Genomic DNA, 144,179 nt, shown 5'->3' on the forward strand with positions numbered 1-144,179 from the left:
AAGTCTCCAAAGGAATTTTCACATGTGAAAGTAGACTTACAGGATCCTGGGGGGATTGGGATCATGTTAAGTCAAGACTGCTTTTGCCCTCAGCAAAGTATCAACATTGAGGTAGCTGGGCTACCACAGCAAGGTCACTTTAGCTCTTTCAAGAACTTTTCAATGGGCTGTAAGTAGTAAGGAAATGTAATTTTTTTCTTTTGCCTTTGTTTCCTACATCAATCAAGTCTATGACAGCTGAAAGGCATTTGCTGCAACTCAATGCCTACTAATAAAATAGGAATCAAACAATTCTTCCTTAACATGATAAAAAATATTTAACATGATAAAATGTACTTAACTCAGCCCCAAAACCAGCCTGGTGCTGAACGGGGATCGTCTGGCAGCATTCCAACCAACCTAAGTGGAGGAAAGGCTACTCATTCACTGAGGGCAGATTACACTCACGGTGCCTTCCAGCAACATTTAATTTGTCTCTGTCTTATTGAATTTAATTCTGTTCTTTATCATTTCTTTTCTTGTACTTCATTTGGATTAATTTGCCCCCCCCCTTTTTTCTAACTTCTTGTAATGGATTCTTAGGTGATTGTTTTTCAAACTTCCTTCTGTTTAAGTATATGCATTTAAAGGTAGGTGTTTCCTTCTGAGCAATGTCCTAGCTGTGGCTCACAACCAAGTCATATTTTCATTACCATCAAGCTCAAGATGATTTTTTATTTCAATATGTTATAAAGTTAAATAAAATGCCCAAGATTTATTTCTACAAGTTTGGATTTCTTGTTTTAAGTGAACAGCTTAAGTGAGGAAGGGAATAAGAACAACTTTTTTTTTTTTTTTAAGATTTTCTTTCTTTCTTTATTTGTCAGAGAGAGAGAGCACGCACAAGCAGGCAGAGGCGGAGAGAGAAGGAGGTTCCCTGCCTAGCAAGGAGCCCGAGGCGGAACTCGATCCCACGACTCTGGGATCATGACCTGAGCTGAAAACAGCAGACTAACCCACTGAGCCACCCAGGCGTCCCAACTTGAGCACCTTTCTGTCAGTAACTGATAGACTAAACAAAGCACTAACTAGGGCCGCCTGTAAAGTGTTATTGGAACACTGCCCCACTGTTTGTTTACCTATTGTTACTTTTGGGTTATAATGGCTGGGAGGAGTAGTTGTGACAGAAGCCATGTGGCCTGCAAAGTCTAAAATATTTGCTATCTGGCCCTTTATTAAAACAGTTCATTGTCTCCTGCTATAGATCTTGAACTACTTAGGGCAAAGATAGGGTCTCCTGGAGCTCAGCCCCCAGCCTAATGAGCAGTCGTCGGTGAGTGCCGGGGGAAGAATAACTGAGTGGGTAAATAAAGGAATGCAAGGCAAGGTCATTTGGTAGAAGGTGGGCCCACACGGTGGGAAAACCAGGAAGTCACTGACTTTCCTACAACAGTGCAGGCTACAGCTCAAGTTCAAATTCAGCTGAGCTCCCTTCCCCTCCTACACCTGACCTCATTTCTGCCAAACTATATTTTAATTAAGATGTAACCTTTAGGGGCTCCTGGGTGGCTCAGTAGATTAAGCATCTGCCTTCAGCTCAGGTCATAGTCTCAGGATCTGGGGATCCAGTCCCATGTTGGGGTCCCTGCTCAACGGGGAGCTTGCTTCTCCCTCTCCCTCTGCCTGCCTCTCCCCCTGCCTGTGTGTGCATTCTCTTTCTAATAAATAAATAAAATCTTAAAAAAAAAAAGATGCAACATTTTCTTGTGTGGCTGAGATGATTAAAAATGAATTATCTAAGTACTGCTATCCTCTGGGAATCCCAAATGGCACTGAAATAAAGAGAAAAGAAAGAAACACCTGGCTTAATAATGATTTTCAGAAAGTGGAAACATTTGCTCCATAATGAAAAATTCCAACGCTGTAGACACATTTGGGACATGTCCTGCTGGCTTCAGTTACAATCTTGTGATGAAGAACTCATTACCGGACCTTCCTAGACCTATAACCTGACCTATAAAAGGTTACAGCCCTGTGAAGCACAGTAGTAGCAGCTAAGAGGAGTTGAGCACTTGCTGTATTCTTGGTCTTGGCTAGTGGCTGGTATGCACTGGAAAACTGTGAGGGAGTTCCTGTTCATTCCCATTTTACAGCGTGGAAAACTGAGGCTAAGAGGGAAGTGACTTGATCGAGTTCGCAATGCTGCCATGTGGGAGAGCAGGATTTGACAAGCTCTATTAGCTTGCAAACAAAGTTCTTTCTGTTCAATCAGGAGATTGATAGTGGTAATGATAATAGAATTGGCTTGTTTGTTGGTAGCTAGATTTCATAGATCAGGTTCCTTTGGAATGAACAAAGAGAATAAGGAAGTTTCCCTAAACTAGGAAATGAGATTGCCTGGTTTTAATGCGGTTAAATGGAAATGGATTGGCTTCTAGGGTAGAACCCAGGCACAAGAAGCACTCTGGGAGCACTGATCTTCCCGCCCTGTGTCCAGTTCACACATCACTGCTCTCTGGCTCACCTCTCTCTGTGTTCCGTCCCCTTACCCAGCAAGGCTTGATCATTATCCCTTCTCTCCCAGACTCCCTCCTGAATTACCTTTCCACTCTCTCCATTTCTTCTATTCTCAGTGCTACTGCCCGAGCTCAGGGAAGTAACCCTGGTGTTTCCATGCCCACCACCTCAAGCACTTTGGAAGTTCTGTCCCATAGAAAGCCATCAACTCTGCCCTCAGTCCTATCATCACAGTAACCACCCCTCTTCTGATGACAGCACCTGATGTCCTTTCGGAGAGATGCACTTCTCCCACTCTTTCCCATGGTGTTCAGGGGGGCTCAGACACTGCCCCAAACTCTAGGAGTGAGTCATGGCCCAGGCCTGGCTGGCCACCACCCTGCCCCCACTACAGTGATTGGTTCAGAGATGGGCTCATGGCCCAAGACATACCAATGGGGCTCAGTTCTGAGACTTCTGTTGCCGCTGTTGGAACACTTTTGTTGTTGTTGTTGTTCAATGAAGTTTCTAGAAGCATCCAGATGTAAAATCTGAATCTGCATAAAGCCAACCTGGAGGAAAACAGAGCTGAGAAGTACGAAAAGCCCCCAGATCCAGCTACTCCCAATGCTACTATTCTCCCTGGACTTCCAAATACCAGCCGCAATAAATTCCCCAGATTCTGTCTGAATGGGGTTTCTCTCCATTTAGAAGTTGTGACTAGTAATTCAATCAAAAGAAATAATTTTCCGTCTCTCTGTTTCACCTTGTTCACCAAGAACAAAAAGTTATGATTCTTGGTCCACTGACTTGAGATGCTAAAACTTTAACGTTAAAACCAAAACAATTTTGCAAAAATTACTCGATCAAAATTCATGTTGTATATACTGTATAGATGCATATAATGCCTATCCTTCTCTACATTGACCCAGGCACATCCATATTTCTATAAGCACATAGTTCTATATTTATGTATATGGTCAAGTATTTACATGTTAATGTAGTCAATTTCCTTCCTCTTTTGCTCTGGTGGGCACCAGCTCCGTGCCCAGTGCTGTGTTAGGCTTAGCCAGATGAGTGAGCATGATTCTGTGCACAAGGAGCCTTCTCTGGTGTGGGAATACAGATCAGAAATCAGCAATTCCTGCAGGGCGGGCTGGAGACTGATGGAGCAGGGCGGAGGGCAGGTGTCTGAACCCCGCTGGGGTGATGGTGGAGGAAGGGAAGTCCAGGCTGTTTAGAGGAGAAGCTATTTTTTTTTTAAGGTTAAGGAAGTCAAATCCAGTTAGTGGGAACAGCTTGTGCTAAGGCAAGGCAGGACTGGAACAAAAGCAAATCACTCAAGGCAGCGGAAGCCAGCGCCTGGGTTCTACCACGTGACCCCCCTGCCCAATTCCTGAGCCACAAAGAGACCGTGGATTTGCTTTAACAGCTCACTGTTACCTACATGGTGCTCCACTTGCAACATCAGATTCTGACAGTGTCCCCCCACAAAGGCATAAATTCACCGCAATGTAGCCTCAGAATCTCTGCCCGACATACAGAGGCTTCACAGGTATTTGTTAATGATGAAGATTCTATGTTCGGAAAATTGTTCTAAAATTAAACTTCATTAAAATTCCTACCTTGGAGTTCATAACTCCTTTATAGTCATCCTGCCTTTCTTTGTTACTGGAAATGTACACATCTGTGAGATTGTAAAGGGGTCACGGAGAGTTATTCAGGTCTTAAACTCCTCTGCTGAATATCTCATACTTAGGACAGAGGAACAATGTTAGATAAAATAAAAAGGAAAAGGAAGAATCTTATATAGACTTATCATTAGTGTGTGCCAATCTAGGGATGTTATTATTATTATTATTTTTTAAGATTTTACTTTTTTTCCCCAAAGACTTTATTCATTTATTTGATGGACAGAGATCACAAGTAGGCAGAGAGAGAGGAGGAAGCAGGCTCCCTGCCGAGAAGAGAGCCAGATGCCGTGCTCGATCCCAGGACCCTGGGATCATGACCTGAGCCGAAGGCAAAGGTTTTAACCCACTGAGCCACCCAGGCACTCCAAGATTTCACTTTTTGAGAAGTAATCTCTATACCCAGTGAGGGGCTGGAACTCAGCCCTGGGATGGGGAGGCATGCGCTCCACTGACTGAGCAAGCCAGGCACCCCTAGGTATGTTATTACATTAATAAATTAAATCCAAGAATACACTAAAAATTAATTAAATCATGATTTCCTGGAAATGGAGAGAGGCTCTCCTGGATTTGCCTACAGGGAAACACATGGAGCTCAGGGACTCGGCTGAGAAGGGTCAGGGCTCGCGTTTAAACTCTGATCTTCCTCCAGAACTCCTTTCTTTGAACCTTGGGAAGTAAAGTTTCACTCAAATCCTCCAAACAGGCACTTCCAATAGGCTGAGCGTTTGGCTCTGATCACCTTTATTCACTGTTCTGTATTTATTCACTCCCCAAAGCAGACATGTACCCTGGGGTACAGACTTCAGCTTTTCCAGATGCCCTCTACTATTTCTTTCTTTCAGTCTTGGTTGACATGACCCCTGTGGGGCATCACCTCTTCTCTTGTGAATTTGGTTGTGACATCGTGTCACAGGGTGTAGTAACAAGGGACCTGGCTTTCTGAGCCGCCAAAGAGCCAGATGATACATTAGGAAGCACGTGGGGAAGGCTTCTAGGGACAGCATCAATTTTAAGAAGTGTGTAAGGTTTTCCTTAAGTTGTATATATGATTTGCCCTGTCGGGCGGGTGTGATCCCTGCAGACTGTGGGAGGTATGCCCCAAGTGGGAAACACATTCTCCAAGTTTCTGTGGCACTGTGAGGGCATCAGCCTTGTGGCAGGAGAAAGCTTTACGTCACCCAGAAAACATACACACACTAACAGGAACATATTGACAGTCCATACTGATGGGGTTTGGGAATATGGGCGAGGTTCAGTGGAGTGAGGTCCAGAGCCGACGGCCAAGAAAGAATTCTTGAGACGTCCGTCTGTGGTACAAAAAGGCAGTTTATTAAAGCATGGGGATAAGACCCGTGGGCAGAAAGAGCTGTTGCCCCGGAGTTATGAGGGTGGCTGATTATATACTTGGGAGTTGGGGGAGGTAAGGAAGAGAAAGCTTTCAAAAGGATTTTCATTATGTTGAAGACTCCAAGGGTACAGGAATCCAGGCCAATGTCAAGTTAAGGTTGTTTTTCTTCCTAGCAAGGCATTAACATGAAGATAGTTGGGAGCTTCCTGGAGGAACATTACACTCTGTCCACTTCAAGTATCTGTCAATGGACTGCAGGTTATGATTTTATGTAGGTATGTATGTATGTATCTGTCTATTTAGATATCTATCTATTTGACAGAGAGAGAGAGAGAGAGAGTGAGCACAAGCAGGGGGAGTGGCAGGCAGAAGGTGAAGGACAAGCAGGCTCTCCTCGGAGAAAGGAGCCCTATGCGGGGCTCCATACAGGGCTCGATCCCAGGACCCTGGGATGATGACCTGAGCCAAAGGTTGGTGCTTAACCCACTAAGCTACCCAGGCATCCCTGGGCTGCAGGTTATACATTTAATTGTATCTACTTTTCCTTCTGGAAGCTAGGTGATGGATAGAAATGCTTTGTTCTTGTAGATTGCTAAGACATTTGTAAACTGAGGGAGACTCAGGTCTTGCAGGACTGTGTGATCTCTATCAGTTAATGATTTGTTTTTCCTTTCCTTAGGGCAGCCAGGAGTGCCTGAGGAATCTCACATATATCCCATGGCAGGGGTTGGGGTGGGGGTGTAGGGGGGGTCAGCTTCTGCTTTGTCCTCAAATTGCCTTCTGCTCGCTGATCTCCTACTAGGCAGCAATGGAATGAAGTGTAGCTACGGGTGTTCAAAGGTCCAGAGGGAGGTCCAGAGGCCTCTGGAGACGAAACTAGTTTTTCCAGAATTATGGACCTGACAGGTCAGACATTGCTGATAGACTGTTTTCGCAATTTTATAGCTCGCTCCCTACCGATGACTATTCATAATTCGAGTCCTCTGAAATGCATTATGGTTGGTGCAGGACTGAAAAATAAGGTTTGTTGGGGAACCTGGAGGAACCAAGCAGCCATCTTGGGATTCCCATCGCCCCAACTGTTTGTTTCATTTATAAGCATTGTTTACCCTGCTTAATTTCTCAGATTCAAGAGTGGGCTCTTTTCATGTTAGGACATGCCTGGAGAGTGGGATGGCAAAAGTCTGGCAATGAGGGGACATTTTTTGCAAAGGCAGAAAGGACTTCATCTGCAAGTACCATAATCTTTATGGATTTTGTTGTTGCTGCCTTTGTATAAAAATCAGCTGCGACATTTTCTGGATTCTTATGTTCAGTTCATTTAGTATGAGCCTCAATTTTGATGACAGCAACTTCAGAAGGTAAGCGAGGAGGAATTGCAAGTGATGACTCTGTACGGGGACATAACAGATTTCTAGGAATTTCACATCATTTCTGGAACACTTCTACACCTATACAATTACAATGGAAAGAAAACACCGAACCTTTGTTTTCTAGGCACATCCCTTAAAACATACAGAAACTTTCACCATCTGTTATCAGAAGTAGACCAAAAGTCCAAACGAGAAAATAAATAACTTTGGCCTTTTAACAGAGAGAAAACCAAATTCTAATTTTGAGCTGACTTTTGATAGTAAAATGTATTTATTCCAATCTTAGTCTGAGCACGCATAAAATTCTTTTTCAAATATTTTTGAAAAATATTTTCAAACATTCATTTTTTCAGAAACTTTCTACAACTTTCTTTTTCCTCAAAAAAAAAAAAAAATCGCATCCCCGTTCCTCCTACCTACCTTCTTTTACTGGAAGCACGCATCCTACCTCTCTTGCATAAGAACACATTTCCTTCATTACTTTTAGTTGCTTTAAGCACATACATTAATTACAGTTCTTAACCCTCAGATACTTTGATTTCTAGTGAAAACCAAGTAGTAAACAATTGTGACCTATTATGCTGACGTTCTCTAGGTTGGCAAGTGTATGAACACGTTTCATAATTTCTAGAAACAGGCTTTTTAATAGCCTGGTCTTTCAGGAAAGCACCCGCATGCATGAAATGTTTATCACCAGATCCCAATTTGTCTTTAGTCTGTCCGTAATAAGGAGGCCAAAATTAGATATCCGTATGTTCATCATTAATGCTTCATTATTTTATCTTATTTGGAAATGATCTAGATTATGAATGTAACAACACTTCACTTAATCTAACTCAGCAAAACTTTAAGGTTTTAGGTTATCAGAAAGATTTGAGAAACTATTTTAAAAGTCTACCTAAAACTTTTTTTTTTTTTTAAATTTTATTTATTTATTTGACAGACAGAGATCACAAGTAGGCAGAGAGGCAGGCAGAGGGTGAGAGGGAAAGCAGGCTCCCTGCTGAGCAGAGAGCCCAATGTGGGGCTCGATCCCAGGACCCTGGGATCATGACCTGAGATGAAGGCAGAGGCTTTAACCCACTGAGCCACCCAGGCGCCCCAAACTTTTTTTTTTTTTAAATCTTATTTGTATCTCTTCAATTTACTTGTTCTTAACAATCAGGCTGAGATTACCCATAGAAACTAAATGAGACATCAGACTAAGCTAGTCATTCTGCCAAGCTATTTTTATTTTTTAAAAAGATTTTATTTATGAGAGAGAGAGAGAGATCACGAGCAGGGGGTAGGGGCAGAGAGAGAAGCAGACTCCTCGTGGCTGAGCAGGGAGCCTTGCGGGTGGAGGAAGAAGGACAATTCGAGGACCCTAAGATCGTTGGGTGGAAGTCAGCTGCTTAGTCAATTAGGCCTGCCAGTCAGCCCCTGTATTTACATTGCAAAACCACGATAAGATTCATCTCTTCAAGAGACAGAGAAAGATATACCTCCTCCTAGAAGGACTTTGGTTTTCTAAAACCATTAATGTGCAAGCCTTTTGAGATAAACAAGAATCGTGTGGGGGATTGGTAAGGAAAATGGTGAACTTTGAATTGTCCCTGGAGGGCCTTTTGTTTCTGGTTGTAAAGGCAATGCAGACCAAGGACAACACTTAGATGAGTGTTCCAGGAAAGAAGGCAGTAAGAATTGCACAGAGTCCTACCTAGCCTTTTATATGAGGTATCTCTTGTTTCTTTCTTTTTTTTTTCTTTTTTAAGATTTTATTTATTTATTTGACGGACAGAGATTACAAGGAGGCAGAGAGGAAGGCAGAGAGAGAGAGGGGGAAGCAGGCTCCCCGCCGAGCAGAGAGCCTGATGAGGGTCTCGATCCCAGGACTCTGGGATCACGACCCGAGCCGAAGGCAGAGGCCCTAACCCACTGAGCCACGCAGGCGCCCCTCATTTCTTTTAAAACCGATCATCAGATTTTTGGAATGAAGCTTCCAATGAAGTTCTAGCTGGAATTTTGAAGTCTTTGCTTTGAAGTGCACTTCTTAAAGGATCCGATCGAATCGATTCAGTCCTCCTGATGGCCCTTGCAATCCTAGATGGTGATGTCCCTGAGGCGGGCAGCCGTTGGTCAGGACCCCAGCCACAGCCGGAATTTAACTCACATTCATGTCCTGCCACATCTAGTCATGAACAGAATGCAGCTCTTGCATTTCTGTCTGGCCTTATTTTGGGGTGCTCACCTTGATGGTTACCAAGTCAGGTTCTTATGGTCACGAAACAAGCTTCTAGCTTTTCATGGCTTCTGGGACTGTAGTTCTGAGATATAAAATGAGCAGGTGTGCTGGAAGGTGGAAGGCTTACCTCTCAGATTTTAAAGATCCCAGTCCCTCCCTTATTATTTATGTATTCATTTATTGTTTTTCTCTCAGCTAAGCCTTTTCCTCATGTGCACGTGGACAGAAACCAAGGGTAGCGAGGAAGTGCACGTGTGGATACCAGCAGCGAGGGGAGCCCTGGGGGCTGGGGCGGGCTGAAGCAGCAGGCCTCAGAGAATGGGGACCAGGGGCTTACTCTGAGCAAGCAGAGATCAGAGACAGGCAGAAGCCCCCGGGCTTTCCCAACATGGAGTCTGAGGACCCAGCCCAGGGCTGGGATTCGGCATCTACTGTAGGCTGGTCAATAGAAGGCCTTGCTTGCCGCTGCACTACTCAGCATGGGCTAAACCAGTGGACTCCATTAAGGGAGACTGGGGACTAGAAATGGGGAGAGGACTAAACCAGCAAACCCCAGTATATGGGGACTTCGACTGGAACTGGGGAGGGGACTCGGGTGTGGAACTGTGGCCTGAACCAAGGAAGGGCTAAGGTCACTAATGACTGGCACTCTGTCAGAGCCTCCTGTCGGCCTGCCAGACCTGTTCCCACTGGCCTGGAAAACCGATTAAATCCAGAGCTTGAAAGCAGTGCAAGTGGAACTCCAGCCAAGAGGAATTCCCCGGCAGCTCTCCAACACTCTAAGACCGTGAACTTGGAATGATTTGGAGGGCGCCATGCCTGTGTTTCTCATTGTCCCCAGGTGCCATCAGAACTTTGCTTTGGGTCCCGATGCCATCACTGATCTGTGAAAAAACAAAATCCAACCATGTAAATTTGAAGATCTAACAGCTGGCCCTTTCTCTGTGGCTCCTTCGTGTACTTTTCAGATGTTCCTGTGGGCCACTCTCCCCTGTAGGTCCTCTGGCCCTTCTTTATTTTGAGTGATGACTTGCAAGTCCTCCCCTCCCCTCTAGTTGTTCAGTCCAGCCGCCTGAGTGCCTTGGTCCCTCCATGCTGCCTTATTTGACAGGAAGGAAGACAAATCAGCGGCTCCGTCTCCACTCTGTGACCTCACATAGTTACGAGGAAGCACCGAGTCCTCCATGACCCTGGCCGCCCCACAGTACAGGAATCAGACCCCAGATCCACGGGGCTCCCCGGCGCTTCAGTCACATCTGAATAGCTCTGTGGAAGGCACTCTCTTCCCAGGTGGGAGAGGAAATGCGACTTTCCAGTACAGTTCTCTCCAAAACGAGCCGGCTCAGAAAATTCTCCATCCTCTGTTTTTGACTCTTCCATATCATCGGAGTGAGTGAGGGGTCCAGGAAATGGTTCTCGAGAATTGCCTTGGACATCTGCAGTTTTTCCTCACTTGGAAATGGCAGGTCTTACGGTATCTTGGTGCCTGGTGAAAAGCCAATTGCAGTACATTGTCACACGTATAAATAAAATTGTGCTAGAGAGCAGTATTAGGCTGATTGACTCTTGTCTCTGTCACTTACCGTCAGGGGTTGAATTGCTACAAATTCCGGGCTTTGACTTGCTTCTCTGAACACTGGGGGCGATATTATCGACCTCACAGTATTGTAAGGACCAGAGATGATAAGGTCCAGCATGGGTACTTAAGAATTTGAGCTCAGTTATCCATCCCATGCCAGTAGACAGTTAAGAAGTGAGCCACTGGAGGACCCGTGCCCCATGACACAGATAGACAGTGACAAGAGGAAGGACCAATTTGAATCTGGTTTCTTTTTCCTACTTAAAAAAAAAAAAAAAACCCACACACAAACAAGACAAAAGAAAACAAACAAGAAAACCCCACACACATAAAAATGAGCTTTCCTCTTTTGAAAAGAATACAATCTCATGAATAAAAATTTTTAAATGTAAGAAAAAAAGAACAAAAACCTTAATCCCAATGTCAGTAACGTTATTATTTTAAGTACCTCTACAGATACTTTTACGTAGTTGTAATCATACTGCATATAAAATTTTATACCATATCCTTTTTCACAAATATGGTATTATAGATATCTTTATTTTACTATATAACATAATACCAATAATTTTTTTTAGGTTTTTATTTATGTACTTGTCAGAGAGACAGGGAGAGAGACAGAGAATGGGAAAGGTAATATTGATAATTACTTTAAGATTTTATTTATTTAAGAGATCACAAGTAGGCAGAGAAGCAGGCAGAGAGAGAGGAGGAAGCAGGCTCCCTGCTGAGCAGAGAGCCTGATGCGGGGCTCGACCCCAGGATCCTGGGCTCATGACCTGAAACGAAGGCAGAGGCTTTAACCCACTGAGCCACCCAGGTGCCCCATCGATAATTTTTTAACAACTGTGTAGTATTTCTTTGAGTGGATAAACTTTGCTTTACAGTGCTATTTTCTAATTTTTTCACATTTAGATGGTTTTTGTGGTTTTCTACCTTTATCAGTCAAGTTAGTTTGGTTTCTTCCTCAGCAAGTAACAGAAACTAACCCTGGCACGCTTAGACAGGAAAGGGATTTACTGAAGGGATGGAGGTGAGCTTGTGGAATTCTCAACGGGCTTGAAGAACTAGGTGCATAAACAATGTAGGAGTTGAGGAAGTTCCAGGGTTCTGGGTGACAGGAGCTGCTTGACTGTCTGGTTACAGGTCTGCTGTCAGAGTGGTGACATGTCCCTTGTGGTTTCCCTGTGTTATTCTGCTACAGAGAAAGAATGTGATGGACAGACCTGGGTCATGTGCCCAGACCTCGGAGAGCCAGAGGCTGAATGCCCAGACGCACAGCGAGACCAACACTGTACGCAGTGGGGGTGGGCTCGGAGCCCCTCAAAGAAAGTAAGGTCACAGATACTAGGTGACCGATAAGCCAAGTTGCTACTCCATCAATACTCCGTCTTTGCACATAGAGCTTTTTCTAGATTTTTAGTCTTCTTATTTCTTATTTTGGGGTGAAATTTTGCAAAGTGGAATGACTGCACGAGAGGGTAGAAATTTTGAGGCCCTCCTTCACGTACATCGTCAGATACATATAGGGGAGCACAGGAGGGAACTTTAGAAATAAGCGCAGTGGTAGTTAATTGAAATGGGGATTCTGGGATTAAGCCAGCACATCTAAAGCATTTTTATCTGACCTTTGTCTGAGTCTAACTCTATTACACTGCTAACCTTTTGATGCAAGACCTTTGTGTGTGTCCTTGGATTGGACTTGTGTGCTATCTTTCCTGCGTGAGCATCACCCACAATGCATGGCCTGAAAGTTCTGGTTTAGGACTCTGTAGAAAGGAGCAAGAACTTAGAGATCTTTGTGAAACAATCGGAACGCAGCCTCCTTTTGGATTTTTCAAGATTCCTTCCCCCTCCAATTCTTTTACTCTTGGCTCGCCCACACCTAGATCGACAGCCATAATTTTGTATGTGTGATTTGCTTTTTTTTTTTTTTGAGCATTTCCAAAGCCTTCAGTTTAGTTTTCATTGAAACAGCCGCTCTCTTCTGTATCCCACTCATATTTAATTGGCTTTTATTATGTTTATTTTAATTAAGTCATTAGAAAAACAGTTGAAGTGGTCCCAATGGGCTTGAGAACAAATACAACTTATTCCTGGTAAACAGACAGCTCAACTGGTGGGAGCATTAGCACACAGGGTGTTGGAGAGGAGCCTGCGGTGGTGAGCGATGACTGCCCAGTGAGCATCAGTCCGCATGCTTTATGGAGGGGGGGGTGCTGCCTTGGCTAAGTAGAGTGTTTAGGACAAATTCTACCATGCCAGTTTCAATGCACCCTCTCCACATCTTACATAATAACACAATATCAACTCCATGAATTTGACAGTGGTACAATGCCTGTGTTTCGTTCTATGTCATTTGCGGATTTGTGTGACTGTGTAGACCCAGAGCCAGTCCAGCCAAACCCACAGGTGTCTCCCTAGTGCTTCCCTTTCACAGTCATGCCCACCTCCTGCCCCTCCACTCTCCCTCCATGTCAGCTGCCCCGTCCCTTCTAGAGCTCTACAATTTTCTCAGCTGGGGAACATAATTTAAGTGCAATCATACAGTATTTGCCCTTTTGAGATGGACTTTTGAGATGGACTTTTCCCACTCAGCATAATGCCCTTGGGAGCCATCCAAGCTGCTGTCCTTGTCAATAATTTGCTTGTCTTTATTACTGAGTAGCATCCCCTGGTATGGATGCACTAGTTTGTTTAACGATTCATCCCTCCGAGGACATTTTCATTGCTTGCAGTTTTGCGCAATTACAAATAAAGCTGTTATAGACAACTGTGTGTAGGTTTTTATATGGGCACATAGCTCTCTTTTTCTGGGATAAGTGTCCAAGATACACTGCAATTCCTTGGGGTGGTTGTAAGTGTTTGCCAAACTACTTTCCTGGGTGGCTGTACATGTCGTATTCTAGTTTCTCCACATTCTAGCCAGCACTTGATATTGTCAATATCTTTAATTTTAGCTTTTCTAATAGGTATATAGTGATATCTCATTATGGTCTTAATGTGCATTTCCCTAATGGCTAGTGATATAGAACATCTTTCTGTGTGTTGCTCTGTGTCAGGGGTTTGAGGGATCTGGGGTAGATCAAGGAAAAAGATATGACCATGAGGGGTAGTAATGCACAACAGATTTCATTGGGTGGTGGGTGCTTGGACTGGGTGGTGAGAGCAGTCCCTCACAGTGGGAGTCTGTCCTGAGGCTGTGGTTGGAGGGTTTGCTACTCAGAAGCGGAGGAGGGCAAGAAAGAGGAGGATCAGAGAAGAGGCTTCTGTGTCCAAGTGATGTCCTTCAGCAGCCTGGTTGTTGGTTTGGAATCACAGACCTCCTAAGGGCCAGACTAGCCTGGGGGCTTACCACCCCAGGCTCTAGCGGTAGTCAACATGTATGGGGGTGAGGTTTTTCCAGGAATGCAAAGCAAGCAGGCTCTACCTGGCTAAAAATCTGCTTGTTTGGGCTATGTTGAAAGCAAATGGATAGATAAAAATTTGAGTTTGGCGCCAGCAGGCTTTTAAGTTGATGAGTCTTGGTCTGCAAGGAAAAAATAAGCAACCCAGGGGCCAATACGTAGAGGCCGTGTTGGGCTTATTTATGTGACAATTTGCCATCTGTTTCTTCTCTTCCGTGGAATAGTGCTTCATGTCTTTGCCCATTTTTAAACTATATTGATTTTTTTTTTAAATCTTGAGTTTTGGAAGTTCTATATATGTTCTAGATAATGAGTTCACTGTCACATAAATGGTTTGCAAAAAATTTATTCCAATTTGTAATTTACAGTCTCCTTGTCTTATGGGTTTTTTCACAAAACGAAAGCTTTTCATTCTGATGATGCTTAATTTCTCTATTTTATTATTTTGAAGTAATGTCCACACCCAGCATGGAGCTCGAACTCACAACCCCAAGATCAAGAGTTGCATGCTCCACTGACTGAGCCAGCCAGGTGCCCCATACTGACTGATTTTTTTTCTTTTATGGATATAGAGTATTGGAGTTTTGAGGCACCTGGGTGGCTCAGTCAGTTGAGCATCTGACTTTTGATTTAGGCTCAGGTCATGATCCCAGTGTCCTGGGATAGAGCCCCACGTCAGGCTCTGTGCTCAGTGGGGAGTCTGCTTGAGAGTATCTCTCTCTCTCTCTTCCCCTGCCCTCCCTCTACACCCATCCCCTACTCATACTCTCTCTCTCTTTAAAACAAATGAATAAATAAAATATTTTTTAAAAAGTGTTAAAAGTTTTATGTTCAGGGGCACCTGGGTGGCTCAGCGGGTTAAAGCCTCTGCCTTCAGCTCAGGTCATGATCCCGGGGTGCTGGGATCGAGCCCCGCATCGGGCTCTCTGCTTAGCTGGGAGCCTGCTTCCTCCTCTCTCTCTGCCTGCCTCTCTGCCTACTTGTAATCTCTATCTGTCAAATAAATAAATCTTAAAAAAAAAATGTTTTATGTTCAACATTTCAATCTACTGCTAATTTTGTATCGATTTTTGTGTAAGGAGTGAGACTTAGATTGAGGTTGATTTATTTTTGTCACAGATATCCAGCTGACCTGGTACCATTTTTGGGGAAAACACTATGCTTTTTCCATTCAACTGCTTCTTGAGAACCTTTGTCAAAATCAGTTGTCTCTACATGTGTGGGGCTATATGGGGCTCTGTATTCTGTTCCATTGATGTTTGCTTTCACTTTATTCTGTTACATATCTTTTTTTAAGATTTTATTTATTTATTTGAGAGAGAGAGAGAAAATGAGTTGGGGGATGAGGGAGAGGGCGAGGTAGACTCCCCACTGAGCAAGGACCCCTACACAGGGCTTGATCCCAGGACCCTGGGATCATAACCTGAGCCAAAGGCAGGCACTTAGTCAACGGAGCCACACAGGCATCCCTGTTAAATATTTTCTCACTTCACTCGCTATTTCTTCTCTGATCCATGGATTATTCACATGTGTGTTGTTTAATTCCTAAATATTTAGGGTTTTCTCAGATATCTTTCTGTTATTGATTTATCCTTTAATTCCATTGCGGTCAGAGACCATATCCATGCAATCCTTTTAAATACATTTATGACCTTTTATATTATATGTATAATATGATATAATATAATATAATATAAATTAGATAAAATCTTTTTGTATGTATTAAGACTCATTCTGACCCAGCATTTCACCTAACAGTGTTTTCCACGTACAATTGGAATGTATGTTCTGTAGTTGTTGGGATTGTTGGGTTCTCCACTGAATGCCCTTGGTATTTAGTGACTTCTCTCCACTCTGGTTGATAGGAACCCAGGTGTCTCACAGCTATGTGTGAGCAGCGGGAATTGCTCAGCTGTTAGCTGTTAGCAGGTATTCTTTGGACGGCCTTGCAGAATCTTACCCCATGCACACATACGTTAGTATTCACCCAATGACAGGAAAGCGTACTCTGTCCAGATTTTTGGAGGCTGTTTCTCTACTTAGTTCCCTCTCCTCTGGTCTTCTTCCTTACACATTCCAGTCATCTCTATCTTCTAGTGTTCAACAAGATTGTCATCTCTACTTGGGCTTCTCCGTATTCTAAGTTCCAGAAACTAACCCCAGACAGAAAGCCAGTGCATCTATGAAGCTTGTCTGATTTGCTACCTTACTCTTAGTAATTTTTCCACCAGAATCATGGTACTTTGCTGCTTCTTGTCCAGTGTCTGAAAAGAGTTTCGTATGTTTTGTCCAGGTTTTTAGGTGTTTATGGTACAGATATTGAACACTTTTTACAAGTGAACTTTGGACAAAGATTATTATTATTATTATTATTATTAATTATTACTATCAAGTAGGCTCCACACCCAACATGGGGCTTGAACTCATGACCCTGTGATTAAGAGCCCTGTATTCTACCAACTGAGCCAGCTGGGCGCTCTTGGACAAACATTTTGATGAAATGAGCAAGCAAGCCATGTAGATAAGGTATAGGAAAGAGCATACTAGGCAGAAGGAAGAGTCGGTCAAAGTCTCTGAGGTGGAACCGTGTGTGACTTGGGGACCATTATCCCCAGTTCATAGTGAAGAGACTGAGGACCATAGAGGTTAGCCATTTACCTCAGACCTTACAGGATAAGGGCAGATTCAACCCACATTTGAAAACAGCATCTGAACTCCTTCTCCTGGGTCTCACCACCTGCTTTGAAGGCTGCTGCTCTAGTGAAGAGGAGACTTATGGATTAAAATAAATTAAAATAACAAGTGGAACTTGTTATCTCAGGAGGTGTTACTAGCTTTAAATACAAATTGCGCAAACACGTGTTTAGACAAATGCAAGGTTGGAAGATTCGTAATGGCTTATGGGCACCAAGGGGATTTCTAGTGAATGTTTGTTAGTTCAGGTAATGGCGTTCAGGAGGACATTTTCCTTCGCAGTGCTTCTAGTATGTTCTCCTTGGTCAGGGAAGCATGCTGTCTTGTCTGACACAGCCAAGTCACCTCTCTGACTCAGTACAGATGATGAAGGAGGCACCGGTGGTAACAATAGTTGCCATGGCTTGATGTCCTAGTATACTTGTTGTGCTTTACATATATTGTCTTGAGCCCACAGAACACTATGAGATGGGTATTATTACACTGTTTTATCAAGGCGAAAAAGGAGAGTTCTCTGTTTGCAAGTGGTGGAGCTATGGTTTTATTTTTGTCTACCCTTTGCTTTTGCTATGCTTTGCTCTAGTGTTGGCTAAACTTTGGGGGAAAAGAACCTAGTGTGGTTATTTTTTTGTTCACTTCATTAGATATAAGACTTTTTCTTTTCTTCTTTTTTCTTATTTTTTTGTGGTTTCTATGAGTATGTTAAAGAATAGAAAAATAGATGGCAAAGTCAAGGAAAGACTGGCCAAAGCAGACCAAATTCTATCAGGGATAACAAAAAGGGAAAAGGGAAGTAAGCCCTAGTGTTACCTTCAGGGACCAAGCTGGGCCTCTGCCCAAGACCCAGCTTGATACCTGTGGAGTCAACATGTTTCTGCACCTTAAACCTGGAAGCCAAGACAGTGTGGATTTCCCCTTCTTCATTTCTAAGACCCAAGGAAGGACCACATCTCTATCCCTTACCATTTCTATGGGTGTCAAGCACCCTTTGTTCAGGAACTCAAGGATAATCCAGCTTTTTTGCTTTGACTTGTGTGGGTTGAGTCTGAAGGTGGAACTTATCTCATAATACATTTCTGTCCCTGACTCTCTTTGTTCTAAGAATTTCCTAGACAAATGGAATAATTTTAACAAAAAACATGTTCAGTTAGTTTCTGATCATTTAGCATGACTGGGTAGGCAGCTTCACATCCTTGACTCCTACTCAGACAAGTGCCTCATACACTTGGCCCCAAAGTTGTCCCACGGATTTATCATATCATGGCAGCTCTGGTCAAGACTTCTGTTTCTCTCACTTTGATCACTAGAAGAATTCAATCTTATACATTGCTGAGGATTTAAAATAATTTCTTGGGTTTCTGGATCATAAGGTCTACATTTGATTCTTCTCTCTTTGCAGAAGGGCCTCACATGGTGCTTGGTTGCTATCAATGCTCAGCAGAATTGGCCATTTCTAATGCCATAAAATTTCTGTTACAGTAAGGGCTCAACCAAGTTCATGCACATTGTTAGCTCAGCTGTTCAATGTAGCTTGTCCAAATCAGACCTCCTGACTGTCGCTGTCAATGGGTTCCTCTCCAAATCTTCCCTATCCCCATTCATCTGAGGGCTCAAGCTCAACCCTAAAAGTCACCCTTGACCTTGACTTTGCTCTTTCCCTTTCCTCCACATCTGGTCCAACAGCAAATCCTGCTGGCTGCACTTCCAATATAGATCCTAAATTTTACCACTTTTCTTCCTAACACCATCCTTTCTCAGGTAGACCATGGCAAAAGTCTCTGAACTGTTGTGTTAGCTGCTTATGCTACCATCACAAAGGACCACAGACTGGGTGGCTGAAACTACAGAAATTTATGTTCTCTTAATTCTGGAGACAAGACATCCAAAATCAAGGTGTTGGCAGGGTTTCCTGAGATCTCTCTCCTTGGTACGTAGATGGCCATTTTCACATGGTCTTCCCTCTATGTACATGTGTGTCTTAATTGCCTCTTCTTTTAAGTACATCAGCCTGTTGGATTAGAGCCCACCATAATGATTTCATTTTACCTTAATTACTTCTGTAAAGACCCTATATCCCAATGCATTCTGAGGTACTGTGGGTTAGGGTTTCAATATACAAGATCTGTAAGGACTCAATTCAGCCCATTGTACTGGACTTCCTGCTTTCATTCTTACCGCATAAAGTCCGGTTTCCATATTTAATCAGAGTAATCTTTAAATACAGTGAATCAGATCTTGCTATACCTTGCTTCTTAAAACTTTCTGAAGGTTTCTTACTGCACTTACATTTACACTCGAGATTTCTACTTTGGCCTATGAGACCACCTGTACCTCTCCAACCTCATCTGTGAGGATACCTGTTTGCTCAGCCTCATCAGCCTTCTCTTTACTCCCCAGTGCCAAAGTCATTCCCACCTCAGTGCCTTTCCACCTGCTGTTCCTTTTTTTTTTTTTTTAATTTTTTTAAAATTTATTTTTATTTGTTTATTTACAGTATAACAGTGTTCATTGTTTTGGCATCACACCCAGTGCTCCATGCAGTACGTGCCCTCCCTATTACCCACCACCTGGTTCCTCAACCTCCACCCCCCCCCCCCCCGCCACCCCTTCATAACCCTCTGGTTGTTTTTCAGAGTCCATAGTCTCTCATGGTTCATCTCCCCTTCCAGTTTCCCTCAACTCCCTCTCCTCTCCATCTGCTGTTCCTTTTGAATGAAACACGACTTCCAGCTCTTCCCCAAGGCTGATTCCTCCTCATAATCAGGTTCTTCACCCCCCAGAGTTATTTTTACTTTCCTCGGTGTTCCCTTTTCCTTCCTACCCAGTCAATGTCACTTCCAGCAGCCAGGCCCTCCCTAGACCCTCCATCCTGTTCGATTTCTTTCATAGTATAATCACTATCTGAATTTTGCCAATTTTTAGACTTGCTATTTGGACCGTTTAACTCCCCCACAATAGTGTAAACTCTAATATAAATTCAGAGCCCAGAAAATAGTATTCGTTTCATTGCTGAAGGAAAACACTTCCTTGACATGTGAACGTAGCACACTTCAACACAGCTTTTTATTTGCCACTAAACTGACATCTTTGTACCTGCACTGTTCACAACTGACATCGCTCATTCATTCATTCAATAAATATTGATCAGAGGCAGGCTAGTAGAATAGGGAGACCATGAATTCTGCAGTAAGCAGACGGGAAATTACATCCTGTCTCTACCACTTACTTGCCGTGTGGTCTTTTGCAAAATGTTTAAGCTCTCTGCAACTTTGTGAATCTGTAAAATAGGAATTGAAAATATACTTGTTCTTCCTTTAAAATGCATCTAAAAAGAAGGTGGATTGATAGATGTACAGAGGGATGGACAGATGGAGAGATATGAGATAATGCAAGTATCATATGAGTTAATTGTAGAATTGAAATTGTAGTGGGCAAATGAGTGTTTGCTATAAAATTCTTTCAATTTTTCTGCATGCTTAACATTTTTAACAATAAAACATTGGGGTTGGGGAACGGAAAAAACCCTTGCAGGTTTTGTTCTCAGAAAAATAATGTGTTATTTGCAACATACAGAGCAAAGGTGTTTGGTCGCTTCAAGGGTTCAGTGAGTGCAAACTGCTGTGGTCTTTAAAACGTAAAAATATGCTAAGTATTGTAGGAGGATCCAAGAGGACTAAGACCCCACTTCCCCTCCTAGTGCGGGAAGCAGGTGCAGACACCCCTAACACAAAAAGGAATTGCTCTGGTAAAGCCCCTGCCTGAGCAAGACGGGCAGGATCAGAGAGGACAGATAGGCCTCCTGGTGCACTTATGAGAGACAAGTTGCACTTGAGGGATTGGGGTGGGAGGGTCTTGTCAAAGTGGGTGGAAAGAGCCATTGGGCTTTGTTTAGTGGTCATATTAAATAATATCCCTTTCCAGCCTGCAATGAATATTGCTGTCTTTTCTGATGTGGGAAACCAAGGCAGAAGAGAAATTATTAAATTTCCTTACTACCTAAAGCCCATTGACAAGTCCTTGAAACAGGCAGAGTGACATTCATCTAGGGACTCAACTGCCTTGATGTGAACACTGCTTAAGGCAAAAGGCAATCCTAGCCCGTATCCCTCCCAGCCCCAACCTGTAAGCTTACTTTATTTTATTTATGTATTTATTTTTTTAAAAAGATTTTATGTATTTATTTGACAGACAGAGATCACAAGTAGGCAGAGAGGCAGGCAGAGAGAGAGGAGGAAGCAGGCTTCCTGCTGAGCAGAGAGCCCGATGCCAGGCTCCATCCCTGGACTCTGGGATCATGACCTGAGCTGAAGGCAGAGGCCTTAACCCACTGAGCCACCCAGGAGCCCCTGTAAGCTTACTTTAACATATAAAAATAACTTTTTAGAAATTTCCTTTATCTCTAAACCCCTCAAGATACATGTTGGCAATCATCTCCCAAGCATATGACTCACTGATATACATCTGAAGGGTCTCATGATTAAGGTTTTATTAGATGGTAATAAATATAGCTTGGCCCCTAAAAATAGCTTGCCCTAAAAAAATAGCTTGCCCCCTCAAGGTCCTGGAAAATTTGCTCCCAAAATTCCTTAAAGACTTTTGCTATCCCTAACCCCTTCCCAACCTGAATGCATATAACGGGCCACTCCTCGTGATCCCAGTGCAGCTCTTTCTGCCCATGGGTCCTGGCCCTATGCTTTAATAAGGCCACTTTTTGCACCAAAGACATCTCAAGAATTCTTTCCTTGGCTATTGGTTTCGAACCCTAACATCTTTCCTACATCACTTTCCACAAACTTGTCCTTTTAGCTACATCTTCCCAACTTAGATGTCACATATACCATTTCATTTCCTCTTGTAGCTGAACTTGGAGCCCTATCTGAAGATGGAACGAACTTCTTTAAGATTTTATTTATTTTATTTATTCATTTGACAGACACAGATCACAAGTAGGCAGAGAAGCAGGCGGAGAGAAAGGGAAGTGAGCCCGATGCAGGGCTTGATCCCAGGACCCTGGGATCATGACCCGAGCTGAAGGCAGAGGCTTTATTTAACCCACTGAGCCACCCAGGTGCCCCAAACGAACTTCTTTAATCTTGCACTCGGCATGGAAACTCAAGTACTAGAGAATTTATCTTCATTCCTAAATTTCATCTTGGAACAAAACTTGTTTTTTGTTGGGATTACATGGTGCCTTAGCTATAGTCTTGTAGGAAGGTATGATGGATCAGACTTTCCAGAACCAGAACCAGAATCAGTGGGGTAGATTTTCTATGCCCTTTGTCCTCTGAATAGGAAGATATGATCTGATTGAACCAACAGAATTTTCTGTTTATTGTGGATGAGTGTTTTTCTCACTTGGGACTTGCAAATAAATTAAATATATTCATTTCTTGCAACTGATGTTATTTCTTCCCAGAAAACCCAGGCAAAAGAAACATCTAAATGCAGCTTAAAAACTCAAGGCAGCCAAATTATCGGTCTATAACACAGAGACGACGTGAATCGAAATCTTTCCAAATCATGTAGTTGTAGCCATGTTCCAGCTGTTCCCTCCCTCCCTCAACAAACTCGCACAAGCTTCTGTTTTGTGCCAGGACTTGTGCCTGAAATTGGGGATGTAAAGATGATTTAGACACACTTCTGTCCCCCCAGAAGCTCCCCAGCTCTTGGGAGGCACTGAAATTCACTCCTGTGATCAGGGCCAACAGAGATGGAGGAACAGGGGTCTGGGAGCCCGGAAGAAGGAGGGACAGAATGAAACTGTCTTGCACATCAGAAAAGCTATAAGCTCCCTTAATATGAGTCAAAACCAGAATGCCTTTGCTTCCTTCTTTTCCTTAGAAAATTGTAAGCAGGGAAGGCTTTGTGCTTGCTTTTAAGCAAATAATGTCAAAATGCCAAACACAACTATAAATATTAAGGAACTTTAAAAGAGATTTCACTGAGGCTATGTGATAAAAGATGGGAAGGGAGAACCAAAGGCTTTGGAGCAATTATCTCAGACCAACACTTACAGGAAGCATTTCATTTAATCTTCAAGCAGCTCTGAGGCACATCACTGGGGAGGAAAATGAAGCTCCGGAAGCTGGCGTGCTTTTCTCAAGCCACAGGGAACAGAGCTGGGATGTGAGCCCTAATCTTACAGCCCTCAAAAGCCAGGCTCCTTCCGAAGACTCTTGCCTCCCATTTCAAACAATATCTATTTCACTTGGGGAGAGATGCTAGGGACTTCTGCGAAGAAGGGCACGATCATCTTTCCGGGGGCAAATCACTGTCTTATATGGCTGCTTGATTGGTCAGGACTAAGACTTTTGACCTTGACCATAAGCTGTGGTAGTCTCTGAAGCCCAAGGGGAGGAGGTGAAGGGACAGCCAAATGGCTATGTCTTTGGGTAGATGTGTCTCTGAGCTGCTCTGGGATTTTGAGCTCCAGCTCACCTGTTGGTTTCTCTTTGGTATTTCTCTGCGGAGTTTCAGGTAAGTAGACAGTTAAGGAACCACTGGTTCAGTTGGAAATGTAATCTTAGTCACCTTTTGGGGTGAGTAGACATGAAGGTAGGGGAATGTTGGTATTGTGAACAAGGATCTAAGAGCTCAGTCTCCTTCCCCTGAGAGGATAGCTAAGTACCTTGTGCTTTTGTCCCTAGTACAAGAGCAGAATGGGAATTAAAGGACCACGGTGTTGATATCTGGGCAAATATCTTAGTAGCTTTCTGATTTTATCAAACCAACTCCCTTCCTCAAACGGGAATGAGGGACCATAATGCCCTTATGGGACCGCAGAGAAAGAGGAAGATACCCAAGCCCTAGAGAAGTTCTGCTTCTCCACCTAATCCCACTGAAAAGAAGAAGGAGGAGGCTGGCTGACTTGCGCTGAAGAACTAGCCACGTCAGGAGACATGAGAGAGTGAAGAGAAAACCGTCAAGGTACAGTAACCCAGACCTCATCTCACACTCTGGTGGACAGTTGGCTGATTTTCCTATCTGTGAGGAGGAGATGGCAAGGACTCCTCGGCAGGGTAAGAGTGATAAAAATTAACCTTCCACTGCACAGGTATCTTTTCTGGGCAATGTACCCCAATCCATAAGGACATGAAGGTGACCCCTGGAAATTACGTTGGTTCCCATGGGCCCATCTTTCTGGTCATGCTGGTGGGGACGCATTGGCCAAGGTTCTTCTACAAATATGGAAGTTGCTTTGATGGACAGTTGATCTTGCTCCATAGCTGGGCTTCTAACATGTGAACTTTGAGACTCTAGGCGGCATCTTCTAAATAAATCCGAGGACCAAGTTGCAGAGAGAAGAAGTTTTTTCAGGAGAAAAAAATGAAGCAAATGCACAGAGAGAAGCAGGTGTAAGAAATGCAGGGAGCATTCTGATGGCTTTCTTCGACCCTGTTCTAGATCTTTCTGAGGCTCCTGCTGCAGCTCTGTCCTGGGTTTCTATGAGATACATCTGCTTCTTGTTGATATATTTCTTTTTACTTAAGCTTAAGACTTCTGTTCCTTGTAACCAAAAGAATTATGTTTAACACAGTTAGTAAATAGGCTTAAAAAAGGACAAATTATTTCATGCCGTGCAACTGTTCCATGTTCCTTCTCTAACACTATTTTTATTTTCTTGAAAAACCTTGTAATCTGAGCCCTAAAATATAACGGGATTGCATTTATCAGCAATTCTACTCCTAGTTAATTATCCTAGAGAAATAAAAACTTACATCGAAACCAAAACCTATACACATCTGTCTTCATGAAACTGTCTTCATGACTGCCAGCCAGTGGAAACAAAATAGATCTTTCAACAAGTGAATGGATAAACAGTGGCGCCTTCATGCAATGAAATACTACTCAGCAATGAAAAGGAACAAATCCACCACATTGGATGTAGAGCAAGGGCGTTGTGCTGCAGGAAGGAATCCATCCTTGACATGGATGTATGATTTCATTTAGGGGACATTCTCAAAAAGACAAAACTGCAGTGACAGGGAATAGATCATTGGTGGCCAGGATGTAGGTATGGGGACAAGGGGAGACTGTGATGGGGAGCAGGCAGGAGTTTTCCCTGGCTGATGGATGGGAGTACTTTGTATCCTGATTGTGGTGCTTGTTACAAAACTGTAGGCATGTGTTAAAACTCAGGAATGTGTACTAAAGGAAAAAGGTCAATTTTACTGTCTGATAATTTAAAAAATAATATTAAAAAAATAGAACAGGCTGCGCCCAATGTTGTTAGTATATTTTCTGTTTTCAGCTGGTGGCAGAAGTCATGAACATGCTGGGGAAAACCAAGTATAAATAACGAGTCTTTGGCCTTGTGTTGATGTCATTCCTCTCTATATCAGCTGCACAGGAAACAAGTAGAATATGCTTCTCACGAAAGAACAAATGTAGTTGGTGGGAGGGGGTGAGGCTTGGTGCTGAGGGGGCACCTGTCCCTCTCCAACATCCCTCTGCTGAGTTAGCCCCTCCCCTCTCCACACCTCCCTCTGCTCACTTGGCTTCCCTCCATCTCTGCCTCTGAGCACTATCCTCCCTCTGTTTCTCCCAAGAAAGATCTGGTATCATCTCCCTTTAAATAAGGGATTTTCAGTCTTGATTGTAATCAGTGATTACAATTACCTGGGAAGCTTTTTTAAAATCCCAGACCAAAGAACTCAGCCTCCGGGGAAGGGCTCAGGTAGGAGTATTTCCAAATCTTCTGCAGCCAAGACAGAGAGGCACCACACGGGGCTCGGGACATACAGGGCCACCCAGGTCAGGAGCAGATATTGGCTCCTACCAGTGTTGTTTCTGACTCGTTCTGGATGATTCTCAGAGAGCTATTTGCTTCTTTGTCTCTGTCCTGGGAACTTTATGTTACCACCATCCTCCCCCTCTGCTCAGCCCCTTGGGATGGATAAGCAGAGAGATGATGGGTCCAGGTTTTGGATTCCGTGTCTCCTGAGGATGCTGACGCTTAGCAGCCAGCCTAGAGCTCCGGGAAGGAGGGGCCCGGGCTCATAGGACTTGGGTCCAGTCTCAGTGTCCTGTGGATCTGGAACCTTTGCAGACACATGGTGGGGCTGGGGCAGGGTGGGGGTGTGCTCTGCCTCTGAACTCCGGCCTTGCCTGGTCCCCTCCTCTGTGGCAACACTGACCACACCCCTGCCTCTGTCTGTCCCCTGCCTGATCGGTTTGGCGGGGGAATTGCTCCCAAGTTTGAGGAGGACCATGTGATTTATCTTGTCTCTTCCAGTGTGGCGGAAGACTAGGGACAGCCACTAAGTTTTTTTAGAACTAGAATCTCCACCGTGGGACCCATTCTCAACCAGTCCCTGTCCTGGGCCCTGGACCCCTTTCTCGAGACCCTGGCTACCAGCTCATGTGTGACCACCGTCGCCGCATGATGGTCCTGGGAGTTCTGGCGACTTTGGTTCCTCCCGGCTTTGGAGGCCAGCTATCAGGTGACAGTCCCTACTTCCTTCCCTGGTGTCCTTATTTGCCATCCCTTCACCATCTTCCCCTCCTCTTCTCCTTCCAGCCCCTTGGGGCCCAGCAAGACGGACAGAGGAATCCATTTCTTGAGTGTGACTTAATGGACTCTAAGAACTCTGTCCTTCCCTTCCTTCTTCCCACATCCCCTCATCTCTAGGAGCTCATTGTCTGCTGTGGATAAATGAAAAAAATCACCCTGCCGCCTGAGGGAGGCCACACGAAAGGCCCATGAAAGCATTGGAAGAGACATCTGCCTTCGTAGACATGTGTGTGCGTGGAGGGTGGCGGAAGTGCCCACCGGATGCCATTTACACAGGGTTCTGAAGAATGAAGAGATCATCAGGAGAGAAGAGGGGAAGGGAATGCCAGACACAGGACTACGTGTGCCTGTTAAGAGCTGTACCTTGGCAGTGTTTTCCCTGTCTGATTTCTTTCTGGATACTCTTTCGCTCAAAATCACTTCTACCCTTAGATTTTGTAGGGGAAAGACTACAGAGAAAGATGGTTTCAGATGAAAATCCCTGTTACCTCCCTCCCTAGGTGTCGGTGACCAGACAATTGCAATTTAGGCAGAAAGTTCCACTTAAGCCAAAATTGGGCGAACTTTCAGCAGGGTACACTTAAGCCAAGTGTAATTCACAGATCAGGCACATTAACTTCTGCTTCATCTTTGTCTTAACCCTACGATCTAAGAAGCTGTTCCTTATCCTAAAAGGCCATGGTCGCTGGCCTTGGAGTTGGCTTGACAGTTGTGCAGCCTTCAGGTGTGTAATAAGGGCAGCAGCCGCTGAGTTTTATAATATTGTGGTTGTGACTGCAATGGCAGAGCTCGTGAACCCACAGCTCCCCTGGAGACAGAGGATGAGTCTGAGATACGTGTATGGCGTTGAATGGACAGAACCGGTGGATGAACAGCTGTGAGCATAACGACAAAGAAGGGGCCCAGGCCTAGCCCCTGGCTTGCATAATGGAGTGGGGGAAGGGTGGGGCAGGTCATAGGATTGGGGAATTTGTTGCTGGGAGCTAAGGATGGTGGATTGGCATTCTTTTGTTGCAAAGAGTAGCAACGGTGTTATGCCTGCATTGGAAAGATAACAAATATTGATGTGACATACCAAGGGTGAGCTCGTTAAATTCAAAGGTTAGGTCGAAGGGGATGTGTTAGCAGGCTCTCAAGGGCAGTTCCCCATTGACAGCAAGGTTGCAGGGAGAGTTGGCTCCTGGCCTGAGCTCTGTTCTCTTCTCTTTCACACCTGGCTCCATTCAGTGTCTCAAGGGGCCTTGTATGCTCTCCTGTGAGTGTCTTAGCTGTGTTTACGCTTCCCACAAATAGCCCCTGTTGGATACCCTGTTGGATACCCTGTTGGTACCGATGCCATCAGTACAGATGACCCGTGGAAGCATGGCACTAAAGAAGAGGTCCAGGCAGCCTTGCACGTAGACTTGGGCTGTTTGGGCAGTAATTCCAGATTATGATTTCACATCTCCAAGGTGATGTGTGGTTTCAACGTGGGTGTGTGGGCCCGGGGAAGTTGTGGATTTCTTATCCTATTGGGAGAGCCGTGGCCAGAGGAGAGCTGAATAGGGCCCGTCAAGTGCAGGATTCAGGGTAGGGGCCCCCTTGCTTGAGTCTAAGAGAATACTACTTGGAACTGTACTGACCAATATGGTATCCATTAGCCACTTGTGGCTAAGTACATTTAAATTCATTAAAATTAAATACAATTTAAATTCACTTCCTCAGTTGCCTTAGCCACATCTCAAGAGCTCTGTAGCCGCTAACCTGTGGCTCATGGCTTCCACACTGGACATCACAGATAGAGGACATTTCTATCATCACAGAAAGTTCTACTGGACAGCGCCAGTCCTGGAGGCTCAGAGAAGTTGAGTGATTTGTCCAGGGTCATCTAGCTAGATAAGTCTGGGGCTCAAATTTGGATTTAATCCTGTCTGATTCTAAATCCTCTGTTCATTGTCTTTCCCTGACCTTGAAAAAACTAGCTTTTCCTCTCCCAGCCTCGTCCTTAATCTCTAAAACAAAAAATAAAACTGTCCAACAGCTACGTAGGGGATGAAAAGAGATCGGACCTATACAATGCCTACACAGAGTAGATGGGTGCTGGTTCTTAGTAAGTCTGCTTTCCTTCTCCAGCTGGATGAAGAAGAAGTGGAAGGATTAAGAAACTCTACTTCAGGGGCGCCTGGGTGGCTCAGTGGGTTGAGCCGCTGCCTTCGGCTCAGGTCATGATCTCAGGGTCCTGGGATCGAGTCCCGCATCGGGCTCTCTGCTCAGCAGCGAGCCTGCTTCCCTCTCTCTCTCTCTCTGCCTGCCTCTCTGTCTATTTGTGATCTCTCTCTGTTAAATAAAGAAATAAAATCTTAAAAAAAAAAAAAAAAAAAAAAAAAAAACTCTACTTCAAATACTCACAACAAGAGAAAAAAATGGCTTGAAATTGGCTGGAAGATGTTTGCTGGTAAACACTTCAATGATTATACACCCCTACTGGAAAGACAACTAACTTTGATGAGAGATATCAGGGATTAGCTAATTAAGCTCCAAAACTAGCATTTTTGTTTGAAAGATAAAAATAATTTCACATGCAACTGGAATTTTTTTTTAAAGGTGTGGGGAGAATATTCATTTTCTGATTATTTATAACAGGGAGACAGGGAAGAATCCATTAGACATTAAAGCTCCACTCTTAATAGTTGGGTCCCCTTTCTTACCAAGGGTACTTTCAAGATAAAAAAAAAAGGCTTCCTTCTGAAAATGTGTTCTCTTACAGGATGAAGTTAAGTATGCTTGACCTTGAGGATGCTGGTCTGAGCCTTCATTCTCTTAGTCTGTGATCTTGAGAGGTTGTCTCTCTTCTCTGGGCTCACTGCCTCCTCCAGGAAAAAAGGGTCAAATGAGGGGTTTTAGGGTCCGTTCAGTTCTGATGATACAGAATTTTATATCAATTCTAAACAATTTTTCTAAAAATTGTTTTAAAAACTAGAAGAAGCTTACTTCTATCTTTCACACGTTCCCAGTGCTCAAACACGCTTGAGAAATCTCCTGTTTGTAGGGGAAAGACTTTTGTGCCACTCATTTGTGTAAGTGGAAGATGGATTCCCCCCCTCCTTTTTTTATTACATCAGTGATGAAGAAAAATTAAAGTGACCATGCAATAGAATTTGCTTTCTAGATTAAAAGAGGATGGGTCCTTCGTTGAGGGAAGTTTTCTAAAACCCTTGATGTCAAATATCTTCATTCCCATTCATTCACCGATTCAAAAAGTATTTATCTCGCCCTGTTGATATGTACCAGGCAGTGACAGGCACTAGGGATGCAATGATGAGCAATGAAGACAGAGCCCTTGCTCGTGGAGCTTACATTCTAGGCTGGGATCATCAACAAGCAAAGAACAAGACCGATCATCAGCAAGCAAAGAAAGATACAGTGTGCCACGTGATGATAAATGCAGTCACAAAACATGAATCAAAGGTGAGTAGATAAAGCATGATATGACCGGAGAGAGACTGGTATCTTAGATCAAGGGATTCCGGAAGCCTCTTTGAGGAGATTACATTTGAGCAGATTCCTGTAGGAAATAAGAACGTGAGTCTAGTCCCAGAATGTTCCAGGCAAGGGAACATTTGCAAAAGCAAAATGCTGAGATGGAGAAAGTCTTCACAGGTTTGAAGAACAGACGGCTGTCCATGGGTAGAGCTGGGGCGGATAACTGAGCAGGCCAGAGTGGGAGAGGAGGAAGGGGTGAAGCCAAGAGTGGACCAGAGACTAGATCACAGAGCCGCAAACTATGGCCTGTGTGCTCAATACAGTCCCGTGGCTGAGTTTCTAAATAAAGTTTTATTGTCACACAGTCATATCCACCTGTTTGCTCTTGTCTGCGGCTGATTTCACAGTGCCATGGGTGATACATAGTGAGAGAGCCTGAAGTGGGACTTGATCCCAGGTCCCCGGGATCACTCAAGCCAAAGGCAAATGCTCAACTGACTGAGTCACCCAGGCACCCCATTTATCTTTTTCTTGATAAGCATTCTTTTGTACTGATACCTTTTTTTTTTTTAAGATTTTTATTTTTGGGGCGCCTGGGTGGCTCAGTGGATTAAGCCGCTGCCTTCGGCTCAGGTCATGATCTCGGGGTCCTGGGATCGAGTCCCGCATTGGGCTCTCTGCTCCGCAGGGAGCCTGCTTCCCTCTCTCTCTCTCTCTCTGCCAAATAAATAAATAAAATCTAAAAAAAAAAAAAAAAAGATTTTTATTTTTAAGTAATCTCTACACCCAACGTGGGGCTCAAACTCACAACCCAGAGATCAAGAGTCGCACACTCTACCAACTGAGCCACCCGGGCATCCTGATACTTTTCCCCCCTCACTTTCAGTTTGTGGATTTATTTGTAAAAGACAGGACAAATAAAATTGATGTTGTCATGATAAGGTTCTGGATTAGAAATTTTATTTTCCACTGAGACAAAGCAAAATAATTGATTTCATGGTTAAGATAAGCCGCAGAATTTAACTCCTAATATGAGAGCTTGCTTTGTAAGTGAAGGGCTGTCTAAAAAGCAAACATGCAAGATAATACCAAACTTACATAAGAATATAAAAACTGAAGCCTTTAGTGTCTACTAAATATCTGAAATTGGTATCAGAAGTTATAACCTCCACTTTTAAAAAAATATATGTATATATATGTATACATATTTTTTTTAAAGATTTTATTTATTTATTTAACAGATAGAGATCACAAGTAGGCAGAGAGGCAGGCAGAGAGAGAGGGAGAAGCAGACTCCCTGCTGAGCAGAGATCCCGATGTGGGGCTCGATCCCAGGACCCTGAGATCATGATGGGAGCCGAAAGGCAGAGGCTTTAACCCACTGAGCCACCCAGGTGCCCCTAAAAAAATTTTTTTTGTATTTATTTTATTTTTTTATTTTTAAGAGAGAGAGTGAGAGCAGGGGGAGAGGCAGAGGGAGAGGGAGGCAATCATAAGCAGTCTCCGTGCTGAGAGCAGAGCCCCACGTAGGGCTCCATTTTACAACCCCAAGATTGTGACCTGAGCCAAAATCCAGAGTTGGACACTCAACGGACTGAGCCACCCAGGCGCCCCAATAACCTTCAATTTTTTTAAAATTTTTTATTGTGTATGTGAAACATACAAACAGATTTACCATCTTAGCCATTTCTAGACATACAGTTCAGTGGGGTTAAACGCATTCATAATGAGCAACCATCACCATCACCCATCTCCAGAACTCTTTCCAACTCGTAAAGCTGTATTTCTGTCTCCATTAAATGGTGACTCTCCATCCCCCTCTCCCACCCCTAGCAACCACCATCCTTCCTTCTGAGAATCAGCATTTTAAGATTCCATTTTTCTTGGCCACCTCGGTGGCTCAGTCAGTTAAGCACCTGCCTTTGGCTCAGGTTGTGATCCCAGGATCTTGGGATCAAGTCCCGCATGGGACTCTCTGCTCAGCGGGGAGTCTGCTTTTCCCTCTGCCCCTCCCCCTGCTCATGCTCACTCTGTCTCTCTCCAATAAATAAACAAATCTAAAATAAAAATAAGAATGATTCCCTTTTTCCTTTCAAATCAAATGGGCATGAGATCTATATGTTGTAATGGGTTGACTAGGCAAACCTTTTTCCTGGCTGAGTCATGTAATAAATCCAGCAAAAAGATTTCCCCTTGGAGTGAATTTCTTGTTGCTTGATTGTTTTTTTTTTTCGAATAGTTATCACCACGTCAAGCCTGAACTCCACTTCCTGCACCCTGTCTTCCTCTCTTGGCTTGTCACCTCCTTTGGAAACAGCACACTCTCCAGCTGCTTCCCGACAAAGGGTGCACGGGTGTGCTAGACCGTGCATTTCTGAAAATATCCTTAATCTATACTCACACCTGATTAGCAATTTGGCCAGTTCTAGAATTCTCCCCTGGAATTTATGTATGTATGTTTGGAACTTGGAAGGCATTCACCGTCGTTTTCTAGTGTGTGGTTGAAAAGTCCAAAGCAATTCCGATATCTGATCTTTCACATGTGACAATGTTCTTGCTGGCAGCTCGAGAGAGAGCGATCTTTGCTCGTGATGTTCTGAAATTGCACAATCACGAGCCTTGGCACTCGTCTATTTTTGTCCACGGCATTGGGCCCTGGGTAGGTTCTCTCGGTTTGGACTGTCTTACTCACCTGGGAAATTTTCTTGAATTATTTTAGAGAAGAATTTCTCCCTTCTATTCTCACTCTCTTTTTTTCTTTCTGAAGTTCTTATTATTTGAACACTGGGCTTCCTGGACCTCTTTTTTTTTTTTTTTCTCTTTCCCTTTTTTTAAAAAAAAGTTCTCTACCTTCTTTGTTCTATTTTGGGGCAGGAGGGGGCAGATTCCCTCAACTCTGTCTTCCAACCCTTTCACTGAGTTTTTAATTTCTACTTTTTCCAAGATTTTTTGTTCTCTGTTTCTTTTTATAGTATCCGATTTCCATATCTTTTCATGTGTTTCTGAGGATATTAATGGGAGCAAATGGCGCAGCGATCTACAGCAGCAAGGCCATTCAGCCAACTTGGAAAATAAAATACCTGTTGTGGGGGGCGGGGTGTGAAGGTGGGCAGGGAGAAAGGGAGGCTTTTGCAGGGGAGGGGTGAGAAAAAAAGAAGGGCGAAGATGCAGTTGCTAGGAATGACGGGTTTTGGAGACAGTGGTGGGTAACCTGATTTTAAAGGAAATCTTGCTTGGTTTTGCACCCTGGAATTCCCCCGTTGCCGGCTCCTTGAGTGATCATGCGATACAGACCTGCTTTAATTTTCGAGGCTCTTCTAGCTGTACTTGTGTTTCTTTTGGACATGACCCAGTGCCTGGGGCTGCCTTTAGGGCAACCCATTTTTATTTGGATTACACCGGATTCCCTGGGGCAATCCGATTTCACCTGGGACCTCATTTAGGAAGTTGCTCTTCTGAGCCAAGGGGGGTGAGTGCTATTTCCTGCGTCAGGCAGAGCAGTTTCCCAAGCTGGGCAGAGAAGGACTGGTCTAGGCGGGCAGAGTAGCCATTTCGAGACCATCATTAAATAGCACAGGACATTTTCCAGAGGCTCTCACAGAAAGCAGGGCTTCGAGAGAAGAGACTTGGGAGGTTGTATGGAAAGGAAACCAGGAAATCCAAGAGGAAAACAAGATGCCCACCGGACCTGAGCAGACCCCACCAGGAAGTCTTTTAGCTTCATAAGATATAGGGTTATACCTGTAAGATTATGCCTATAAGATTTTACCAAATGCTTAGCAAGACAAAAGTGGAAATTAATATCAGAACTCTGTTATTCCTGGACACTTCTTTCTTAGGAGCTTTACGCAGGTGGCTGGCAGCTGGTCAAGAAAGGAGTCAGGAATATTCTAGATCTGGGGTCACTCATCGGCTTATACGGGGCACGCGCTCACACTGCTGCCACTCCCTTCAGAATACGGACACGATGCTTCTCACTAATTTGTTGTCTTTGCAAAGTCTTGTACTAAATAGCTCAATGACGAAATAGTACGTACAGAAGAGTCCTATTTTTGAAACTTTTTTCTGTGTGTACCCAGATGGATTTGCGTAGGAAAAAGATAGAAAGGAACAATGGAAAACATGCACATGTCATTTCGGAACCGTGAGGCTGTACATGGTGGGAAATATTTCTTTTAGCATGTCTGTATTTTCTAAATGGTCTAATATGAGGGGATTACTTTCATAAGAACAGAAGTTAATATTTCAATAATAATAATAATGGCTGTGATCACACGAGCGGCCATTTGGCAGACACTCGTCCTGTGCCCGGCACTGTATGAGGGACATCACAGGCGTTGTCCCATTTCCTTCTTAGGCCTCCAGGCATCCAGCAAAGCAGGGAACCTTCCTTATGCTCTCTCTGCAGGGGAGAAAACCCAGATGTGGACTCGCCTTGCTCAGCTCATGGTGCTAGTGAGAGGCAGGATGGGAGTCTGGGGCTTCAAAGCTCACGTTTTTAAAATTTGAGGTTGATTTGTTTTTGCCCTGCTGAAATGTTTCCTAAGGAAATTCTATGCAGGGAAAGCTGTTCAATGCAGACATCCCCCCCACCCCCAAAGATGTTGTATCTTCTAAAATGATAACTTTATAAGAAATATGTCTGCATGTGCCTCGGGGCGGAAGGAATTTGCATGTATAAATCATCAGTTTAGGCTGGACAGGTTATAAAGTAAAAAATATGTATACATATATATATATTTTTTTCTTTTCATTTTCCCTATACTCTTTGAAAATGTTTTAGTCCTAGAAGGAGAAATGCAATTTAAAAATTAAAAGATCTGTCTGCAAAGCCAGTGTCTCCTTGACATGTCAGCAGGGTGCAAAATCCCTACCATTTTAAAAGCAAAATACAACAGACAGACCATTCTGGCAGCCTTTGGAGCCCAGAGCCATAATCTCAGATTTTGGAACAGTAAACAAGGAAAATGCTATCTGGACCTTTCAGATCTCTGATGGGATTAGATTTCCTGTATCCCCAGGTCTCTGACAGGCGTGTGTTGTTATCAGGGCTCCCCAGAGCTGGCAAGGTCCCACATTCCCCATCTCTGCAGCCGGCTAAGCCCTGCTTTGCTGTGGGATGGCTACTGCAGTTCCATTTCTGTCTGGATCGTGATCACTCACGAGCCGCGAATCCAGGCTTCAGAAAAACGAAGTTGCCCTTGGTTAGGAATCATTTTCATAGACCATCTGAATTATTTCTCTGTGGGGGAGGTTATTCGGGTCTTTCTGACCAGGTCACAATTCCACCAAGAAGGGATGCACATGAACTTAAAAAAGGAAGACTTCTGTTCAACTGCTAAGAGTCAGGAGAAATTGTGGCCACTCTCCTCACCCTTGTTGTCTTCAGAGCTTTAGCAATCCGTTCTCTACACACTCCAGAGTGAAAGAAACCCTCATCCGATCAACCCTGTGCTTGGCATCATTCATGCCTCCCCAGTTCTCCCAGGAGCACTTCCAGCCCTGTCTGCGTGGCGTTCAAGGCTCCTCCGCTCCAGCCTTCTTGGCCAGCCTCACCTCTAGCAAATGCCCGTCCCCCCTCACCTGCATCCAGTCTTGGAAAACTGCTTGCTTCCCCTCCAATTGGCCACGTACCCCGAAGTTCTGTCTTTACTCATCTTGCTCCCAGCGCCTAGAATGCTAACCTGACTCCTTGTCCAACCGGAAAACTCACCAGGATTCGATGAAATTGAGCTCAAATGCAACTACCTCTAGGAAGCCCTTCCTGGTGGTCCCTCCTTCCTCCTACTTCTGTTTCTCAACTTCCCCTAACTAACTTCCTCTTGTCTCCGGGGCCTCACTATACCCTGTCCACCTCTCTGGTGTAGCACTTGACACACTTGGCTTTGTGATGAGGAATGAGGGGTGGTTGCCAGCATGGAATTTGAAGTCAGATGCTCTTGGGTTAGGATTCCAGACTGCCCACTTGTTGACTGTGTGACTTTGGGCAGGTTATCACACCTCTCTTAGTGGGTTTCCTATCTGCGAATTGGGACTTCTTAGAACCTTCTTGCATGGATGTGAAAGTCAGATGAGATCCTGCATATAAGATTCAGGCACGGTGGCTGGAATCTGGAAACTTTCAGGGAGCAGCACCTGCTGTTTTTATTTCTTGCGGTGATGGGCTCTGTGTCCGTGATCATGAGCTCTTCAAGGGGAGAGCTGTGGTTGGTTCCTTTCTCTAACACAGATGCTCAGCATGAGTGCTGGCCCAGACAGGCGTTGTTCGGAAAACTTTCTGGATTGCTGAATGCAAAGCCCCCGTGGAGGGCTGCTATCTCGGAATAATGGAAAATCAATATTCCAGTCCCACTGTGAACTGATACAGGCAGGTAGTACCATCCCAAAGGAGAGGTTGGCCTCAGATCCCCATAGGAGAGTGCATTTGCAATGCTAACTCTGTGTCTCTGAGGCTCTGCGGGCTCCCTTGCAAATTTTATGCCTCACAGCCTAGAGAAGAATTTGGGCATTTCAGGCCCAATTCCCATTTTACTTTCAAATATTCCCTGATTCATCTAGTTCCTAAAACCTCATTATTCTCCCAGAATTCCCTTGGATTCACGAAGTAGGGAAGAAGCCAAAACATGGTTAGGAAAAAGCAAAAATTGTCTTCTAGTTTAGTTGCGGCCTTCTGTAAACAGTGTGGTTTGGGGGACTTTGGGGAGAAGCTCTTCTGGGGGTCATGGAGCCCGGGCACGAAGGCCAGTTTGGGACAGCCCAGCTCTGCCTTCACGGGCTGCAAGTTTCTGCTCTGCACCTTATACTGCTTCTTGAGCCTTGTTCTATAAAACCTGGATGGAACCATGGCTCCCAGGGCTGAGCTGCCTGGCATAGAGCCGGGGTTCACTAGTGAACCGTTATCATGTTTGATAGGATTATCCTGATGGGAACTCAGTGGGCGTCCCACTCACCCTGTGGCTGCTCAGTGGAATGGTGGGACCTACCCCATTGCAACATATTTGTCAAGAGGCTGGGGGCGTGGTGCTTGGTGAAGAACAGACCCCGAGGGAGGGAGATAGCAGGGGCGGCCAGAGTGGTTGCCCAGAAACTGAGTCTTAGGCATCAGGGGGAAATGAGGCTGTTGAGTCAAGGACACTCTTTCCGGTGGCCCTGGATCAGCCGCCTGGAGGCGCATCTGGATTCCACAAGACAATGCCTGCCCTCTCGTGGAAGGAATGCCATTCTTCCACCCCGCTTTGCCATGCATTCTTGTGGCCTTTGACACACAGTGGGTTTGGGATATGTCTCCTGGGTAGCAGGCTGCTTTGGTGCGGGAAGAGGGCCTCTGCCCCCCAGCACAATGGGATACCCGGGAGAGTGTCAAGGACAGAGCCAGAAGCTGGCTTGGGCCAGAGGCGGTGTCTAGAAGAGCGGAGGTGACACCCACTGTTTGTGCTGTGGTTGGTCTGGGGAGCTGCTTTCCCGGCGAGGCGGAAGGAGGGAGGACAATGACACCCAGAGGGCTGGCAGTGAGACATAGCAGCCCGGCTTGGAACGGCTGGGTCCAGCCAACAGCTTCTGTGGCTGGTACATGCCGGCGAGTCAGGGAGCAGCACGGGGCCAGCGCTGGAGGGATTTGTGTGTCTGGGAGAGCGGCATGGAGACTGGCGGCTCATGGAACACATGGTGCCTTGGAGACATGAACTCAAGACTTACTGAGATAATTCCTTTGTGTGGAAGTAGGGAGCCGGGTAGAAGAGCAGCGGGTGCAGGGTAGCAGGAACAGAGCTGGAACGTGAACACCCAGGAGGCTCCTCTGGGGCCTTCTGGAATGACTCCAGGTGCGCCAACCATGGTGGCCAGGACAAGTGGAGTCCTTACCCTTCTTACTGACTCACTGACACTCACAAGCTGGTACAGCTTAAGGAAATCGGGGTTACAAATTGGGATATTTGCAAGCATCAGGCATTGTCGGCAAAAACAAGAAGGGGATTTACCCTCCACGACGTCTGGGGTACCCTCTTGCATTTCAGTGTGATCGATCTCAGAAGAGCTTCCCTCAGAATATTAGCAGAGCTTCGTATTCAAAAACGTCTTCAATTTCCTTCATAATTAATTATAATTATAATTGTTCTCTCCTTCTTGTCATGCTCTACAAACCTGGGAGATGATGAGCTCAGATTACAATTTGCATATATTAGACTTGAACTAAAACCTGCCTCCCCATTGTGCCTGCCTTCCTCCCAGGCTTCGCAGGAGGAGATCCCCTCCTAAGGAAACCTTGACCTCCTGACCCAGCTGGGTGGAACATCAGCTCTGCTTCTCTTTCTTACCCGTGCTCTAAGGCGCCCTCTAAGGACAACCCGCCAGCTTTGTAGCTAGCTGGGGCTTAGAAAAGCATTTTGATTATCTGGTGGAGTCAGTCCTGGGGGTGCTGGAGAGGCAGGACTGTCCTTGGATCCACCACAGGGCGGGAGTCAGAGAGGCCAGTTCTGGGGTCAAGTAGGTGGGGCAGCCTCTCAGAGCCTCCTGTCCTCATCTGCAAAGTAGGGCTGGTTATGCCCATGGACAGAGCTCCCTGGAGGTGACCAGCATCCTTTGCATTCGGCCAGTGTCTCCCAACAGAAAAGTGGGGAGATGGGAGAAACAGCCAGACAGCACCTGCTGAAACTGGCTTGTCCGAGTGAAGACCGCCGTTCAGGGGGGACAAAGGCATCACCACTCTTCTACCAGCTTGGCTGGCGGGGCGGGGGGAGCCAGGATTCATTTGGAGCAGAGCTGACTTTTGGTTGGGGGGCATCCTTATGGACTTTTGGGGTTTGCCATTGAAATGAAGCTTCCCTTGGGATGAAGGAGCAGTGGTGGATATTACCTGGCTTGGAGAACAGATGGGAGTTGAGGGTGGGGAAAGGAGCCAAGCGGCTTGCTATAGGAGGAGCAGGAGAGAGGGCTCAGGTCTGAGTGCAAGCAGGCGTTGGGCTGGACCGCAGGCGGCCGTGGCAGTGCTCTTAAACCACTGGGCTTCAGGGCCCTCATTTATTGTATTGAAACTTCAGTGTTGGGGCACCTGGGTGGCTCAGTGGTTAAGGTCTCTGCCTTCGGCTCAGGTCATGATCCCGGGGTCCTGGGATGGAGCCCCACATCGGGCTCTCTGCTCAGTGGGGAGCCTGCTTCCTCCTCTCTCTCTGCCTGATGCTCTGCCTACTTGTGATCTCTGTCTGTCAAATGAATAAATAAATAAAATCTTAAAAAAAGAAAGAAAGAAACTTCAATGGTCACTTTCCAGAGAAAAATATATCTTTGTAAATCCATAGACTAGTAAGGAACTAAAAGACATGGTTCCTTTTTGGGAACTGGAGCGTGAGGAAGCTTCCCTTGTTAACCACATACTGTTTTGTGTCTGTGTGCTAACAAAGTCATCTCAAATAGCAATTCTCTCGTTTTGCTCTGGAATTCGTCTGTAAGTAACCTCAGGTGTTGAGTAGACTCCAGGAAACCGCAGTGGACTCAGCACTCAGCTGCCCCCAGCCTGTGGAAGGAAGGGCGGGTTTCTCCACGCCTGGAAGAAGGGAGAAGGGGAGAAGCGGGAAGGTATAGCTTTAGGTGAGAATAAGAGACAATAATCGTGCCCAGGGAGCCCTCAAAAATGTTTGGGAGGAGGTTGGCTTTCCTGCCGTCCGAAAGGATGGGGACTTGGGTTACTTTGCTTGGCAGTTATGTTACAGGAAGGATGACCTTAGAAGCCTTGGAGGACATGGAAGCCCTCAGAGCAAAGCCGGTTGCTATGGGAGAGAAAGAAAAAGAAGCGAAGATCAGATCAGACACACCCGCTCAGAGCTAGGTGTGGTTTCACACTTAATCTTGCATAATCCCCATTTCACTTTATAAGTGAGTAATCTTATTCCCATTGTACTGAATAGGACCCTGAGGCTTAGAAGGGAAGTAACTTGCTTAAGGTTTAGACATCTGGGGGCGCCTGGGTGGCTCAGTTGGTTAAGTGACAGCCTTCAGCTCAGGTCATGATCTGGGGTCCTGGGATCGAGCCCCGCATCAGGTTCTCCTTCTTCCTGCCACCCCCCTTGCTTGTGCTCTCTCTCTCTGTCAAATAAATAAATAGAAATCCTTAAAAAAAAAAAGTTTAGTCATCTGTCTGACTCCAAGTTCAGTCAGCTTTCCACACCTGAAGGCAGCCCCTTGGTGGGAGAGGGTGGGAGAGCAGGGGAGGAAAATGGAAGATGAGGTGGGGATCTAGAAGGGCAAACAGGTGGGACTGGAAGATCCCTGAGAACTAGCTCATTATCCTACTGGGTTTGAATAATTCAGCCACACCGCCAAAGTCTCTGATCTAACTTCCAAATTAGAGTAGAGCGCCTCTGAATAAAAAGTGCTTTGAAAGTTGGCAGGAAGTCTCTTTAGAAGTGCATGCCGCTAGGGGAGGCTGGTTGGTGGAGCGGGTTGGGGACAGGGACATTTAGGGACGGGCTCATATATCTTCCGAACGGGAGTACCGTGGCCGTGTTGCTTTCTGGAATGACACCGACGGAGTCACATCCTGCTGTCCCGATCCGAACTGCTCATGTGGCAGAGAGCAGGAAACCTAAATGAAACAGACTCAAAATATTCATTGATTTATCATATCTAATATATGTCAGTCCATTTTCCGTAAAAAATAAATCACTGGGACAGCTGCTGAAGCCCCAGAACCCTCGGGAGTCACCATGGAATTGCACAGCTGTTTTCCAATAACTTTGAAGACATGAAAATTGTGTGTTTCCTTGCAACCTGGAGACCCGTCCCCGTGCTGCTCTGAGCTTGCTGGCAGGGTAACAACCATACTCGGGCCACAAACTGAACATCTATTGTATACCTGAGCCTCAGCCTCCCCATTCCTGAAGTGGGGACCACTGTTTCTGCCTTCCAGGATTACATGAGATACTCTGTGTAAAAAAGCCTGATAAACAGTAGATATTCAGCACAAGTTAGTAAAATAAATGACAAATGTCATGAGGTGATAATCTCATCGTTTCTGAAACCCTTCTGACAATTGCAACGAATCTATTGCTCCTACATTCATCATCGGAGCAGAGGTTTCCGCAGCAGTAAGAACTGGACAACTTTACTTGCCTCGTAGCTTTGCCCACCTGCATCTAGGTGGATAACGCCCAGGACCCTCGACATTCTTTTTATCTCTCTACAGGTGTAGCCTCTGTTCCCACTGGCCCATTAAGAGACTCCTCCCTGCCCTCAACTTGTCCCAGATAATGGTGATTCCAGATAAGCCTTGACGGAAGCATCCTTTCCTTTTGGTGGCCCTCCTGACTCTGGCCTGGGCTGGGTCTCACAGCTGTCCTGACGTGACACAACCCAGCAAGTGCGGTGCTTGCTCAGGTCTTTGTCACCTGCCAGCCATGCCCTAGAAGCTCTGGGTGTGTGTGTGTGTGTGTGTGTGTGTGTGTGTGTGTTGGGGGGGGCGGCGGGCTTGTGTGATAGTCTGGAAGTGTGCTTCTCAAGCTTCAGTGTTTAGAAAACACACTTGAGGAGCATTTGTGCAGGTGTAGACACTGGGCGCAGCAGGGCTAGCATGAGCCCCAGGCGTCAGCATTTCCAACCAGCTAACTCCTCTCTGCCATCACTGGTGGAGGCTGAACGGCCTCGGGAGAGGGACTGGGTCTGCCTGGTCCCCACTACCTGGACCCTATCCTTAGCTCAGTGTGTGTGTGACGCAGACTGCCCACATGTGTGTGCGGATGACTGGGGAGAAACAGCGCGACCTTCCACCTTCGCCAGTTGCTCAGGGCCACCTGCGCTGAAAGTGCCTCGGATGGGTTGGGGGTGGTTGTTAAAAATTCAGAAGCCCTATGAAGTAAAAATTGTTGGAGGCCTGGGTTTATTTATTTTTTTTCCTCTTAAACAATCTCTCTGGCTGCTTTTTATGCACTCCAAAGCATTGTGGATCGCAGTTGTTGGCTGGGAGTGATATTTGACGTGCCTTGATGGGCAGTCACTTGAGGCTAGGACCTGAGTTGAATTTTTCTCCTAAATCTTTCTGAGTCCTGGGCAAAAGGCAGGGATAAGCTGCGAGCACCTTCACTGAACACTCGAGAGGAAATCTGCCCCCAGCAAGTCATTAGGGTCGGTCTGTTGCGGCTGATACGTAAAACGTATATGCTTAAAATGTCACAAATTCACTCACAGAACTTGCCTCAGTTGAGGAAGCAGGAAAAGGAAGTCATGTTTATTGCACACCTAGGAGCAGGACACAAAGCACTGTGCATGTGTTGTGTCGTTCAGTCTGTCTCACAATCCAAGAGGGTGAGGATCACCTCTCCATTTTACAGATGTCAAAACTGAGGTTCAGACCTGCTTGAAGCCTTGCAATGGATAGATGGTGAGTCGGGACCTGAACCCACGGCGATCTATCTCCCAAGTCTCTGCCCTTGTTTTCCCTTTGTCTGGGCCACACCGCCTTTCCTCTGGAGACCCCTGTGCTGTAGAACTTGTTCACTTCAGAGATGAAAGTGATGTTAGGTCCCCCCGCCAGGAGACGTTGGAGCCAGGACTTGAGCGTGAGATCCTTGGATGCCCAGCCGCACGTGTTTATCACCCTGCAAGGAGGTGGTGGTGTTGGCGTCATCCCCGGCTGGATTCCCAGGTCACGTGAGCGTGTGGCAGGAGTTCTCCTCCATTGCCCACCATTCCGGGCTGACTAGCAGCACAGGTCCTCGGGGGGGAGATGCAGCCCCTTGTCTCTGGATTCCTACCTGCAGGGAAGCTGCAAATTCAGGGCAGGATGCCATGCAGTAGGCATGGGGGCTTTGGTTGCGGAAACTGCAGGCAGCTGTAAGAACCAGAGAAGCGTTTGAGGCCAGGTAATTCGGCCCTAGAGAAGCAGACTACCACACTTGGAGCTCCAGCTGGTAGCAGAAGCCCAATTAACTAGTGCTGATCAAGGGGGCGCTTTCTTCATCACCTCTGGCCAAATTATAGTTGCTCCAATTCAAGCCATCCTTTTTGCAGCTGGGGAAAAATACTGAGCTACTGAGTCCCAAGGGTAACACAGTAAGCAAACAATACACATGAGGGAAATGATTCATCTAGTGGCCAAAGAAGTGCACAGTTAAACAAGAGGTCCTGTTTCTGATCTCCTAAATAAGTAAAATAAGTGGGAAAATCATAACTCCCAGTGCTGGTCAGGATGTGGTCAAACTAGCACACTTGTGTCCTGAGACCAATGATGTGAATGGACACAGCACATTCTGAAAAGTAGTAGCAGGATGTATAAAAAGCTTAAAAATGTTGCTTTTTAGATGCAATAATTTTACTCTCCAAAGAAACTAACTTGATGAAGGTGAAGAAAGGTACATCAAGATGTTCACTGCAACAGTATCTAAAATGGACAAAAGAGGAAGAGAAGAAAAAAGGCCATGCATGCACCCCAAGTGAGTATGCGTGCAGATGAGCCAGGGGTCTGCTAGAAGAACCTGGTGGCAAGGGCTGCTGGTGGGGGATGGGGGTGGCTGGCCCCTGGCCGTCAGGGTGACAACAGTTACAGTGATGAGGAGAGGTGGGCTAGGGGAATGTTGGAGCCTGTGGGATAACAGAAGTGGATAACATTTATCCGACACTTACCATTTGTTGCCCTGTTTTAGACAACAGGGCACTTCCGCTGGGGACTTCCATTGTCCTCATGAAGAAGGAGAAGCACAGAGAGGTTAAGTAATACTTGTCCTTTTGGTTAGCAAGGCCACACCTTCAGAACACAGACCCTTTCCTGCTAGGGATGCTGCCCCTCGGGGTCCAAGCCTGTGATGAGCCAGCTCGGCTAGGGGCTTTGCCTGCCTTCCTGGGCTCCTTTGCACTCCACGAGAGCATCATGGGGGAGGCTATTGCCACCTAGATACTGGATACACCCCTGGATAGCAGATTGCAAGGAACATTAGATATTTTATGGCTAAGAAGACAGGCTCTGGGAGGACTAAGTAATGTAATAATGAATTCTTTAATTATTAATAATGGTATTAATTAGTTTTCATACCAGCAAAATATTCATTACAATATAATTAATAATGTGGTCTCCATGCCAGACATCGTCTCTCTAATCCCCCCCCCCATGGCACCTTATTTTTATCAGGTGGGATTACTGTTTCCCTCATTCTGTGGATGAGTGAATTGACATTAGGAGTGTTAAAAGAGTTTTACCAAGACCACACAGCTAGTGAAAAATTGAACTGGGATTCCAAACTGGGTGAGTCTGCCCAAAGGCAATAATCTGATTGCCTTCCTGCTTCTGTGGAATAGTGGGTAAGATATTGGGTCCCTAGCTGGTTGCAAAGATGTCCAGCTCTTTCCCAACAGGAGGTGTGGAGGAGGGGGTGTGGGGAGTATCTCTCAGCCATGCCCAGGCGTAAGCCCTTGGGGATGACCAAGCCCTAGAGGTTGGTGGCCCGGGATGCCAGCTGATTAGGCATGGCTGGGGGCTCAGCCAGGCGAGCTGGGCCAGGCTGGCCCCGTCGTTCTGCTTTGCTCCCCTCCTAGGACCTGTGCAGGTGGCTGGAATTCATGGTGAAGAGCATAGTGCCTGGGGTTGCTGTGCTGGATTTGGAGCAGAGGCAACGTAACTCTTGGAGTTTGGAGCAGAGGCAACGTAACTCTTGGAGTTTGTAGCTCCCTTGCCATTGTCCATGCTCGCCTGGCAGGTTGGAGCTTGTGTGTACACGTGAGCCAAGGGGCTGGAGGGATCCTTGCACTTGCTGGTGGTCACCAAAGCTGGGCAAATGCTGAGGAGAGGTGGCCGGCCATGCTTGCAACTGATAGTCCCCCTGGCCGGCCAGGGTCCCCATCCCTCTTGTGGCCCTTATGAGGCTGGGGCAGCTGATTGATGCCGGTCTGGGGACTCTGATCTTTGTGTCCTGCAGAAGAGGTGAGAACATGAGATTGGGAGTAGATCTCTGTTTGAATTTCAGCTATGCCTCAGATATGACCTTGGGCAGTCAATTTCTCTGAACTTTGTTTTCCTTATCTGTAGGGTATTTTCCATAGATGATTGTGATTTCCACCTTGCAGGCGTTAAATTAGACCATGCATGCAAGGTTGGCCAATCCTGAGCACACCGTACTTTTTAGCTGTGATTAGCTCTTATCAGGGGTAATTGACCAGTTTGCCTGGGTCCTTCTCTGGGGCTCTTGATGTACTCAGTGAGGTAAATCCCTCCAGAAGAAAGAAAGAAGGAACAAATACTAATCAGCCACCTCCACCTTGCGGCTTTAATTTTAGTGTTTGGATTATTTTGTTCATTGTTATAGAAGTTCAGTTTCTGGGGGACTAGAGGGACCTTTTGGTAAAAGAAAGCCCCCAATACGGCAATGTTTCCCTGGGTGGAGAACACTCAGGAGGGAGAGCTCTCAGCACAAAGGACGTGACTGTTACCATCTCTGATGTGACCCCACTGACCCTCTCTAGTGCTGGAGTGTCCACATGGAGCAGACCTTGGCCCAAAGTCCACTGAGCCTGCAGAGGTGGTGCAGGCACATTGCCCCAAGTCCACTGACAGACATCAGGGGAATAAACTAGAGAATCTGTTCTTATTCTAGAGGTCCCCCCAATGCGCCCGGCACCTGGTGGCGGGAGTGAGGAATGGTCTCTCCCTTCTGATGACAGGCTGGCTCAGCATGGAGAACTGCTCTGTCTTCAGTCCTGCGGACTCTCTGTGTGACCAAAGCTTTGCACTCCTTTATCCATCTGATAAATGCCCATAGTGATTTTATTTAGAGAGGATGGGCTGGAGACTGGGTTTCCGTTGAAGCCCTGGTCCCCACTTCCCTCTCACCATCCCATGATAGTGCAGGGGGTAGAGGGAGGTGAGAGCCCCCACCACGAGAGCTCCGGGGTCCCCTCTAGTGTGGAGCCAAGAGAGGTACATGGCTATAAGGCTACGGACTTCTCTCCATTCCACGGTCTCATTATTTTAGCACCTTCATTATTGGTCTAGAACTTCTGGGAGCCCAGGAGGGGAAAATACTTGCTCAATAAAGCAATTCCTTATATTTCCAGTGTTTCAGTAACAGGCCCTTCACGGGGCCTCAGTTTCTCCATTTGTAAAATGAACTGGTTGGCCTCGATGAGCTCTCAGTTGCTTTTAATCTCTGATAGAATTCTGTGATTTTCCTGCTTCCCTAGCACTCTTGACAGCGTCCATGGACAGGCAGAAATGAACCAGGAACGGATCCACTCCAGTGGCCTGCTGCACTTGACAGCTCTTGGCGTGGTCACATCCCGGGCATCACGGACCCACCAACAAGACTACAAGAGACAAACACATGTGTGGCCCACACGAGAGGTAAGGACTGATGAAACGGATTAAGTTTCATTTCTAGTCCTGGAGGCTTAGGGGAACCGATGTAAAATTTTGCTAAGGGCTTTTTGAAGAAAGAAAAAGGAAATAAACTAACTTATTTTCAGGTCCCCTTCTATGCCAGAACTTTGTATCCATTGTGTCTTTCTATCCCCTTCTTTTTCTAGCCAAGCACATGGGGGCTTGGCTCAGAGAAGTTAAATGAGATGCCCAAAGTCCCATGGGTACTTCATGGAAGAAGCAGGCCTTAGACTTCTCTTTACTTCCTGTGCCTCAGTTTCCCTATCTGTAAGGATAAACCCTATCAAATTGCAAGGATAAAGCCCAAAGGAAAATGCCTCCCACAAATTAAGTGTTAATAAACAGGAGACTCCCTGAAGGCTAGTGGTGCCTGATGCCTAAAATACCCCCCGAGGAAATACCAGAGCTCCTCGTCTATCACCAGACTCCCCCTAAATCATGTGAGCATACAGGCCAAGACTGCCTGTTTTCAAAGGAATTTCGTGCCACACTCTAAGCAAACTTACAAGAATCATTCCAGCTGCAGCTCCAGCGATTCCAACCTTGACATTTAGGTAAGACTTTACCTGCAGGGAATTTTGTCTTTGTCTGACCTCTTTTTGTCTAATGCCAGCTCACATAGGGACAGAGGGCAAAGTTAAGCTCACCCACATGTGCATGGGCACTGGTGGGTCCTCTGAGGAGTATGGGGTTTCTTCCTTTACGGGAAGAGCCTCTGCTCATGACCCAGTATCACTGTTGGGAACACAGATGCCCATCTGGGTGCATTCATAAACTCTCAAAAGGTTCATGGTCACTCGTGAGGATGCGGGGCTTGTGGTTGGTTTTTTAATCTGCATATTTGAATTTCTCTTCAATGAACACATACCGCTTGATAAAGTAAAACAGAATATAATGGCTGTTCTTTGCCAGCCCCTCTCTTTTTGTGGGCTGGACATTATACAGTGGGCTTTTTCTAGATGTTAGCACTATAGGAAGCCTCACAGTCATCCCACAAGGAAGGGTTTATTATTTCCATGTATTGAAGGAGGAAACTGAGACTTAGAAACGCTAGGAAATGAAGGTCCTTTGTTACCTGTCCCCAAAGCGGGCCCCCGGATCTTTTAAAATTCAGGGTCCTTTTGTGATCTACCACCAGGGGCCCGCTGATGACCTCTGGCCCTCTCCCATTCTTGTGAAGCTGTCTGTGTGATGGAGAGCCCACCTCATTCACAGGCCCCTGGGAAGAGGTTTTGGGGGTCTCGGGAGCTCAGGGACTGTGTGTTGCTTTGCCAAAGGCCCTCTGGGCCTGGACATCATGACCTGGCTGACACTGTTCTAGCAAAGGGAGCTGAGGCACGAACAAGCCTGTGAGCTCGGATGCCTGGATTTGCACGGATGCTGCCTGAGATTGGGGGCGGGTGAGTGTAGGCAGTGGGGAGCGGGGTGGGAGGACCCGACTGGGGCAACCCAGAGCTGGCCGGCCCTTGCCCCCGTGAAACTCTAGATGCCAAGACTGAAGTCAGCTGGGGGTGGGAGCTGGCACCTTAGTTTGGGTTTCTAGGGCTGGTATCAAATGGTATTTCAAAGCAGAAAGGGAGCAGATTTTGCATTTGATTTGGCCCAGTGGGGAAAGGTGGCTTTGGGGTTATTTTGTATATTATCTAAATTGGACCCCACTGAGTACAGTCCTAAGCTGGGAGCACTGGCCCACGCTTCCCTGGGCTGATGTGAGAGTTACAGGAATGCAAGGGTATCGAGGGTCTGAGTTAGTGTCTGGGTAAATTAGAGGGGCTCAGTAAATGTGAGTACAATCTGCTTCACACTCGCTGCCTAGCAGGGGTGCAGAGGCTCATAAATATTCAGATGCTTCCTTGTGAAACGCACCATACAGAAGTGGATGCATGGACTGGGGAGCTTGGAGATGGGAGTCTGGGGTATGAGAATTTTTTTTTTTTTCTGGGAGGGGATCATAGAGGCCTCTTATTTATATAAAAATAAAGCTAGACCATATATAGGACTAGTCATATTCTAGGCAATGTCCTGACCCTTATACATATCAGCTTGTTTCCCTTGTCACAAGCCGAGGGGTTGATACTCTTTTCAGAGGCCAAGGTCACAGGAGAAGCCAAAGGACCGAGGTAGTCTACAGGGCAATCTTGAGTAGTCCTCAGCTGCCTTCTCCTGTCTGTTAATAATCCTTCCTTAGGTGCTGCAGTCTGTATCCAGGCTCTAAGCTGGAGAATCTCAGCCTTGGTACAGCTGGCGTTTTGGGGTGGGCTGATTCTTTGTTGTGGGGGCTGCCCTGGACATTGTCGGCAGGGTGCTCAGCAGCATCCTTGCCTCTCCCCCCTAGAAACTGGTAGCATTCCTCCTCTTCCTGCCCCCAGATGTGACAGCCAAAAATGTCTCCAGACATTGACGATGTCGTCTGGGGGCAAAATCTCCATGAGGACTGCTGCTCTAAGTAATGACCTATGAATGAATGATGTCAAATGAATGTCCAACCCTAACTGAGTTCCGGGTTCATATAACCAGCTGCTCACACCATAGCTTTGCTTGGGGGCTTTCCAGCTTTCCTGCAGGCAATGTGCTCAAGGTGGAACTCTTGGTCTACCCAAGGTCCGGGCTCCCTGACTCAACTTTGACCAAGTCAAAGACATTTTCTTTTTGCTCATTGGCTGGAATGAGAGATGTCAAATATATCTTCCTTTTTCTTCACCTCATATCCCATCGATCAAAAAGTTCTGTTTAATTTCCAGAGTATTTTCTGACTCCGTGCACTTTTTTCCATGGCAGCCCTCTTCCTCGCCCAGCCAGCCTCTTCTGTCCCCCAGCCCCTCCAGCACTGCTTTGACCGTTCCCACTGCTTGCCTCCTGACAGTCCCTTCTCCAAACAATAGCAAATATGGTCTTTTTCAAGCAGAAATCTGAATATGTCACTTCCCTGCCTAAAGTCCAAACTCTTTTTTTTTTTTTTTTTAAGATTTTATTTATTTATTTGACAGAGAGAGAGACAGATCACAGGTAGGCAGGGAGGCAGACAGGGAGAGGAGGAAGCAGGCTCTCCGAGGAGCAGGACCCTGGGATCATGACCTGAGCTGAAGGCAGAGGCTTTAACCCACTGAGCCACCCAGGCGCCCCTAAAGTCCAAACTCTTAACCGTGACTTTGGAGGCCTTCATTGTTCTGGGCCTAGCTACCCTTTCTAAATTAGGATTTTGCGATTCTCCTAGGTAGTTCATGTGTAAGCAAAAGTAAGTTCATATTTTCCCCATGGTCTTGCCACAAGGTCCCACCTTCAAAGGTGCTCAGTCTAGTGGGGACATAAAAAGATAATATATAGAACTGTGAGATCAATGATAGTAGGGCATAAAGAGTCAGAGAGTCCTGAGAACCCTGAGTGCAACCAATTGGGCCCAAGAGTTCATGGAGGACTTTATGGAGGAGGTGACGTTTGAAAAAGGTTGAAGAGAGAAATTGTGAAAGGCTGGGACAGCACACATAAAGGAAGGTATGACTATGTTGGAGGAAATGTAGTTCAGTGTTACTGAAACATAAATTGTGAGAAAAGAAGTAGTGACAGGAGGAAAGACAGGAGCAGGGGCAGCTGAGGACTTAATATTAAAGGGCTGAGGTGCCCTTTCCTTGCATAGAGTGTTCAACTCCAAGAAGTCGTCACGGTCATGCTGAAGGATGGGTAAACCACAGCTTAAGAAAGCCATGCCACTACCCAAAGTCAGAAACTAGGAAGTGGCAGAGAGGGGAATCACACTCAGGCTGCTCGCATTCAGGTCCACATGCTTCCTTCCCTGTCACTGATAGAGAAGTTATATTGGCAGATGGAAAAAGTAGGGCGATGGCCTTAGGGAAGCTGGATGAGGGCTATGTAGTGAAAGCCAATACCATTCATATATATAAGAAATAAAATGATCAAAAAGTCTGATTTCAAGTTATAATACAAACATAAATCTAGATCTTTTATAATAATGTAAGGATTGGAGTGCCTGGGTGGCTCAGTTGGTTAAGTGCCTGACTTGACTTTGGCTCAGATCATGGTCCCAGGGTCATGAGATGGAGACCCTTGTTGGGCCCCACGCTCAGCCAGGAGTCTGCGAGACATTCTCTCTCCCTCTCCCCCTCTCCTAGCTCGCTCTCTCTAAAATAAAAACAAATCTTAAAAAAAAAAGTGTAAGGAGTGACAATTAATTCAGACAGTTCAGAAGCATGGTAGACCAATCCAAACATGTTTGTGGCTGACCCTTAGCCCATGGCCACTGTTTTTGACTTTTGCAGACATTTCCCAGGATTACCTTCAGGATGGGTCTGTTACAAATTAATAGATATATAGAAAGATAAATAGATAGCTAGAAGGATAGATAGATAGATAGAGGACGGATGGAAATCATAGAGGTAGTTATCACTCATTTTAGGGATGAGAAGCGAGGCCCAGAGATGAGAGTGTTCCTACAGCTCAGGTGGACGGAGCAGGGACTTTCCCCTACATGTGTCCTTTTTACCGCATCTCCTTGCCTTTCCACGTGGGAAGCTGTGGTCTTAGAGTAGATGCCTGTTATTCTTTTTCACACAACATCTGAATCCCCTTCCCCTGTTTGAAGACAACATCTTTGGGACAGAATCCACCTTTCCCCATAAAAATATGAAAATGCCAGGATCTTCTTCTAGGTTTGCTTGTATGGAGAGCTGGTTTTGTCCATCAAGGGGACCCACCCTAGATCTTGAATGACAAGCTAGAGACACAAAAAGGCAGGATTGTGCCAAAGCTTTTGTGGGGATGGGTGGTAGAAAGGGCGCCAGATTCATCTGAGTTCTAATTCTATTGTTATTACCCCTAATATTGGCAGTGAAAGCCACAGGACCATCCCCAGCAATGGCAGCTCTGAATCGATGTCTCTACTGGGTCAATAACGTACAGTGACTCGGGGAAATGGTCCTTGGACCCATAGCATCTGTGTTCAGGTCCCCAGCCTTCTTCAAGGTGCAAGAAATAAGCAATATCCTTTTGTGTGTGGGGGGGGGGGGACTTTGATGAATCAGAACCAGTGACCGTCCCAGGTGTCTGATCTCAGAACCACAGAAAACATACAAGAGATTCCTGGGAGCTCTGCATGGTGATTTTTTCCCTTCTTTCAATACTTCGCTTGCCCATTTTCCATTTAGAAATTACTGACAACAGTTTTCTGATTGCCGGGGATAATGTATTCTGCCTATTTACAACTCCATCTGCGGGGAGAAAGAAAAAAATCCTCCTGAATTCCTTGAGTGATGGCCTTTGCATAATTTTGTTTTGCCCTCTTGTTCTTATGATTGTCGCTCCTCTAAATAGTCACCCAGGACAGATCGTCTTTCTTTTCAGATCACAGGAGCTGAGTCTCCTCTTTGAAGTCGCCTCATTTTCAGAGAATGTGGATGGTTGCATAGCTTCAGCCTGCTCTTTCCTTAGATATTTGTGTCTTTGTTTTCCAGAAAAATCCTTTGGAAGCACTGTACCAGTCAAGACAGGCTACATGATGTTATGGTAACTAGTGATCCTAAAATCCTGATGTCTTATGAGAACAAAGGTTTATTACTCTCTATGCTGAGTCAGGCAGGTTCTCTCAGTCTTCATGCTGAGGTCCAGCTGATGGAAAACCTTTGGCTGGAACTGTGCCAGATGTACAGCAGGAAGAAAAAAGTTCTAGCTTTTCCCAGGAAAGGACTCATAGCTTCCTACTGTCATAAGCCAGAGAAATCACATGGTTTACTTCTAAGTTCAAAGGACTGGAGGTATATTGTCCTTTCCCAGGGAAGGACACACACATGGAAAGTCCATTCTTCCAGCCACTAGGTAGTGAGTTCCTTTACTCTACCTCAAGCAGAAACACTCAACTTTTCCTTAAGGGGGACAACTCAAGAATTACCCCAACACCCCACCCAGTCACTGCTTCAAATTCAAAGTTCAGAATCTGTGTAGGTAGTTTCTGCCTGGTCTCCACCGGATGCAGAACTCCTGGATTCAGGGAGCAATTGTCATAGCTGGGTTTCTTTCGAATGGGACCATGGGATAAGGATTCATGGTTTATCTGTGACAGTGACGAAAAAGTGATGAAAAAGGCTAGAGGATTGAGAGGTGAGACAAGGACCAGAAGACAGCCAACAAAACCACGGAAAAATGGAGCTCAAGTGCATTGGAGAAATTATGGGAGCTGGTGAAGGGACACACTTTAGGATTACCCACTTCAGGGACAAGGAACCTTGGCACTTATTCACTGACCCCACCAGTGATTGGTTGAGAGCTGCTCGTAGGGAAGCTTTAATTCCTCAGTACATCTGGACTGCCAGCTGGGCAGAGAAAGCCCTCAGGCTAATAAATTCAGGCAATATATCTGGAATTTATGCTAAAGAGCTAGGGGTGAGGGAATAGGAATGGGGCACTAAATGCATCCCCTATCAGTGAACCAAAAATACAAGTTATCTGTTTATTTCTACCCCGAATGCACTGATAGAACAGGGGCAGGATAATTCCAATAAATACTCTCATTTGGAAGGGAAAGAATGGGAGGTACACAGCAGTCCCTGGTCTGTAGCAATTCTGTCATCCTGTATGAGAGGCGTGATCAGATTCTTAGCCGGGGATGGGAAAATCCTTGCCTCTTCCTTGACCTTCAAGGATTCCTTTTATATTCTCTTCCTTAGGTGCAGCTGAAGAGGGCTTTGGAGAATCTGTTCTCTGTGGGGCTGAGCAGTTCTCTCCCCTGCTTCCTCCTGTAGACGACTGAGGACCCACAGGTCATTTGAAGTCTGGCACTGTCATCATCTTTTTTTTTTTTTTTTTTTTTTTGGAGGGCGGCATCTACAATGATGGTTCTTTAGACTTCAAACTCTCTCAGAAACTTAGCTGGTATCTTGCGGTCCACATCATGTGCCGGTAGCATCCACGTTCATTTTTAAGACGTGACTTTCTCTCAAATTTTAATTGTGGGTGTCTTGAGTTTGTCAGTTATCTGAGAGAGCGCCAACCACTTCGGATCTTTTCCCTGAGCCCTTTGGTGCAACTGGTTTATTAGATGCCCTGTTGGTTTTCTATTGGTGCTGAACCAATGACCAGACTCTTACTGGCTTGAAACAACACATGTCATCTCATAGGTCTGTAGGTCCGACGTTTGTGTGTGCTGGGGCTGGGTTCTCTGCTTAGGGTCACACAAGGCGGACCTCAAAGCTTTCGTAGGACCGTGCGCCTTTCTGGAGCTTGGAGTCCTCTTTCAGGCTCAGGGGGTTCAGAGAAGAATCCAGGTCCATGTGGTTGTAGGAGTGAGGTTCCTCTGTCTTTGCTGGCTACTACCCAGGGGTCACTTTCAACCTTTAAAGGCTGTCCTCAGGTCCTCCCAGGGCAGCTGGGAATTTCTTCTTCTTTAAATCTCTCAAACCCCCTTTATGGATTCACCTGATCATGAGGACCCCCCGGGGAAAATCTTGTTGAGAAAATCTCCTCAAAATCTTCTGGTGATGGACTTTAATTACATTTGTAAAACCTCTTTTGTTGTATAATTCATGAAATTTTTGGGAGTGGTATCTCCTCAGATTCACAGTTGCTGTTCACATTGGAGTGGAGGGGATTATACAATGTGTGTTCATACACGCTGACTTAAGCAGAATGTCAGCTTCATTCAGAGGGTCCGGCGTGAAGGTGTGCCGGCTCTATTCTTGGGTTGGTCATACCCAAAGGCTACTTTTCATCAGCCTTAGCTGCTCAAAGACCTCAACTTTATCTTTTCCTGTTTGGGTCTGAGAAGGAGCAACTCTTCAAAATATACGAGGTCTTGAGTTTCTGGTCTCTATCATGGTTTGGTCTTGACAAAAAGTTGGCCGATCCTTCGTAATCTCATCCTTTTTTTTTTTTTAAATATTTTTTTAAAATATTTTATTTATTGATTTGACAGAGAGAGAGGTCACAAGCAGGCAGAGAGGCAGGCAGAGAGAGAGGGAGAAACAGGCGCCTCACTGAGCAGAGAGCCTGATGCGAGGCTCGATCCCAGGACCCTGAGATCATGACCTGAGCCGAAGGCAGAGGCTTAAACCACTGAGCCACCCAGGCGCCCCGATCTCATCCTTTTTTGTACTATTTTGTCACTCGCTATGCATAGTCATCGAGGCACACTGCTGAAATTCTCTCTGCCTCTCTTTTAGTCTAAAGTCCCAGCTCGGGGTGCCTGGGTGGGTCAGTCTGTTAAGCGTCTGCCTTCAGCTCAGGTCATGATCCCAGGATCCTGGGATTGAGTCCCACATTGAGCTCTGTGCTCAGCGGGAATCCTGCCTCTTCTCCCTCTCCCACTCCCCCTGCTTGTGTTCCTGTTCTCACTGTCTCTCTCTGTCAAATAAATAAATAAAATCTTTAAAGAAAAAATAAAGTCCCAGTTCATCAGGGCTAGTCTCTGTCTTCTAAGTTATGGCAGAGAGTTTTACCAATTGTTTCACCACTGAATTACACACACTGTCATCCTTCTGGTTTTGATGCTGAGTATTCTAGGTTTTGTAGAAGGGACCCCACTTTGGAACAGATTTCTTTATTAGTAGGACAGGCTGGTGGGCCACAGTAGAACAGATGACTCAGAAACCTCAGTGGCTTGCCGCAAAGAAGTTTCATTTCCTGCCCCTGCAACGTACTCCTCCTGGGTCGGTAGCGTCCTCTCTGTGATACCCAGTAATGGAGCAGCCTGTGGAAGGGACAGTTCCAGTTTTGTGGCTGAGGGGGAGAGAGACACAGGCAGCCATGCTAGGCTCTTATAACTTCTGCACAAAGTGATAAATATCATTCCTGTCCACATTTCATTGTCCAAATCATGATACCACTCTGTATCACACTCTGAAGTGTGAGGACGGTGACGGCGTGCACTCCCACTGCAGGGGTGGGGGCGAAATTAGTGTACCAGTGAACAGGAATGCACGCTAATGCTCCCATGGTCCTGGGAAAGGGCGTTTTCATTTCTTCAGGACAGAGGTTCTTTCTGCTTGGTGTCTCTCCCTTCAGTATCTCTGTTGAGAAACATGCTTTTGGAATTTGGGAAGCAGGACTGAGATCCTCCTTAAAGGAGAAGGTTGAGGGGCACCTGGGTGGCTCAGTGGGTTAAAGCCTCTGCCTTCGGCCCAGGTCATGGTCCCAGGGTCCTGGGATCGAGCCCCGCATCAGGCTCTCTGCTCAGCAGGGAGCCTGCTTCCCCTCCTCTCTCTCTCTGGCTGCCTCTCTGCCTACCTATGATCTCTGTCTGTCAAATAAATAAATAAAATCTTAAAAAAAAAAAAAAAAGGAGAAGGTTGAGTCATCTGCTTTTACTGGCATTCTCTGGCTTTTTTTCCCCACTGGGATCCGGGCACTTGTAAGCCCTCTGCCTCTTTGTCCACATGATGGGACATTCCCAGGGATGCCCGGCACTCCTATCGCTTTACAACCTTTGTCTCTCTTGAGTTGACATGTTGGATTTAGGTAATTTTTGTATCCGTTTGACCTATGGTTTTCAGAGACGAGGGAGCACTTAGGTCCCCAAATGTCAAAGATCTTGGTTAATCTGCAGCCTAATCGGTATTTCCGGTGGCCAATTTTTCCAAAGGCCCATAGAGAAATATTGTGGCTGTACCTGCTTTCTGGCTTGTAGGCTGATGGACTACAAATGAGTCAAGGTCGAGTCAGGGAAGGGGAAACCACACTGGTGTGGGATAGGTGCTCTCACCATGGGAAGCCCAGCCGATCATGGGAGGATGCTACACAGGTTCCTGACGGTGGACAGGAAAGCTCTGTCCGCGTTGATGTTTGAACTGAACCTCAAAGTTGAGGAAGAAGTTTGCCACATGGAAGACATTAGAGATAGGGAGGCGAGACTGGGAATTCCAGGCAGAGCACAGAGCACAGATTCACAGACCTGAAAAGCAGTTTAGCCTCATGGCTAAGAGTGTAGATGTTAGAGTAGACTGTTATGGGTTTGAACACCAAACCTGATGCTGACTAGCTGGGCAGCTTTGGCCAAATCACTTCATTCCCCCGAGTCTTGGTCTCCTCCCATGGAAGATGGTGGTTTCTCCACCTCAAAGGAGTATTATGAAAATTAAAAGTGATAATGCCCATTATTTGTTCCCCCAAAGCTCAAAATAAATGACCCAAGTCACGTTTAATAAAGGCACATAAATAGAATGGAGGAAGGTGTTACTAGGAAAAGGGAGGAGATTTGTGTGTGGGGAGGATGACTGTAAGTCACAATGCTCCAGGGTTGGAGGAAGCAGGTGACAGAAGATGAAGCTAAACGTGTTAAGTTGTAAAGTCTCAAGTGTCTTTTGAGATAAGAGTTTTGGGTTTGATATAAGGACAAAAACAAAACAGAACAAACAAACAAAGAAAAACCGATGGAAGTAGCCAGCAAGAGACACAGCAAGATCAAATCTGGTTCTGAAAAGCTCATTCTGTAGCATTGCAGAGGATACATGGGAATCGGGGACCAGCGAGGAGCCTGGCATCATGCCCAAGTGAGACATGGAATGGCTTGATGTGGGTATGCCATGGCCAGGGATATGCTGACACACATTCAGGGTAATATATTGTGAAATCAAAGATCAATGAGAAGAAAACCTAGCTGGGTCCTGTTGAGGGGCCTCACTGAGCTCAGCTTCCAGAAGCCACCACGGTGCCTTGAGGCTGCACTTAGCCTGTGGCCACAGGGATCACTTCCACAACATGGCAGCTTATTTCTGCAACGTCATGTAGGGAGAGTGTCTCCCACACCAGTCTGCTAAGATGACATCTTCTATAATCATGTGAGTGATGTCCCATCATTGCCATGTCCTGTTGGTTAGGACCAAGTCACAGGTTCTCCTGTACTTGAGGGGAGGGGACTCTACACAGGAGTGACTCAATAGGGTGGTCACTCAAGGTGTATCCTCCACACTCTGTCACAGCGACAGCACATAGTAGGTGCACAATAAATATTTCTTGAAGAAGGAGATGACAAAGAGTGAATCCGATAAAAGGAGGTCTAGGGAAACCCAACTGGACTTATGTTTTCATACCTTTGCAGCATTTATTCACATGGGCGTAGGAGTTTGTTTAAAGGAGAGATAACAGAATGGACTCTTATATTCTTGGATCCTGATTCTCATCCTGTGTTTCTCCCTGGATATAGGATAATCATGCACAAAATTGGGCAGCTAGGCCTTGGGGCAAGGATAGAGGCGTAGGTGGCCTTGCATGGTGAATGCCATTTCCCCACCCAGGTAAGTGCCAAGGGAATGGGGGCAAGTCTCCTAACATCACCGCACTTCTGTGTGCAGTCAGCGCCGTTGCTATAATGAAGACAATGATTAGAGTGGATTTCCACAATTACCACATCAGCTCTGCCTATTGAGATATGAAAGCCCAGATGCCCAGGGCAACCCAATTCCTTCTGTGGCTGATTTTCCCTCTTCTCTACCCAAATTAATTTTTCTTTTCGCAAGCCCTTCCTGGGAAAGTCAGTTATAATCTGAGGTGCCATCTGTCTTTCTGGCTTCAAGCCAAACAACTTCATTAAAAATTGGGAGAGGCTTTCCTGCTCTGTTTTCAGTTTGCACCGTAGCAGAGGGAGAGGAGTGGGCGGGGAGGGTGTCTTGGAAGGAGGACCAGAGGCAGGGATTTGAGTACACATGATTTTGGGGCAATGACCCCAGGAAGCACCAGTAGGGGAGTGGGGAAGTGAGGCAGGGGAGGGGAAGAAGCTCATACAGGGAGCTGGTTACCATGGGTAACAATGAGGAATTGTAAACATGCCTCAGAGTTTTCTCAGTCAAAGGGCAGGAAAGCAGGGGAATTTATCACCTGTTCCTGTCCAGCCAACACTCAAGGGAAGCCTCCAAGGGTATGTTTCCCGTGGCTCTGCAGCCTGCATGTGGGGCAAGCGGAAGGTCGCATTGTAGGTGCAGGTGCTCATAGTAAGAACGGTGTCCAATGGTGTGCACAGGTCAAGTGAGTGCTTGTGCGGTGGGGCTATGACAGGTCAGGAGCACGGCTGTTAAACCAGGGCTCAGGTGGTCCACACTGACAGTCATGCTGGGTCTTTAGGCAGGAAGGAGACACAGATCTGTAAAAATAGCTTTTTATTTGTTGCTGGATTCCGTTTGCCAATATTTCATTAAGATTTTTTTGTGTCTGTGCTCATCAGAGATTGATCTGTGGTTGTCTTTGTCTTGCTTCGGTATTAAGGTAATGCCAGCCTCATTAAGATGAATTATGGAACTCTCCCCTCTTGTCTATTTTCAGAAGGAGTTTGTATAGTGTCTTCTACTTTAAATGATTGCTAGAATTCAAAAAGAAGCTCTCTGGGCCTGGGCTTTTCCATGTGGGAAGATTTTTAATTGCTAATTGAATTTATTTACTTAATATACATCTCTTCGGATTTTCGATTTCTTCTTGAGTGACTCTGGGTAATTTGTGTCTATCTAGGAACTTGTTCATTTCATCTAAGCCTCATTGGTTGGCATAAAATTGTTAACAAATGCCCCATTACAATCTTTTTCTTTTTTTTTAGGTTTGAAATGATTTTCTTTTCTTCATGCCTGACTGGTAATTGGGTCTTTTTGATTTTTTTTTTCTCAGTTGTTCTGGCTCAACGTGCATCAATTTTGTTGATCTTTACAAAGAACTGATGTTTGATTTCATTGATTTCCTCCTTTTTCCCTGGGTTATTGACCTTTTTCCTAGTTTATTGCTGTTATAGTTCCTCTTATTGTTTGTTCTTTCTTTTCCGGGTTATATTCCTCTTATTGTTTGTTCTTTCTTTTCCAGGTTCTTGAAGTAGGAACTTAGATATTGATTTTTGATGCATTTTTCTTTCTCTGTGTTTTAGCTATAAATGTCCATCTAAAGACTGCTTTAGCTGCATCCAATGTAATTTGATTCATTGTATTTTCCTTTTCTTTTTTCAGTGATTGTACCTTGTTTGGGTAATTTTAATTAATTAATAAAAATTAATTAAAAATTAATTAATTAATCAGGCTTAATTGTTGGGCTTCATTTGTTGAGCCACTGTCATCACACTTCCCTTTAAATTTTTTTTAAAAGATTTTATTCATTTATTTGACAGAGAGAGACACTGTGAGAAAGCAAACACAGCAGGGGGAGTGGGAGAGAAACAGGCTTCCCACTGAGCAAAGAGCCTGATGTGGGGCTCGATCCCAGGACCCCGGGATCATGACCTGAGCCAAAGGCAGACGCTTAACAACTGAGCCACCCAGGCGCCCCTGCCTTTAAATTTTCTTATACAGAGTTTCATTAAATTCTTTGCACTTTTTTTTTTTTTTTAAATGATAGCCTTTCTGATGTTTTGGTCTGGTAAATACACCTAATATAAGTTTCTACTTACCATTTATTCCCCCCGAATATGGGTCATTTTCTGCAGTTCTTCACGTGTCTCTGTACTTGGTGGAAACTAAATGCTTTAGATAAACTATTGGATGACTCTAGATTCTGTTTTATTTCCTGGAGAGTCATTAAGTTTTAAAAAGTGATTTCCCGGGACCTAAGCCATGCAACCCATCTCTCCTGCAATGGGCAGCCACCATTGCTCTCTATTCTCGTTTTCAGGTATTAGCCTTGCTTTCCAGAGGCATGCCTGGGTCCGCAGAGCTGAGTGGTCTGTGATCTGGGTTCCGGTGTGTTCAAAACCTCCAAGCTGCAGAGCTCCCTGTCTATGCCGATTGATATGCGTGTGGATTGGGAATGCGCTCAGAGTTACAGGCAGTTCTCAAGTTTCTCCTGGGTTTTACGTTCCGTTGTGCTTTTTGGGGCTCTCCTGAACGTATGTATAGTTTTTTCAGTCAGCCAGCGGTGTGTAGAGGGCTTATCTCAACCCTTCTACAGCCTTCCCCTGGCCAAGACTATTTCTGTTTTAGTCATTGCTACTTCCCCGCTACCTAGCTGAATGCCTGGTATGTCAGAGGTGTTCAGAAAATATTAGCTTAATGAGCAGATCACTGCTTCAAAATTGGGTCCAGAAAGAAACTTTATTTTTCATTTGTGTGTCCCCAACTCAAAGCACAGAACATGACCCAGAGGGGTCACGCACGCCTACATTAGTGATAGGAAATCTAACCCCCAATCCTGAGTAAGCAACGGTTCCGAAGTGTTCTATGGGTGAGCTGTGCCAAATAGTCAACGAACAGACAGTCTCTGTTTGGTACAATAACTTCTGGAGTGCAGTGATATAGGGAGAGCAAATCAATGCATTTTATGAGCCTGGAATGACCTTGACATCAAACAGGAAAAAGCAGTTTGAGAAAAGAAAACTGCAGGCTGGCTGACTTCCCTTTATAAACATGGATGGAAATAGTCCCACACAAAATATTAGTGTGTGAATCCTGATTCTTAAAAATCCCTTTTAAAAATCAGACATTTTGGAAACAGGTCCGGGATTGGCTCCTTGAACTCTGCTGCGTGTAGCTTGTGTGACCTCAGTTAAAAGATGGGATGAATAAATCTCTCTCATCTATCCATGCTTGCATTCATTCTATGTCTGTTAGAGTAATCTTGTGCTGTCCATTGCCCGCGGTACTGGTGACCAGAGTCAGCATGCTGCCGGCCATGTGACCTGTGAAGCCTGAGTCAATGGAAAGTTCTTAACACAGCCCTGTGGCTGGCACAGAGTAGATGCTTAGAAAGCATGGATTCCTTGCGCACCTTTCATCTTCTAGCCAAGCTCAGTAGTATCACTAGCTCATTTCCTTGCCATTCTCCTCTCTGAATGTCCCCTCCCCAGGGAGCCCATCCCTGCTCATCCCATCCGCTCTCATCCTATCTAAATAGTAGATTGTCCCTTTGGATTATCATCCCATTTGATTTTCTTCCTACCACTTTCCAGTTTTGAAATTTACCTTCAAAATGTTTTCCCCTTTTACTGTCCGTGTCCCTGTCTGAAAACGTAAGCTTCATGAGAGCAAGGTTCTGTTTGCTTTATTCTCTGCTGTGTCCCCAGTGTCTGGAAGGGTGCCTGGCTCACAGAAGTGCTCCCCCACGAGGGAGTGAGAGGACTGAGTGCCTGTGTCTTCTCCCCCCCGTAGCTCGGAGCCAGGCCCAGAAACTGGCCAAGAAACAGGGCCTCAGAAAGTGTGTGGAATGAAATTCTTGCGTAGCGGCCTCTGGGTCTCCCTCCTGAGTGGTTGCCCCATAAACTGCTTCTCCACTCAGATCTGGAGAGGTGTTGGGTGTGACGTTAGCACGTGTGTTGGCTCTGTAGTTGGGCCAATGCTCCATCCTTAAAGGCAGGTCTAGCCAGGGGGACACAGCCCTGCCTTGCCGGCATGATGCTTCTGGGGAAAAACCTGTTGTTCTCTGCCACCTCTCAGGCCTTCCAGGGACATCAGTAAGTACAGAAGAGCACGCGTCCCATCATGACAGGTTCCAAACTTGGTCTGTCCTCCGGAATTTCATTGGCTACTCATGCCACCCCAGGGAGGGAGGAGATGTACCCATTTGCTGAGCAGAGGCCGGGTGACTTATTCTGGGACACAGCAAACAGGTGGTGAGGTGGACCTCTGACTCCAAATCCTACACTTTCCCACTTGAATTTCCATCTCTCGGCATGAGAGGGAACCTGTAACTCGCTTAAGCGCACATCCAAGTTGGAAGGTAAGAACGTGAAAAGGAAAGGAAAAATAAAAGGTTCATTTCAAAGGATTTATTAAAGAGTAAGAAGGAGAATGTATGTTGAAAGGCTGAAAGCTGCCTCCAATTTACTCTTTTAGGTTGAAAAATACAATATGCTCTATATATTGTGTCAAGAACAGACGTTCGGTAATGCTGTCTGTTGAGAAAGGAATTAAAAAACTTTCAGAAGGTAATCATGGAATGTGTTCACTTGCCTTTTTAAGATAGACAGTAGAAACTTTGAAGGGGATGCAAACTATCCCAACAGATCTGACAATGTTGGAGAAAAAAAGCTGAGATTGAAAAAAATTTCAGCACTTTTTAAATAGAACACAGTCAGCAGGCAATTCTGTGTTCTAGCACGTTGCTTCCCAAACTTATTCAGTGGGTCCAATAACCTTGCAGAGTAGGGAATCCTTCTCTCCATTTCTCCCTGAGTTGAGCTCAGAGAGGTGGAGTGATTTGTTTGAGGACACACAGCTAATACGTAGCAGGGCCTGAATTTGAGACACTCTTTCACTAGACTAGGTCAGAAGCATAGTGGGCCACCCGGGCTAGACCCAGCCCTTAACTCTGGGTTCACAGCCTGGATTTGGTGGTTGCATCATGTGGGACGTGGACCAGAGGGGATACAGAAAGGACTCAGAGGATGTGAGAACCAGGCAAAGGGAAGGGGTCAGAGCAAGAGCTTCGGCAGCAGCCCGGGTTCTCCTGAATTACATGCTCCGCTCTAGCAACCTGCCATTGGAAAGGGTTCAGTTCTACCAAAACACCATTTATAATCTGAGGAGTGTCTGCAGCACACACGTGTCCATGAACGGATACACGGGACACCAAGCGCGCATACACGCGCACACATACACACACGATGGACATTTGTCATCAAATTGCTCAATACATTTTTTTTTTCCCATAGGTGCTTTCCATTCTCGTTAGTTGATATTTTTTTAGGGGGAAGCAGCCTAACACAGGGCAGTGATATTTAAATTTTCAACAATCTTTTAAAGAAAATGGGAACTCACGTTGAAAAATGTCTCAGAGAAAGCACACAGGTGGTACTTCGGTAGCTCAAATTTATGCTACAATTTCAAATGATGACAATTGTTTATGCTGGAGTCAGTCAATAGGACAGCAAGGCAGTTTCAGGGAATTCACGACTTGAAATTGAGGCTTACGAATGGCTATCATATAGTAGCCTGAGTGCCCGTCTAGTGCTGTATTTGGTTCTACCATTTAGTTGTTCAGTGTTGAGCAAGTTTCAATTCATATGGAGAGGAAGCTACAAATGGCAGACTTTTTTTTTTTTTTTAAGCTGTGATGTTTTTCTTCTTTCCTAGAGATGTGACCCATATGAGATCATCAGTAATGGTCTACCCAGCATTGTACTAAAATAAAGCAAAGCCAGACAAATGGCCAGAAAGCTCTATAGCACCCTGCTCTTGCTGACCAGGGTAACACCACCTTGGCAGAGGAGGTTTTGAAAGAAGAAGGGACTGAATTCTTTTTTTTTTTTTTTTAAGATTTAGGTGGAAGGGGTCAGGGGAGAGGGAGAGAGACAATCTCGAACAGACTCCCTACTGAGCGTGCGGCACCATGCAGCATTCCATCTCACGACGCTGACATCATGACCTCAGCCGAAATCAAGAGTTGGATGCTTACCCCACTGAGCCACCCAGGCACCCCTCATTTTTTTTTTTTTTTAAGATTTTCATTTATTTATTTGACAGAGAGAGATACAGCAAGAGAGGGAACACAAGCATGGGGAGAGGAGAAGCAGGCTTCCCGACAAGCCAGGAGCCCAATGTGGGTCTTGATCCCAGGACCCTCAGATCATGACCTGAGCTGAAGGCAGATGCTTAATGACTGAGCCACCCAGGCGCCCCTCATGTTTGTTTGTTTGTTTTTAAACCAAACATACTTCCACCACAACAGAAAACCTAACAAACTCAGTTATGCAGATGGAATCTTAAGCCAAGCTGCACGAACATACCTAACATGCGATAAGTCAGGGAGATCTTTTAGTCCGTTTCCAGTGGCCCACACACGCATGCTGGGCCCAGAAAATAGGGAAAGCGGTGCAGAAAACGTATGTGCTTTCGTAGCACTGACAACTAAAAAGCACACAGTAGACAATACTTGGAGCTTTAGGGGAGGAATCAAAGAAATTCCAAAGTTAGAGCCGCTAGGTGAACTTGAATATTCATCTATAAAACCATTTTTTTTTTTTTTAAAGTAATGCTTAAGAGAGTCTTCTGGGCACAGGAGGCTACCTTGGGATGGGCAGGAGATGCAGGAAGAGGAGTGCAGATACAAGCTGGGGTCCATTTTCCTATGGGCCTGTCAGTGGAGGGCGTCTCTTTCGGCTGGTTCCCACGGCTAAGCCAAGAGACCAGTGGGGCCAACACTAGCGGGGACAACAGGGGTTTCAGAACGTCATGGTGGTGGGGGGCAGTGGGACAACTGGTCTGAGTCACTCCACAGCATCACTCTCGCGTTGTCCTCACCCAGTTGGGCCACTTGGGCCAAAGGACTGCACCTATGACCCAAGGGGAAAGGTAGGAGTGTGGAGGTAATGTAAGCCACGCCTGCATTGGTCTTTGGAACAAGGTGGGCTCATGACGATGAGTTCTTCCACATTTTTGACACACTGACATGTATGCTCCTGAACAGGGCCCCCCAGGGGGGGATGCACAACATCAGCTTGCCCCTGAAGTCTGACTCAGAAGCAGCCGAGAGGGGTTTCTACTCTGGAGGTGGTATTGAATACAGATGCTTCAAGGGCAGGTCATTTTCTTCTAGACTCATCAGTAGTTATATTAACACAGAGTGACAGACAGAGTCAGTCTTTCCATCATCAGTAATGGAAACCTCCTCATGGGCTGTCCACCAGGGTACCACTGCATGCAGGGGGGAGTTGGGGCCACAGACTTTTCTACAAAGCTGCCAGGGGAGACAATTTGCATAACAAAGCCACCACCGAGCCACCGCTGATGTCTCGTCCCTGGCCTCCTCCTGTTCTGTAGTCCGGAGGCATGTCTTTAAAAGCCTGGAACTCAGAAAATGGGAGCAGCACATCGAGTGTGTCCCCAGCCACACAATCTTCATGGTGCCATCGGCTGCTGCGAGGGCCACCATGTCTGGGCAACCGCTCCAGACGCTCTTTTTCGGTCTGCTTGCTGACCAAAGAAATGCAGCCGTTAAAAGGAGACAGGGAAGTGAGTTGATTCCCTTCCGTGTTCTCAAGGCTCGGGTAGTACTCATCCCTGAAATGCCTCTGCAGCATCTGGAACTTGTCACCCATCATGACATTGTCTGAATATCCAGCTACATGCAGCTTCACATTCTGCTTCGGCGCTGACAGAGATGGGAGGCATGAGTCCGTGGCCTCTTGCTGCACCTGCAGAGCCCTCAGCCACCTGGAGGCCCCGGGGGCAGTGGGGGAAAGGGGGGGTCAGGCTGCAGGTAGGCCCCCTCGCCCAAGGCAGCAGTGGCCTCCTTGGGCTCCAGCTGGTCTGCGCAGGCTCGGGAGGCTCTGACCCCAGGCTCCTCAGGCTGCATCCCTACCTGCAAGGGTTTGTTTTGAACAGTTCACTGAGTCAATTTGTCAAGTTAAGCCGATCAAGCATCTTGAAAGCCCAGTACTGCACCATTTCTGTTTCAACATTAAATCCTCGACAGCATATTGGCCTTTCTGAATTGTAAGCGTACAGTGCGAAGGAAGTCAATGTGCACATACTTGGGTCAACGTAGATTCCCCACTGTTCAGTATTTTAGAGCATGATTTCATGACTAAGATAATGACCATCCTATGAGGGTCAAAGTGGCCCAGCTTCTTGTGTTTGGGGTGCAGTTTCATTGTGGACACTTTATGTGCAGTGGGAAGCATAGTCACCCTGTGAACTTAGTCACAAGGGGAGGGGAGGCCCCCAAATTGCTGCAAACCCCCACAGTCACCCTAGAAGGGCATGGATGTATGGTGTCATGTGGACATTCATATGGGGGGGTTGCACACCTGGCTTGATGCCTTGATGATGGTGATGACACCTAGACGAGACACCTTCATGACATTTGCACCAAGCAGATCTATTCAACATTTACCCAATGATGCACGTATTTTGCCCTGATACATTCGCTTGGACATTTTATGTGAGTATAAATATGTCCATGCCAAACCTGATTTTTTTCCTAAAGAGGAGGACTTTTAATCATTCTACTCATTCTAATCGGTGCACCCGTTTTCCAGATGTTTAATAGTAAATACACAGGTGACAGAAAGAGCCTTCCTTAGGGGTCTGCATGGACGGGAGTCAGCAGGCAAGGGCGCAGCAAAGCACTAGAAGTCTCCCGAGTGCTATGGTTTGGTGTAAGGGACAATTGAGTGCATGCTTTTTTCCTGTCATGGCTTTGAAAATTACAAATGTGCATTTAAGAATGACATCTGGGTCAGACTTGGGCCACACTTGCACCATCTCCATCATTTGGAAGCCTCCCCTTTGAGCTCAGTTCAGAAGACATTCCATGAGTGACTGGGAGTGGGGGTGACTTAAAGGAAAAGGGACTCTTGAACTGCATCCTGATTGCTGTTTGTGAGCTGCTGGAACATGGTTCCCCTGCTTTAACAGCCAGTTTCCTCACATCCAACCAGGGACGGCCATTCCCTGGGGTTAATGCAGTGAGTCAATGAAAGCGATGTACATAGTGTATGTTCCATCCTCTTACAGAGAGAGGGCTCCCAGCAAATGCTAACCCACGTCTCCCTGACTTTATAAAATCCCCATCTCACAGAATGGAGCTATTACTCGGGATGTGAGAACCTCAACAGAACAAACCCCATGCCACACATACCACACCTGCTGTCAGCCTCCTGGGGTCTCCAGGGACCAGGCAAAGGCTGTGTTCGAGCGTGGTGGCTGTCAGCCCTGCTTGTGCACGCATCACACGGGGAGTCCCGAGAAAAATGCTGATGCCTGGACCCTACCCCCGGGGGTTCTGATCTAGGCAGTCTGGGATACCGCCTCAGCACTGGCATTTTAAAAAGTCCTCCAGGTAATTCTGATGTGCACTTGGGGTTGAGAACCACTGCCCTAGAAGGAGGGCTCTCGATCCTTCGCCTTCTACCACGGTTCTTGGCACAACACTCTGGGCTCATCTTTTATCCTCCCCGGTCCTCTGTAGGAGTATAATTTGCTCTCCAAGTTATTCCCGTGGCCAGTCCCCCTGGCAAGGTGCCAGTGCCACCATATGCTACACCATGTGCCTCCCCTTCTCCATTCTGTTGCTGCCTCTAGATCTCCTCCCGGAGCTCCTAAAGCAAGATGCTTGGCACATTTCGCTGAATGCCTTGAGGAAAATTCCAAGGGCCTTCTTTAGGCTAAAGCCAAATCTGGCATCCCACGGTGCAGTGGGAACATGCTTAGCACGTTTCTGCTCACTCTGTAGGGACTGTGACATAATTGAGAATGGAAGGGAAAGGATGCAGAGCCCGAGGGTCCTTAACATAGCAAAAGACGCAGACAAGTCCTGTCTGGCCACAGACTCCACTCCCACCCCCAGTCATGCATGGAATGTCTTCTGAACTGAGTTCAAAGGGGAGGGCATTTACCTGTGCCTCCAGGAGACAGAAGAGCCTTCATGGAAGAGGTGACACTTGATCTGGCTTTGAAGGAGGCATTGGGGGTTGGCTGGATGTTGGAGGACCCGTGACTAAAGACCGAGAGGGATCAGCATGAGAAGGATGGAGCTGAACAGTCCCACAGTTTGTATAGAAATCCCATCTTGTGGAATTGTGACTGGGAGGCCAGTACTACATGCATAATAATGGGTCAGGCTATGTTGCAGTTACAGGTAGCTTTCAAATCTCAGTGGTCAAACACAATGCATGTCTCTTTCTTCTTACCTGTGCTAAAGATCCACCAGGGATCAACGGTGGGGGGAGGTCTTCTCTATGTTGTCCTGAAGATGATGGACCCTCTACCCCCGGGGTCATCATCATTCCTGGCAAGGGGACAGGAAAGTGATGAATAGACTGAATTTTGTAGGTTTCTATGACAATTTCATGGCCAAAGCCAGCCACATGGCCGTGATTAACTTGAAGACAGTGAGATAGTACAAAAGGCCCAAAAGGAGAGAAACTAGAGACATTGGTGAATAGATTTAATGGCCACCACAGGGAGGAAGGACCTCAAATATCTCACTAGGGCACTTGGATTTGATCTTGAATAGGGGAACCAGCCAAGGTTTGTAAGTGGGAGAACTGTGGTTGGAACAGTGGTTTCATGGAACCGAGGTGGAGAAGTACATCTCTTTCCTTGCCCTGGACAGCCTTTTTCTCTTTCTGCTTTTTAGACCTGTCTGCCTGCATCAAAGTCACAATATTGATCTGTTCTCTGCTTTTTCACAAGCTTAGCCCAAAAGATTCCCTCTCATCCTTTGCCCTACAGTTTTGAAGGTCCATGCAATTCAGGGGATTCTTGTCATCCTGCTTGTCCCCAGGTCTAAGCCATGTCTTCCAGCCTAACATTTACCAAAGAGAACAAAGCTGGTGTGTTAATCACCATCTGACTTTTGAACCTCTTTCTCAGTTCATGGATTCCTAACTTAGTGAGAGATGAAAGAGGCCTCCTCAAACCCAAGATGGATTGGAAGGAGAGAGAGAGAAAAGAGAAAAGCAGACCAGTAAGAGGGTGTGGACAGAAGCTGGAGAGGGGAAATAAAAAATTAAAAATCACAAACCATCGGGGAGAAAAGGAAGAATTTAAGACAGAGATTTTTGACTGAGTGGAATGTGGGAGAGATAAGGAGGAGCCCGAGAGCCAGGCTGCCCTAGGCTTCTATCCCAAAAGGGTAAAGAGTAAGACCCTGGGCAAGTTACATACCTTCCTCTGCTTCGTTGACCAACTCTGAAATGAGAACAAGTTGAATAGAACCCAGATTATAGCCTTGTCTTGAGAAACCAGTGAGTAAATCTAGGGCACATGTTCAGCCCAGTCTCTGACGTATTAAGTCATCGATAAACAGTTTTGACAATTATAGTTTTGCATACAGAAGTTACAGCTGATTTGGGTTCGACATGTATGAAGATAATTTGGACTTATTAAAATTAAAAGTCTATGTCCTGACTTCAACTTGTCCCCTTATTTTTTGCTTCCTGTCCCTAAAATCAAATTCCTGTAGATAAAGAGATTTGGTGACTTAGTTGGGGGATGAACAGATCTAATATATTTCTCATATCTTTCTGCCTCCTGTCCATTCTGTGGTTCAAATTCTATTTGTCCTTGGAACTTTAATAAACTTCTTCTTATTTTCATTCTCACTAGACTGATTTTCATTATCGTTATAAATTCTAGTTCCTTCCACCTTCTCAGGTTGGCCTGGATCACAGTCTTTCCATGGATCTGCAGTTGATTATTACAACATTTGCCCATGGTGGTGGTTTGGGGGGGATAAATTCTGATGGATGGCAAGGTTACTTCATGCCCTACACTGGAACGTAGTGTGTATTGTCTAATATGCTCTTAATGCAGGTGGGACCGGAGTTATTTTTCACATTAGAGTCTTCATTTTAAAAATTGTATGGAAATTTACCTATGTGGAGGGAATTTTTTCTTTAATTCATGTATGAATTGGCTTTATTTTATTGTTCAGATTTCCTGTATAGATGTGAACCCGAGACTCTGGCTAAAAGACAACTTTCCAGTTGTAGGGTTGGAAATAATTTTGTGGGGTATCTTTTAAGTTGAGGTCCCTGGAGGAGGACTCTGGGATGGATGTTTGTGTGCAGGAGTTATACTGGATAATGTTCTAGGAGCAAATTTGCAAGGAAACAAGGGAGGCTCGCTTGGGCTGAGAGGGGTGATGGGATGAAATGCAGTTAGGATAATGGCTTCGGGTGACCCCACAGAGAGTTTGGGAGCAGGGATGACCCCTACAGAGATGTCCTCAACTGAGGCAAAGGGTCGTTGGATCTCCACATCAACCAGCAGTTGACTATGGCCAGCATTAAGGAAGAAGACAAGATGTCAGGTGAAGTGGCTCTTGTCCGCTAAGAACAATTCCTGGAGAGGGACACGTTTCTGAGCCCTCAGTGTCCATCATTCCCAGGTAGGGGGCAATAAATGCCATGGTCCTAAAGGGAGGACCGGGATGGAGCACCCCAGAACACACCATGTGGGGCCTTTCTTAATAATGATAACATCATGGGAACTGCTAGGCAGTGTTGGCTGAGTTCTTTATCTCTGTGTGATTATATTCATTTCTTAGGGCTGCTGAAACAACCAACCACAAACTTGGCAGATTAACACAACAAATTTATTGTCTCACAGTTCTGGAAGTGACAAGTCCAAAATCAAGGGGCTGGCAAGGCCATGCTCTCTCTAAAGGCTCCAGGAGATGATTTTTCCTTTCCTCTCTCCTAGCTTCTGGTGGTTGATGGCAGTCCTTAGTGTTCCTTGGCTTGTAGCTGCTTCACTCCAATCTCTGCCTGTGTCATCACATGGCATCTTCCCTGTGTGTCTCTGGGTCTACATTTCCTTCTTTGTGCCAGGACACCAGTCATTGGATTAGGTTGCACCCTGATCTAGTATGGCCTTATTTTAATTGATTACTTTTGCAAGGACTCAACTTCCAAATAATGTAATATTCTATAGGTTCCTGGGGTTAGAACTTCAACATATTTTTTTGGAGGGGCGGGGGGGACACAATTCAATCCATAGCAGCTGCTCTTTGAGTAGATATCGAAATTAATCTACTGAACCATCATCCAGACCACATCACTGCACCTTGCTCATGGAGATATCATTAAAGATACCTCCACTTCCACCATCCTTGATCGGGCCCAACCATTTCTCTCCTGGATTACTGTAATAGCCTCTCTGTGGTTCTCCCTCTTGTCCCTTTGTCTCCATCTACCTCCTCATTACTCCAGGGGACCCTTTTAAGACCCAGTTTTGATCATGTAACTCTGCTGCTCACAACCCAGCAGTGAGTGGTTTTCAGTTACCTACATCATGAAGTCCACACTCTTCAGTTTCATCTTCAGGGTACCATGTTGCCTGATCTTGTTGACCTGTACAGTCTCTTCTCTGATTCATGTTTGCTTTGAACCTCACACTGAAAAAATAGTAAGTTGCTTCTGTGTGCAGAGCACCTCGTAGGCACTCAATAAATGGCAGTTCTCTTTCTTCGCACACTTTACAAAAAGATGTTTCTCCTCCAGTGTTCTAATGGAATTGCCACATTCACCTGGCGATGCAGATATGTTCACAGGGAATGGATGTCGTGGAGGAGGATGCTGAAAGTCAGAGAGGAGAAAGAGCTACCCAGCTGATGGGGAAGCCAGGAGTCAGACTCAGATTTGTGACTTCCAGTATGGAGACCTTTCTGGTATCTATGCAGTTCATACTGACAAACTCGACCTTCCGTATATTTAAACTGATTGCCTGTTGCTCTTACCAAGTTTGTGCAGCCTGTGAAGTTTGAATGAGGGGAAAGCTCTCTCCTTTGTTATACCAGGAACAGAAATAATTGTGGAGGAAGAAATAGATTTTCACAAGTTGGGATACAGAGAACATTTAAAATAAAATCGCATCTGAACTCAGGGAGACTACATTGTTCTCAGAATTTCTCCCTCGTGAAAAGATAAATGCGTGTCAGAAACTGTCCCCTCACTGCATATCAGGAAGGCACCGTCGGCTCCAGGGATTAAATAAAAGCATCAATGTGTATCTATGTTTCTTTAAGATACAGCTGTGTGAGTCAGAGGGGCTCTGCCAGGTGTTACAGAGGTTTCCATGGCAACTTCGTCTTTATTTTCCTTCCTGAATAGCACTGTTAAACACTGACTTTGAGTCAACACCCATTTGAGATTCTCCAATTTAAAAGTTCCTTTCCACTGTAAGCTGCATTTACACATCTCCAGGTAGAGAGGGGAACTGAACAATTTCTTGAGGAATTGGGAATATGTAGACGTTTCATCTGATATGGACTATTTACCTTGTCCTATTGTTACTGTTACTACCGACATGATCCTGGGCTCACTTTACTCTCAACTTGGTTTTTCCTCTGTAGAAGCAGCTGAAGAGACTTTGGACCCTCACTCTCATGAAGGAGACATTTCTAGAAATTATTTCCAGTAAAACCAGATCAGGATCATCAGGCAACTGAGGTAGAAAATATTGCAATATTTGGGCAGTCAAGAGGGAATAGCTACAAAACTGGAGTGGGAGTAGCAGTGAGCGTAGTCATGTTTCATATTTCATAGCCCACAGGAAGTGTTGGAATGGACTAAATATGACAACTGGTCCATCTTGGATGGTGCTGAACTGTTCGTTCTTTGTGAGAATACCATACGAGAAAAACTTGGCAATCGACTTCCCGTTGACAAAGATCTTGCACAAAGAATATTTTTGTAGACAACTGCGTGCTGTTCTTCTTGGTCAATATTTTCTTCTAAGACTGGCCCTTCAGTTAATCAATGTCTTATAAGTCAATTGCAGCTATTGGACTCCAGCTGAGACAAGGGAAGTGGGCAGGGATGTGGACGAGGAACCAGGAGACCTGATTCTTGTTACAACTCAGTCACTCATTAGCTGTGTGGCTTGGTAAGCCACTCAACTTGGTAAGTCACTCAACTTTCTTTATAAAATTGAATTAATATTATTTCTGGACTTTGACTTTTAAAGTAGCATTAAGAGATTTTTATCTAAGGATATCCTATTTGCATTTATCTTATACGTGGACAAAAATTATCAGAGGTATTCATTCATTCATTCATTCATTCATTCATTCACCAAGAGCAGTGGAACGGTGGTTAGTGTTTGCATTCAAGACTGGTGGATCTGGTTTGACTTTACCTCTTTAAGTCTGTTTCTTCATTTTTATTTTTTAATTAAAATTAAAAAATTTTTTTAAAGATTTTATTTGTTTGAGAGATAGAGAGAGAGAGAGAGCGAGAGAGAGCGAGCATGAGCAGGGAGGAAGGTAAGAAGGAGAGAGAGAAGCCAACTCCTGCTGAGCAGGGAGCCGCACATGGGGCTTGATCCCAGGACCTTGAGATCATGACCTGAGCCAAAGACAGACACTTAACCCACTGAGCCACCCAGGTGCCCCCTGTTTCTTTCCTTTTAAACTGGAGTAAAAAATGTGACTTCCAGAAGGATATGGGGAAGATTAAATAAGGCAATGCACAAAAAACAAGGAGCAGAGTGCCTGGGTCATCACAGGTACCCAGTAAATCTTTGTTGAGTGCATGAGTGGGAATGTTTATGGAGAATGTACTTCAGTCAAGGCTCTTTTTGAGCTACTGATGCTAGAGTAGACTCAGCTATGATCCAGGCCTCAGTGAGTGAAGCAAACACAACCCACTCGTAGTGGGCCTAGTCCCTGACCATGGCCCACAGCATTTACATTAGGTATTTGCAAATGTTATTAATATGAACAGTGAACACCTTTGAGTTCATCTCAGATTATAGGTCTTCAAGATTCCTGGCAGTGGAACTGGTGGGTGAAAGGGTGTGATTCACACTGCACCAGAGAGGCAAACCTGGGAGTCACGAGAGCCCTGAAAGGGGCAAATGGCACTTGACCTGACCTGGTGGAAAAGGCAGTAAGTGAAGACTGCTTGTTAAGTGTGAAAGGATAAGGACACAAAACCAAGGGCAGTGGGAGATAGGCGCCATTGTTACCGCCATTTTGCAGATGAGGAAACAGACAGAAGGGGTCCAGCAATCTGTGCCACACGTCTCATAGTGAGCAAGGGGTGGACCTGGGGGCCTGACTGCTAGTGGGGTGGGGGGGCCAGGCTAATGGGGAGTCCATGGGGAAAGGAGGAAACAGGAGAGGGAATTCAAATTTGGGGAATAGCATGTGCAAAGAGAAGAGGGTCTCAAAAACCAGTTCTAGAGACATAAAAGAGTTACTGTGAGTAGAAGGACTCACGCCACCCGGAACCCCTCTGGAGAACGGCTGATTGGTTCCAAAATGCATAAGATTCAGTTCTGAAAATCCTACCAAACCCCGCTTCGTTCCTTTGTTGTCCAGATACACTGAGACTGGTACTTTGAAAAATGCGAAGTTCCCCAAAAGGATGCGTATTTATTACCGTTGGGGACAAACTGGAAGAGATTCAATTTATACTCAGTTTAATTAATTTACTTTGACTTGCCCATATGGTTCTCACGCTAGCTGCTAGCATGCTCCTGGCCGGTGAATAATTATTCTGTAGATGGGCTATCTGCTGCCTGCCAGGCCCACGGCTCAGTGCTCTATGCAGCATTTCTCATCCTTTTAACTATGTTCCAAGGTAGATGTTTTCTCCCCATTCCACAGATAAGCAAACTGAGCCTCAAGCATGGCTGCCGGGTGGGGCGTGGTGGCGGCCGCTGTTGGACCCCATCTCACCTGCCCTCGGAATCCATAGCGGGGTCATGTTGGGGACAAAGAAAATAGTCCAGATTGCCAGAGCAGGTCTGAGAAGGGATTGGGGAGCCCTCTAAGCTCTCCCAAGATCCTAGAGCTGCCTCCCTGCCTCTCACTTAACACCAGAAGACTCGAAATGGTCCCTTAACAGCTCTCCCAACCTTCATGTTTTCCACAGCTCACTTCCCCGCCCAGCACTTCCCATACACAATCCTCTAGAACTGCCCGCTCATGTCTCTCACCTGCCTGCCAACCCCACAGATGGCCGGTGGTAGAGCCGAGGTTTGGGCGCTAACGGGCCTAATCCAAGGGCGCTAGCCCGCCTCCAGTACTTGGAGTGTGCTGTTCCCACCACGGAGCCGACCTCCTCTCCCTACTATCTGTCAGAAACGCCACAGGGCAGAAGGAACCCGTCCTTTCCTGAACCTTCTTCTGTCCCCTTCTGAAGTCAATTTTCCCCTTGTTATTGTTGACTCTGGATGCTTCTTTAAGTGTCCACCTGTTTATTTCCTGAAGCAACAAATGTGTTCAGTACCCTTTGCCAAGCACACAGAAGGCAGCGTGTGTTAGATAAATATAAAATGCCACATTCTATCTTTGTGGCTGAGCTCGGTTACTTCCTTGCTACGGGGGCCAAATTTGTCCTCTACGGTGGATATACTGAGACTTGCCACATCCTTACAAAATGGGTCCAGGCAGATTGGTCTTTTTTGACAATAAGGGATGACGGAAGCTTGCTGTGTTCCAAGCCCGGTGTTACATACTGGGGACTCAGCGATGAGTAATCCAGTGTCTCTTCCCCCGAGGAGCTCAGGGTGAGAGGGTGGTGGGTGGGATGTGCATAAAGAGCTAGAAAATCGATGATCACTGTCCACTGTGACCTGCCACGTCATCCAACCTCGGGTGGGAGGTGTCAGAGAAAGATTCGCAGGGGGGAGGTGGCCTTTAGCTGAATTAGGAAGGAGCAGAATGTGTTAGAGAGGTTCACGGGCGGGAGGGTCCATGAACACTTGAAGCAGAGACAACAGCACAGGAAAAGGCTCTGGAGAGTAGGTGGCCCTGGGGCATTTGAAGTACTTGTAGCTAAATGCGGTCTTTGTTTCCCTAACAGTAGTAGAGGCCGACCAGACAATGTCCAAAGAACCTTGAAAAACTCTGATCTGATAGAGAGAGCATTTCATATGCCTCTCCTAGTCAACAATAACTGAAATTTCAAGCACAGAATGGATCATAGAAAGAAATAGATGTTTAGTCCCCATCTAACAAACATCCTTGCAAAGGTTTCATGGGGCTTAGCTCCAGACACCTTCCTCAGATTTTGAGCTTGAAAATCTTGTTTTAAGGACTGGTCAGTTTAGTATCTTTCGAGATCTGGTCCAGTTAAACATTCTGAGGGAAGTAAAATACTTCTCCTCAACATCCATGTTCTCATATCTTCATCTCATGTGTTTAGACCAGTTCTTCTTCTTCTTTTTTTTTTTTCTAAAAATGAGATTATCCATTTTTTGCTCCAGGATCTCAGAGTAAGTAGAAGTGTTGAATGCTAATGCTTTCAAAATAACTCCAGAATCACACATGCTTTAAGACAGAAACCATTTCCTATTCAACTACATATTATGAAAGATGCTTTTGGTTTCTGCCACTGGGGATGCCTGGTTAAAGCTGCTTATTTCCAGGCCAGTGTGGTGAGCAAGAGCACTGAGCAAGCATCTGTTCCTTGCCAGTTCCCTTCAACACCCTGTGCTTTTTTTTTTTTTTTTTTTTTTAACGTAATCTCTACACCCAACATGGGGATCGAACTTAACAACCCCGAGATCAAGAGTTGCACACTCCACCGACTGAGCCTGCCCGACAGCCCAACACCTTGTGCTTTTCATCTTCACAATGGATTCTGGATTCAGAACGGCTTGTCTCTCCACCCCCACCCTCACCCCCCACCCCTACCCCCGGGGGAGCTCAGCCGGGTCACTTTGGAAATAGTAGATTTGGGACTTGAACTCGGATCTGTGCAACACCATGACCAGTACTCTTTCAAACACACCACTCTTGTAGTGGGCATTGTTTTGCTTACCCACAATATCCCTTTTCCTCTGATAGCAGAAACTTGATTTCCCTCTGGGGACACACCTCTCTTTCATTCCCAAGTCTGTTTGTTTCGATACAGCTGATTCTAAAACTCAGCCCTGGGGGCAGGCAGGTATCCTATGCCTGGTCAGTCAATGTCCCATATTTCCCACCGTCAAGGGAATTGGCTCAGGGACTGTCCCTGTGATTCGGACGAGGCCACTGAGACACGGTTCTGAGATTTGATGAAACCATTGTGAAAGAGAAGTTCTTTCCCATTAGAATTGTTAGCTGTAGAGATGATTTAAGCCTCGAGAAGCCAGACCAGATGGAGGGTTTGCCTTGAGACGGCACCAGCGCAGAGGGAAATGGAACCAGGGGATGGAGAGAGTAAGGTGCTCAGTCTTCCTGGGACTTCAGCACTGAGAGTCCCCCATCACGGGAAGCCCTCAGCCCCCAGCGGACTAAGACTGCTGGTCATCTTAGTGGAGAACGACATCAAGTTTTGGTATAATTTTTAGTCTTATGGATTGAGCCATGTCTGAGTACACCTGAGCACATGGGGATTTTTCTGCTGCATTTCAACTAATCCATCTCCTTTTCTGCTGAAGCAGATTGAGTAGTAGGTTTCTGGTGCTTTAACTGAGAGGATCCTGATGAATACATGGGACCACATTCAAGGTTTGGAATCTTCTCACAGAATCCTATAGGGTTTTATCAGAAAACAAGGGAAGGCAAGACACAGAAGGTTAGACACAGAGAGGAGTTGAAGACTGTTGCTATAATGCAAGTGTTGGAGGAACTCCAAAACAAGAAATGTCAGAGAGAAGATTAGGTTTTAATTGGATTAAAAAAAAATATTCTATTGATTTATTTGACAGAAAGAGACAGCGAGAGAGGGAACACAAGTTGGGGGTGGGGTGGTGTGGAAGAGGGGGAAGCAGCCTTCCCACTGAGCAGGGAGCCCGATGGAGGGCTCCATCCCAGGATCCTGAGATCATGACCTGAGCTGAAGGCAGATGCTTCACAGCTGAGCCACCCAGGAGCCTGGTTTTAATTGGATTTTGAATAAAGTTCAAGATTGGGGTTGCATCAAGCAAGAAGGTGGTGGTGGGGGAGATGGAGAAAAAAGAGCTCACTGAACATCAAAAAATGTTCAGTCAAAAATAATGCTTCTCCCTAAGCAGAAACATCAATATGAACTGTATAAATCAATCTTTCTTCGAGGTTCCTGAATCAAGAAGGAGCTTGGAAGGTAGTCAGCAGGGTCTGTGAGCTGTTTTTAACGTTAAATGCATTGATTATCCATCTGAACAGGCTATCGGAAGTGCTGTGTGCCTCTGCTTTCCCATGGCATTCTACCAACCCTTTCCTTCCAGTGGACAGCGCCATAGCCTGTCCTGGGATGAACAGCTGATGTTCAGAAGAACGAATTAATTGAAAGGATGGACGGGGTCTTTTAAAGACATCTGTGGGGGGTGGGGGGGTGGGAGTGGTCTCAGAGGAGATCTTGGTGTGGAAAGGATTAAAGGATATTGAATCCCTTGTCTAGCCTGACTTAACGTCATGAGATTTGGAATCAGATAGATTTGGACTCAAAATTACACATTAACTGATGATCTTGGATTACTTATTTGATTTTTCTAAGCTGGGTTTCTTTACCAGTCAAATAAATAAGGATGTGTACATCATATTTTCCTATGAGATTTAGCATGCAAGCCCTGTGCCTAGCCATAGTGAGAGCTCATCCTGATACTCTCTCCAAGCTATCAGCTTACACAACAGAGACGTTGATTCCACCATCTCTTTAAGGAGATAGATTCTTCTTGTGTATCTCCAGAGATGGAGAGCTCACTGTCTTACAAAGCGACTCAATCTGGGACAGCTCAGATGGTTAGAAATTCTCTCCTTATTTTGAGCCAACAATTTGTCTCCTTGTAACTTCCCACTAATCCAAGTTATGATCTCTGTAGTTATTTTAGTAAGTTTAATTCTTGATTCCTTGTGACAGTCCTTCAATATTTGACAACAGCTTTCATGTCAACACCTTCTGGATGGATGTGGTGAGGACCATGTGTAGGAATGATAATGTAAAGAGCTCAGCACAGTGTCTGATGCGTGGTGAGACCTCAAGAGATGGAGTTCATCAGACTTTGGGTTAGAAAGTCCTGGGAGCAAACCCCAGGCTACTTTCTAGATGTGAGACTGAGGGCAATTTACTTAGTTACTTTTCACCTCAGTTTACTTCTCTATACAATGGGAATAAAAAAACAATCCTACTTTATAGAGTTGCTTTGAGTTAGTTATATCTGAAAGGCATTGTTGTAATTAATAGAAGTGATATCCCATACACTCCTAAATTTTCTATAGGAATCAGAAGGGACGAGAATTTTCACACTTTTCTATAGGGCTCAGAACCAAAGGGAACAAACTCCGAATGGGGATGACGTGGGATGTAGAAAATGGTGGATCCAACCCAGGGAAGAAACAATGGGAAGTCCCAGAGTGTCTGGCCTAGAAAAGGACCAGCCTAGAGAGGAGCAAGAAGAGGAGTACTATGGGGGCTGCCTGGATGGCTCAGTTGGTTAAGCAACTGCCTTTGGCTTAGGTCGTGATCCTGGAGTCCCAGGATCGCATCCCACATCGGCTCCCAGTTCCATGGGGAGTCTGCTTCTCCCTCTGACCTTCTCCTCTCTCATACTCTCTCTCTCTCTCAAATAAATAAATAAATAAAATCTTAAAAAAAAAAGGGGGTGGGGTTGGCGCCTGGGTGGCTCAGTGGGTTAAAGCCCCTGCCTTCGGCTCAGGTCATGATCCCAGGGTCCTGGGATGGAGCCCCGCATCCGGCTCTCTGCTCCGCAGGGAGCCTGCTTCCTCCTCTCTCTCTGTATGCCTCTCTGCCTAGTTGTGATTTCTGTCAAATAAATAAAATATTAAAAAAAAAAAAAAGAGGAGTGCTCTGTGAGGGTGGGCTGAAGTTTTATAAAATTGTACAACACATTGTAAGCAGTAAATAATGATCTTTAGAAACTATAGGGACAACGTAGACCTGTACGAGAAGAAAATGTAATCACCTTTTTAAGTACACAGTTTGAGAAGTTTTAACAAATATGTACACTTGTGTAACCACCACAATCAGGATGCAGAACATTTCTCTCATCCTCCAAAATATCCCTCAGGCCCCTTTGCACTAAATCCCCATGCTCACCCAGACCCCAGGCAACCGCTGATTTTCTTCCTGTCCCTATAAAAGAGATTTGCCTTTTTCAGAATGCCGTAGAAGTGAAATTATATAAGAGGTACTTTTATATGTCTGACTTATTTTGCTCAGCACAATGATTTTGAAGTTCAACTCAAATACATATTGATATGGTATGAATCAGTAGTTTTTTTTTTTTAATTGAGGAGGACCATCCCACTGTTATAGATATCCACAATTGTAGCTTATGAATAAATCTTCTGTGAGCTTTCACGTGCAAATCATTGTCCAGATAGAGCTTTTCATTTCTTTTGGGAAAATATCCAGGGATGGAAAGGCTGGATCAAATGACCTGTATATGGGTAACTTTTATTTAAAATAATTTTCTTTCTTCAAGTTTTTATGTAAATTCCAGTTAGTTAACATACAGTGTAATGTTAGTTTCAGGGATCGAATTTAGTGATTCAACACTTCCGTACTACAAGCACTCATCACAGCAAGAGCGCTCCTTGATCCCTATCACCCATTTCCCCCATCTTCCACCCCCTTGGTTCTGGTAACCATCAGTTTGTTCTCTATAGTTAAGAGTCTGTTTCTTGGGGCACCTGAGTGGCTCAGTGGGTTAAAGCCTCTGTCTTCAGCTCAGGTCATGATCTCAGAGTCCTGGGATCAAGCCCCCTCAGAGTCCTGGGATCAAGCCCGCATCAAGCTCTCTGCTCAGCGGGGAGCCTGCTTCTCCCCCGCCTCTTCTCTGCCTGCCTCTCTGCCTACTTGTGATCTCTCTCTGTGTGTCAAATAAATAAATAAAATCTTTAAAAAAAAAAGTCTGTTTCTTGGTTTGCCTCTCTTCCCCCCGCATGTTTGTTTGTTTTGTTTCTTAAACTTAGGGCTAACTTTAATTATTATTATTATTATTTTTTTATTTATTTGACAGAGAGAGATCACAAGTAGAGAGGCAGGCAGAGAGAGAGAGAGAGGGAAGCAGGCTCCCTGCTGAGCAGAGAGCCCGATGCAGGACTCGATCCCAGGACCCCGAGATCATGACCTGAGCCGAAGGCAGCGGCTTAACCCACTGAGCCACCCAGGCGCCCCTAACTTTAATTATTATTATTATTATTTTTTAGTTTCAGTTTTTAAATTTTTTTTAAAGAGTTTATTTATTTGAGGGAGCACACACAAGCAGGGAGGAGGGTCAGAGGGAGAGAGATAAGCAGGCTTTTCACTGAGCAGGGAGCCTGATGTGGGGCTTGATCGCAGGGCCCGGGCATCATGACCTGAGCTGAAGGCAGATGCTTAACAGACTGAACCACCCAAGTGCCCAAATTTATAGCTAACTTTTAAAAACAATAAACCACCAAGTTATTTTCCAAAGTAATTTCCAGCACTTGCTAAGGTCAAGCTTTTTAATTTTAGCTGTTCTAGTGGGTATAGTGGTACCCAATGTGATGTTAACTTGTTAACTATAATTTCCTTAGTGACTAAACACAGCGAACATCTTCACAGGTTTATTGTGCATTCATATATCTTCTTCTGTGATGTTTCTGCTTAAATATCTTATTCATTTTTATTAGAATGATTATTATATAGTTATGGAATAACAGAGGTACCTTCTAGAAGGTCTTCATCTATCTGTCATCTATCTACCTACTCCCAGTCTGTGTATTACCATTTCATACAAGAAGTATAGACATTTAACAGTTTTATAAAGGCTAACTTTATGAAAATTTTTATTAACTTTTTATTTTATGGTTTGTTTCTGTATCCTAGCTAAGAAATTTTGGCTACCTGAATATCAGAGAGATTTCTCCCATGCTTCCTCTCAGAAACTTTGTCATTTTGTAGTTTTAGCTCTTATATGCAGGTCTGTGATCCGTTGCGAACGAATTTCGATGCATGGTGAGGTAAGGGTCAAGTTTTGTTCTCCACAAATGCACGTTTTGTTGAAAAGGTTATTCTTTCCCTCATTGAATTAACTTTGCACTGGTGTCAAAAATCAATCACTGGGGACTCCTGGGTGGCTCAGTCGTTGAGCGTCTGCCTTCCGCCCAGGTCATGATCCCGGAGTCCTGGGATCGAGTCCCACATTAGGCTCCCTGCTCAGCAGGAAGTCTGTATCTCCCTCTCCCACTCCTCCTGCTTGTGTTCCCCCTCTCACTGTCTCTCTCTCTCTCTCAAAGAAATAAATAAAATCTTTAAAAAAAAAATCAATCACTGTATAGATGTCAGTCTATTTCTGGGCTCTTTTTTTGGCTCCATTGATCTCTGTATCCACCTTTATGCCATAAGCATATTATCATGTTCTCTGTAATGTTATATGAAGGCTAAAAATCAGGTGGTGTGATGCCGCCAGCTATGTCCTTTTTTTTTTTTTTTTTTTCAAAATAGTTTTGGCTCGTCATGGGGAGGAAGTATTAAAAACATCTAGGGGTCATGGAGTCTGCAGGAAGAAAAGGATGGGAAATCCTCCTTCTTTTTGAGGCTTAATCCCACTAGAGTTCCATGAGTAGGAAAAGACAGGAGCCTAGAGTGTCACTCACCAGGAAGGAAGGGAATCTCTAGGTGGGCGAGTAGCTTGAGTTCAGCTGAAAGCGTCTGAGGGCTGGGCTGCTTCTAGCACAGCCCCATCCAGCCTCAGTTTCCCTGGCCCAGTGAAAACAGGACCACAAGACAGAGATAGTCAAGTACTGGCTCCTAGAGACATCAGGGGAACCATGGACAGGAACGTAGAAAGGTATCTCTTAGAGCAGCAAGCTGGGGAAACCAGATGTAACCTGCTCAGTCTTCAGTCCTGCCTCCTCAGACTTCAGGGCTGTTGACTTGCAAACCTGAAGGGAGGAACTGGGCATCTCCAACACTCTTGGACAGAGAAAAGTGTTAAAAACAGTGATCATGACGATTTTATCAAAATAACCTTCCAGATGTCAACGGTTCCGTGGTAATGCTGTTTGAAGAATTGCTCATGAGAGAAATTTAGAGACATTAGAATATGGGAGATGCTTTTGTATTAGAAAATCTGTCACACAGTAGACACTTTCGGGGAAGAATAAATGAATGAATGAATGCCTGCAGACAATGATGAGACAGGAAGTTTTCCCAATATGGTTAGATTTCTACGGCCCATGTTTTGAATATCTAGCAAAATGTAATAGAGGGGATAATGATTTGCAATTTAGTTGTAATCATTTCAGTGGAAACTGCTGGGCTTCTTAAAACAAGCTTTTGGAATGCAAAGCGCTCATCTCAGGATCATGTGGCAATAAGACTCACTTACTCAAGATGTCTAGAGAAAGACATTTAGCCCCAACCCTGCTCCCTGAGAAAGAACTGTGGTTATTAAGATAAGTTTAACTTCAGGGTTGCCTGGGTGGCTCAGCTGGGTAAGCATCCGACTCGATCTCAGCTTGGGTCTTGATTTCAGGGTCATGAGTTCAAGCCCTGCATTGGATTCCACACATGGAGCCTACCTAAAAAAAAAAACAAAACAAAACAACAAACAAAAAACAAAAACAACAAAAAGACATATATATATCTGTATCTGTGTGTGCGTTATTTATATATGTATGTCATATATATATATTAGAGCTTGTGGAGGCTTTGTGTAGTCTCAGGTCTCAAGTGCTGGGAGACCTCTGTTGACATCCGCACGACCTGAGGCTAGGACGCTGGTGTTAACTCTGAGAAAAAAAAAATTAAAACTTCAAGGTGGGGTCCACAGAATCAGCTTCTCTGGTTTCAGGTTCTTTCTAAGAAAATCTTTCTCAAAATAGGGTGTGGGGCCTGTTTCCCAGATGGGTGATCCAAAGAAGGGTGCGTGGTGAGGCTTTGTAAGGGAATGTTTGTCTTTTGTCCTTTATTTTTTTTCTGAAACAAGGAGTCTCAAACACTTGTGATGCTTGGATTCAAGGATGCACATAGTGTTCACATTCATCTTTGAATATTTTAGATGCAAGTGACAGAAAGCCCAGTCCAAACAAACTTTTGTTCCTGGAGGCTGAGGTCACTGGAGAGTTATCTTAGAGGCTGCTTACAAAGGCCAGGAGCTATATGGAAGAGAGAATGCCCAAGTTCTGTGCCACAACAACCAACTTGCTTTTGCCTCAGAAACAGCCCAAATACGGACACCAGGAGGTGGGGAAGATTGGCCGTCACTCCAGAGTTTGTCCACACAGCATCTTTCTCAATCTAAAAGAAACAGAAGGAAACAAATAAATAAGACATGAAATAAAAAAATTCCAGTATCTGCTCCCTCAGGGAAACCTCCTCAGGCTCTGCTTTCCTCCTCTAGGCAGATGGCTTGGCTCTCTTTCTGGGGACCCACAACCCTTAAGTGGAGATGGAACGAGTGTCTCCCTGTGTTATACGGTTCTGTTGTGGTGTGTCTCTGCCAATAGACTGTAACTCCCAGATGGTGAGCACTGTGCGAGACACAGGACATAGTCGTGAATCAAAGACAGACAAGGTCTCATGCCACATGAAATATCACTCTGATGGGAGAGGAAGTCATTAATGTAATAATGACATAAAAATTGACTATTTATAATTGAGATGAGTGCCATGAATCCCAAGTGTAGGGGCAATAAAACAGAACACTCTAATCTTACAACGCTTAGTAAATGCTTATTAAGTACAGAAATGAAATAAAGACAGAATCACTAAAAAAAATAAAACAAAGAACTTTGTTTAATCTTCTTGATTGGAATATATGTTCTTTGAACATGGAGGTTGTTGCCTAACTCAATATAGTCAGTATAATTTGAGCTCAGTAAACAGATTGAGAATTTGACTTGATGTATTATTGATTTTCAATTAGTATGACTGTTATTTTCAACATATTATTCAGGATAATTTTCTTATTGCTGTAAATGGCAGAATTCCTGGTCAGACAAGTGTCAGCATAAAAGGGAACTTACTGCCTCTTCTCACCGATGATTGGTAAGTCCAGGGCTGGCACTGGTTTTAATCATGGGGTCCTCATGTCTTCAGAACTTGACAGCGCTCCATCTCTCAAATCTGCTTTCTATGAAGGCTCAGACACCCTGTCTTCTAGGTGATGACAAAGGTGACTGCCCGCAGGTGTAAGTTTAGTAAGTGTAGCACACAGACACACTTTCCTGAAGCCTCCAGCAAAATCCTGGTCTTGACTCCCATTGGTCCGACAGACAGGCTTGGCCGTCTGTCTGCTCTCACCTAAATCAGCCACTTGAGCCAAGAGGCTACAGGATCACCTTGGTCAGACCTGGGTCAAATGACCACACTGAGTGCCAGGAATGGACCAACCAAAACCTCCCTCCAACTTGCACCCCAACTTACAGACAGAGGGTGGGTCAAAGGTGGTTTTGCATGGAGATACCAAACTGTCAAAAATCCACATGTGTATTTACTCACATTCAAGGAGATGCAGAAGAGTATGATTCCTTAGATTACCAAATCAGGGGCTCAAATAAACTTTTGCATAACCAGACAAAGAAAAGCCTTTCTACTATGATTGCAGAGTAGAGTCTCATGTTCTATAAAAGATCTAAAAATGAAGACTGAGTTGGATTGCTACATTTTATAACCTGCCATTTCCAGACAATGGATAAGTAGTAATTATTTCTCCCACAATCCCTTAAAAGGCAAATAGTGTTATTCAAATACATCTCTCACAGATTTGAAAACAGAGAGGTTGTGACATTTACAGAAGAGAACAAGACTGGTTTTAATGGTTTTAAAAGTTCCAGAGTCATAAAACCTGGGTTGAAACCTTTGTTCCATCTCTAACAGGCTGTATGGCATAGTTAAGCCATTTCATCTTTTTGGGCAATAATGATAGAACCCTCAGTGGCCTCTCATGAGGTCTCAAACCTATTCATAACTCGTGAAACTGACAGGCAATTCATTTCATTTCTTCAGCCAGCCACTCAGTATTTATTTGCCCTGGGCTGGACACCAGAGACAGGAGTCCTCGAGATACACGAACCCAAACCAGCCACGGAAATAAAAGCTCTTGTGGTTCCTGCTGTCGTCGCTTGTCCCGTGGACTCCGAGGATGCAAGATCTGATTCTCCTAGTGGGTGTGGAGGGTAGTTCATGGAGCCATAGAAGGCGCTTAGAGGTGGTGTGGGCGTTCTCCAGGTGAAAGGTGGGGCAGGCAGGGGACACAAAGACTGAGGCAGGCGCCTGCTCAGTGAAGTTTACAGCCCGCTGCAGCCATGTTTCACAGCGTGCGCCCTCTTCTCTGCGTGGCCACAGCGGATTGGGCCAAGGCGGACAGCTGACTCAGGAGATGCAATCGATTGGCTGAGTAGAGCCAATCAGACCGTTTCTTGGGAGCTTGGAATTAGGAGCTCGGGTCAGAGGGGACCAATCGCAGGACCCTTTGGGTCCTGGTGACTTGGGGGTCAGACTGCTGCACGGCGGTGGCGCTTTGGAACCTTGTGCAAAGATGGGCAAACAGAGACTGCAGGTTTGTGGAGAAATCTGGAGGATGAGAGTGGAGAGAAAAGCAGAGTGGGAGACCCTGGGGATCCTATGAGGCACAGGAAGGGAGTGTCCGTCTTACAATAAATCACCTTTAAGTAATGCTTGGGTTTTTTTCGTTTGTTTGTTTTTTTGTTCCTTTTACTTCATTTGCGCGAAACAAGCAATCCCTGACCCAAACAACATGCCAGTTACAGGACCAGCACAAGCGAAATTCTGGAGATGCGCTCACTTAATTTATACTACTCATTACCCTCCTTTTATTATGTTCCTTCAGTTCTCTCCTCCTTGTCTCTAGCAGAGCCAATCTTTTCTGATCTTCTTTAACACCTTTTGGGGCTTTTCCAGTGCCTGCCTTACCATTGCCACCATCATCACCTTAGGTTACAAGGTCAGGAATAAAAAAGTCCCATTTTTTTTTTTTTAAGATTTATTTATTTATTTATTTGACAGACACACAGAGAGAGAGAGATCACAAGTAGGCAGAGAGGCAGGCAGAGGGAGAGAGGGAAGCAGGCTCGCCACTGAGCAGAGAGCCCGATGCGGGGCTCGATCTCAGGGTCCCCTGAGATCATGACCTGAGCTGAAGGCAGAGGCTTAACCCACTGAGACACCCAGGTGCCCCCCAAAAGTCCCATTTTAAAATTTTCTTTAAGCTAAACTCAGGCTGGTGTGGAACCACTATCTACCTGTTTGGTGGGAAGTTTAACCACAGTCACTCCTGGGTCACAGATCTGTCCAGGCTGTTATCCCTGTTCGTGAGGTCCTGCCCTGTCCTGGGGTGCTGCCAGCCTCCTGCATGGCCCATCACCACTTGCTCAGTCTGCAAGGGACCCTGCCCCATCTTAGAAGCATTGCCTTCTCCCTCCTCCCCATGCATAAACTCCTCAGTGAGGGCCTGTTCTGGAAAAGGAAGACTCAGAAGGCAGTTCCAGAAGGAGAAATACAGGAATAAAAAAGAACAACTGTATAACTGTATAAATTAAAATTAGCATGCCACCCAGATAACTTTGCTTGATTACTTAGTTGAGCACTTAGCCCAGGCCAAACATTGTACTAAGAGTTTTTTTTCCTTTCAATTTTGAACAAAATTGTGGTGATATATGTGTGTGTGTGTGTGTGTGTGTGTGTGTGTGTGTGTGTAATTTTACATGCCTTATTTAATTTAACTTGGATATTTTATCAACCTGGATGACAACCCTGGATAATTTACATTTAATATGCTGAGTATACTGTAATATTATCTCCATTGTAGACGAGGTTGTTAACTCTTAGGGAGGTTAGTTAGTATTTCCAAAGTGACCCACGAGGACGTGGCAGTGCAGACACCCACATGGGGTCAGTCTGACCCAGGTATCTTCATCCTTGCCCCCCCTCCCCTAGTTAACTCAGCTGAAGGACATCGTAGGAGGGGGCTGTCAAGTCTGAAGACAAAAGCTCTGTGAGTTCTCTGAGTCAGATGCTCCCCAAAAGCTCTGTTTCCTGGATTCTATTGGTTCCATTTCTGGGGCTATTCAGAGAAATTTGAAATTAGAAAAGATGAAAGCTTTAGACCTCGAAAGTCCACTGTGTTTAACTTGAGGTGATGTTTGCCTGTCTGGAGGGTAATAGCAGAGGATGTGCGGTCAGTGTTCCTTTAAGAAAGGTCACTGTCCCAAAGTGAGGTCTAGAGAAAGCATCCAAACATGAAGCTTGACATGGGCCTGGGGTCAAGGTTCTGAGAAGACCAGCTGGGCTGGTAGGCTTGTCATAAGCCAATGGTTAAAGGTGATGATGTTTATTTTCTCCAGTGAGATATGGTGGATGAGATGAAGGGGTCCTATAGTGTGGCTGAGGTGGCATTTCCAATCAGAAGTCACACCAGGATCTCAAATGTGGGCCACGGGTGGGAGACTCTACAGGACAAGAACACCATTATGGATCAAAAGTTTGCATTCCCCCCACAGATTCCTACATCGAAGCTCTAATCTCCAATGTGATGAAATCTGGAGGGGGGGTTGTTTTTGGGAGGTAAATAGGTCATGAGAGTAAAGTCTTCATGAATTCGATCAGTGCCCTTAAGAGACCTGGAGAGGCGCGCTCTCTCTCTGTAAGAGCACAGCCAAGAAGTAAGCCTTCACTTGGAACTGAATCTGTCAGCCACTTGATCTTGGCCTTCCCAGCCTTCAGGACTCTGATGAATACATTCCTGATGTTTACACCACCTCGTCTGTGTTATAGCAGCATGAGCTGATTAAGACAGATGTGTTGGAGTTGAGCCTGACACACATCACGGACCGGAAGCCTCCACAGAGCCCAGAACGAGGGTTTCGCTGGTGGTGTTGGGCAGATTGTAGACTAGACCGACTCTTTCTCTTTGGGTTTTAATTCAAAATACTCTGAGATCCTACTGATAAAAGATGAATGGTGCCCAGTCCCTGCTGTTATGGATTTTCTAGGGGCTTGGGGCAGGATTGGGCCTGAGAGGCTCCTCCTGTACATGTGTCCATGCGAAATTCTTGTGTTGATTCAACCTGGCCTTGCCCCCCAGTCCCAGCAAGACAGGGCTATGATGCTGGTCCTGACTCACAACATGTGAGGGCTGCCGTCAATCTGGCTGCCTAGAGCTGTGGACTTGGTTTCCAGGTTGAGGCCTTGGCCTTGTAGCTTCCAGTTAAGCACTGAATAGGGGCCCAGGATATATATATATATATATATATATATATATATATATATATATATATATATATATATATATATTTTTTTTTTTTTTTAATTGAAACGAGAAGGAAAGAGGACAGACAAATTCTCCAGCAATGGCCTCTTTGTAGCACTATCTTTGCCAAATTGAATAGGTGGGTCTATGAGGATAAACCCCGAATGCAAAGTCATTAAAAAAAAGCTGACAAAATCTCCACTTCTTTTTATGTTTACAGGAGGCCAAATAAATTTGATTTTTTAAAAAAGATTTTTTAAAATTTATTTGTCAGAGAGAGAGAGAGCACACAAGAGAGTGAGTGGCAGGCAGAGGGAGAAGCAGGCTCCCTGCTGAGCAAGGAGCCTGATATAGGGCTCGATCCCAGTGTAAGGACCTATTTAGAAACTGTCCCTGCTCCCCTTCTCCTAGGGGATTTACTTGGAGACAAGTTGCGGAAACCAGCTCCAGGTAACGAAGCCCAGACACCAGGGTGGGTCAGACCAGGTGGAGACATCCGACCAGTGGGGGTTTGCATACTGTCTCCCTGGTTACCAAGGAGTAGGGACCCCTGCCCTCTGGGAGCTTTTGGCGCCAATCCTAATCAAGGTGTAATAGGCTGCTTCTAATGTCTACTAGGGTAAATTGTAATGCAATTGGTCACCTAGCACACTGTGGAGTTTCCTGTGTGTGTTACATTTTCACTGGCCACCTGTGCGTGGCCAGGCCCAACCGCATGGCCTTTGCCCTTAAAAGCTAGTCTGTGAAACAGAGAAGGGTCGCCCTCTCTTGTAACGGGTGCGGCCCCGAACGTTCGGTTAGATTCTTGATGCTTGGCGCAAAATAAAGCTTTGCTTGACTTTCGCCTTATATCAGTCTCGCTCCTTTAATCACGGACCCATTATTTGGGCATAACACCCAGGAACCCAGGATCATGACCTGAGCTGAAGGCAGACGCTTAACTGAGCCGCCCAGGCATCCCACTACTACTATTCCTAAGAAGACCTGGAAGAAAGAGGGGAGACACAAAAGATGGGGCTAGGAAAGTCATAAGGGAGAGGGAAAGCATGTTTAGGGCTTAGCTGAGCTAAGTAAGTGGCTGAGGTGCTCGGTGTCCTGGAGGGAAGGAGCATAATTCTTCATTAAAAAAGATTACATGCACAGGCCCTTTCCTTTGGGGGTGTCCACTCAGTGTGGGTGGGGGTGCCAAGAGCCTCCCTGGGTTCTGGAGGCTTTGCTTGTTTGTGGCTGCCGTGATGGCCATGCCTAGAGCCCCCCGACCAGAGGTGGACAGGCAGGTGACAGCAGGAACAAGAGAGCGGTAGGGGTGTGCATGGCATGTAAATGTGGCAGTGGGAACACTGGCATCCCTGGAAGGAGTGATGTTAAGTAACGAGGAGAACGCGTGCTCCTTGAGACACAAATAGGGCCCGTGACTGGAAGGATACTCAGAATCTCAAGAAGTGTGAAATTTGAATGACTAGAACTCCCTGTGCTAGCAGCCACGCCAAGGAGGACTGAGTAGCCCATGACACAAAGAGGGTGGCACGAAGAGGGTATCACCGCTGTAGGCAGCCCCAGGGGCACAGGAGGTCTGCCCTGCTCTGCTCCCAGCTGTGTCCCGAATGCCTAGGACCTGGAAAAGGCCGCCAAGAAACACCTGCCCGGTGAATGCACCATGTAAGTGCTCAGTGAGAGTCTGAATATACAAATGACCAGTGGCCAGACCACAGATGACGATGGCACAGTGACCCACAGCGTCTGCAGGAGCCAGTCCGAGAAGCTGAACCAAACCACCTGTGCACATCTTCCCAGAAGGGTCGGTGCTGGATCAATCACTGCCGGCTTCCCTATTTTCAGCACCCCACCCCCAACCGGGGATCAGTGAGAGAAAGCCAGATAGGCTCCCCAAACCGATCACACAAGGCCCCTGCTTCTAGCAAGCCTGCTTCCAGCTCCCACGGACAGCCTGTGATCAGAGGATGCCGGAAGCCTTCCCTTTTTCCCACGACAAACATTTCCCACTTCCCTGCCTGCCTTTGAGTCTCTGCCAAACTCAAGTAATGGTGGCTGAGTCCTGAATAAACAGCCCGTGTTTGTTCTCATTTGGGGGATCTGTGTTTATTTCACGGGGAATGGCATTTAAACATCACTCCACCTCTCTCTCTGATGGTTGTGCCTTTCTAAAGAGTTGTAACCCAAGCCTCGCAGGGAATTCACCCGGCAGTTCTCAAGGCGGATGGCATTACTTCCATTGGGGAAGTGACTTGCCAGGACGAAAATCCAGGGACCTATGACTCCAAAGCCCCGTGCGCTTTCCCCGGCTTGGTCTAAGATCTCCTTACCATGTTGCTTTTTGCACAAACTTTCTGATAGTTGTCTCTCTGCTTTCCCCAGCTCCCTCTCATCTCCATGATGACAACATAGAAAGGCTTAAAATAATCCTAGCATTTTGTCCTTGCAGAGGTCTGACTAATGTCCCCAGATTGGGTGGATGCATCTGAGCCCTTGGTCTCCATGTGGAACCCTCTGTGAGGCGGGAGTCACCTCTGCGGTGTGAAATGGGTAGAGATATTTTAGGTGGCCGCGAGTTCCTTCCAGAAGCATTCTGGCTGGGCAAAGCTGTATTGAATTAATTAATTCGATTCCTTCATTCGCTGCTTGCTGAGGACTGGCTGTGGGCCTGGCCCTGTCCTGGGACTGAGATGCATGAGGTCTGCGAATTGTGGCCAATAGGTGTCCTGCAGCAGAATCCTAGGACCCTCCCCAGACTCCTTGAGTGGGTTTCTGCTGGAGAGGCCCGAGGATCTGAATTTCTCAAAAGCTCTCAGGGGATTGTTACTCTCGCTAAAGCTGGAGAGCCTTTGGCCTCGGGAACTGGCAGCCCATTTGAGAAGCCCACGCTGAATTACTTACCCAAGCTCATCCAACTAGAAAATGGAGAAAGCTCACTTTGATTCAGTGAGGTTCGCCCAAGGCCCTCCTTACTCTACTAGACTCTGCCCAAGTACACCCAACTCTCCTCTTGCTTCTGGGCCTTTGCCCATGAAATTTCTGCCATCCAGAAAAGCCTTTCTTCCAACCTCTACTTGGTAACTTCATAATATCCTTCAAAATCCATCTCCAGTATCCTCTTCTCCAGAAAACCATCCCTGATTCTACTACACTCCTCCCCCGCCCCATCTCAGTAGCAAATTCTCATGGTATTTTCTGTACCTACCTTTATTTATTATTATTTGTAATTTGCTTTTAAAATAGACATACTCTAGCCTCCTACTTGGCCAAAAGCCTCAAGACAAGAGATGTCGTGTTTCACAGGGAGGTTCAAGACCCCTCTGTAGGACTTGCAAAAGAGGGGGTCAAAACCTGGTTTTGCCTCTACTAGCCCTTGGCTCCCATCAAAGGTAGAAGGCATTTAGGAGTTAACTAGTTTCTGGCTGGTGGGAGGGCTCTAAAGGCTGAGAGAATGGTCCAAGTGCCTGAGGCAGGGGAGCAGGGTCTACATCCCCATCCTCACCCCAACAGGCCAAAGGTGGGGAGTTGCTCCAGACTCTGCCCTAGAGGACCACCAAAGAGGAGGAGGTGAGCTCAGTCAAAGCTGGGGTTGGCCCACTGCCGGGCCACAAGGGCTATTAAAAACAAAACAAAACAAACAAACAAAAAAACACCAACAAAGAGGGGATTCAAGACCCACATTGGGACCAGACAGATGAAAGCTTTGCTGTTCCCACCGCCTTCCTTCTTCTCTCTCTGAGTTCCAGCCTCCCTCCAGGGGTCAGTTTTGTGAGCTAAGAGGAGAATGCTTGCAGAAGAAGTCATGGTCACCGAGACCAACCACGTGCCAGTGACCACACTGAGCTCGGCACACACATTGTTTCTGGTTTCCCTTACTTCACAGAAGAGGACACTGAGGCATGAGAGGGTAAAGTCATTTGTCCTGAGATTGAACTAACGCATAGATGACTGTCATAGTTGAGACTGCACATCCCAGATTTGTGGTTTCGAGCCGGTGGTCAGTACAACTGCCCAAGCAAGAGGTCCCAGACCACACGCAAACCACAGTGGGCCTTAGCGTCTGTCGGGGCGGGGGGAGGGGGTTCATGAGCCTTCTGGAGCATCCGATTCCAGCTACAAGGCTCTTCCCTGGAAAAACCCTCCCACGTGCACACATACACACGCATGCACAGAGAGCTGCCTGTGAACAAGAGCCCCTGCGCTGGGACGCGCCAAACAGATGGGCTGCAGGGTTATCCTCCCTACCCTGAACAGGATTTGGCGTCACACTAACAGGTCCTGAGACAGCCCATCCCATTCCCTTCCATCATCCGCAGGGGTTTGATTCCCATGTTACAAATGTGGCAATGGAAGTTGAGAGGGATGAAACCCTGCCCTGGAGGTCACCCAGTGACTCAGCGGTGGAGCCTTGCTTGATACTGAGCTCTCTGTGTGATCCCAGAGACTGCTTCCAGGCCCTGGGAAGTGAGAACTGGTGATGTATGGCCCAGGAGATCATGGTGGTGCAGCTGGGGGTTGGGGAGGGGATGACGGAGGGCGGGCAGTGAGTGATTAGGATGGCGCCTCATTTTTTTTTTTTTGAGATTTTATTTATTTATTTGACAGAGAGAGAGATCACAAGTAGACAGAGAGGCAGGCAGAGAGAGAGGAGGAAGCAGGCTCCCCGCTGAGCAGAGAGCCCGATGCCAGGACGCTGGGATCATGACCTGAGCCAAAGGCAGAGGCTTAACCAACTGAGCCATCCAGGTGCCCCTGGTTTGTCATTTTTATGGCCATGTGCACCAACGCCTAGTGCCTCTCGCAGCTCCCGGAACACCTTTCTTCCTCACGAACACTTGCTATAGCAAGATGTGCTTGGCAAATTACTGCCAAAGGATTTTGTTCCATTACTTTGTCAAAATCATTGAGCTTCTGAAAAAAGCCCTACCCCTGCTGGAAATGTCAGTGTGATGTCTCCCAGCGGCAAAGGGAGCATCAGAAAGTCAAATCCATCCACTGAAGGTGGAAGTCGGTGGAGGAGGGAGGTGGGGAGGTCGCAGGGCCTCTTTCCTTCTGGGCCCTGCCACCATACCTCCTTGCTTGGAGTGGGGGCCACTGAGCTCCCTCCTCTCTCTTCCCATCCTCCTCATCCTGACCCACCTTTCTTTTCAATTCTTTGCCAAAATTTGACCACATAAGTATTTACGTAGTGCCCACTATGTCTCAAACCCTGGCCTAACTCGTAATAACAATTGTCGCTATCAGTGACCATTCCTGTGGGCCAGACACCATTCCAGGTGCTCTGTGTCCATTATTTCCTTCAATCCCCAAACAACCTTGTGAAGCAGGAGCCTTGGTTACCCCCATTTTACAGACAAGGATGATAAGCACGAGGGCAGGGATCGCAACACCCTCCCCATTTTATAGATGGGCAAACTGAGGCCCAGAGAAGTGAGCAGACAAGTCCTACGTGGCAGACCTGGTAAGAGGCAGAGCCGGGAATAGAAAACAGTACTTTCAGCCCCAAGTTAAAGTAGTTGCCTCTCATTTATGCCCTGTATTTCTTTTTAATTTCCTACATCATTCCTCCCTCTCATCTCAGTGTTTTAAGTAGATAGTGATGGGATTAGGATTGGGTTTTGTACTTGGGGCAGGACACGCTGGGCTCTGAGTATGAGCTCCTCAATGGACGCACAGGCTTGTCTAGCGAGCCTCTGAGCTGACTACTGCACCAGTTTGGGTGAGTCTGGGGCTAGCCGAGTCTCATTTCATTTCTCCATAAGGAGGGGATTCGTAGTTCCCTCCACACAGGGTTGCGTGAGAACCAAAGGAACTGAGAGCGTGTGCAAAGTGGGTGGGACATAGTGTCTGTGTTTCATCCCTGCCTTCCTCTCCTCTTCCACCTCTCAACCCCTGTCCGGTGGACTTAATTCCTGTGCTCCAGGGTTTTCTGGAAACTCTGCAGAGCTACAGTGCTCAGACAATGGAGGCCGCAGACCTGGCCCAGGTTCAGTGAGTGACAGAGCCCACTGTGAAACAGAAGCAAAGTGGAACACTGCCTTGGGCCCAGCCATCCAGTTTGGCTCCCATTTGGCTCTGGCAGGGTCACGGCAAACTCAGCATGCACCTTTTGGAGGTCTCCAGAGGAGAAAGCAGCACCATGGCATTCCAGAAGATTCTGCACAGCAAGCAAACATGTCTGGCATTCCTTAGAGTGTTTTTAGTCTCATCTAGCATGAGTTGCTTATGGCGGAATTTACCCATACACTTCCCAGGAGCCTTTCCTTATGTATGTTTCCTCTGGTTCCCGAACACGCTAGGGCTCCACATGTTACAGGTTACTGTAGAAGCTCTGTGAGGGATGGAAAACGGCCACCGACGTCCCGGCAAGCCATAGATGCTCAGTGAGTGCATGTCCAAGAAGCAGATGAGTAAATGAAGGCTTCGTTGGCTCAGATCTACCAAAATGCAGACAATCTCCGATCCCAAACTCTTGTACTCGTGTTGATCTGGATGGGGCTGTGGACTCGGGACATAAAACCCTTGGATTTCTCCATTTTCTGCACAATAGATAAGTCCCTTGAAGGGGGGATAATAATAACCCTACCTGGTAGGGTTGTCGTGACGAACCCATCAACACAGCGTAATACCCAGTAACAGAGGGAGTGCTTGGTACTCAGTATGCCCAGTAATGGCTTAGCTGCTGTGATTATTGTTATTATTATTTCCTGAACTTTTTGTCAGCTTCCCCACAATGTCTCTGAGAGCTCTCTCTAAAGCACAAATGTAATTATGTCATCCCTTCATTCCCCTGTGCCCAGAAGTCTTCAGGACAGAGTCCAATAAAAATCGTATGTATTTTTCCCTGGGTGCATAACATGTAACAAGCATTTGTATTGACACATCTCATCTTATTTAATTCTCACATTGATCCTGAGAGGCAGGTAATGTTATTAATTCTCTATCATCAAGGAGAGGACTGAGTTGAATGAGCTTAGATCAATCTCCCAGATAGATACAGCATGGGGGACCCTACCCGCTCATCCATCCTTCCCAAGAATGTTGATATCTATTGTCCTTCTTGTCACCTTTAAGACTGGTGTTCTCTGTCAAGTCTTCAGAGTTTTGCCCATTCTGTTCCCTGCACCTGGAATACACTCTCCTTTTCTTTTTCTGGAAAACTCATACACATTATTGAAAACTCAACAGATGCATCATCTTGAAATACTTCTCTGTCTTCCTCTCCCCACTGTCATGTCTCCCTTTCGGTTTCTACAACCTTTGGACGGTTCTTCTGGTCCTCTGATGGTGATACCAGATTCTAGCCTTATGTTTCCTGACCTGAGAGGTCCTCTAGGAAAGGGATTTTTTCCTCTTTTCGCTGGGTCCTCAGCACCAAGTGTAGGGACAGGCAGAAAACAAACACTAGCGAAAGGTTTCATGAATAAATGAATGAATTGATCCTCCCAACATCCAAGCATGAGATGCAGAAAATTTCTATGATGATGAGACCATTGCTTAATACCTGAAATAAAAAGACAAAGCTTTAAAAGAATTGATTGCTTATGGTAGTAGTGAGGGACAGCCAGGCTGGTCAGGTAGAGTGGACCGCTGACTTTGTCCAGGCCTTTGGGGAAGAATTGTGTACAGGGCTTGGTGGATTCGTAGAAGCCTAAGCAGGTTGATATTGTTTATAGAGAAGTAGTCACCTGAGCTTGACTGTTGTTGTTTGGTTGTTCTCACAGATGTTGTTTTCTGGCATGAGTTTGTCCCTGTTGGGCTGAAGCAAGGAGTTGGTGCTGACTGGTCGCAGAAGCAGGTTCATTGAGTCAAGTGGTCATCGAGCGATTGAACAAACTTAAAATCTGCTCCTATGGCTACTTGTTACCATGACTATAGAAAAATCTCTCTTTCCTTATGTTTGTGGAAACTTCCCCCCCCGCCCCCGCCCCAGAGAGAAAGTATTTATAGTTCCATATACAATATTAATTATTTTATTTTTTATTTAAAATATTTTAAAGATTTTATTTACTTATTTGAGAGAAAGAAAGAGAAAGTGCACACGAACGGGGGTGGGGGAGGGGGTATGGTGCAAAAGGAGAGGAAGAGGGAGAAAGAATCTTGAGTCGGGTGTTGAGTGCAGAGCCTGACATGGGGCTTGATCCCATGACCCTGAGATCATGACCTGAACCTAAATCAAGAGTCAGAAGCTTTGCTGGCTGAGCCACCCAGGAGCCCTAATATTAACAATTTTAGTTAATGCAAATCAACTATGATGGGCTCCAGATTTCCCAAACTCATTAAACCAACAGAAATAAACTCTTTTATAATCACAAAATCAAACTTTCATATCAGCATTTATAGACTCAGTGTTTCCAAGAAGTTCCATTCCTATGTTTCTCCAAGTTAATTGGTTCTTAGAATCAATCTCCAAGTGTTATTTATAGCTTCGAAAAATTGTTTGATGCTGTTGGCGGGTCACAAGTAGGAACAGAGTTCCTGGATTCTTTATTTTCAGGGTAGTACTCATAATAAAAAGTTGCTTTTTTAGGTAAATAACAGCATTTAAGAAAGCCTTTGGAATTTCATATAAAATTCAACTCCAACCAGAAATAAGTAATTTTCTTTTTTAATTTAGAGTCAGTCTGCTTTTGCCCCACAGGCTGGAAAAATTCCAGAAAGTTCCCCAGGGCCAGGCTCGTGTGGGGAGAAATGATGACAGAAGGGCCGTGTGATGGATGGCAGCCCACGTGACCACAGAGCACATGGGGCTTTTCCTGAGGTCACTTCTGTCTCCAGTGGTTCAGCAGGAAAAGAGCAGGACGCTCTGGGGTCGCATTCACAGCCTATGTTTGTGGGCTGTCCCGTGTTCTCAAATGTTTTTTTGAGGCATAATGGTGCAGCAGGGAGCGCAGCTGTCCCAGGTACCACTGGTCTCCACGTTGTCTAAGGCAATGGGTGGTTATTCAGTCTCTTGAAGCATGGGCAGATCCTTGTCAGGCTTCTTTTCAGCTCCTTCCCTATCTTCCCAAACTCTCCAAGCTAGAGTGCCACGTGGCCCTGTTTGGAGCCCTTTTCTTCACGTACCTTATTGCTCTCAGTGATCTCAATCAGCCACATGACAACAACCCCAATTTTTTTTTTTTAAAGATTTTATTTATTTATTTGACAGAGATCACAAGCAGGCAGAGAGGCAGGCAGAGAGAGGAAGGGAAGCAGGCTCCCTGCTGAGCAGAAAGCCCGATGCGGGGCTCGATCCCAGGACCCTGGGGTCATGACCTGAGACGAAGGCAGAGGCTTTAACCCACTGAGCCACCCAGGCACCCCCAAGAACCCCAATTTCAGATCTCTGGTCTCCACATGTGCTTGAGCTTGATACTCAGATATCCTGTTGCATCTCCAGAATTTCCACTTGGGTATCTAACAGGCATCTCCAGTGTAACATTGCCGAGCTAGACCCAATTCCTTCTCTAGTTCTCCTCATTCCTCCCACACCCTACACCTTTAACTCTTCAATCTTGCCCATTAACTTGTGGCTTGGGTTAGAACTGGGAATCCTTGCTGATTCCCCATGTCCCCTGAACCCCCACATCCAGACCATCAACAAGCCCTGATGTCTTCGCTCCCAGACACAACCCACCCTGCCCATCTCCCCTCTCTTCTTCTCTTCCACCATCAATCAGGCCACCTCTGTCTTCTGCCTGGACTATTGCAATAGCATCTTCACTGGGTTCCCTGCTTCCACTCTTGCTTCTTACGGTTTCCTCCACAGTGGGTTGTTATAGACATGTGAACCTTCCAGTGGGGACCACGTGCATCTGAATCAAACCCAAGCTTCTTATTAAAAGTCCACAAGGCCTGCTGGAATCTAGTCCCTACCTCTGTCCCCAACCTCTTCTCACATCATTGTTCCCATGCTCATTAAGGTCCCCACATGGACCTTCTTTTGGTTTCTCATGTATATCACACTCTTTGCTTTCCAAGACCAGCTGTGCCTGCACCCTGTGCCTTAAACAATCTTTCTCCAGATCTTTGTACAGCTTGCTTCTTTTCAAATATCACTACTTTTGGGGAGACCTTTCTAATTGCTTTGTCTAGAGCAGTTTGCTCTGTCATATAGGTCTCTGTCACATTACTGTATTTTACTTTCCTCACAGCACTTATCATTATTAAGTATTCTTTTCTTTCTTTATTTGTTCAGCCATTGTCTCTCCCTACTGGAAGAGAGCTTCAGAGAACAGGGGCCCGTTATGCCTACAGTGCATAAGAATTGGACTCATGGAAGACAACTGATAGACTGTTGAGCTTTAGAATAATGGATAACTCTGTTTTCTCCGAATTTTCTAAAATGAATTTTCATTATTTTATAAAAATAGAGGAAAATTTAGAATTAGTTGAGAGAGAGAGAGAGACTCATTGACCAAATTACTGTAGTCTAGAACAAGCTTACAACCTGAAATGCCATATTAGGTTGGGTGAAACACAAATATGGCAGCCCCTTAGCTGGTTGTGTTAAACTGAAACCATTCTGCCCAAAAGTAAGAGTCTCTGTGTTTCAACTTTGTGTGTGTCCTTTATTGCAATCAATCCCGACAACATTCTTAGAGAGCGTTAACAATTTTGCGCTCATTATGCATGCCATCCCTGACACCCCCTCCCCACCACCATCTGATTCATGAGGACACCAAGGCGCGGAGAGGTAAGGTCATTTATCCAAACTTGTGTGATTCATAAATGGCAATACCTGGTGTCAGATTTAGATCTCTCTTAGATGGTTTTAACTATTAAACTTGGCATTCCAGTTCTTAATGGAGTATGTGAAACAATGACGCCAACCTCGGTTCCACTTACCACTACTTTTAAACCTCACAACATTGCTATGAGTTGGTGTCATTAACTCTTATCCCTAAAGCCTGATCAATTTCGGCTAAGACAATTGTTGGTCTGGATTGTAAACACAGTTTCCCGACGTCATCCAGTAGATGACTGACAGAGCCAGGACAGGATACAGTCTTGGTATTTCTTCTGCTGCTTTGATGCTTCTGGCCAGACATACCTGTAACTCTGGGGAGATGGCTTCTGGCTCCCCAAATGATGAGGCTAACCCCCGCAGCATTTCCCATATTGCTACTTTACTTCTGATGCCCATGTCTCTTTGACTCCACATCCAAAGCGTATCAAGGGGGATGGAGAAGAAGGTCTCATTTATTGAGTACCTACTGTGTGCCAGAGTCTTCTGAATAACATTTTGAGAATGTTTAGCAACAGGCCTGAGAGTTCCCTTATAGGGAGAAAATTAAACAGGCTTCCCATAAATGCCACTGTGGGATGGAAACAAGCTTGGACTAGATTCATGTAGAAAGAGATGAGAAAGTTGGGAGGAGGGAGGGGAAGTGGCACTGAGCCCTGGTAGGAAGATGTCCTGCAGAGAATTCTGCTGCCAGCATGAGTGAGAAAGACTTGGGGAGGACCAGAAACATGAAGTGGGTCAGTTTGTAATCACCTACCATGCCACGTGTGACGTCAAGCCTAGTCTTATGTTCCTCTGTGGGTTGCAGTAAGATGTACCCTGCTCATTGTTGCCTTGTGCACTGCAGGGGATGAGCTGACGTAGTCTTATATCTCTCATCTTCTGTCCTCTTAACACATTTGCATGGGAGACATGATGACTCTCCAGATAAGGGGCAAGTGGAGCTCCGAGAGGGTTTAGAATTTCCCAAAGATCCCATGCTGGTGAGCAGTGGTGGGATTGAACTCCCAGATCTGAAACCTGGCATTTCACTTTCCAAGCTGTGTGATAGGGTAGCTTGAATTTTACCAGGTTTCATCAGCTATGGATATCGGAGATGCCAAAGAGACCCTGATGATTGGACTTCATGGGTCAACTATCCCCATCCGATGACAGTTTCTTACTGAAAAATTGTCCCTCATCTCAAGAGGTTTCTTGGGTCTCCTGGGGGGCGTCTTTCAGAGTCTCACATACAAGCCTGCTTCTGCTGACCCTACACACCTGCGTTGTGCTCCATGCTGCGTGCTGTGGTACACCCACACCCACCAGGCATAGTGTTTCCTGGTAGTGGTCACCAAGGATGCATGGAGGCACAATGGGTATTTTAGGGTCATGGCCAAATTAGAAGAAACTTCTTCTCTGGGCTCCGTGTCCTTAAAGGATTCTTTCAATTGCAATGACATGAAAGTTTTCAAACTCTGTTTCTGGGACCATTCCTGATCAACTAATCCTGGTTTCAGCTCTTTGCTAAAGATGCTGTGGTTGCTAATTTTTATTATCACCCTCCCTGGACTAAGGAATGACCAGATAGCTGGTAAAATATTAGCTTTGGATGTGTCTGTCAAGGTGTTTCTGGAAGCAATTAGCATTTGATTCAGTAGTTTACTAAATGTGGGCACACGTCATCTAATCATCTAGTTTGTTGGGGGCTCAGATGGAACAAAAAGGCAGACGAGGGGCAAATTTTTTCTTCTTGAGCTGGGATCTCCAACTACTCCTGCCCTTGGATGTCAGAGCTCCTGCTTCTTGGGACTTTGGACCCTGGGACTTGGGCTACTGGCTCCCTTGGTTATCAGGCCTTTGGACTCAGACTGAATTTTCCCACCAGTGCTCTTGGTTCTCCAGCTTCGACAGTAACTTGTGGGACTTCTTGGCCTCCAGAACCACATGAACCAGTTTCTGTAATAAATATCTTGTTATAGATCTCCTGTTCATTCTGTTTCTCTGGAGAACCCTTATATAGATGAATTAGAGCAAAAGCTTTGAGGTAGCAAAGATCACTTAGACAAAGGAACGGACATAATAGTGTTTTCCCACAATCCTCAGGCAATCTTGGTAGACATAAGTTGGCTTATGTCTTGTTTGGAAACAAGACATGTTTGTTATGTTTGTTTGGCTTCCCTCTTGTTTGGAAAGAGGGAAGTCTTTTTTATTTACTTATTTATTTGAGAAAGAGACAGAGAGTGAAAATTGAGGGGGGGGGGGACAGAAAAAGGAGAGACAGAAAAAGAGTTCTCAAGCAGACTCCTCACTGAGAGTGGAACTCGTCATGGGGCTCTGTATGTGGGGCTTGAGCTCATGACCCTGGGATCATGATCTGAGCTGAAATCAAGAGTCAGATGCTTAACCGACTGAGTCACCCAGAAGCCCCAGGAGGGAAGTCTTTTGTTGCCATTTATTAGGTGTCTCCCTGCTGCACCTGAGCAAAAAATGGAGGGTCAATGATGACATCCAAGCATTACTTTCTTACTTCTTTTGAGACACTCTCTCTCTATTTCCTGAGAAAGCAAGCCACCCAGCCTAAAAGATCAAGGGAATCTGTGGCAATTACATTTTTTTTTCCTTCTTCAGTATGGCTCATCTCCCGAAAGAGAGGGATACAGTTGTACTTGGAACAACCAAAGGCTGTCATGATTTGTCAGTGTAATTTTTCACAATGGAGAACAAAATAATAAACTGTGAGTGGCTGATTCTAGAGGGGCTTTAATGGACAGTGTCACATCATGGGAGCTCTGCTGCCTGAGCTGGAGATGAATTTATTCATTCATTGATCACTCCACACATAGGCACTGAGCATTTTCAATGGTAGCTTTTTCACTGTCCTTGAGAACATTCTCTCTGCTGACAATGAGATTCGAGTTTCACCTGGGTCAGCCCAAGATGAGTTTTCTTGAGGATGCTTCACAGTCTCCCATAAATTGTTGGCCCATCTTTCTTGTGTGCCAGATGTGTCCAGGTGAATGCCCATTCCGCCCAAGGCCACGGCTTGTGTTCCTTTGCAGGAGACTCCCCACCTCCTCTGCGATTAGGGAGATAACAGCCCCAGGATGACAGTGTCTCTTTGCCAGGTCATCTTGTGCTCATCTGACTCTCTCATACTCAAGGTGAAGACTTCTCTTTGCTGGGTTAAATGCAGGCAGACTTGAAGGAACTCAGTGTTTCTGCAGTTTATCAAAGTGATGCCTGCCCTCTGTGCTCCTCCTCAAGGTTCTTCTGAGCTCATTACCTGGGTGGTCACTGGACTTCCATCTCATATTAGGGCCAACACGGGTTTGGATGAGAAACCAGCTACTTGGACAGCCCCAAGGCTCCTTCCATTCATGGACACCATACCTGGCTTCCTCTCAGGATCTCTTGCTCACTGTAGCTCCTCTGCGACAGTCCTCCCTACATAAGTGAGATCTCTGCAAAGTCCACACAAGAAGCAGTTGTTTCAGAAAAATTGAATCAGCTTTCCCTTTGACGAGTCGAAGGCATCGGTCATTAAGCAAAGTTCAACCTTTGCTCCCTCTCCCTCAGATGGTCCCCCACTTGCAGAACTGGCATGCCAGCCCCAGGATGTTCCTGGGCCACTCAGGGCTTGGCGATGCCCTGTCTGTTGAATTTTAAAAATCAGGCGCATTCTCATTATGGGTTAATTAATAACCTAGTGCCAGAGAGCACAATGGGATCTAGCACTTGACAGTGGCTCATGTTTACTTTATTGGATGTAAATGATTTTATTGCTTATAAATTTATTTCCTTATTTACAAAGTTTAGTCAACTGTGTACCTCTTTCACTGTATCTGCCACCCATATACCAGGTCATACCATGACTCTAAGTCATAGCTCTGTCCTGCCAATATTATCTACCCACTTGGTTGACTCACTTGGAAAAATAAGTGCATTTATTTAAAAAGGAAACTTTATATCATCACCTGAAATAAAAACAAAGCCTCACGGGCTATAGGTAGAAGATAGTTATAAAAATAAAGAGAGTGGAAACGAAGTAATGCCAGTGGACTCCAGTCAAGACTGGCCAAGAAGTCCTTACATATGAGATTCCATCTAGTAGGATTTGAAGAGTTAAGATACAGCTCTCAGGTCCTTCACTGAATGACTTCAGGTGATGGGCATGGCATACATGCCTGGGAGAAACCTGGACTAAATATAATGTGTGCAGAGTGGAGGAAAGCATGAGGGTGTCTCTGGGGCACCCGTGGGGTCAGTGTGGCCACTCTTTGCATATAGTTGCTTGTGTGGCTCTGAGCGCAAAGCTCTTGTTCTTACTCTTGTGAAAATGGAACGTTACAGGAGGTGTTAAACATATTAGCACCATATTAAGAACTTCTCCTTGAAATAATCAGAAAGTCTATTAATACCACAGTTGATACACAGGTCTAAAATCATCTGTCCTCCGCAAGTGTTCCAGAGCCTGCATATTAGGAAATGTTGCATTATCCCTTTGGACCCAAAGACAATCCCAGCTGGCAGGTGCTGCAATCCCATTTTACAGAGGAGAATGTTGAGGATGTTAAAGAGAAAGTGCTTCACCCGGCATCGCAGACTTTTTTTTTTTTTTTAATATGACTTTATGTTTTTCAGATGACAAGGTGTTTGAAAAGAAGCAATCCTGAGAAGTGTTGCTCTAGGAAACGAAGCAGTGAGGCTCCTTCGAGTCTCCGACTTCATCTCCATAGCACGTGTCTTTGGCCCTAAGAGTAGCAATATGGTGGCTCCAGGTAGTTTGTATGAATCCCTCTTGGAACCACAGCTCCACAACAGAGACGAAGCTTCCCTCTGTCAGAGTTTTCCTTCTTGTTGGTTCCAGTAACTGTGGCTGCCGCCTCCACCCCCACCAGATTGCCTGGGGAGTCGTCCCTCTTTTCCCATCATGGCTCCATCTCAGGATCCTGCAGCGAACTCTGTTATGCAGGTAGAGGGGAAGAGGATCTTCTTCAATCTCCCCCTCTCTGTGCCCTGCCCTCACATCCCTCCTCCTGGAGAGCCCTCCGCCAGTACCCTTCTCCCACACCCCACTCACATTTCGGAATTCACTCAGCCTGCTCTCCGTGGTCGACCAGAAGGTCTCCTCCTGGGCTCTTCTGTCCCCTTTCCACTCTATCTTCAGGGAACTCTGAGGTCTTTAAAGATGTCCTTGTCTCCAGGGTGGACAGAGTCATCTGTACTAGAGGGTGGGGTGGTACTTCATAGACAGAACTAGACTAGGCCAGGCAGTTGACTAACCTGCTAACACAGAGCCCAGCACCACACAGCAACGAGATAACTACATCTCAACCCTGCCAGCAGGCCACCATTGTCCAGACACCCCTCAACAAACTTCACAGCCTACCCTTTCATAATATTACCTCTATGAGGAATAATCATGACAAGCTCTATTTGCCTATGCCAAACAGATCTGAAATCTCTAATTGCCATCTTCTTCCAACATCCGGCTGGAAATAGTGGTGGTATGTGGGGGTTTGCCTTTTCCAGTAGATCTCTGATCGCTCCCGGCCATCAAGGCCCCCCTCATCTCTTGACTCTAACTCTCCTGTCTCACCACCTTTTCTCCTGGTACCTTCCATGTACCTGCTTCCCCTCCCATCTCTTTGCAGCTGGAATGCCCAGGACATCTCCTCTTTTCTTCTGGCTGAAATGTTCAAAGACTCTCTGAGACCCGTTCTTCTCTGTATGGTCTTTCCAGCGCCCATGGCGATCACTAAATTTCCCTCTTTCCTCTGCTCCTACATTTGTAGGGACACCACTGACAATAACCCAGAATCTCCAGGACAGAGCACAAGACTTAGTAGACAGGAAGTGCTGCATGGAGGTACTCACGTTTCCACACTTGAAATTCTCTACTGCCCCTGTTTGTCAGCGACCCTCACTCTCAAGTTTACGAACAACTGTAATTAAATGCACACAGCGTAATTTCATTTATTCTGATAGATTACAGTTGCAGGGCACTCTCATCACTTGCTGAATTATGTTGAATAAATATTTGTTAAATTGAATTAATCGAGGTGGAAAGCCTTCATAGCTTGTGGACATTTAAAAATAGCTCTTAGTCATGTGATTTAATTAATTTCAAATCAGCGTATTTCCCAGACGTTCACCAAGCGCCTCTTCTATGCCAGACATTGTCCCAGGTGTGAAATACGAGATAAACACGGCTCTTCGGTCCTGAGGGAACTCATATGCAAGTGCAGGAGCCAGACATTCAAGGAAATAAATACAACAGAGTGTGAGATGGCAACAATAGTGGTAGGCACAGGACAGAAGGATAGCACACACACACGCCGGGGTAACCTCTAAGGCGCAAGGGGCAGGAAAGGCTTTCTGGAGACACTGACTCCTGCCTTAGGCTTTGGAGAGGACCAGGAATTTACCAGTCTTCCAGGACTTGAGTGAGGAGACGCTCTAGGCAGACAGAACAAGACAGGGGTATAACACTGGGTGAGTCTTTCTTATCCCCAAAATTACAGAGATTACTTTTTTATTCAAAGATATTTAATAAGTTCTTATAAAGTTCAAAACTCCATTCTAGGCAGTGACTAGTAAAAAAGGTAAGGTCGCGACATTCACAGAGTTTCCATTCTGGAGTGGGGAGACCATCCATACATCAACAAATGAAAGGGTGAAAAGAGGTGCTTCCAATAATAAATGTGCTATAAAGAAAAAAAAAAGTCTGAGATGGAAAGTGAAGGGGGAAGGACAATGACACTGAACAGTATTTAAAGAAGGCCCTGGGAATGTGATATTGGAGTTGACACCCAATGGCAGGGCAGGAAGGACTTTGTCTTGGGAGACACAGCTGAAGAGCATTCCAGGACATGGTGGGAAATTTGACTCTTAGGAACATTAGTAAGGTTTTCATCTTGCTAATCTTTCAGGTCCTAAGACAAGATTGCTAGGTGGGCTGGGGAGGGGCTGTGGCTGAAGGGCTGGGCTGTTGCCTTTAGAGAGTAGAATAGAGAAAAGGTTTGGGGCTCTAACAGTCTTGACTTCAGATCCTGGCTTTGCCATTTACTAGCTGTGTGATCTGGGGCAATGTATGCCTCCGGGACTCAACGTTCATACCTGTAAAGTCCAGAACAGTGCCTGGCACATAGTAGGCACTCAATAAATGCTATGCTTTTTTATCTCTTCTCCTTTTTCCTTTCCCCATACTTACAAGAAAAAAAAATACGCTTCTCTATTCTTCAATAGAAACCACTTTGCAAACTGGCCTTATAGACTCTGAATACATATTTGCTTCCAATAATAGAGCAAGTCTGTCTCTGCTACATTTGGTGAACTCAGGTGATGTTCAGGGGGAAAAGCACCACTCCAAAGAAGTGGTCTGTTCATCTTGCCACGGGGCTTCTGGATGAACTTGCAATGACAAGCATCACAGTTTCCAGTTATTGTGAATTTACCCCATGCTAGACATTTTACAAACATCATCTTATTTAACCCCTATAAATGTAAGAGGTAGACTGTCTTCGCATTTTACAAGTGAGCCAGTTGGGGATCAGAGGAAGAGCGTGGCCTGCTGAGCACCAGAAAGCTGTGATTCAACCCGGATTTCTCACTCCCCACTATTCTTTTCACCTCCCCTTTAGAAGTCACCCATGAGGACACAGCCATGTGGCTCTCAAGGTAACTGCTGTCATAGAGATCTCTCCTGGACATTCGAGACCCAGCAGCTAGTCAAGAAACTGTATTGACTAATGAAGGAATCAACATACTGCACCTGAAATCAAGTTACAATATCAGTGCTAGATCCTTGATGATAGAACACTCAGGAACATGCTGGAGTTCTTTAAAAAAAAATTTTTTTTTAAACTTTTGCACAATTCTGCTCTGCTGTTTGGGTGGAAGGTGTGCTTACAAATCCACCCCCAGTCTTTTCTCCTTCACGGATCCAGATATCTTTCAGGCAACACCAAGGCTGCTCCTAGAAGACAGTGCTGTGGAAGGTCACACTCATGGTCCACCTCCTCTCACTGCCCTTTCCTGTCTCCTCCCCATATAGGCATTGGATGAATGGCATGGAATGTTTTGATTTTCCATCACTACGGTTCTGATTAAAGAAATCATGCAAAATATGAAGGATTTAAATGAGTCTGTTTATTTGGCCTCAGGCTGGCCAGAGTCCCAGAGGGGTCTGATCTGATAGGTTGGCTTTTCTGTTCCTCATGTCAGTTCATTTAATTCTTCTGGCTCCCAATTTCCTTACCTTGAGAGGTGAGGTCAACAGCATGGCTGTTGGCAGAAATCACCGACTGACTGACAAGCAGTCCATCATTGCAAATGACCACGGGGAAGTCGGGAATCGACTTGAGCCCTTGGACCCAACTTCATCCATGTTTCTTCAGATGTTAATGGATATGAGCTCTCAGCACAATCTTTATTCGATTGTAATCCATGGGGCATTAATTAGCTTCAAAATAAATGTACAGTATCATTTTGCCTTTCCTCCTGAAATTTTTGGCTTAGAAATTCAGAATTTAAGTTTTTTGGATATTTATTTATTCCCCTCAGTGTCTGGTTCTTTGTGCACTTTTTCTATCCTCTGGGCTTATCTTTATGGCAAAAGCAAAGATTCTGTCAACCAAAAGAAGTTACCAGTACAAGAAGTTCTCTCTTACCCTGTGCTAATTATGTGCCAGACATATAATATTTCCAAAACTCTATAAGGCAGACACTGATGTTATTTTCATCTCTATAGGAGAGGGAGAGGAAGCACGAAGAAGTTCGTTAACTTGCCTGAGTCCTCATAAGAAGTCATAGGACTGGGATTTGCGGCTTGGTTTATTTGATTCCACAGCTGTGCCCTGGCTGCTGCCTTCATTATCATGACCAGAGAAAATAAACCCTATTTTATAAAATAGGAAGCTGAAGCCAGGAGAAAGGAAATGCCTTGCCCAAGGTCACCCAGATACCAAGTGGTGGAAATTATCTGGGAATTTTGAGAGCATTTCCAGGAATCAGGATGCAATGCCCAGTGTTAGTTTATTCCATTGTTTCTTTTGATGCTTAAGAAGTGCTTTTTTTTAAAAAAAAATACTTTTTCTTCCTTTTCCAGCACTTCTCACCAACTGTAAGATAGAATCTTAACTTCTAACCGGATGTGGTGGTCGGCCTTCAAGAGAGCCCTCAATAATCTTGGCTTCATGATGTGTCTTTTCTAGTATGATCTCCACTCCTGTTGAATCAGAGCTGGTCTGTAAGGCCAATAGAATACAGTAGAAATGATGGTGTGTGACAGCTGGGGCTAGGTCATAAAAAATATTGTACCTTCCATCTTGTTCTCTTCACTCATTCACTCAGGAGGAAGCAAGCCCTCATGTTATGAGGACACTCCAGCAGCTCCACAAAAAAGCTTATGTGGAGAACTGAGACACCTGCCAAGAGCCAGCACCAACTCTCCAGCCCTATGGGGGAACCATCTTGAAAGCTGATCCTCCCACTCCTGTCAAGCCTTCAGATGACTGCAGCCCTGGTTTACATCTGATACAACTGTATGACAAACCCGGAGCCAGGATCACCTAAACAAGCCATTCCCAAATTTCGGATCCACAGAAAATGCAAGAGATAATAGGTGATACATTATCTTAAGCCAGTAAGTTCTGGGATGCTTTGTTACATAGCATTAGTTAACTGATACACCTTGCCTTTCAGGCCTTCATACTTGGCCTCAGGCCATCCTTCCACTCTCCTTTCTCTCCCCAACCCAACATGCATAGTATGCTCCAGGTAGACAGAGTTTTTTGCAGGGTATTAAGTATACCCTCTTCTTGGCCTTCTTTTGGCCTTTCTATATTCTGTTCCTTTTGTCTGGAATGTACTTTTCTCTTCATTCTTTGGGAAATTATCCATCAATTTTTGGATACCCAAATATTCCCACACAGGTAATGCCTTCTTTAATTTTTCTGTTCAGATACAAGTCCTCTTGTACTCTGCACAGAGTTCCTTCACCTTCTACAGAGTCCCCAAATTATTTCTTGCCTTGTCTATCTCTTCTGTAAGACAGAGACCCCTGAGGACAGGACCTGCAATTGACTTATCTCTGAGTCTCCGGCGCCTAGCCCACCCAGAGCCTGGTAAGAGCACGCATTGGGTGGAAGCTTGTTAATTAAAGTATCAAAATTGGATGAATATGCTAGTTTCTCTGAGGAATGCCAGTTAGATATGAGATAACTATGTGCTATTACCGCCAGTTCATACATTTGCAGACACAAAAGCAGGTGGGCACCTGTCAAATATGGAAGCACTTCTCATTAGTGCAGACAGAAAAGATCTCCCACCAGGAGCACAGTGGTCATCAATAGGCAAGGGACCAATTAAGCCTTATGTGACATTATCAATCCATGTACTTTCAGGCCCAAGGAGAGAAAGATCACACGTTAGGATGAGAAAAACTCTCTTCAGCATCTGTATTTTTCCCCCTAAGTTTTCCCAGCTAACAACAACTAAGAAGGGGGAAGAAATCTCTTCCAAGTATAAGTGAGGGAATGGAGTTTTAAAAGATGGTGGGCTGGGAAATTGTTTTTCAGGAAAAAAAAAAAAAAAAAAAAGCCCTGATATGTAATGTGTACTGAATTACTGAATTCTGGGGTATAAACACTCCCCCATGATCAGTTTCAGGCCACCAATGCTTTAACAGTCAGGTAGTAAGATTCCTGATATTTAACGACTGGCCGTATCGATTGGTTGGTTACAACACACCACTGAAGATAAAGGAGTACAGGGTAGAAGTTGAGTTCTGGTTCCCACTGTCTGGGTGTGTGTCCCAGCTTGACCCTGTAAAGACTCTGTGGCCTTGGCCATGTTCCTTTCGTTTCTCAGCATCTCAGTTTTCTCATCTGTCAAATGGTGATAATTATAGAGCCTGTCTCAGGATTCTCTTGAGCAGGGAAAGAAATACAGGAAATGTGCTTAGCACTGTGTCTGGCACCTGGGAGACACTCAACTAATGGTAGCTGTTATAATCATAGACTAGAAAGAGCAACTCATTTGGAGTAAAAAATCTTGGATTTCAGTCCTGGTTCTGACACTGACTGGTGGTAGGAGCTAATGTCATCGACTTCTCCTGTCTGGGAGTTAGGTTCCCCATCAGTGACAAGCACAGATAACTCGTATAGGTGTCTTTACTATATGCCAGACCCCACAGCGAGTCCTCAACCTCAATTGCTTTAACATCTTTGCCACATACCCAATGTAGTAGATTCTTCCATGCCCCCCGTGTTATAACTGAGAAACAAAGACTCAGAAAACAACAATAATTGGGTCAAAGGCATACTTCTAATAAGTTCTAGATTTCAACCCAGATTTTTTGACTCCAGAGTTTGTGCCCCAATCCCCTCGGCTGTAAGGCCCATTTCATTCATTAGCAGTAAGTATTAGATGAGATCATGCAGCAAAGACATTTTGTGAACTGCCAAACAATAACAAACAGTAGCTATTGAGGTTGCTGTTCAATGAGTATCAGAAACATACTTATGGAGGCTTGATTTTGTGCCAAGTGTGGGATACCTGGGGGACAGGGCGGGCCCAGTCCCAGGCCTTCTAGAGCCTCCTGTTACAGGAAGGAGGCAGAAACAAGTATTTCCCCACAATGCAATACGGGAAAGGGAACTGGGATTCCTATTTCCCAAAATGCTGCATATGCAAGTCTAGAAGGATTCACACCTCCAGCTGGCCCAGGAGGAGGCTCTAAGACATGGTTCCCTGCTGCATGTTCTCAGAGAGTCGGACTCCTGGAGGAGGGAAGGGAAGAGACATCCACCAGGCACTGGGCCAGGCTCCCAGCCCCTGATCCCTCTCTACCTTCACCACTGCCTTGTTGCATGGGGCCTACTTTCTCTGGTTGTCTCTGGCAAGTCTGCCCATAATTAGGTGGAGAGCGAGGGTCAGAACTCAGGATTGTCTGTCCCTGGGGCTGGTTCTTGCCTCTCCTCACCAGGCCCACCAAGCCTCCACCCCAGCTGTTCCCAGCACTGTGGATGGGCAAAAGGCGTGCAGCTCCCTGTCAGCTTGGATGGGCTAATGTGAAGGGACCCCAATAGAGGCAACACATGATGCCTTGAATCTACCTTCTCCTTCACTCTCAGTCACCAGTCCCTGGTGGCTGCTGGTGATCTGAGTCACAGAGACATGGCCCCATCCCTGCTCTGCTTCCACTGCTCAGAGCAACATCCTCTGTTAATACTCCTGTCCTTGTCACCTGCAGGACAGGTGCTACTGTCTGGAGTTTTTTTTTTAAAAAAGGCAATTTGGTGCAACTTGCCTTTATTCCTCTCCTGTTATAAGTGGAAAACAAAGCAAAACAAAGACCAAAAACCAGTCAGTGAGTCTTCTGAGGGATTCATCTTGAAGGAATCTCTCGGTAGCTCAGCCAGCCATCTCAGTCACCCATCCAGACACCTGCTGGTCTGCCAGATGTTTTCTGTTCACCTGCTCTGTGCCAGCCCCCATGCGGAGGGCAGACAGGGCAAGAAAACATGCCATTGTCCTGTGGGGCTCACAGTCTGTGGCCCTGAGTCTCTGGGCCCAGAAGCAGAGGCTGAAGGGGGGGTCAGATGAGAGGCCACAGGCAGAGAGTAAGTGCGAGGCCTTTCCCAGGCTGGCTGGGAGGGAAAGGAGAGCAGGCTGCGGGGAGGCAGGACAGGGTCACGGGGCAGTGGCTTCAGGGTGGGCACTCTAGCACAGCTGGAAGGAAAGGCAGGGCCTGGAGAACCGGGAGGAAGGAGTAGAGCTCAGGAGGAGTGGCAAGGAGCTGGGGTGCTCACTGGGGAAAGGAGCCTCTTCTTGCTTCATGGGGGTGCATGCTGAGACAAAAGGATCAGCACTTTCTTGGTATTTATGTGGCACCTACTTGGGGCCAGCAGATTTTGATTTTTGATAATAGCCAGACTGGGGCTTGGATCCCAGAGGGAAGGACCTTGACTTTCATCGCCAGAATCGCCCATCACCCTCAGAGTTAGGAAGATGCTCATTTCCTGATGGGGCAGACAGAGTTAGTGTCCTTCAGCCTCACGCCTTCACATTTCCTCCACCCTGCCTGTTGCTAGATCTCCCTGGCTGCACTCCCTTGGGTGCCCCATTATCTCTATTATCCCTACTAATCACGTTTTTGTTTTGTTTTTGTTGTTGTTCTTAATGTGCTCAGCAATCTTAGTCTCCCCTAGCACTTACCCTCTGTGCAGGCTGATTCAATGTCCGTCATTCTGCCAAAACAACGTTCCTTGCAGAGGACGCTTCTCTGCTAATGGTTCAGAGGGGTACCCACAAGAAAGCAGGTAGATGTGAAGAAGAGTATATTCTACCACTGAAAAAAGGCAGATGGTTCCCTCTTTTGTCATATTGTTTTGGAAGAAAGGAAGAAAGGAAAGAAAAGGAAAGAAGGGAGGAAGAAAGGGAGGAAGGAAAGGATTACCACCCTATTCGTTCCTTTTACCTTAGAGAAACTAAAATGTAGTGAGTTTTCAGGTCAACAATTAATTTGAAAAGGAGTTCTGTGACTCAGATGTTCTTTTTATTTTTAAAAGATTTTTACTTATTTATTTGACAGATCACAAATAGTCAGAAAGGCAGGCAAGAGAGAGGAGGAAGCAGGCTCCCCGCTGAGCAGAGAGCCCGATGTAGGGCTTGATCCCAGGACCCTGGGATCATGACCTAAGCCAAAGCAGAGGCTTTAACCCACTGAGCCACCCAGGCGCCCAGTGACTCAGATGTTCTAAGAAATTAATTCTAAGCCTTTGGACCAAACCTGGAGGTTCAGGGTGGAATGATCATGGTTACACCTCACATTTGTCTTTTGGGGGATCAAGGACCACTGGAGAAACAGGTGATTAGACGGGGGCAATATGCTGTGACTTCAGACAGTGTGGCCTCCCATCTTGTCCCCCTCCACTTCTTCATACCTATTCCTGGTGTGAAGGAACACCTGCCCCTGTTCAGGGAGAACCACCCTTCATTCAGAAAGGGACCAATTCTAGCCAAGAAAAATTATTGGTGAAAGATTCGAAAGCAGGCTCTTAAAACACATAACGGTACATTTCTTAAAAACTGAGCTTATGATTACAAGAATCTGGAATTTAATGTCAGAAAATGCTTTAGAAATTTTTTTAGTTAATAAATTTGACTCCATAAATTAAAAGATTCTCTGCCTGATGACTTGGTGCAAAGGATGGATGCATCCACACAGACTGAGGAAGAGTAGTTTCCTCCTCAGACCTGGTGAACATCCAGGAGGTCAGGTGAGGCAGAGAAGCAGGAGACAGAGAAGAAAGTGAGATGTAGGTGAGTGTTTCTAAAGGATCCTCAAGGTAGACGCCCTAGCCTCGGTGCTAGGATGGGAACAATAGAAATCTCAGGTGATACAGAGACACCAAGGTCAGAAGGGTCCTGTTCCTGACTTTGCATCTGAAACTGTAGAAAGTAACAGTCGGCAAAGACTCCACAAGGCTGGGGATGGAAGAGCAGTGATAGGGGGGGGGGGGGGGCAGAGGCCCTATCAATGTCTTGTGGTCAGGGCAAGGGTGTTGAGGAGTGGGGACTGGTATGGCCCTGCTGTGGGGAAAGCTGAGGGACACAGAATGTCAGCTGGGCTCTTGAAGAGCAGAAACATCAGGAATAAATAAAGCCAACAAACCAAGTGTCGTTGAGCATGCTAAACGTCAACAGAAGCCCCAGGGGGACAGCCCTAAAGATAATGCCTTGCCTTGGATGCCAGGGTGATCTGTAAGGTCCCCAGACTTAGATCTTCTTGGGAGAAGGCAAAGACAAGAAAGAGTGAGAAATCTACATGGACACAAATGGGACTATGAAAATTCCCAAGTCACTGAATTTACCCTGAATTTGCAAGATTACATTTCCTGCTACCCAGAGGATACCGGGACTCGAAACTCTATTAAGTTAGGTCATAGAGAAAAACATGGCATTCTTGCCTTGCCTGCCTGGGTTTGAGGCTGAAATTCAAGTCATTAGAGGAGAAAGATGCTGACTTTTACAGCTTAGGGAAAAAGCAGAAGCAGCAGCAGATACACTTTCTTTGGAGGAAAGGAGTACTCCTAGCCATTGCCCAGTTCACCATGGTCCCCAACTACAAAAAAAGTCAGAGCCAGGAGGCTGTTAGAAATGAGCTAATCCTGCTTCTTTTATAGCGGGGAAACTGGAGGTTCAATAGAAAAGGACATGTCCAAGTTTATTCAAGCAGCTCACGCAGAAGAAGTCTGGATCCAGGGTTTCTGGACAACTAGTCCATCCTACCCTCAGAGGCCTTTTCTGTTGGTGGACTTTTCCAGCATTACAGACTTTCTCAAGGTGAACTCTCAGCTTTTTGGCTCCCAGGACAACCTCACATCCTCAGACATTTGATAGCATGTTTTGCTCCTCCTCCATTTCTTCTGTTTGACGAAGCTCCAACCCAGGTACCCTGTGGTCACTTGGACAAAGTCAGAACGCAATATGAAAGCAATATGGTCTTCTGCCTGGAAATGTCTTAGAAGCACAGGGAAATTCAAGCTCCAAACCAAATTTTGGACACAATCCTAGGCTAGGTAGGTGTGAAAAGAACCTGAATATCTATATGTAAAGGGAGTCCAGATGTTATTGCATTTTGAGGGTGGTGGGTCCCAGTCATGTGGAATGGCTGTGATGAAATGGATCAACTGAACTCTCAGTTATCTGTGCCCTCATCATCTTTTCTCAGTCTTCCTTTTTCATGGACTTGTTTGCTGAAGCACATGGTATTCCAAGCCCTAGGAAGAAAGTACCATTATACTTGTTACTCTAGGTGGGGAGACAGGCAGAAACCCCAGTCTGAAGGGGGCTGTAACATTCTCAAAAATCCTTCAAGGAAGTACTATTACTTTCCTTTTTATACAAGGGGAAACTGAGGATCAGGGAAGTGAAGTTATTGCTAACATTCTATACCTCTAGCCCAGAACATTATTTGTTTTGGTTTTTGCTTTCTAGGTCCGTGTGTTCTCCTATCTTTGGGACATGGCCATGACCCATTTATCCAGCGACACCCACAAACTCAACATTTCCAAAGCTGAACTCATTACCTTTATCATCTAAAACTTTGCCCTCTTTCAGTTGGTGATCCATACATCTACCCATCCATCCATCCATCGTCCATCTCTCCACCATCCATTCATCTAGCCACCCATCTACCCATCCATTCATCCGTCTATCATCCCTCCATCTCTCATCCCTCCATCCACTTATTCAGTCATCCATCCATCCCCCATCTATCCATCCTCTAGTTATTCAGTTATTTAAATCACAAACTTGGAGTGAATACCAAGGGTGTGAATGATAGATTCGAGATTGAGTTTAAACTCTGCTCTGCCATTAATATAACTTCTCTCCCTTCTCCATGTATCCACCTTGCTTTCAATTACTTCATCTGTAAAATTAAGACTATGATACTGAGTCAGACATCTAACACTGGATAATAGCCCTTATATAGCATCACATTTTTGAAAGCATGGAAAAAATTATGTGTGTATATACTATGGCATGGTGTTTGGCGCTTTAACACTTAATGAATGGTTTATTGCCATTCTTACTTGTATTACTATTAACAGCGCATAGTACTTGTGCATCTGTATGAACCTCAGAGCACTCTGTCTATGCAGATATTTGCATATATGTGTATATATAAATATATGCATTGCATGTTCAAACTCATACATAAATGCACACACACACATACACGTGTGTATGTATAATAGATAAAAAGGCAAGTTGATAAGTGAGATTGGCAAGGGAATATGTCATTCTCTCCCTGGAGGAATCTTGCAAGCCCACGTTTGTGTGAAAGAATTTTCAGTATTATTTAGAATGTTAGGTATACAGCACCAGGTCTTTGAAACATTCATAAACTTAATCAATATTAACACTACTGATTCTTTAATGTTGATTCTGTGCTGGCGCTGTGGTAAGCGATCTGTATACGTCAGTCCCGTAGTTTTTGCAATAAGGTTGAAGGGTAAGATTTTGAGTTTTCATGTCACAGGGGAGCAGAGTGCCATTTAGTGAGGTTAAAGTCTGACTCCAGGTCCTGCAGCCTGTCCCTGGCTGAGCTGACCAGAGCCTGGTTCTTGTTCCCATTCTGTGTCCTCACATCACCGAGAGCCAATTGTTATTTACAGACACTTCTGCCTCCAGGGTCGTTTTTAATCAGTAGCTGTTGGTGGTTTTCCAACACTGTGTCCCCGAGGTCACCACAGCACTCTCCTGTCACTTTCTGATCAGGGCCAGCTGTTGCTAAGTGATGGATTTTCCAGGTCTCTGGTTTGGCTGTGGAAGTCAGACTTCACATCCAAAATGGGATTGAATAACACTTAGCCTCCCGAAGGATCCCAAAGCCACTGACCAGGTTTGTGTCTATAGGGCCTGCCCCGACTACTGTCTGGCAGCTTGGCTAGACACTCCGTGCTTGGGGTCCCAGAGAAAGCTAAGATGGCAATGCTGCTCCCTGTATCCCAATATTGCGGTGGGATGGGGAGAGTTCCGAAATCAATCAACTAGATCCCTAACCAAGATACCCAGTGTATGCACGGTGTACCTGGTTCTTCGAGATGGGCAAAGATGTGTTTACCAGAGCCGCTGTCAGGACACAAAACACTTTCAAGAGCATTCTGTTGACATGGTGCCTGCATTTTTTAGGGGTGTCTAATTTACGGGTGTCGTTCATTTATTCATGTACTAAATGTATCTTACATGAAAACCGCTGCTGTAAAGGACTTACATAAACTATCCCATTGAATCTTTGCCACAACTCTATAGTAAGCACCATGATCTCCATTTTACAGACGAGGGAACAGGTGCAGAAAAGAGAAGTCACTGGCTTAAGGCCCTTAGACAGAGGGTCATGGAGCTGGATATTGGAAATCCATATTCTCGAGTCCCAAATCCGAGGTTCACCCACTCTGCAACACTGCCTTTTGACACCAGCATGATGAGGAAAGATGACTGCGCCAAGGGGTATCTTGATGGCTTGGGGTCAAGGGGAGATTAGGGAATGTCACATCCAGTGGGCCTTTGTGAACGTGCAAATATTGTGTGGAGTACAATGAGGTCTGCCCTGGGATGCCAGAAATCTTGGGTTGAAAATGAAAGTAAAAAATACCAGTATGTTTGGTGTGTTGTTTTCTGGGGAAGCTGGTGAGCACCTGAGTTCCTGCAGGAATTGCTAGGGAGTGAGCCCACCTGGGAGGACTACAGAGTCAGCAGCTACCTGGATAGCAGGAACGGTGCCAAATGAGGGGAAGAAGGGTGCCCTTCGATCCCATTGTACCGCCTAATATGCCCTTAAATCTCTTAATAACCAGGGTCTTGTGCATGGTTTCCTTACTTAGAGAAGTCTTCCCTAACTAGTTGAAGCTCAGTGGCAAGTTCATGACATTGGGGATTTGAATTCCATTTAAGTGTTGCCAAGGGGAAGGTAAAAAACACACACAGAGCTCGGAGCAGCCCTTCAACTCCTACAGTGTCAAAGCATTTAAAAAAGATCTCTAAAGAGACTCTGGGGGTTTTGCAAATTTCTCTTACAAAATAGCATTTTTGCAAGGAGTAAGAGTATCAGCAACACATGCATTAAAATCCTCTTGAAATCCAGATGGATTTTAAGATTGAGTATGAGAAATTGCTTTCCTAAAAGCCAATGAAGTCGATCACAGATGGTTTTTCTTTTCATTTCTTTTCTTTTTTGGGGGGCGGGGGGCAATGATGGACTGGAGAGGGTAATACTATAGGAAGTCAAAGTATCTGTTGGAAAATTTTTTTAAAATTCATGATATAATAGGCTTTAGAAAGCCCTGCAAATCAGTTTAAGCTTTTTGTTCAAATTACTGTTTGTTTACTGTTGAAATTTTAGTAAGATGGTCTCGTACGTGATTCCAAAGTTCTGCCAAGACAGGTCTTGCAACTCTAAGGCAAAATCTGCTCTTTCTGGGGTGCCTGGGTGGTTCGGTCTGTTAACTGGCTGCCTTCGGCTCAGGTCATGATTCTAGGGTCTTGGGATCGAGTCCCACATCAGCTTCCCTGCTCAGCGGAGAGCTTGCTTGTCCCTCTCCCTCTGCCTGCCTCTCTGCCTACTTGTGCTCTCTCTCTCTATAGCTCTCTGTCAAATAATAAATAAATAAATAATTTTTTAAAAGTCTGCTCTTTCTGATCATTTTATAATAAAACTATGCTGGATGATAGGCTGTTGACATTGTGAACAGCCCCTTCTATTTGTTTATCGGGGCACATCCTCACGCAATGGCCTGCCAGTCTCTGGGATGGAGATGCCACATAATTGGTGTTCTACATAGCTCTGAAATACCCAGACATCACTTCTAGTCTTGTTGACTCCTGACTCCAGGCTAAATAGACGGCAGGCAGGCCTCTGATGACCGAGACATCCCTGAGAGGGGCTGTAGAAGGGTTGCCCCATGTGCTTGGGGGTAAAGTTGTTCCCCTCTCTCACAGCCCCACCTACCACCACCACCTCCACCTGCCAGAGGCTGCAGGGGCCCACACCTGGGATCCTGTTCAGTGATTGCGTGGCAGGGGTGGGGAGGGGCGTGCAGGGAGGGCAGGGGGCCCTGGTGGGGTGGGGGAGTAGTATGGTCTGCATTAGGCCATGACTCAGTCAATCCTTTCCGATTATGTCCACAGAGAGGAGAGTATAGTTTGGGAAGCAGGCATTCAGTGAACATTACGCTCTTTTATTTAATCCTCTTAAAAGCTCAGAGCAATGTGAGTTATTCTCAATGCAGAGTTGAGGAAATTAAGGTTCCAAGAGAATAACCCCTTGTCCGAGACTCCTAGGACTTTAGACTCCAGGGTTCAATAATGTCCGGCTGCAAGGCTACCTCTCAGGGTCAGTGTTGGTGGCCATATAGATAATGCCCTTGAAGACAGACACATACAGTCGCCAAAGAAAGCACCGACTAAGGGCTGTGTGCCAGGAAGTGTCCCAAGTGCTTCACATGTGATAACTCATGGTATCTTCAGAATAACCCCACGCTTCACTCCCATTTTACAGATGAGGAGACTCAAAGCACAGGGAGACCGAGCGACTTGTCTAAGGTCACAGAGCTGGGGTGGAGCTAGGATTCAAACTCAGGTACTAAGTTTCTGGATGCTTCCTCGCATGATTCTGTTAGGAAAGAACCTCACATGTACTGAAAATTTGAAAGACGTTTACCATGAGCACCTGTGTGCCTACAATTGTTAGCATTTTCCTACATTTATTTGATCACAAATCTATCCATCTACTTATCCATCAATCCCACCTCATTTCTTACTTTTTTTTTTTTAAGATTTTATTTATTTATTTGACAGACAGAGTTCACAAGCAGGCAGAGAGGCAGGCGAGGGTGGGGGGGGGGGCAGACTCCCCATTGAACAGAGAGCCCGATGCGGGGCTTGAGCCCAGGATCCCAAGATCATGACCTGAGCTGAAGGCAGAGGCTTAACCCACTGAGCCACCCAGGCTCCCCCAATCCACCTCATTTCTGATGCATTTCAAAGCAAGTTGAAGAAATCTGTACACTTTACCCCTAAACACTCCAGCATGGCTATCATTATCTGGGGTTCAAATTTTTTTTATGTTTTGTTGATAAAATTGACATAGAGAGAAATGCACAAATCTTAATTGTACCTTTCAATGCAATTCAACAAACATATACACCCATGTTATCCAAAGTTTATCGAGATTTAGAACATTTCCATCCCTCCAGAAATTTCCCTCCTGTGCCTTCCCAGGCAATACTCAACCTACTCGCCCCCCGGGGATATCCCTGTTCTGACTTTTTCCCCTTATAAGTCTGTTTTCCCCTTTCCAGAGTTTTCTATCAATGAAATTGTACAGTCTGTTTGTCTTTTGAGGCTGACTTCTTTCCCTTGGCATATTGTTTCCCAGATTTGTCCACATTGTTGCATGCATCAGTAGCCTGCTCCTTTCTATCGCTGAGGAGTATCCCACTGTGCGAATGTACCACTGTTTGTTGATTCATTCTCTTGTTTACGGACACCTGGGCTGTTCTGCAAACCGCCCCCCTCTTTCTGTTGTTTTCAGTAGGGACGCTATGAACATTGATGTATACGTCTTTCTGTGGACACAGGCTTTCCTTTCTTTGGGTTAACATTTAGGATGGGTCGAAGGGCAGATTTATGCTGAGTTTTATAAGAAGCTGCTAGACGGACTTCCAAAGTGGCCTGGTACTTTACATTCCCACCAGCAGCGTGTGACTGTTCCCGTTCAGATGCTAAACGGCGAAGCAATCTGCTCGGCGGCCCTCCCAAGGAGGGGGCCAAGAAACATTTGCAGTTGAATGAATTCCTAAAGGTCAGAAACAATGGGTTTGGCAGCTGAAGAGGTGGCACCTGCCACGCCTGGGTGGGGGTGGGGAGAATCTGTTCGCAAACTCTTCAACATTTCCTGCCCAAATCTCTGGCTTGCACCCACAGTGACGGCAAAGCCAGCGTGTGCAGCATGCCTGCGGGACACCGGGCACTCTGGTAAGCCCTGTGGATATATAAAGATAGGACTGTTGCATGACCCTTCAGCCTCGGAGTTAGAAGCTATATTTATCCTATTTTATAGGTCAGGACATTGAGGCTCAGAAGAGTGAGTGATTCACCCTCTGGCACTCACAAAGGCCAAGCCAAGATTTGATTCTGTTTTAGGCTGACTTCAAATTTCGACTGCTTTTTTAACATCTCCAGGCTGCAAAAGGGGACAGATTTGGAGAACCCAGTGGAGGCTTGGGGATGGGTCCCAACGGGCCCTGATTCCTGGGAAGTCGGCAACAAATAGGCACCTTAGGACAAGAGTGATGGGTCTGGAGCTCCTTGGTACATTTGCGGCTAAGGCTCCGTACATTTTTGGGGGGGGGGGGGTTTATTTATTTATTTGACAGAGAGAGCAAGAGAGCACAAGCAGGGGGAACAGCAGAGGGAGAAGGAGAAGCAGGCTCCTCGCTGAGCTGGGAGGTCAACTCCTTCTAGATTCCAGGACCGTGGGATCATGACCTGAGCTGAAGGCAGCTGCTTAACCAACTGAGCCACCCAGGAGCCCCTAAAGACTCCATCTTAAAGAGAATGTAGAGCAATTGTGGCTGGAGACACAGAAAATGTTGCGCAATTAGTAATTATTTCTGTGGTGTGTGACCGCCGCTCTGATGCGAAGTGGCCATCATGCAACAGACGGGGAGGGGAACAAGTAAGAAAGAAATCCGGCACGGGACATAAAGAAGAGCACAGTCGTGTCTTTAAAAGCGAAACCTAGAAACCAAAGCTCTGCTCAAGGGGCTGGTTAAAATAAAACGAAGGGGACTCCCTTTTCCTCAGCTACCACTGAGGTACTTGGTGATGTAGGAAAGACATTTGGGTTTGAAGCCAAAGGTCAAGAAAGAATTCTTGAGACATCTTTGATGCAAAAAGTTGGTTTTATTGAAGCATGGGGACAGGATCTGTGGGCAGAAAGGGCTGCCCCCGCCCCCCCGGGTTGAGACAGGTGACAGGTTATATACTTTGAAGTTGGGAGGGGGTTGGAGATAGCATAAGTCTCTAAGGAATTTTTTTTTTTGTGGTTTTTTTTTTTTCATTTTATTTATTTTTTCAGCGTAACAGTATTCATTCTTTTTGCACAACACCCAGTGCTCCATGCAAAACGTGCCCTCCCCATTACCCACCACCTGTTCCCCCAACCTCCCACCCCTTCAAAACCCTCAGGTTGCCCCAACCTCCCACCCCTGACCCTTCAAAACCCTCAGGTTGTTTTTCAGAGTCCATAGTCTCTTATGGTTCGCCTCCCCTCCCCAGTGTCCATAGCCCGCTCCCCCTCTCCCAATCCCACTTCCCCCCAGCAACCCCCAGTTTGTTTTGTGAGATTAAGAGTCATTTATGGTTTGTCTCCCTCCTAATCCCATCTTGTTTCATTTATTCTTCTCCTATCCCCCTACCCCCCCATGTTGCTTCTCCATGTCCTCATATCAGGGAGATCATATGATAGTTGTCTTTCTCCGATTGACTCATTTCACTAAGCATGATACGCTCTAGTTCCATGTCTCTAAGGAATTTGGAGCAAGGTTTCCAGGACCTTGAGGGGGCTAGCTATTGTGCGGGAAAATGTCATTTATTCCTGTCTAATAAAACCCGAATCCTGAGACCCTGCAGATGTATCTCGGTGGGCCGTGTGCTTGGAGGATGATTGCTAACGTGTATCTTGGGCGGGGTGGGGGAGTTGGGTAGAGACAAAGGAAGTCTCCAAAGGAATTTTCACATGTGAAAGTAGATTTACAGGATCCTGGGGGGATTAGGATAATGTTAAGCCAAGATTACCTTCGCCCCCAGCAAAGTGTCAACATTGAGGCAGCTGGGCTACCATAGCAAGGTCACTTTAGCTCTTTCAAGGACTTCTCAATAGGTGGTGGGTAGTAAGGAAATTTAACCATTTTTCTTCTTCCTGTTACCCACTTCACTGGGTCCTTCTGATCCGGTCCTTCTGAGGAAGCTAAGGCCGAGTTGGGGTGACACCCTCACTTCTTCCAGAGCCTAGAACCCTGTGAGGCAGCGCCCGTGCAGCCCTCGCCCACACCATGGTCTCCGTCTCAGAGATCCCTGCAGGGACTTGGCCTTCATCTTGCGGGGAGGATAAGGTCAATGCCCGCCTTCCAGCGGCGGGTGTGAATGTTGAACCTGTGTGGCAGGGTCTGTTTGCTAAGGCCCTGGCCAGTGTTGACATCAGGAGCCTCATATGCAAGGTATAGGGCCGCTGGACCACCCCCCTCAGCTGCTGGGGCTGCCCCCGCGGGAGGTCCCGCTCCCTCCACCACTGCCGCCCCAGCCAGGAGAAGAAAGTGAAAGCAAAGAAAGAAGAATGAGAGGAGTCCGATGAGAACTCACACTTTGATCTTTTTGACTCAGTGTCTTCTGTAACTTGGTCAATAAAAATCTGAATTCTTAAAATAAAATAAAATAAAATAAAATATAAAGTAAAATTAAGTTGCCTCTATGTCATGGAACTTTATGTAGCCATGAAAAAGAAAGAGATTTATCTCCCTAAACCCCTATGAGACACTACTGCGGATATATTTTATTTATTTTATTTTAATTTTTAAAAGATTTTAGTTATTTGCTTGACAGAGAGAGACAGCAAAGAGGGGGGAGTGGGAGAAAGCAGGGGGAGTGGGAGAGGGAGAAGCAGGCTTCCCGCCGAGCAGGAAGCCCGATGCAATGTGGGGCTTGATTCCAGGATTCTGGGATCATGACCTGAGCCCAAGACAGACGCTTCACTGACTGAGTCACCCAAGATGGCCCCTGCCCCACTTTTGGTGCACGGAGGAATCCCTCAGGGACAGCTTCCTATCATGCCATCTTCTGCCTCTCCAGAGGGATCTGCCTAAAAAGCAGAGCTAATCTCAGCACCCCCCGCGAAAAACCTTCTATGGCTCCCATTGCTTCCAGGAGGGTGTACTGTTATTTGAAATGCTTCTTCTTGGGCAGCCCCTGAGATTTTAATCCATTCGGGTGGGGCATGGGAACCAGATCTGCATTTCTGCAAGGGCTGCAAGTTGATTCTGAACTGAATGCTCCTGAGACCACCTATAAGAAAATGTTGACTCATTGGGCACCTGGGTGGCTCAGTTGGTTGAGCGACTGCCTTCGGCTCAGGGCATTATCCTGGACTTCCAGGATCGAGTCCCGCATCAGGCTCCCAGTTCCTTGGGGAGTCTGCTTCTCCCTCTGACCTTCTTCTCTCTCATGCTCTCTCTCACTCATTCTCTCTCAAAGAAATAAATAAAATCTTAAAAAAGAAAGTAAGAAAGAAGAAAATGTTGACTCACAAGAAATGCTAGAACTTTTCAGCAGGGCATTTAGCCCTGTATGAACTCTAAGCCGCTTTTCTGTCCGGTCATCCCCATGCACCCTCCAGACTCCAGTCTCATGGAATCCCTTGCCTGTCTGCACATGGGCTGCTTCCTCCCCCCACTCCTCCATCCCTGCCTTGGCACGGGATGGCTCTCCGCCCAGGATGCCCATCCCTGTGTGCTCCTCCTGGGAAGGGCCCTGTCCTCACACAGCCCCCGTGGAGCCTCCCTGCCTCTCTGGCCACACAGATTTCCTGACTTCCCACTGATCCCTGTAGTCCTCCTGCGCCGGGAGCCCCCTGCCTCTGCAGATGTCCCCCTGGGCCGTGAGGGTCTCCGATGGAGGCAGCATCTGCTATGTCTCTGCATCCCCGGGGCTTGCCTCCGCCAAGGTGTGCAAAAGGAAGGCTGGAGGAGAGCTGGGAAGGGCAGTCGGGCTGGCAAGCTTCAGTTTCACGGGGACTTGAGCCCCGCAAGAGTAGAGGAGAGGGAGGGAGACAGAGGCAAAGAGCTGGAGACAAGTCAGGATCTGGAATTCCCGGGGCACAAAAGCAAGCAGGTCCTGCCGGACTGTGGGCTTCTCTCCAGGCCTGGCAGCAGGCTCAGGGACCACAGTTGTGTCTTCAGAGAAGCTCTGAGAGGGGCTGGACACAGGCTTTCTTTGGAACCCCAGACTGTCATCTCACAGCCTCCTCTCTCCTGGCTCCCCCACCCCCCTTCTGCATCCCAGCCTTTGCCCAGGCTTTGCCTTTGTTCAGGCTGTCCTTGCCAGGAGCTCAGGCACCTGGGTTTGTAAAGAGACATCTCTAAGTGGCAGCTGACAACACGCCCCAGGGAAGACGACAGACCTCCCACTTGCGGAGTTTTTACCAAACCTGTAAAGGTTGCAGCCTTCCCCCCTGCAAGCATCCCACAAAAGCTGTCAGGAGCATCACTGAAAATGAAAACCCGCCACCAGCAGAGTTCACGAAAAGGCTGCCAATCGGCGGTGTGTGTGGGGTGGGGGACAGGCTCCCGAGGCTCTAGTTCCGCGACCAGCAAGTTGCCCCATGAGGCAGCCCCCTCCTCCTGCCCCTCCCTGTCTGAGGCATGTAGTTCTCCCCCTGGCTCCCGAGGGGCGCCCTGCATGATTGGAAAGACTTTGGGTGTTAGTGGGAGATGGTTTTGCTTCAAATTTCAGCTCTGCAGTGAGTGACTCTTCTAAGTTCTGTCAACCTTCTGAACAACCATTTCCTAGCAGGTAAACTGGAGACGTCACTAACCCCTCAGACTTGTGAGGGTCGTACATGGTGCCAAAGGTGAGGAGCCCGCCACAGGGCCTGGTGCATATGAGGCACTCAACAGATGATGGATCCCTTCTCACCTTTGCCTGATGTCTGTCTATCCGTTCATCATCTCCTCAGTTGGGAAAAGCCTCCATAGCAGTGGGATTGGGAATGCACACTCCACAGCCAGAACAGCTACCTGGGTTCGAATCCCGCGTCTGCCACTTCTTAACTGTGCTGTCTTGGACAAGTTCCTTCTCTTCTCTGTGCCTCTGTTTCGTCATCTGTGAAATAGTAATAATAGTACCTCATGCTTTGGTGTTATTGTGAGGCTTAAAGGGGAGATGACAGAAAAGGTGCTGGAGAAAGAGCCTGGCACGTAGGAAACTCTCAAAAAATGTCAGCAATTAGTCCTTTTCCAGTCAACATGTAGTGAGTGCTTATAGGCCCATAGATAGTCTCATCTGAAGAGACTGTTTTTCCCAGTAATTTTGTTAGCCCATCCCAGCAAAACATGAGTGCATTCTAACATTGTTAACCTGCCCTAGCCATCGTGGAACGCAGGATGGTTAAGTGGGAAAAGCAAGGCTTTGCCGACTGATAGACCCCCAGGTCGCATCCCAAGCTGTGTGACATTGGATGAGTGGCTTTACCTCTCTGAACCTTGGTTTCCTTCTCTGTAACTGGGGATATCGATGCCTACCTCTTAGGGCTTGTTGAGGATGTTACAGAAGAATGGCTGACCCTATACCCATTAGCCTCCTTTCTCTCATTCGCCCAGCTTTTTAAGAATTATTAAAAAGCAGATTGCCTAACCAGAGAGGGCTGGCTAGCTCAGGAGGGATGCTGTTTCAGAAAGTTGAGAAAAGCTCCTCCTGAGTCATGGCTGTGGAAACTTCTTGGCACAGCTCCTTAGCTTCCCTCTGTCCTTAAACTGCTGCACTGCCTTCTCAGTTCTGACTCACTAGCCGCTTCCATGGCTTTCTCTTTCCCCACAGGAGTGGGTGGTTGTTTGGGCTCTAATTTCAGTATCTCATTATCCCGGGGCGCAGTCACTCAGTCCCACGGCGTCAGACCCAAATCCATCCAGACACTTCCCACCTTCACAAACAGGACCCTTCACTTCAATGATTCATAGGCCCCTGCCCCCAAAACAACCGTACATCGTCTGGGGCTAGAAGGGGCAGAGTGCAAACGGAGGACGAGGAAGAGTCTCGTCATGCCACCACGTGCCGGAAACCACACGCCCACAGCCCCGATCAGTTCTTAAGACGAGCCACCGATATGGGCAATATCATCTCTCTTCGATAAGGTTTGGATCCCAGACCAGAAAGATGACAGCACTTATCCACGACAGGGATCTGAACCCAAGTCCTTTAAAGAAATTCATATTTTTTTACCATTGCATAGTACAGCCTCTCACTCTGCTGAGCTGGCTCTGAGGCCAGGGTCCTGCTGGTGGGGGTCATCAGCCCATCACCGCCAGGACTAGGTCATTGCCAGCCTGCCACTGGGCGGATCAGGTTGAAAGCACAGTGTGTGTGCACGCACATACTTGTAAGCGCACGCATGCTGCCCTGTGCCGGGGTGAGGTTTCCAGTCCCAGGAAACCTCTTGCTCCTGGAGCCTGGTTATGCCCAGCTGCTTCTCACCTGGAGCAGTCACACCGTGGGAAGCTGCAGAAGCGTGCAAAGGGAAAGAAGGCAGAAAGAAGCAGTTATAAAGGGACAAACCCAAATGAAGCATCTGGAACCTTCTGCTTGGGAGTCATGTGGAAGGCCCCCGGTCCTCTGGTCATCTGAGCCCAGACCCGAGTGTCGAAGGTAGAAGGCAGGAAGGAGGGAAGGTGAGAAAGGGGACAAGGGAAATGAAGGTGACAACAGGGGGGTGGTTGTCCTTTGGGGTCCTGCTTACAGACATAGCCTCTCTTTCCCAATCTCTAGGTCTGCCTCATGGCGAAACTGACCCTCTTCGCGTGACCAACTCCTAGCTGCCTCCTGAGAAAAGACGGAGCGCTGGGCACTTGGGAAGACGTTTGCCAACTGCCATTGTATGGATGAAAGAAGGAGGTTTGGTAGAATTAAATAATTGGACCAAAGGCCCTCAATGCTGGCCAATCCCCGAGCCTGGGATCCAGTCAGGATGACTTTTCGGTGCCTGTGACCCTTCCGTCAGCCCCATGACTGCTCTCTGGAGAAGCGTCACGAAGGCCTGTCTGCCGTCTAAGTCTGGGGCACCTTCACTCCCCACGCAAAGAAACACCCTGAATTGGGCATGGACTGTCCCAGAAGTTTTCTCCTGAGGGCGGCCCACCTTGCCGAGCAAGATAGTAAAAGGCCCAGCCTGCGGGCCACCATGGGAGTCTAGCTTGTTCCCTAAAATCTCGAACCTCTCAAGAGAGGCACCGAACTATAGACTGATTTTGAAGGTTCCGCTGTGGATAGATTTTTTTTTCTCAGTCCAGTTTCCTCTCATTTTTCAGGCTCGGCTTTTTTTCCCCTAGCTGGTCTGAGAGGAGAGAGAGTGGGACTTGCAGGGCTGTGTCCGCTCCAGGGCCTCGTCCCTGCCATGTTCCCTCTGCTCCGTGACGGTCACGTGGGGAGAAAACACGCTGTGTGGCCTGGTCTTTGTCCACAGTTCACTTCGTGTGCACGGTAAGGCTGTTTGTTCAAAGGCCTTGGAAATACAAAACTCCAGTTCCCAGCCAGATTGTGGGGGAGAGAAGTATGGCATTAACAAGCCCCCTTCCTCTCCGTTTTGTAATGGGAAACAAGGGCAATGATACCAACTCAGCAATGAAAGTGCCCACCTCGTGTTCACGCCCCTTGCTGGGTATTGCCAGCACTTTTCTGGGGATACACAGTGGTTCTTACTGTTAAATGCCTCAGGCAAATCTTGTAAATGTATATCTTTTTAGTTGTCTTATCTGCTTAGGATCTGAAGACTGGTTTCTTGCCAAAAGCTAGAAAAGGCATAGTTTTACTTTAAATCTGAGGGATGGGCTTTCTTCTCCTAAGTCACCCAAGCGCAGTTTCCCCTCCACCGTCTCCGGCGTTGCAATAAGGTGGGTGTGCGTCTTGCCTCTCCTTGCCTCCCTGGAGAACATTCAGGAAAATCTACCAGGCTCATCACTGGGTTATGGAGTTGGATCTGTGTCTGGGGAGTGCCGATCCTCGTTCCAGGTAGGGTGGTGTCAGAGCAGACGCTACCCATGGCGACCCAGCCGCCTGCGGACCACATGGGTAAATGGTGTTCTCTGATGGGAATGTTTCCCACATTTGTTGCTGTTGAGTCAGAGAATTTGGAGTTGTAGAGATCAGTACGTTTGCATTTTGAGGGGCCTTAGGAATAAGCCAGCCCACATACTCCATTTTACAGGTGAGAAGATTGAGGCTGACAGGTGAAACCGCCTTCACTTGGCCACCCAGTGAGTTAGCAACAGAGCCAAGACTCAGACCTTTTCCTGACCACTCACTTCCTTTTGCATAGCTCGGAGCTAACCCCTAGGTCAAAAGCCCTAGGATATAGTCAAAGTAGTCTTCTAGAACCCAAAATTTAAACAGAAAAGAAGGAATGAGGGAAGGAAAGGAGGGAGAAAGGGAGAAAGGAAGAAAGGAAGGAAGGAAAAGAGGAGGGTGGGAGGGAGGGAGAGAGAAAGGAGGGAAGTAAAGAAAATGCTCCCATGCACTCCACTGGCCTCCGGGGAGGCTCCAATTCCTTCCCATGTAGAAGAGACCCCTTTGCCACCTTGTCTTACTACATTCACCCTGGTTCTCGCCCACATCTCCCTCTCAATTTTTTTCCCCCAACTGAATGCAGTTTCCTCCATCCTGGTGCTGTTTCCAGCCTCTACACCTTCACAGGTGCTGCTTCCTTCTCCAGGAATCCGCTCTGGAAAGGCTTTCTGCCCCCACCCGGCTCCCCAGCTCTGAGCAGGGGCAAACATTCCCTCCCTCAAAGCTGCTCCGTTCTGAGCCCTCAATTATTCTACCTTCTACTAGCCTTCGTGTGTAGGTGGTCGTGTCCATATCCGCCCTCTCCAGGCTCTGATCTCTTCCATGTCAAGAAGCAGGTTTCCCCAGCCCAGTGGTCCTGGTGCCTGTCTGACCAGTGCCAGGGCTGGCCGCAGGGCGGTTGCCAATGAGTGAAAGCTGGATATGTAAATGGTCATCTAATAAGTGGATACCATCTGAATAATAGCCCTGTGTCTGGACAAAATATTGACAATTTAGATCAAATTAGTGGCACAAAGAGTTAAAGCTGAGTGTGTAAACTCCAGTTTTATAGATCTCTTTCCCATCTGATTATATTTGTTAAATTTACAAAATAAATACTGCGTACTAGCCTAGTGCAAAGGAACTCCTTCTTGAGCAGCAAACCTACCAGGCACAGGCAATAAAGCAACATTGTTCCTGGTGATGAATAATCATCTATTTACATGCTAACTGCCCATTTTCTAAGGAGGCATCAGATTACTCATCTACTTAATTAAAGTATCCTGGGTTCTAACAGGAGCCCAGCTAAGTGATAATTATTGCTGGCATTGCCTAGCACCTTCAAGACTGGAGAACATTGCAGACATCCTTACTAAACACTATTTCTCAAAGAATCAAACTGAACATGTTAATTGACTAGTACTTGGGTCTGAAAGGAAAATTCTCAACGTCAGGCTGAGCCTGTGACTCTACAGGTTAGAAAAAAAAATTGTCATGAGAACAGTGAATGTTTCTTGAGAGCTTATTGCTGGACTGCTCTTATCCCTTTTAAGTAGTTGAGGGAAATGAGGCACCGAGACGGAAGTCGCTTGCTCATGTCTCACCCAGGCAGTGGGGCTCTAGAGGCTGGGATCTTGCCATCTTCCTTCCCCAAAAAGGAACTAACGCTTATGGAATGCCTACCATATGGTACTTTATGAAACACCTGCCAGTTATTTTCCTATGTATTATATAGTTGTCTCACTATAATCCTATATTGTAGTGCTTAAGAAAATGGTCCGATTTGTTTTGAAATAAGGTATAAATACAAAATGAAGTCTCTCAGGAAAAAAGCCTTTTGTCCCATCTTCCTTCTTACTTAGGTTGCTGGTGTGAGGACATGATGCCTAGAGCAGCAGCAGCCATCTTGTGATCATGAGGCAGCAAGTCTAATATACTGAGGATGATGAACTAGAAAGAATAAAATGTATTGCAGTCACTTGTATCAGACCTAGAGCCATCCCTTTTCAGACTTTCTGTTAGGTGAGATAATTAAGTGACTTCATTTTTTAAACATGATTACATTTCTTTTAGCTACAGGTGAAAGTATTCTTATTGGATGTGAGATCTTTGAAAGGGTCCTGACACAGTCAGTGCTCAGTATGGTATCTGATTTCTACAGATGAGGAAATTTGACTCAGAGAGTTGAGGTCAATGTTACATAGCCAGCAAGATTGGAACTCAGGCATGCCTGCCACAATCCTTACTATGCTCCCTTACTTGGTCAACCTGGGGTTGACCTCTTGGGGCTTTTTTATGCCAACTCCTAACCCAAAGTCCATTCTCTTAGTGTGGTTCTGGGTCAACGTGTCAGATCAGACTCCCATGTTGAGTGGGTACAGATGTGTGTTGATTGTAGAAAGAGGGAACAAAGAAGGGAATTACCAGTTCAGGGCTCACACTGGGAGCACCTACCCAGGACACTGTCAGAGGAATCCTCTAGCACCTACCAGAGCAGCCGAGGGGAGAAAGACACGAGCATGCCCATCTCACTAACAATCTCACATGGAGAATTAACAATGTCTCCTCAAACAGGGTGCCCCAAATCCCAGACTTTCTTATCTGTGCCTGGTCCATGGGGCCTGCTGACACTCCCATGAGGCCTTCACTCTTCATTCTTCCTCCTGTCCTTCCCCTGCACCTGACCCATACTCTCCTTCCAGGTGGCTCAACCTCTTCCAGAATATGAAAGCATCTGTCCATTCTGCCCAAGATACGTATTGTCCCCAGCTTTTCTCCTGACCGCTCGCCCCACCCCAGCTTACCTCCTCTCCCTGCTCTCCTGGTCCTCACCCCTGGACACCTGCACTGATGATGTCACACCTGCCGCTGGGCCCTGGCTCCGGATTTTCCCTCTAGCCCACACTCTGACCGCCCTCTCCAATTTAACTCATGCTCAGTCCTGTATCACATGGTTTGGGGGCCACTCTGCAAACTCACCTTCGGTTCAAACCCTCATGTCCTTGGCGTCGGGTGCTCACAGCTGGATGGAGTCCCACATCCCCTGAGACATCTCTCCTATTGTCTGGGGCTCGCAGGCACTCGCCTGACTACAGATAGGCTACAGAGCTTTTCTCTCTCATCTGTCTCACTAGCTCTTTCCGGAGAAACCAACCAGCAGGTTATGCAGGCGAGAGGAGAATCCATTGGTCCCATGATATGATGCTGGGTTGGAAATAATGCCTTCCGGGTGCCTCAGAATAGTTCCCACCTGTCCCTGAAGTGCTCGACGCGGTCCTGTGTGAGTGCGGACCGAGGGGCTCGTCACTCTCTTGCATGCAGTGAGTGAGGGTGGATGGGCTCTCCCCAGGCTGTCACACTATCCCTAGGACATGCAAGGGTGACTTTACCCGGCAGTTCTGGATGGAACTTTCCAGGAGGCGTCAGATCACCCGGTGGCTCCTGGGACCAGGGGACCTGTGTGGTGCAAAGTTTACCTTAGCTGCTGTCAACGGATTCCCCGGGTTCCCCATGCAGAGAAATCCCTAGGGAAAGAACTTTAATGTTACAGTCCCTGATGTGGACAGCTTTCACAGACACACACACACACCCCTCTGGGAAGAACAGGGCTTGGGGCTGTTTAGGGAAAGGACTGCTCATTGGGGAAGACGCCTTCTACTTACTTTTTATCTCCAAACCTCCTCAGGGTTTCAACGATTGGAGAGCATGTGTTTCACTGACATCAAAGGCAAAAGAAAATCTTTGGCGGACTGCAGCAACACAGCAGCAGCGGCAAGAACCTGGCTTGTAAAAAGCAGGACGAGATTAGACTGCAACATTGAAGCGTGGTCTCGGAGGAGGCCAGATTCTAACGTCTTCTGCCTTCGGGAAGGTTTTAAAAGACCAAACAACTTTCAGTTGACTAAATAAATTTCCGTGGCTCTGTTTTCTTCAACATTGGCAGTCGTGGTGGATTTAATAAGCCACAGAGGAGTCCCAAACATCTGCCTGTCCAGTCCACTCTCGTTCCGGTGACCTGGGGTCGGAGCAGTTATGTAACTTGTCTAAGGTCTTTCAGCTAGAAATGGCAAAGCCTAGAGCTACCATGGAATCTGTCTGATGTCAAGGTCCCTGCCTTCAACCAGCAAGCTTCCCTGCTCACTCACCCCTCCTTGAAGGAAGGAGGAGAGGGAAAGCGAAGGCGGCCATTGGTTTGTGGAAAAACCCTTCCACCATTAAGATGTTTGATGGAAGTGTCCTAGATACCGATCAGGCAGCAAGGTCCTTGGGCATCAGTGGAGGCGATGTGTGGACTTGGGGAGTTAGGGTGATTCCCTGCAGGTCAGTAGAAGCAGAGGGGAGTCCCTGTGGTGTCCAGCTGGTGCAGGCTGCTTACTGGACCGTGTATGGGGCACCCCATATGTGCAAGAGACTCTCATGGACTTACAGAGACATGTTGGCTCCCCAATGCTCATGTTCGCTCAGCGGTGAGCATAAATATCTTCATTTTTTTTTAAGATTCCATTTATTTATTTTTAATTTTATTTATTTATTTTAACTTATTTATTTGTCAGAGAGAGAGAGAGAGATCACAAGCAGGGGAGCAGCAGGCAGAGGGAGAAGCAGGCTCCCCGCTGAGCAGGTAGCCTGATTCGGGACCGATCCCATGATCCTGGGATCATGATCTGAGCCAAAGGCAGACGCTTAACCGACTGAGCCACCCAGGCGCCCCTAATTATCTTCACTTATGAAAGACAAAGAAACCAAGGGTCAGAGAGGCCGAGCACCTGCCTGCCGGGGTAACGCAGAGTAAAGAGAAAAGAGAGGATTCAGACAGTGGGGCTCCCAGATCCATGCTATTTCCAGATTCCCCCTGAGCAGGCCTCGAGTCTTTCCCAGCCTGTGATTACAGCAGACAGGGAACCTGGTTATTTTATTTTGTCATTACTTGTTAACTTCAGTTCTTGCCGTCTGTATGAACTTGGTGGACAGAAGCACGGAGAGTTGTGCCGCCTGCTTTGGCTTTTGTTTGAAAGGCTGCACTCCGCAGCCCCATCCAGCCTTGCGGTCCACGCTTAGCCATGACCTGCTCTGGGACACTTTCAGCAACAGGCGACAAGTGTCATGGGTGCACCACGGCCGCCCCTCAGCCGCCCCTCCCACCTCGGCCCTGTACCCGAGCCTCCCCACCCACCCCCACCCTGGCACGCTCTGCTTCTGAGCTGGTTCCTTCTGTAACGAATACCCCTCAGTCATATATATTTAACATTTTTTTATGCTAATAAAAGTGTTCAATTTCTTTTGTGATCTTCTCGGTGACTGACATTGTTTCAAAGCAGATTTAGAAATAGTTTTGGTCTTGACATTTATGCGGCAAGTGGGTGTTGTTTATTGCTGAGCAATTAGAACATAGATTAACATAATATCACTCAACTTCAAAATCTGGGAGAGCGCTCCGGGAGCAGCTTCCCCAGAGCTCACCCGGCCCGCTTCCTTCTGTCTTTCTGCCTTTTGCCTCCTCCACACCCATCCACCCACCTGCCTTGAAATGCGCTATTTCAAATTTATAGTTCAAGAAAGTTTGTGTAATCCAAGTCATAAAAAAGAGATGTCTTTTCCACCGCAGAAGCAGCCCACGGCACCTGGATTCTTAACCGAAAAGGCAATTTCTAAAATTTTTTGTCCTTGAAAACTTTCTTTTGAAATCTCCCCTGCTCGCCGCCGTTAACTCTCAGAGGAGTCAAGGTCCGGAAGCAGGGACGGGCTGGTTAGGCACCTGTTCTGGAGCAGTTTCCCACAGTCTTGGATCCACCGCCCTGTTCTGCCGAGGTCACTTCCGTCTCAGACATCCCATTCATCCTTTCTTGGGAGGAGAGTCACCTGTGGGCTGGTCTGCGCATGGGAGCTGGAGGAGAGGAAGACACCTTCGCCAGTTGTGTTTGCACCGCAGGTTACAGATGCTTCTGGAGGTTGTATGGGGCCTGCCACGAGGCTCTCCGCTCTAAGGGATGGGTACCATGGAGCAAAGTGCTCGAGCAAGGACAGCCCTCCAGGGAGCAGGTCAGGTCCTCACAGGCACTGCTGACGACTTCCTTCACCTGCCCCGAGGGCCCGATGCTTCTAGCGCCAGGACCCCTCGCCACTGCCACCAGAACCACCCTGCGTTAAGCCATGGCTGTCTTTTGGCTGGATCATTGCTACAGCTCCCTCCATGGTCTCTTTGATTCTGCCCTTGTCCCCTTCAATAAGGCAGAGCAAGTACCTTCCTTAAAAATGTCAGGACAATCATGTCTGGGCCGGAGGTCCCTAAGTCCATCTACTAGGACTCCCAGGGCTCAGCGCATGGTTGTTGTGAAGGCTGCGATTTCTTACAGCAATGGGATATGAATCACAGGCAACAAAAGGAAAAGGCACATGGGGCAAAGGCCAAGGGAAACTGGGCACAGGTGTCAAAATGGAGCGGCAAGGGACATCCTGAATCCCCCAGCAGCATGCTGTGACACGGATGTGTGCAGCACTGTCCACCAGGAATGTCTGTTAGAGACGCAGTGGCTGGGGTTTTCCTGGGGCCCAGCTGTAAGCCCTCCTTGGGCAGTACAAACCCAGACGCTGGGCTCCCGGAGGAACGCAGGTGTTCAGCCCAAACCACACTGTTTGTACAAGTGGAGTGGACAGAGTGGACCCCTCTTATCTGTGAATGGTGGGAACCTTCCTCCAACCCAGGCTCCTGGGGGCCACCTAAGGGCCGACTTTTCAAGCTAGGCTCTGGAGAAGCAACAGATAGGTCTGCCGCCCTCTTTTCTGGAGAACTCCCCGGCTCAAAATCCTGCAGGGCAGCTCGTCACGCACAGAATAAAAGCCAAGGTCTTCAACATCGCAAAACACCCCCTGCATGGTGGAGCCCCCTGCTTCCTCTCTAATCTCCTCTCCTGCTACCGTCCCCATCCTCTCTCTGCAGGACCACACTGGCTTCCGTGCAGCTCGGTGACCACACCATGCATGCTCACACCTGAGAAATGTGCCTTCCTCTTTCCTCTTCTCAGAGTGTGTTTGCCCCAGCTATCTGTTTGGCTTTCTCGCTGTCCTGTTCCGTGAGAGTGTGCACCACCTCCTTCCTCTGTCCATCCCCTGCTACGGCCTGTTCTCTGTGCCCTTCCTCCTTTGTTGCCCCCTTGGCTTCTAGCATACGCTAGTTATTTTATTTATTGTCTAGATGCTCAGCAAGAACGCGGTCATCAGAATAGTGGGGACCTATCAAAAGAAAGCTGACTAATACAGAAATAAGTTTGCACCAGAGCAAATACAAAATACATCTGAAGGCCTCCCACTGGCCTCTTGGGTTGGCTCAAACAGACTTAAGAGAACTTTTGTACCTCAGACTGGCACTGAGATATTGCTGTCTGGATTTATCCTTTGTGCCTAAAAAGGGGACATCTCCCTCCATCTGTCACTTGACATCATAGTTTGACATTAGAAGGGAAGACAAACAGTGGAAGCAGGAGATGTTTGAGGATGTACATGCTGGCTCTTTGCCAGAGAGTTGGCTCCCAGTGGACAGCCCCAGAGATCCGAAGGTAACCTCCTTTCCCGCTGTCCTGACCCCATCTGCTTCCACCGACTGCTGCTCTCCTTCCCAGCTCTGAAAAGTGCTTCTCCCCCTCGACTCAGGGAAACTTCTACCCAGGCTGCCGTCTTCCCTGAAGTCTTCCATTGCCCCGGCTTCATGGTCATTTTCTGGTCTAAGCTTTTGAATATGATCCTATGGGGGCAGCCCAAAGATATCGCAGGCTCTGGACACACAGCTTGGGCTGAGTCCTGATCCGTCACTCTTTACCCATATGATGTTGAGCGAGTCACTTAGACAGTTTGAGTCTCAGTCATCCTTTCTGTAAAGCAGATATAATAACATCTTTCTCCAAGTTTGTTTGGAGATTTTAGAGAGATGATATCTAAATACGCTTGCTAGAGCATGCGGTAGACACTCAGTAAACGGTGGGTATTGCCGTGACCATTTCTCTACTTTTCAATTGCATTTTGTGTAATGTACTGTGTTTGCCACATTCTTCACTCAAATGGGCAGCAAGTACACGAGGGCAGGCATGTTTGTGATGACTCCTTGAATCCCTTATTTTTTCAAAAAGATCCCAAGACAGAGCAGTTCCTTAATAACATGACTTGATGGAAAAATACATGAAGAAAAGGATGTCTTGGTGTGCAGGTGACCTGAAGGAAAAGAAATGGAGGAATGAGGCAATGTGCCATTTACATGGCTGTCTCTGATGGAGAACTTTCTCTGGACCAAACATTTGGGACAAAGGTGTTTGAGGAGCTTAGTAGAGGTGAGAAGACAAAGAAGATAAAAAGGAAGTAAAAATAGAGCATTTCTGCTTCATTGCCATAGAAATCTACTCCAGACATCTTGAACAAAAGGGAGACCTATAGGATGGATGTTCAATATTTCATGAAGCAACAAAGCTTTGGGACGGAGGAGGGAGGGAATGACTAAGGCGGCTCATGGTCACTTTGTCTGGAGTGCTCCCATTAACACAGCTTGTTACCAAAGCACCCCCAGCCTCCCTCTCTCTTCCTAGAAAAAATGTTTCTGTTCCCAGGAGAGAAGGTCAGATTGGCCCAGATGAGGTCATGCATTTACTTTGCAGTCACCTTCTCACATCAAATGCGGCTCCCTGGAGGCCTGCCCATGTCAGGGTTTGGGGGGTGTTTCTAGGGGAAGGTAGGCAGATCCCAGAGAAGGGGTTTCTATGGTGTTAAGCCTAAGTAGAGCTTGCACAGAGTGTCCTTGATGAGGCTTAGGAAAAGTGAGGGACAGCCTCCAAGAAGAGGGGGCCATTAAGTCTGGGGTCCTTGGAAATGAGTAGGCAGTTCATGGGATAAGCCAGATGAACTAGACCCTGAAGAAAGAGGGGTCCCGTGGGGTTCAGGGCTTGACACTCATGGAAGAGCCTGGTTGGCCTGCCAACTTTCCCCTCAAGGAACTAGTGAACCACAGTTGGAACCTCCCCCACAAAACTGTGCCTCAGGGCCTCTGAAGGGCTTGGGAAGGCTGGGCTGGGGTGTCGGGAGCTCTTTCTACCTGAGCTAGAGCTCTTCCATAAGGGGAGGAGGGGCAGTGGTGGGGGAATCCAGACAGAGTCAAAGATGCAGGTTCCAGCCCAACTCAACCACTTACCAGTTGCAGGATTATAAGGAGGTCTCTCCCATGAGATTCAGTTGGTCTGTCCCCTCACCTACAAAGTGGAGGAAATACTATTTCTCAGACTGGATGTATAGTTCAGGGGAGGAGGGAGAAGGTGTGTTTTTGGAACCATCCAGCAAGAGTTGGCAAGACCTATCCATGCCAATGCGTTTCCTTTCTCCTTGTTGCTTTGGATAGTGTACTCTGCTCCGGGTTTCAGTAATTATTTTGGTGGATGAATTGTGGGAAAAGTCCGTAACAGTAATAAACATTCAGATGCCAGGAACTCAGTGATCCTGTGTATTTCAGCGACCCGTCCTTAATCTTGGGAACTGGCTGGGAGGGAGGCCTCCATATATGAGCTAAGAAGACCTGGTTGTATTTATGGTTCTCACTCCTCAGAACTGCAGGGTTTTTTGCCTGCCTGGGCTCGTGGACCTCTTTTTTCTCATTTTGCCCACTTCTTCTGGTTGTTTTTTTACAGATGTTTCATCTCTGAAATTCCAGCAGAGAAACAGATACGAAGACCTATCCTAGTCTTGGGAGGAAAGCCCTAGTCTAATGTTGTAATTCCCATGTTTCCTTTCCTTTCCTTCCCTTCCCTTCCCTTCCCTTTCTTCCCTTTCTTTCTCTCTCTTCTCTTTCTTTCTTTCTTTCTCTCTCTCTTTTTAAGATTTTTAATTATTTGATAGAGAGAGAGAGCACGACCGGGGTAGAGGGGGGAGGAGCAAGTGGAGAGGAGAAGCAGGCTCCCCACTGCACAAGGAACCAGACGTGGGGCTCGATCCCAGGACTCTGGGATCATGACCTGAGCTGAAGGCAGCTGCTTAATCGATGGAACCCCCAGGCACCCCGGTTCCCATGTTTTTGCTTGATTCCTGGAACAGCAAGTGCCTTCCCCAAACCCTTATTACTCAGTGAACTCCAGCACAAGCTGAGGGCTGCTATTTTATTTGCTCTCTGGCTGCCAGGCAGGCAGGTGGGCAGGAGGGGAAGTTATTTCAGAAAGGCACCTGGAGAATGGCAAGCATGTGGCGTTGGAAGCACAGACCAAGCTCCTAGGGCTGGCTCTGTTGCCCATGAACCCTGGGGTCTGGAGCAAGCTCCTTGACATTTCCAACCCGGTTTCTATATTGTGTGTGAAATGGCGCTAAGACCATTGAGTGGCAGTAAAGCTCAGGTGAGGTACTTAGGAAAGTGGTTTCGTGCAGTGGTGTCTCCCTTGGGGAAGTGGGTCGTGAAGAGTCAGTTTCATTTACCTTCCTTTAGGTTAGAATACCCCGTGTCCTGAGTCCCTCTTCCCACCGGTGGCTGGCTGCTCTGTATAGCCAAGCTCTTTCTGTGCTTCCTTGAGAGTCGTAGGCTCCTTTTGATGGTCATGAATACAAAGGAAGGGAACTAGGGATTGGGAATAGAGAGGTGTGCGCACTTGTGGGCTTGTATTTTGCACATCTTTTCCAAATTCCCTCAAAATGCTTCTCCTACTCAGCACATCAGTCTTCCCATGTCCCCAGATACATCGATAAGCTCTCTGTAGAGAAATGTCTACCTGGGGCTGGGGAAGTTCAAGAGCCTGAAACTGCCAGGTGGCTGGAGTAAGCAGATGGGCAGGGCCCCGCCAGAGAGGAAGTCACTGGCAGAAGGCATCCTCCCATTCACCACCTCTCTGGGCAGCAAGCTGGTCCTAGGAAGGGTCTCTGAGATATGCAAATAGAGAAGTGGTTTGCGAAGTGATGGGGGAGACAAGAGAGGTCCCTGGGACGGGAAGTGCCCGGGCAGCCCACGTGCGACGTTCATCCTCCAGTAGGGGTGCGGGTCTGCTCAAGCGAAGTATGAGCCCACCCACACTGGACCACTTATTAAAAACAAGATGCTGTTCTTTTGGTGAGAACAGATTGGAGGAGGAGGAAGAAGAGAGGCATTTGAAAGTGCAGCAAATTTAAATGACCCAGACCTCATTTTACTGTGTGGAATGTGATCATCTTTTAGAAATGAGAAGAGCTGAGCTGTTCTGGAAAGAGTTGCAGACAGGGAGAAGGAGGAGCCGGTACCAGGGGCAATGTAAACAGCTCAGTCCGCGGTTAAGACTTCAGATCTCAGGGGCGCCTGGGTGGCTCAGTGGGTTATGCCGCTGCCTTCGGCTCAGGTCATGATCTCGGGGTCCTGGGATCGAGTCCTGCATTGGGCTCTCTGCTCAGCAGGGAGCCTGCTTCCCTCTCTCTCTCTCTCTCTCTGCCTGCCTCTCTATCTACTTGTGATCTCTCTCTGTCAAATAAATAAAATAAAATCTTTAGGAAAAAAAAAAAAAAAAGACTTCAGATCTCAGAATCAGTTGGCCCGAGTTAGCATAGCCTGAAGCCTTGGCTCCTTCACCATCCGTGGGTGACCTCGAGCAGATCACTGACTTGGCCAGACTTCGGTTTGGGGGAAATCATTGTATAAAATGCATTGAAAACAGAATACTTAGAATAGCGCTTCTATCTCCGTATCTACTCTTTAGACTAGATGTTTTGTTGTTGTTTGCTCTGGATATTTTGATCTTGTAGTAAGCAGCCCAGTTCTCTTTGGGAAATGACCTCCTCTCCAACTGTCGTGGAACTACCCATCTTTCTATTCCAGGATGGATCTTGTGACCCAGTCCTGTTCCGATCAAGAATTCTGTATCCCTGGCCAGAGTGATTGGAGTCGGGTTAGGAAAATGTGAGAGGATTCAGGAGGTAGCAGAATCTAGAAGACAGGGCTGGGTAGAGGGCCAGCATGAGACAACTGGTGGCCTTCTGTCCAGAAACACAGACAGATGGAGGAGAACCCTGTGCAGGAATGACCCAGGAGAATAAACACCTTGACCCTTGCTCTCCTCCGTCCTCCTGGTTTCCCTCCAGAGTTGACCAATGGCCAAACCCAAGCAGAAGCCAAAGGCCAAGAAGCGGTGGTGATGGTGTTTTCAGGACAGCCTCTCAGGGCCGAGAACAGAATACAGAAGCAGGGGAGGGGGTCTAGAGAGGCAAGTGGAAGACAAATGACACAGTTCATAATTAAAACAGTGTTATTGGCACCCGGATAGACAGAACAAATGTGAACAGACTAAAAAGTCCAGAAATATGAACAAGTACATGTGGAAATTTAGTATAGGGAAGAGTGACATCTCAGATTCCAGTGGAAAAAAATGGTTTTGTGGCCAATGATATAAAGATAACCAGATAGAAACTTAGAAAATGATAAAGCTGTGTCCATACCCCATGGCATTCATCAGGTTACATTCCAGATGCGTTAGAAATCTCAGTGTGAGGGACACCTGGGTGGCTCAGTAGATTAAGCATCTGTCTTAGGCTCAGGTCAAGATCCTGGGGTCCTGGGATCAAAGCTTGATTTTTTGGAGGGGGGGCTGCTCAGCGGGGAGCCTGTTTCTCCCTCTCCTCCTCATTCATGCTATCTCTGTCTCTCTTTATCAAATAAATAAACTAAATCCTTAAAAAAAAAAAGAAATCTAAATGTGAAAAACAAAAGCATACAAAAATTAAAACAGGCAAATCCCTCTAACCTTGGGAGTAGCAAGAACCTTTTTCCGGTGACTCACAATTCAGAAGTGTTGAAGGATTGATAAATTTAACTACTGAATTCTTTTAAAGTTTTGCATGACCAAAAACATCACAGGCAGTTAAAGTGAAATGAAAAACCAAGGGAAAATATTAGCAACTTACATCATAAAGGGCTAATCTCACTCATTTTAAAAAGCTCTTCAAAATTGAGATAAAATGGGCAAGAGTCTTGGTTCATAGCAAAGGAAGGACGAAGGTCTTCAAACACAGGAAAAGATGCTCAATCTCACTCAGAATAAAGGAAACGCAAACTGAAACTCCACTGAAATGCCATCTCCCATCCCTCAGACTGGCTGAAATCCAAGGGCATTGTTTGTAAAGAAACCCCCAGTCTCATATATTGCTGGTAGATGTGCCAAAAGCCCACCTCCAGGAAGGGGAATTTTACAACACGTAATGCTATTGCATATGTATTCACCCTTTGACCCAGTGATCTTACCTGGAAGAATTTAGCCTGAAGATAGACTTTCCTAAACAGGAAAACATTCTCTGTTTTATTTATTTCCACTGTATTATTTTCAAAAGCAAGAAGACTGGAAACAATTCAAGTGGGCATCATTCAGAGAACAGTTGACTGAACTAGGGTACGTTCACACAGTAGACTATTCTGTGGTCTGAAAAAAAAATCAATGAGAAATATCTCTATGTATAGTTTTGGAGTGATTTCCTGCAGATTTTGTTAAGTAAAAAAAAGCAAGTTGTTGAGCACTGTGTGGGGTTTGCAACCTTTTGCATAACCCAAGGAGAAGTACATACTGTATTTAGAAAAAACACCAGGCAAGGTTAAACTGGAAACTCGTACAGTGCTTAGCAGTACAGGTTGGGGAATTAGAGAGCCCAAGGACAGATACCTCTTGGAGTGCATTTTCTATGTATTTTATGTTTTAGCTATGTTAATGCTCACATAGTCAAAAATACAGAAAAAAAAAGTCAAAAAGCAACCAACCAGGGGCACCTGGGTGGCTCAGTGGGTTAAAGCCTCTGCCTTCGGTTCAGGTCATGATCCCAGGGTTCTGGGATGAGCCCTGCATCAGGCTCTCTGCCCAGCAGGGAGCCTGCTTCCTCCTGTCTCTCTGTCTGCCTCTCTGCCTGCTTGTGATCTCTCTCTGTCAAATAAATAAATAAAATCTTAAAAAAAAAAAAAAGCAACCAAACACTGAAAAGAAACTGAAACAAGCAACCCTATTAATATGTTAAATTTGTCACGTGATCAGCCTGAGAAAAGATTCCAGATGACTTTTGGCCCCGGTACTCACACTGTTCTTAAGAAGAGCTGCAAAGAAATATTGAACTTCATTCAGCAACTTCATTGTTCAGAGACATACAGTAATTTTAACATTGTAATCACTTAGTGCTTATTATAGCATAAAGCAAATCTGTATTATGTATGTATTGTATGTATACATTATCAGGAGCAAAGTTTTTGGTTTGAGATAAAAGGAGATAAAAATGTGAATTGAGGCACCTAGGGGGCTCAGTGGGTTAAAGCCTCTGCCTTCTGCTCAGGTAATGGTCCCAGGGTCCTGGGATCCAGCCCCGCATTGACCTCTGCTCAGCAGGGAGCCTGCTTCCCTTCCTCTTTCTCTCTCTGCCTGCCTCTCTGCCTACTTGTGATCTCTGTCAAATAAATAAATAAAATCTTCAAAAAAAAAAAATATGAATTGAGGTGTTCCAAATAGGCCTTGTAATACTAAATTTGAATTTTGATTATCAATACAGACTCATGATTTTATTAAATAAAAATATTTCCTAGTTCTGTGCATTGAAAAGACCTAGAAGAATTTATATTCTATGAGCTCACTTGAGCTCTGTGTGGGGTTTGCAACCTTTTGCATAACCCAAGGAGAAGTACATGCTGTATTTAGAAAAAACACCAGGGAAGGTTAAACTGGAAACTCGTACAGTGCTTAGCAGTACAGGTTGGGGAATTAGAGAGCCCAAGGACAGATACCTCTTGGAGTGCATTTTCTATGTATTTTACGTTTTAGCTATGTTAATGCTTAGCATTAACACCCAGATCTTAGTTTCCGAGCACAATTCTCTCCTAAAAGGAAACAGAGCTCCTTGAAGAAATGGGTGAAACTAAGTCTGCGGCAAAGTATAAACTGAGTATCATTGTGTGAGAAAAGCAAGAACGTGGAAGCCTGTCGAAAAGACAAAGCCAGTTCATAAGTGCTCCTGCTGGTCAAATTTGGGACATTTTCAGCATCGAACAGGAAGATAACTTTGATTGCAAAAAAACAGAAGGAATCAGTCACTAGTCCATAAGTGATTCCAGACAGTATGAATGGATGGATAGATAAATAGATACAGAAACTCTTCACTCTGAAAATTGGTAACTAGAGGAGGTAATTACTTAATTTGTCTGTAAGAAAAAACGGAAGCTCCTCTAGTTAATACAGAGAAGCTTTTCTTTACTCAACGATGTCAGCCAGTAACTGCAGAACGAATGATAGAGTTAGAAAATCCCAAGTGCACAGCCCTGAGTGCAATCATTTCATTTCCGAGTGGTGCTGTCCCTGCAGGTAACGGGGTAGCTCTCTGCGCGGGCTTCAAACACACAGACCGGTGCTGCAAGAGTGAGAGAGTCTGTGTTTTTAGCCCACCTGTCTTCTTCAGAATGTTCATCACAAACATATACTGCTTTTACAATGGGGGAAAATAGCTTAAGAATCTACCGCAACTTCCACTTCGTAACTTTTTACTTTTCCTCCAGGATCTCATTCAGCT

Source organism: Meles meles, chromosome 3, assembly GCF_922984935.1.
Source record: "Meles meles chromosome 3, mMelMel3.1 paternal haplotype, whole genome shotgun sequence".
Classification (NCBI taxonomy): Eukaryota; Metazoa; Chordata; class Mammalia; order Carnivora; family Mustelidae; genus Meles; species Meles meles.